Here is a 142,391-nt window from a genome sequence, read left to right as displayed (position 1 = left end):
TGAGACTGAGCTTATTTGACCAAGAACAAGCAGCATATAAATAGTTCTGCAACTTAGATAAAATATTAAAAACAAAACTAAAATAGTAAAAGCCTAGATAGAAATCTGTGTGAACAGAATAGTTGGCTAAATGCACTAAAGAACTTATTAAATAAAGAAAATACGAGTAATTGGACTTCTAACTCCTCCTACACCTAATCCAGCTCTCTATCAATACGCTGTTTTGGAAGATGCGCAGTATTCTGCCAGCCCAGGTCATAGCCAGCAGAGAATCTCTGGCTTGTAAAGACAGTCACTACTCCAGGTGGCCTTACACACAAACCAAAACATCGTGTTAACAGAATTACATGGCCGCTCACCTGCTTCTTCGGATTTAAGGCCTGAATGTTACATGGAAAAGTCAAAATCCTACCTAAAGGTATCCAAAATTAAAAATAAAATAAATCACAAAACTTCTAACTTGCTACCTCTCCCAGTTTTAAACATACTGGGTCCTGATGAACTAAATGTGAATTCAGCAAAAGCATTCCTCCCGACTACAACCTGAGAAGCAGTCACATCTTTATTCCTACCTCCCGATCAGTGTGGGCGTGTGGGCACTGGCTGTGGCAGGAAGTAGAAGGCCCCATGGCCACCTACCCCCCAATCCCCATCAGCCGTCTATGGACCGTCCTCTTCCGCTCACTGCCCTTTTACTTCATTGTCTGCCCCTCACCCCACTCACCAAAGCTGCCAACCAACACAACCACTAAGAGGACATGCTCCTAAGGATGTTAATTATTAATTTTAAAAATAAAGTGTTCTGTTATTTTCATTTACTTTCATTACTGCTATTTGTATGATACTTTCCTTTGTTAATGAAAATAACCTTTGTCGTTAGAAAGTAAAAATATTCTCATATTAACTGCAGAAAACACCCCACCAAAAATTATGGTCATGGGCTGTGGCTGTTAAAAAACAAAACAGTTTAAAGATACCTTTCAGATGAAAAATTCAAACCAGCAAAAGGGAATTAAATAAGCACCAATGGCCGGAAATATCTCCTAAGTGCCTCTGAACTTAAAATGAGCAAATGGTAAAGGAAACGGCTCATGACATAAAAAGCTGACATTATTTCTCAGCCTTTAATTTGGCTGTAACATCACTGTCCGTGTCTGTATCATGTTATAAACACACACATCTATCCGCACAGCTTCCCCAGCAGTGAGGAGAGCTGCCTTAGCCTGTAGGCGGCTTTGTTTCTTTCCCCATGTGGCTCCAGGATCACTGTTTCTGAGACCAAGACATTTTTAATACAAAACTCAGGCAAATGCTAGGACACCTTTGCATAAACAGACCTCAGTGCTTTAGCCATGGCACCGTGCCTTGTTCTTCCAGAAAGCTCCGCCAGCAGCCCTCCCGCCCGGTTCCAGGACTAAATTTAGCAGCTCTGTTCATCAGAGGCAGCTGCGTGTCAGCGCCAGCCGAGCCCCAGGGCGGCCTGGTAAACACTGAATACAGGTCACGTAGCTCGGCAGCTAACAAACTCTCAGAGCCCGGACTCGGGGGCATTCGGAGCAGTTTTGTCATCAACAATCTAGGATCCCGGGGGCCCCCATGTCGTTTCAGTTGCTAAGCAACCCTGGTGTTAATGTCTTCGAGGAGAAAACCTTACCCGGCATCTGGCCGTTCATCTGGTTCTGCATGTGGGGCGCAGGGGGCCCCCCACCGACCATCCCATCTGAAGGCATGTTGTGAGCGCGCGGAGGGGGCGGGGCGCCACTCGGGTTCAGCCCGCCCGGGCCCAGCGGCATATTCTGGGTGGGTGGCTGCGAGAAGACAGGGTAGGAAACAGGAGGAAGTCAGACTCGCCACAGTCAAGGTGCGTGTGGGATAGCAGTTGCCTATATTGTTAATAGGAGCAAAAACAAATGCATTTCAATGTGTTTAAATGCATTTTAGTCATAGGCTTAGTAAAATATTTAATATACTCCCCAAATTTCACAATATCATTAGCATGAATATATCACCTGTCCACCTAAGAACACAAGTATATTTTAGTTTATAAAATCTCAATGATGAAAATAAACATTCTAACATTCTATACAAAAAGAATTTCCATTTATTATGTGTAAGGATCTCTAATGTGTCCATGGCTGTTATTTAAATTGTTTTAAAAATTAAGTATCCTTTCATTATAAATATATTTAGATGTGTTTACTATTAATGATGAATTTTACCTGGGGGAAAAAAACAGTAACAAAAAATTATTTAAGAACTAGAAGACCCAAACCGTAATATACTTTCCGGTGTTTGGAGGGGAAGTGGTTTTGGCGGGGAAATGCTTTCAACCGCCCAGGCTGCGTTCAGCATTCAGCCCGCAGGCTGTGCCCCTGCTCCCAGCTCGGAGCATTACTGATGGCCTCCGCGGGGAGAGGCAGCTGCCGCCGAAGGCCTCTGGCAACCGTCCTAATGAAAGTGTGAAGAAATCACTGCCTGACCTTGAGAGTTCACCAAGGGCGCAGGGAACACAGAGACCACCTGCCGCCCCTCTGGGGACGTTGTGATGGGAAAGCAAATGGTCAGTCTCTCTCCAAACCCCGCTCTGTAAGCAGGAGGACAGGGCAGGCCTTTTCAGACGATGGCGGCCTTCCGCCCCTCCTTCTCTGTGCTCGAGGCTCAGCCTCTACTCCTATCACCAGGCATCCCACGGCTCCGGTTCCCGAGAGCCAGTGAGTGACGGTCTGCACACCAGACACTTGCCCACAACCCCCCCACCCCCCCAGAACGCTGTTGTTCAGCCCTCACACGGGAGCCCTCCACCTTCAGTGACCGTCACCAACGTGCCAAACACAGCCCGGTGCTGCTCGAACAGCACCCACTCAACACTCACCATCTCAGCCTCTTCACTACCGAATCCAAGTAGAAGTGCGCTTCGTTCAGTATTTTCTCTTTAATTCTCATCTTAATTCTTAAAACACTTAGTGATCTTGTTCCATTTTCAAAAAAATTACCAAATATCAACTCAGTGTCACATATTCCTAATTTTGAAGTATCCTTTATCATCCTTCAAATATGGCTGACCTGGACCCTCGCGTGAAAATAAACGTCCTTCCTCCTAATGTCATATCCAATTTCCTATTGAAAATTCATGTTCTCACTCTCAATAGGTATCAGTTTTTCACTTTCCTGTGACTCAACTCATACAACGTAAGGATTGCAGTTCCCATCATAGTAAGAGAGGTTCTCTCTAGCCCTCCTGCTAACAGAGGTTATCCAGGCACACGTGACAACAAGGCCCGCAGAGACAGGGGGGCTGGGCCTGCAAAGAGGGGAGCCAGCTCAGCTGCAGGATCTCCGGGGCCCGCTCTCCCCACCCAGCTCTCCCCGCCCAGCTCTCCCGCCCCGGCTCTCCCGCCCCAGCTCTCCCACCCCAGCTCTCCCGGCCCGGCTGTGTAGCAGGAAAGTATGGAGCACCCGTACAGTCTGGGGACCAGAGAGCTGGAGACTAAAGAACCAGAGCGGGGGTTCAAGAAAACAGCAATTGGGGAGCGCGAGGGCCTGCCCAGGATGAGGGGGCAGAGATTGCGGTTGAGGCCCCCACAAGGTAGAAGGGCCTCCATGAACAACCCACGCTCTCTCCTGAGACGTCCAAAAAGCCTTCGCCACAGATAAGGTTAAAACGGAAGTAGATCAACCCTAAACATTGTAGAGGGAACCCTCAAGAGGCTCCAGGGGTCCCCTAGTGCTCCGCCTACCAAAGAAACTTAATCTCAGAGGAAAATAGCCAACGGAATCCCTACAACTGTTCATTCATAATGCTGGCATTCAATTAAAAATTACAGGCATACTAACAAGACTAAGTGGCCAACGCCAATTAGGATGCTTATAACAATTTAAAAAACTACAGGAAGTAACACGTATGGGCAACTGCGGAGAAAACGAAGCTCTCATAAATGCTATTGGGATTGTACCCAGGGACAGAGCGGTGGGAAACCATTTGGCAATTCCTCACAAAGTTAAACAGTTACCACGTGATCTGGCAAAGTCTACTCCAGGTATAGATCCAAGAGAATTGAGGAAATACATTCACATAAAACGTGTACACAACGCTATGGCAGCATTATCCATAATGGCCAAAAAGTAGGGGGAAATAAATGTCCACCCACTGATGATGAACCACAGAATGCGCTGCACACACCCATACGACGGGGCAGTATCCAGTCACAAACCGAATGAAGAGCTGACACATTACAACACAAACCTCGCCAACACTCTGCTCAGTGGACTCAAAGGGCCACACACTGTACAGCCCCATCAATATGAAACGTCCAGAACAGGGCAAAGCCAGAGACAGAACACAGGCTGCAGATTCGATGCTGGGGCACGAGCAGCCACTGACAGCCAACTCCAGTCTGGGGTGATGATGGAAATATTTTGGAATTTGGGGTAGGGATGATCGTTGCACAGAACTGTAAATATACCAAAATCCACTGAATTATATACTTTACAGGGTTAAAATGACAAATTTAATTTGAGTTTTTAAAAAAGTGAGTAAATGGACAACCATGAGAAATAAAAACTAGAAAAAGACACACTGGCCATCACATGTTGGAGTTATCGGAGAGACTTCAAAATAACCGTGACTGATATGTTCAAGAAAACAAACACGAGAGATGGAGAATTTCAGCAAAGTCCTAGGATTCTTCAGAGTTCAACAGAAATTCCAGACCCGAAAAGTATCACTGAGATTAAGAACACAGTTTAGTCTGAGCAAAAGTGAGGACTGGTGAACTGAAAATATACGTACAGAAGCACATGACATGCCCAGAGAAAGTAGAGAAAACACAAAAAAAGTGTAAGGACACGTAAAAGAGGGTGAAAGGGTCTAATATAATGTACATCCAACTGGAGTTATAGAAGCCGAGAAAATGAAGCGTCCATAATGTGTGAAGAATGGTAACGAATTTTCCAAAGCTAACAACACATGAGTCCCTGGCCAACGTGGGGAGCTCTACAAGCTTCAGCGTGATAAAAACAAATCTAAAACATCAGAGCAAAGCCCTAAACAACCCAAGTCAACGAGAAACCGTAAAAGCAGCCGGGAAATACAACACATTATCTGAGGGTGACAGCAGTGCAACTAACAATCCATTTTTATCAGGAACAACAGACTCAAAAGAATAAGGTGACATCTTTAAAGAAAATACACCCACCCACCCAGAGTTCCACCGAGGAAAACCCTCCAAACCCGAAGAAGAAATACGAGCTTCAGACAAAAGCTGCGAACCCCTGCAACTGCAGGGAGCGCATCCGCTAAAGGAGGTGACCCCAGACAGAAGCACAGGCGAGAGGAAGCGATAGAAAGGAATGTAGAGGTGAGTGTAAGTGAATATGGATTTTCAAAGCAACCGTAGCAATGACCTGTATGGCTTAACCATTCATATAAACATAAAACATATGCAAGACTAACACAGAAAACAGAGTAAATGAAGTTAAACTGTTACAAGTCTTCTGTATTTCTCGAAGTGTGAAATTTGCCCACGTCGGCCACCACCTCCTCGGCCACCACGTGGCACAGCTACCGCCGGCACGTCTCTCGCGCTGACCGCTGCCATGGCCTCCCCACTGGACTCCTAGCCCCTCCACAGTGAATGCTGCGCACGGCAGTCAGGATAGGCATTAACATCTACAGTTCACTCTTCTGCTCAAAATCCTCCAAGGGTTTCCAACTTCAGAGTCAAACCAAAGCCCTCACCAGAGTGGAGGGCAAAAGCCTACACGGTGGAACCTGTCGCCTGGCCCGGGTCCAGCTGGTGGGAGCATCATCCCGGGCACCCAAGGGTCGTGGGTCGGATTCCTGGTCCGGGCACACGCAGGAGGCAACCAACTGATGTTTCTCTCTCATCGATTTTCTCTCTCCCTCCCTCTCCCTATAATCAGTAAAAACATACCCTCTGGCGAGGATTAAAACAAGATAGGGCCTGTGCACACCGCTTCCTTACCGCCATGCTCAGTCACAGGGACCTCCATGTTCTCGAACCCCAGAGCCCGGTTCCTGCTCCAGACACTCCGCCTCCGGGCTCTGCCCGAGTGCTCCGCAGGGAGGCCCGCCTGGCCCCTACTTCCGGCTGCAACGCATCCCACCTGCAGCACCCCTCCCTCCCCCGCCCTGCTTCCCTTCTCGGTAGCTCCTACCATCTAACAAGGCACGTGGTGCGGTTACTATTATGCCTGCCTTGTTTGTTAGGATATAAAACCAAAGGGAGCAGGAACATCGTCTGGTTTGTTCACTGATGTTTCAAAAAGTACCTAACGACTACTGCCTGTCACATAGCAGAAACTTAATATTTAGTAAATAAATGAAAAAAACTCTCAATTTAAATGATTTACCATGAAACTAAAAATTATTCTCGCCGAGACCGGTTTGGCTCAGTGGATAGAGCGTCGGCCTGCGGACTGAAGGGTTCCGGGTTCGATTCCGGTCAGGGGCATGTACCTTGGTTGCGGGCATATCCCCAGTGGGAGATGTGCAGGAGGCAGCTGATCGATTCTTCTCTCTCATCGATGTTTCTAACTCTCTATCTCTCTCCCTTCCTCTCTGTGAAATATCAATAAAATATATTTTAAAAAAAATTATTCTCACAATAAAATTATTTTAAATGTTTCTTTAAAATATAAAATATCACACTGCAAAATACAACTTTTAGTTTAATAATCATTATCTGTATAGCTATCGTTAATATAGGTGTCATTAATAAAGTTCCCCACAAGGAGGCACCAAAATGACACATAAACTTAAAAAGCATCAAAATAGGAGAGGTATAGATACACTACCAAGTATTTTACACAAATGGAAGCCTGGATTAGTCACCCAAGAACAGCTGCAAAAGCCCATCAGCGTTCCCTCTGCCTCACTTGCCGGTCCAAGGCCAGTCTCCCAAAGATGAGCGCTATGCGTATGTGACGCATTGGGGACCATCTCCCAGACTTCTCCCGCATCCCCGCCGAAATGTCAGGGGCGCCATGGGTGGCCTTGCATCTACTCAGGCTTTCAACCAGCTCACTTCCTCAGGTCACCATCTCATCCACGCCGTCTTCCTGCCCCTCCTCCCCACAGCGCTAAGACAGCAGCCAGCCCCGCTGTACACCTGACAAGCTGAACTTCCCTAACTGATCATCACCCACTTGTTTTCACAGCGTGATCTTCCAAATTTCCTAAGAAACTAGGGTCCAAGATGATTCACCTACTAACAACACTTTCCAGGGTTTAGTGACAGGTTCCCCATAAATCCAACCTTTCTTTTATGAACAGTAAACATTGCCACGATAACAAGTCAACACTGAACTACCCAGCTCCGGCCCTGGCTGGGTGGCTCAGTCGGCTGGAGCATCGTTCCGCACACCATAGAGGCGGCAGGCTCGATCCCAGGCAGGCACATCACTAGACTGCAGCGTCGATCCCCAGGCAGGGAGCGTATGCGAGGCCACCGGTCCATGTTTCTCTCTCACAGATAGATGTCTGTCTGTCTGTCTGTCTGTCTCTCTCTCTCTCTCTCTCTGACCCCCCCTTCCTCTCTCTTTCTGAAAATCAATAAAAACACATCCTCAGGTGATGGATTCAAAAACCCTTCCTCGGCTCTGAAACACTGTGAGGATGTTGATCACCAAACAGTCGCTCCAGACCCATATAATCTTAAAGAAAAGTGTCTTCTTCCCAGACCAGGAGAATTCTCTGGACTATGCTTTCGGAACATAAAAAATAAAAACCAACAACGAACCCACTCCTAAAGATAGCGCTAACACCGTCCGTTAAAAAACAAGAAGAGGTAATGGTTAATCTTGAATGCATTTTTATATTATTTTTACATTTACACCAATCTGGCTAAATTACAAAAGTAACGTGTAGTCATTAAAAAAACAGAAAAAAATGAAAATGGGAGCCACTGCTAAAAGCTTCATATGCACACCTCCAGGAAGGCCTGACAACTCGTGCGTGTGTGCGTGTGTGTGTGTGTGTGTGTGTGTGTGTGTGTGTTTAGTTGTTGACAGTATGGTCACACTCCGCTGTGATTTCTTTTATTCTACTGTAGGCATTACTCTTCATCTGTACATAATTCAACTTCATTCAAAAGTACAGAATTCAGGGGGGCGGGGGGAAAAATATAGAATTCAACTGTATAAGCTCTAACAGTTTTAACCCACCCTCAAAACTCAGTCCTGGTCTGTGTTTCCCTACTATAAACAATGTTTAAATTAACAGCCTGTACAAATACTTTTCTGTACTCATCCTATGCAAATCAGAGTGAATTCCTTCACTTCCAACATTAGGTCCATCTTCCTGCTCCACAGCAAGAAGTGCTGCTGCGCCGGAGGGGAGCAGATGCGTGATTTCCAGAAACGAGGCGATCTTTAGGCTCCCTGGGGCAGAGGCTGCTTTCACTCATCTCATACAGTCTGTGAGCACAAGCTCACAACCACACACAGACACACGCGTGCAAACATACACACTAACAGTTACACTCCACATAGGAAGAGGTACCCGATCTCCTTACACCTCTGGACTCAACTAGACAGTCTCCTGCATTTCATATGTACTGCCCAGCAAATAGTTAACTTGACTTTTATAGAATTGTGACAAGATCAGACAGGCTACAATACTGGCAAAACACTACCTGTAATATATGAATCAGAGAAGTGTGCCCCATAAATCAATTCTCTACAAAACACAGGTCTACCGCCCTGTAAAAGTTCCCACCATTCACAGACCTGACCACTTCTTCTGTGTTTCAAATGTACTCACATATACAGTATTCTAAAATACCATGTATTACACCGTGTCGTCTTTAATCTCATTTATAAACCTTACAGGCATATTAGATTTTATTTTACTTTTGAAAGAATCAAATCAGTATCTTCTTTAGTTTTCTCCTTTTTCTCAACAAAGCCTTCCTTATCTCAATATAAGATAGTTGATGTGGTAATTTATACGACAGGGTGGGGCAGAAGTAGGCATATAGGTGTTTCTATGGTAAATAACACAGTAACTAATAAGTAATGATAGAAGAATACACTGTGTTTCATGTCTTCACAACTGCAAACCTACTTTTGCCCATTGCTGTATCTATATTGGCTTTGATATGCATAAAAAGCAGGTAGAAGATAGAGATGACAGTAGAAATCTGTAAGACCTTTTTGTAGATTTTGAAGTTCTAACCGAATCAAAATATTACGTATGCTAAAAGTAAAAATTTATAAATGAAAAAAATGATGACTGCAATATTCTGCTCATCTTCAAGGCGCGCACAGGAAGCGGTGCCTTCCCTGCACTGGGATCGCACCTGTGAGCAGTGAACTCTGCACCAAACTTCAGCCACTGACGCACCTCCCCGACACGCCCAGCACGGTCACGGCCTGAGGACTGACTAGCTCCGTTCCCGCTGAAGCCTGTGCTACAACAGGTGGCCAGGTGCTGGCCACAGTGCTCAGAACGTCACGTGGAGGCAGCATCGCCAAAAATGCATTTAGAAAATAAAAATATACAGCTTACTATAAATCAATTTTATGAATAGCAAATACTTTAATTTGTTGTACAGAACATCTACTGAACAAAACTATCTTTAATAAATTTAAATTTTAGTAAGTACGTATATCTGGTTAAATTAGGGATTTTTAAAACTTATACTCGTAATGAATTAAGTGAAAGCCAGATAAGCAATTCCAATCAGCTTTCAGCCTTGTTTCACGATGAAGAGACATGTTTACACACTCAACCTCAGTGAATGGCATTACATCAGTCAAGTTTCAAAACTGACCCTCCAGATGTATTCAGTGACTGGAAATCACTGTATTACTGACTGCCACAGACAGCAGTTAAAAGAAAAGGTCATTTTTACTTAAGAATGTACTTGAGGAAGCAGTAAAAATTACTCATTTATTTAGTGCTCCTTGTCAATTAAACATTCTGTGTGACAAGTGACGAAGTAACAGCCACGTGTTGCACATCAGAGTGGGTGAGAGCGCAATGAGCGCGGCCTGCCAATCCAAGTCGTTTTCATGGGCAGCACCTTCCCAGCATCTGCAACCAAGGACCAGCTGACTTTTCAAGCAAGAACTGGGAATCTGGCAAACTTATTAGCTACTGAGCTCAAGTTCCCTAACACTAGAGACTTTTCCGATGAGACGGCGGTAACATGGTGATTTACCAAATGTGGTTTGGGTATCATATAACGAAATATGTCCCTGTTTAGAAGAAGTGCATATTCAGTGACCTTCTATTTTCTGAATGACCAAAGCATGATGTTACAAAATCATGCATGAGTAAAAGACCCATCCAAAATGCAAGACAGACCAATGAACTTGAATGTATCAGTAAGATATGATTTTAGATTTCATACTTCAATTAACCTTAAAAAACACATCTGTTGGGATCTGCTATACTATCAGATTATTCACAACAATCTGAAAGGCTATTAAAACATTCTTCCCTTTCCTATCTCCATCCGTGTAAGACTAGATCTTACTCTACTTCAACTTAAACATATTAAGCTAAAATTAAATCCAGAAGTAGACATAACAATACAGCTGTTTTCTATTAAGCCAAACATTTAAAGGAAATTTGCACGATTACTATAAACAATGTCATTCACATTTCACTAAATTTGTTCTAAAGATATAGTTCATTTTTCCTTTAAAGAATTTTATATTAACACGCAATAGGTTTATTATTGTTTATTTTTTATTGTCCATTTTAAATGAATATTTTTTCAACAAATATCTCAATGTATATATAGTCTACGTAAAGCTCTGTTATCCTCAATAATTTTTAAATGTAAAGGGGTTCTGAAAACAAAAAGTCCTGAGAAATGCTGCAACAGAGAAATATCAAAACAAAAAAATCCTTTAAAAAGACTTGAAAAAAAATGTGATAAACACCAGGCAAGAGAGATAAAAAATATATTTTAAAAGAGAAGGTACAAATAAACTGTGGAAACAAAAAAGGAAAAAATCGCTATATATGCTGAGGACATTAAATAACATGATTTCATAAACTTTATGTCAACAAATTTGAAAAGTTAGATAAAATTTTCAAAAGCACAATTTATAAAAATAGGCAACTCATAAAGCACAGAAGTCTATAAATTATCCTAAAACAACGAAGGAAATTAAGGAAAAGCCTTGTCACAAAGAAAAGCCAGATGGCTTCTCTAAGAATTACACGATCATTTAAGAAACCGCAGCTCTATTATGCAAATTATTCCAGATTGGGAAAATTCCCCAGCTCAGTTTATGAAGCTAGCATAACCTCACAAAAAACACCAAAGGCTTTTTAAGAAAAAAAAAATTAAGGGTCAATTGCACTAATGAACAAAGACATAAAAATTTTGATCAAAATGTTAACTGAATACTGCAAATTTTTAAGACCAAGACCAGAGAAAAAGTATGTTAATTACAAGAAATCAAGATTGGCCATTAAAAAGTAAATTAATGTAGTTCACCTCATTAACAGATTAAAGAAAAACTTATGATCTCATTAGATGCAATAGAAAGTATTTAAACATAATTTAACATTCATTCAAGATATTAACTCTTAACAGAAACAAAAGGGAACTTCCTTAACCTGATGAAACATTATCTACAAAACACTACAGCACGCATCGCACTTCCTGTCAACCAGGGACGGCTTCCCCTGTGGTCAGCCACAGACAAGGAGTCCTCTCTCACCGCGGCTACTCGGAAGGTATGGAGGTCCTAGCCAGAGGAGCAAGGCAAGAGAGAGAAATAAAAGGTGTAAGGATTGGAAGAAAGAAGCAAAACCAATTATTCATAAATAATATGGTCGTGAATACAGAAAAATCAAAGTATCTACAGAAAAATTATTAGAAATAAGGGTTGAACAAGACTGTGAAATTCAAATCAACTGCATTTCCACGTAAACAGCAATCAGAGAAAATAAAACTTAAGACGCAAAGACTCTATTTAATTGCCTCAAAGAAAAAAAACATGAAGTACCTAAGAGAGATGTGCAAATCCTCTGCAGGAAAATCATAAAACTCCATTGGTGGATATCAAAGGACTAAATAAATGAAAATATAGACAATGATCGTGATTTGAAAGACTCGCTATTGTAAAAATATCCATTCTCCCCCACCTGACTTAGAGGCCAGGGAATGTCCAGGTCACGTTGAGGATTATGTTGGACACGCTGAAATGTAAGTGTGCGTGGAAGCGCAAAGCAGTAATAGCCAAGTTATTCTGAAAAAAATAAGGAATGAGTAAAGAACTTCTCTAATACATGAAGACTTACTAGACTTGCCAAGTGTGCTAAGACTGTGGAATTTATAAAAACAGACCAATGTAACAGGAGAGAGAGATCAGACAGACGTATGTGGACGCCAGCTATTCAGGATACAGATGGCATGACAAATGAAGGAAAGATACTTTCGTTTGTCCAGTAGATAATGCTGGGACAGAGAACTATCCATGTGGAAACAAATAAAGTGGCACCTATTCCTCACACAGTTATTAACAAAAACAAATTCTACTCAGCTGGTCAAATCATGTCAATCATCACACAAAGAATTATTTCAGATTCAAAACAAAATTTACTAATTATATAACCTTAGTCGGATACATCTTAAGGAGAAGCATCTTACTATTAGTGGTAAACTTGGTAGTGTTATATTGAAGTTATTTTTTACTGATAGTAGTATATAGCTAATAAATAACTACAATAATGTCATAAGGTACCAAGATTTTTAGAGTAAGACGAAAGAGATACTAACACATAATACCAAAGCTAAGTAAAAAACCTTCTCTGAAGGGGAAATATCACTAATCCAGTATTTTATTTCTTTTTCTAAAAAAAAAAAAAATGTGTTTCCTAGTTCTGTCCACTGAAAACACCTAAGAAACAATGAAAACGCAGTAATAATGAATGCCCCAAACATACAAATTGGGGTCTCTAAATATCAATTCCCACTTAAAAAGGACTCGGAAAACAGCAGAGACAGAACAGTTCTGGGACAAACATATAATCAATCTGATCTCTCCCTCAAATCCTCAAAGCAGAGTCGCCACAAGATACTGCAACCACCGCAGGACACGGGAGCCACTGAAGGGGCTCCCACCACCACAGACGCCAGACCCTGAGGATCAGAGAATGACTGCAATGGATTTAAACACATTAAAAATACAAAACCCTGTAAGTTCAGACTTCCCGTTACCAAAAATGGAACAGCCAACCACGTTCCTCCTGATGCAGACAAACCACAGCACCCCCAATGAACTACAGAACTAACCTACCTCTCACGAAGCTCTCATTATTAGTTTATAGGAAAGAAGATGCCATGGACAGAACATGTGCTAGGACCATGAAGGTCAAATCAGCCAAGTCCAGAATGTGAGCAATTCTACACAATGTATGACCCAGTTTGTTCAACAAATAAATGGAGAACAGAAAAGACACCTGATACAGAAGGAGTGAGACTTAAGACACATCAATCGATGCGACATGTGGACTTTGTTTGGATTCTGTGGCGAATAATCATGAAGACATCAGTAGATTTTTCAAATAACTGGTGAAAATCGTAGACAGTGCGGGTATTACAGGACATTAAGAACCGTTGGTTACTTTTGTTGGTGGGAAATAGTCCTTATCTGATAAAGAGGCAGACTGAAGTATTTACAAGTGAACTTATGAGACACCTGGGTTTGCTCTGAAATACTACAGACTTATTCATAAGTTAGTTGTGTGATCACATATGAAAATAAATAACGACACAGGTAGACAGACAGGTGTGTGGGTGAATGGGTGGATGAACAGGACGTCCTCGGGCGGGATCAATTCCAGATGAATTAAATCAAACCCGAAGGCAAACATCCAACCCTTAGGTCACCGAGGTGAACAGCTTCCTGTTCTGGGGGGCAGGGCCGGGGTTAAACAAACCTCAGAAGTCACTGCACAAACTGTGCCGCACACGGGCCTGTGCGGGCGCCTGTGCCCTGTCGGAGGGACTCACCGCGGGCAGCAGAGACTGCATGTTTTGGTTCGAGTCTGCGATCGTGGCCAGGTAGACCAAGTTCGTATGCAGCATCTGCTGGTACCTATTAAAACAAGACAAGTATCAGTCTACACTAATTCTCCCTACCTGCCTGGATACGAACAGCATCGAAACCATTTCTCAAGGCGAATAAGAGATGTATTACCTGAACGTCAACAGCATTTCATTTTTTCCTAGTTCCTCTGCAAAATAATCCCGCTAACTACCCTTACAGATGATGAGAAATTCAGAGGTTCCCTGTGCTCGATGTTGTTATAGTGAATTTTATATAGTTCCCTATCTCACTTAATCCTCAAGCCAACTCTACCAAGTAAAAGTTCTTCTTTTGGCCTTTCACAGAGGAAACAAGTGTGGGGCGCGGCCTGCAGGAGACTGCACGGCGGAGGCAATGAAGCAGCGAGGCTGTGCTGCCTCCCTCAGTGCACACGCTGTTCTGAGGCCGGAATGAGGGTCACGGGAACTGTGTGCTTATTCCCTTCCGTCAGCTCCATGTTGTCAAAACCGCAACCCCACGGGCAGCCCCAACACTCTGCTCAGGGGCAGAGGAGGTGGGACCACTCTTCCCTCCCCGGCAGCGGCAGCGACCGGGTGTTCGCCGGCTGCGGCTACTGCCCGCCTTCCCAGGCCACGACCAGGCGTTTCCATGCACACACTGAAATGTGACCATCCAAAATGATGCTATTTTAGAATAAATGCACAATGGACTTCAAAGACTTAATATGAAGCGAAGGGATGTGAACTAGCCCTAGCCGGTTTGGCTCAGTGGATGGAGCATTTGCAGCCTGGGTTCGATTCCGGTCAAGGGCATGTGCCTGGGTTGCGGGTTTGATCCCCAGTAGGGGGCATGTAGGAGGCAGCTGGTCATTGGTTCTCTCTCATCATTGATGTTTCTATCGCTCTCCTTTCCCTTCCTCTCTGAAATCAATAAAAATATGGTTTAAAAAAAATTATCTCATTAATATTTTTATATTGATTCTATATTGAAGTGACATTTTTGAAATAAGGAGTTAAATAAAATATATTATTTAAATTAATTTCTCCTGTTCCTTCTTGTTTAATGTGTCTACTAGCAGATGTAAAAGTGCATATGTGGCTCACAATGCATTTCTACCGGATGGTATTGTTCCAGACCAGTGATGGCGAACCTATGACACGTTGTGTCAGAGCTGACACGCGAACTCATTTTTTTGGTTGATTTTTCTGTGTTAAGTGGCATTTAAATATATAAAATAAATATCAAAAATATAAGTCTTTGTTTTACTATGGTTGCAAATATCAAAAAATTTCTCTATGTGACATGGCACCAGAGTTAAGTTAGGGATTTTCAAAATGCTGACACGCCGAGCTCAAAAGGTTTGCCATCGCTGTTCTAGACGTTTGATAACATATTCAACTTGTTCCACTCCAGCACTCTCCTAAGGAATACTGTTTACTTCCGACATAACACTTCCAACTGCGTTCTTAGAGTGATGACCAGTTCTCTATGTATCAGACTGACCTCTGCTTCCTCCATCACATATATGGCTATAACTAAAGGTCCTGTGTCCGTGAAGGCCTACCTTTTCCACAAATCAGACCACACACAAATGTGAAGTCCTTATGTTATGATGCAGGATAAGAAGCGTAAGAAAAATTAGCACCCAGTCCATTCCCGAGAACAAATTTTCCTTATGGAAAAATCACAGAGAGTCACACAAAACTGTGTCCGCTGATGCTCATCCTAGCATTACTCATAGTAGCCAAGAAGTGAAAACAACCCAAATGTCTATCCCTGAGGGATACATGTGGCATAGCTCTTGACAAGGAAAGACTGTTAGCAGTGAAAACGAAGTACCGATTCATGCTTCTACAGGATGAATCTGGAAAACGTGCTAAGTGAAATAAGTCCATCAAAAATACCCCGCAGTATATGAATCCATTTAAATGAAATGGCCACAGCGGCAGATCTACACAGACAGAACGGTTAGTGGTTGTCAGGGGTAAGAAATTAGGGGTTGGAAACAGGAGTGACTGCTAATGTGTAAAAGGGTTCTGTTGGGGATAATGAAAATGTTCTGAAATTGATTAAAGTGATAGTAGTACAACCCTATGAATATTCTAAGAACCTTAAATTACACACTTTAAAATGGGTGAATTGTATGGTATGTGAATTAGATCTCAATAAAGTGTTATTAAAAAGAAAAGTAAACCAACGCAGAAAAATACAAATTTTTTAAATTTCAAATCCATCTTACTGTGAACACTCTGAGGTCTTTCCTTTATTCTGATAGTCCATTATACACTGAATGAGATGGTTATTTTCATCCAACATCTGAAATAAAATCAGAAAAAGTTTATTGTACATCTCGTGTATCAAGTAAAAAGATTTTTAAATCCTTCAGATTTCTAGAAATGTCTATCTACATAGGAGCTGAATCCACTCGGGTCTTTTAAACCTTATTTCACACCTCGGGCATAATGTTATGCTTCACCAACAAGTTTTAATAACTCTATTCCAATTATTCTCCCTGAGTTATTACCTGCAGCTGAGAAGGGAATACTTAACTACCTCTGCTAAATGTCATGGCAGCTTTCGCCTGTTCGCCTGTTCAGACTACAAGCTGAGTCCACGTTGGCTCTGTATCATCCCAACGCTTTTCAGTAGTTATAAAAATTTCCTTATCCAGAACGAAGCAAACACAGGAAAACTCAGCCCAAGAGGTCTGAGGGGCTGCTAGCTTCTGAGCTTCACACATCATGGTTTTGTGATTCTCCAAATATGGAATCCAATACAATTTCTGTGTATGTGTAACATGTATTGCTGACTTTGTGAGCTTACCTTACAATGAAGTTGTCCCAAAAGTTTAAAAACAAAAGCATATCAATTTATATCTTTCTATCATCCTATAACAATTAAGGCAATTCTGGCTTTAAGGGTTAAATAATTCATCCCAGCAAACTGGCCCGAGGAAAGGGTCGTGGTGCAGCAAAAGGGCAGTTAATTCCAGCGCACAATTCCGCAATTCGCCGCGTGCACACTGTACTGTGTGTTCCCCACCAGTCAAGTGTCCTCTGCTATCCTGTGCAAACCACTGCAGCTGTCAGCGTCTCCGATTTATCTGTAAGATCCAGGGGCAGGAGTAACTGCTTCTCCGGTACCTGCCCCACCCGCCCACGAAAGCTCCAAGGAGAAAATGCCGTAATGTAGTTAGTGCAACTCTTTCATGAAAAACGAGATCCATTTAAAACTAACTGTGACTTTTCTTTCTGAATGTGAACCATAATCTTCACTTGCTGGAAAAAAAAATACATACATATATATATATATATATATATATATATATATATATATATATATATATATATATATATATACATTCCTCTCTGAAAAGTGCAGTTATTTCTTTGAATGGCAAAAATATACCCTTACAATGCACTAGTCCAACTGAACAATTTCACAACATTATCTTCTCAGCAGATTCCTCCACTAACAAACTTCGCTGGAATGTCTGTCTCATATTTAAAATCAATCTCTCACCCTACAGAACTGGGGCACTTAATCTGGAACCCATTTCTTCCTTCTCAGCTGAGGGTGAAAACTAACGGACCAGCATCTCCCGAATTAATCACCCTAGAGAAATACCTTCAGATGTAAGAACAACTGTAGGAAAAAGAGAGGCGCACTCGACAGTCCAAACATAGAAATTCTCGCCCGGCCCCCAAACATGTGTGTGTGTGTGTGTGTGTGCGCATGTGTGTATGTGTATGCGTGTGTGTGTATGTGTACGCGTGTGCGCGTACTCAGAGCTGTGGGCCAGGCTGCAAACAGCCCCGTTCCCTAGATGAAAACACTGCCTACAGCCACCGCCGAGCCTCAGTCCACAAGATACAGCAACAGCCAGGGGGCCGTCCGATGCCAACGACAGAGAACCTGACAGTCGACAGGAGCTGCGAGCAGACCGGCAGCTGTCCCAGGAGAGGAAGGTCCTGGGACTTGGAGAAAAAGGTGAAGGGATTAAGCAAAAAATACAAACTCAGACGGACAAGAGCAGAGGGAGCGGGATGGGGTGTGGTAGGGGGCACAGGGGCCCTGACTTCGGGTGGTGAACACACAGTCCATGTCAGACGGTGAGTTCTACAACTGTACACTGGAGATCTGTATAACTGTGCTAACCAATGTCACCCAGGAAATTCAATAAAAAAATGTGTAAATCTATTTAAATCTCTTTAGCATAGGACGGTGCCCTAAGACAAGTAGTACTAAAAGCGGACTTTTCTTCCCTGCTCATTCCCGCCCCAGTGCACAGGACAACACCCAAACCCTCTGGGCGAACGGAGACCCCGGCTGCGGGCTCCTGCAGGGTGGCAGGAGATGCCGGCCGCCCCGCTCACGCCCCCCCCCCCGCCGTGCCCTCCCCGGGGGGCCGCAGCTCCCTGTGGGGTGACTGGGACCCCCGCTGCCAGCTCCGGGAGGCAGGGCCCGGGCTCCCTGTGCCCAGAGCCTGGGCGGGGCGCTCCACGCAGAGCTGCTCCGGATGTGCCGCGTAAGGGGTGGCTCTGGATGGAGAAGGGGACTCGGTAACCCCGAAGCCCCGAGGCTCTCCCTCACCGCCCCCTCACTTTACTAAGACTCCTGCAGCGCCCCAAGTTCTCCTCCAGCGCCCCAAGTTCTGCAGTGCCCCCAAGTTCTCCTGGGAGCCCCCCAAGTCCTCCTGCAGTACTCCCCAAGTTCTCCATGGAGTCCCCCAAGTTCTCCTGCAGTGCCCCCAAGTTCTCCAGGGAGTCCCCCAAGTTCTCCAGAGAGCTCCCCAAGTTCTTCCACAGTGCCCCCCAAGTTCTCCTGCAGTGCCCCCAAGTTCTCCTGGGAGCCCCGCAAGTTCTCCAGGGAGCTCCCCAAGTTCTCCTGCAGTGCCCCCAAGTTCTGCAGGGCCCCCCTACTTCTCCAGAGAGCTCCCCAAGTTCTCCAGGGATCCCCCAAGTTCTCCTGGGAGCCCCCAAACTCCGCCAGAGCGCGCAGCGCGGCCTCCCCTTGGCCCCCCTCCGCATCCATCGGGTCTGCGCGGAGCGGCCGCGGCGCGATGGGCGGGGCGACCCAAAGTAACTCGGCCTCCGGTCCCGCCTCCCCGCGCCCCGAGGGGCCGGTCATGGGCTCCGGCGCCCGAGGAGCCCGACGCGAGGTCTCGGCGGACCCGGCCCCTCCGCCCGCTCCCCGCGGCGCCCTCCGCCGGCCCGGCCCGGTCACCTTCTGGATGGCGGCGGGCGTGATCTCGCCCTTGCCGCGCTGCCGCGGGGCCGCGAACGCCACCGACATGCTGCCCGCCGCTCCGCCCGGCCGCGCTCGGGGCAGGCGGGCGGGGAGGCGCGGCCTCCGGGCCGAACCACCGCGGGGCGCGGGGGGGGGGGGGGCGGGCGCGGGCGGCGAGGCCACGGGCGCCGGCCCGGCTCAGCCTCGGGGACTCCGCCCGGCGACGGCCTCCTTCGCGGGGCCCGGGCGCCCGGAACCCCGCGGCCCGCCCCCTACCCCGCCGGCCGCCCGCCCCTCGGCCCGGGCTCTCCGCGCCCTCCCCCGCCCCGTGGCGCGCGTGGTGCGGCCCGCCCCCCCCTCCCGTCCAGGAAATGGTGCCGCCGCGGGGGGAGCCGCGCGCCCGGCGCAGGAAGTGCGAGCGGCCGGCCCGCCCTCCGCCCGGCGCCTCCTCCCTCCCCCCTCCTCCCGGGGCGCCGGCTGGGGTTCCGCGCGGGTCCCCAACTTCAGCCTCGTCCCCTGGGGGGCGGCCGCCGGGCGGGAGGGAGGAGGTGGCACCGGGACCCGAGCCCACCGGGGGCACCTGCCCGGAGGCGGGGGAGGCCGGGCGAGCGCGGATTCGCCGGTTCAAACGGCTCGGCCCGCCCCGAGCGCGCACCTGGGCCGGCGCCCCGCGGACCCCAGGGGACCGGTCCGCAGCCCGCTGGGCCTGGAGGGCGGGGGGAGCCAGGCGCCCCGCCCCCCACCGCTCCCCCTAACTCGGGCTCCGGCCAGAACGCGGGAAACCCCAGTTCTCAGCGTGTGGAAGGAACGCGGTGAAATTAACGTGTCGGTGGGGGTTGGTTTTTAATTCTAAAGTTTTAATTTCTAGAGAACACGAAACATTTACATAAAATGTCCCCCAACATTAATGAGGCTCAAAATCAATGTCTCCGTTTATATGTAAAATAAATGGGGGGGGGGGGTGAGGAGGCGGGAATATGTACTTTAAAGTTTTCTGTTTCAAGTAAGTCTTCGCGCCCTGGCTGGTTCGGCTCTGGGTACGGCGTCAGCCTGAGACTGAAGGGTCCCGGGTTCGATTCCGGTCAAGGGCACCTGCCCGGGTTGCAGCTTGATCCCCAATCGGAGGAGTGCAGGAGGCAGCCGATCCTTGATTCTCTCTCATCAGTGGTGGTTCTGGCTCTCTTTCACTCTCCCTTCCTCTCTGAAATCAATAAAAATATATTTTAAAAAATAATAAAATAAAATAATATGATCTTTAAAAATAAATCTTCGCCCCAAAAGAGTCATGCGTTTCATTTGTTCAGCACGTCTGGGTGTGTCCTCTGTGGCAGCACCGAGGGCGCAGGGAGCCGGCTGGACCGCCTGCTCCCACGGAGCTGACATCCTCAGGACCCTCAGGTGGAGAGGGAAGGGCCCATGAGTCAGGACAGGAGGCCTTCCTTATAGTTAAACAAGACCTAGAGGATGAAAACACGCCATCACGGAGAAAGGGAAGGCAATTTATACTCCCACTAATAGTAGTTATTCTTAGGAATTTAATTGGCTTTCACTGTCCTAAGCCTTGGGCAAAAAGTCTGATATATCTGGATTTAACGTGATGAGATCAACTTGGAAAAACTTGTACTGAACTCAGAACCAACACAAAGTCTTGTCCACCACTAACATGGTGTGTCCAACACCTGGCTTTTTATCTTACTAGAGGCCCGGTGCACGAATTCATGCACTGGTGGGGTTCTTCGGCCTGGCCTATGCCCTCTTGCCATCTGGGACCCTTTGGGGCATGTCGCAGGGATCGGGCCGAAACCAGCCTGGTGCACAGATTCATGCACCTGTGGGGTCCCTCGGCCTGGCCTGCAGGGACAGGGGTCCCCAAGGGGTCCCAGATTGCGAGAGGCCTCTAGTATGCATATAAGGTCTTTGGTTGATCTCTTCCCACCCTCCACTGTCCCCCTTCCTACTGAGGTTCATCAGTCTGTCCCATGTTTCCATGCCTGTGCACTGAGGGTCTGCCCCCTTATGGTCAGTGTGCATCATAGCTACCGGTTGAATGGTCGGACACTTAGCATATTAGCCTTTTATATACATAGACTAGAGGCCCGATGTACAAAATTCGAGCAAGCGTAGGCTTTTTTTTTTTTTCCTTCTTTTTTTTAGCGTAGGCCTTCTTTCTCCCGGCTGCCGGCACCGGCTTCCCTCTGGCACCCAGGACTGGGACTTCCCTCGCAGCCCCAGCTTCGTCCGGAAGCATGTCCGGTCTAATTAACATATTACGCTTTTACTATAGCTCACCCTCTTATCATTTATCATCTAGGTGCATAAGAGTCTAAGTAGTTAGAACAGTACTTCAGTAGGGAAAATGATGCTGAGCAGATAGCGACGGAATGGTAAAGAGCAACATGAACTGTAGGAATAGTCTGAATGTCTGTCTCCCAGTTTTTAAAAACTGCCAAGGGGATTTGTTTCCCCAGGAGGTGCCTTCTCTGCTTAAATGACTGCCCCCCAACCACAGGAGAGGAAAGCAACTGCAAGAGGCAGCACCAGGCCAGCCCCTGGCAAACCCCAGGCCTGTGACCCCACGTGTGCCATACAATTACAGGAGGATCTCCCACGGGCCCCTCACAGGCAGTGTGGCGGGCAGCGCTGGAGTAAAGGTCCAGCCGCAAACACAGGTCATCTCCCTGAGAGAAGACCCTCTAAGGCAGCGGTTCTCAACCTGTGGGTCGCGACCCCTTTGGCAGTCGAACGGCCCTTTCACAGGGGTCGCCTAAGACCATCCTGCAGATCAGATATTTACATGACGATTCATCGCAGTAGCAACATGACAGTGATGAAGTAGCCACGAAGATAATTTTATGGTTGGGTCACCACATGTGGAACTGTATGTAAAGGGCCAGAAGGTTGAGAACCACTGCTTTAAAGGGACCCTGTCCTACCCTCAAGCTTCCTTGGTAAACAAGTCAGCTGAACTTGGAAAAGCATGAAGTCCAAAGACAGGGCAGACTGCAGCCTACAGGAACTTCCCTGGGATTTTGGAGCCTTCATACCTGTAAGGGCCCTGCGTTAAGGAAACTAGTCGGGGGACCTAATACCAGGTAAACCTGGCCTCACTCGCTTCACCACTCGTTTCGAAGAGAAAGAAATCTCTTCAAAGACTGAGTGGCAGTGGAGTTGGAAGGGAAAGGGAAAGGGGACAAAGAGGCCCCGGCATGCAGTAACAGAGGAAATGGAGAATAAAATGGAATGTTGCCCCAGGCCTGAGAAATTACTCAGAACTTAACAATGAGTTACCTGGCCCTGGCCAGTGTGTTCAGTAGTTAGAGCATCAGCCCGGGCACTGAAGGCTCCCAGGTCTGATTCCAGGACGTGGGCAGGCATCTGGGTTGTGGGTTCCCTCCCCACCCCAGGTCAGGGCACATGCAGGAAGCAACCACATCCACGTGTCTCTCTAGCATTGATGTTTCTCTCTCTCCCCCTTCCTTCCCCCCTCTCTGAAAAGCAATGGGAAAATATCCTCTGGTGAGGATTGAAAAAAAAAAAAATGAGCTGCCCAGCCCTAACCGGTTTGGCTCAGTGGATAGAGCATCGGCCTGCGGTTCGATTCCGGTCAAGAGCATGTACCTCGGTTGCGGGCACATCCCCAGTGGGGAGTGTGCAGGAGACAGCTGGTCGATGTTTCTCTCTCATCGATGTTTCTAGCTCTCTGTCCCTCTCCCTTCCTCTCTGTGAAAAATCAATAAAATATATATATATTTTTTTTAAAAAAGCTGCCCAGGCAACCATCTCCCCCATCAGAAAAGTCAGTCCATTATTTCGACTGTTCTGGACTGAGGCACCTGAAGAAGGAATTTTGGTCACATAGAAGAGGGGCAAGGGTTTTAGAATAACTTAGTAGAACATACAATGGCTCAGACTAAGTAAAATCTCTGCATGAACAATTAAATCCTGATGTTGACACCAATGAATTTAGATGCACTTAACCTAAAAAAAAAAAAAAAAAGGAAATCAGAAATTCCAGGTTTGATATTCAAACGTTTCCATTTTTAATTTGTCTTACGTGAATTTGTTTGTATTCTTTAGATGTATTTCACTGAACTGCTGCAGTGCTCCAGGAGTATGCTCAATATTTAGTGAAACTAGATAATGATGGCATTAAAATTGTCTTAATCCACACACAAAAAGATGCATGTGCAGAGACAAGCATTTAACACGTACTGCTTTATAATAATGGAATATACATACTATCAAGTTTTCTGATATTTCAAGCCCCTGTGCTGCCATAAAGTCTTAGAATACATCAGGAAGGCACAGACCAAGCCTGTCTGTGTGTAATTGGTCTCAGAGCGAAACCCCTCAGGCAATACCTTTCAAAATACTTCTGCTGTCTCCACCGCATTTGCTGAGTCATTTTGAGTTGTGGCTTCCACGGATGTCAAGACTCTAAGAACAGCGTACATCTATATATATAGTCATTATTCTAGGGAAGAACAAATCACCTTTCCCAATCCTCCATAAAATACTTTATTTCCAATATTCCAGAAGATGTCATTCAAAGTGGACGATAACCAAGCCTATTTAGGGCCTCTCCGTCTCTTCTTACGGTGTCAAACATTCACTGAGTTACGCAGGAGCTGACTCAATTATATGTTGGGGATATAAGAAAATACTGCTCTAAAAATTAGTTTTTATGTGAACTCTCTGCAGCCTTGACTCCCTGTGCTGAACGCACGGGTTTGGAGCTGCCACTTCTTCCACCGACGGCCTGACAAGGGACAGGGCATTTCCGCACTTCACTCCCTCACTGAGAACCCCCACCCTGTCGAACAGGCTGCCAGAAATGGTGTTTATTTATTTAGCGTTTATTATGCACAGCAATGTACTAAGTGATTATCTCACATTAGATTCTTAAGATTGACCCCAATTTTCTAACAGGTAAAATATGTAAAAACACATGGGTTATTGTAACTTACAAAACACGGATAAGATGTGTTCTTAGTAATCTAGAAAGGAGAAAAATATCTACTTGGACTTGGTAGTGCCGTCCACCCTTGGGAAATTTTCTGGCTGAAATTTAGAGATCAAGTGATCTTTTTCCAATTTAGAATGTTCTCTGACCTTTGTGCACGATGTGCAGTTACTCCAGTAAAAGAATTTAATGACTCTTCTTGAACTGCTTCACAATTTATAGAGAGGATGGTAATAATAGTAACTTCCCTTTGAATTGTTATGAATGAGCTAATTTCTCTATGAATGGGTACGGTAGGCAGATTAATTTCATTCTCACAAAGATAACCACCTCCCAACCCACAGAACCTGTGAATGTGACAGGTCACATGGCAAAGTGGAATTCGGATGCCAGACAGAATGAAGGAGGTACATGGGTTGACCTTGACATAGGGAGGTTGACATGGGTTGTCCGAATGAGCACAAAGCAGTCGCAAACCATCCTTAAATGAGGAACAGTTGAGACTGAAGGGTCCCAATCAGAGAGGCAGCAGCTGGAGGGAGACTTGCCTGGCTGTGACGATGGAAGGGGGTGCTGCGGCAAGGCATGTGGGGAGCTCCTAGAAGTGAGAAGAGTCAGGGAGTGGGTTCTGCCCTAAGGCCCCCACAAGGAACACTATCCTGCTAAATCCTTCATTACAGCCAGGGAGGCCCACTCTGGACATCTGACCTCCCAAACGGAAAGATAATCAATTCATGTTGTTGTAAGCCAATGGCTCTGAACCTTCCTAATGCCGCGACCCTTTAATACAGTTCCTCATGCTGTGATGACCCCCCAATCATAAAATTATTTTCGTGGCTACTTCATCACTGTAATGTTGCTACTGTTATGAATCATAATGTAAGTATCTGATATGCAGGATGTATTTTCATTGTTACAAATTGAACATAATTAAAGCATAGTGATTAATCACAAAAACAATATGTAATTATAGATGTGTTTTCCGATGGCCTTAGGTGACCCCTGTGAAAAGGTCTTTCGACCCCCCAAAGGGGTCGCGACCCACAGGTTGAGAACCGCTGTTCTAAGCCATGAAGTTTGTGACAATTTGTCGCAGCTGCAATAGCGTTTTTGCCCATCTAACACGTATGGCTGAATTAGCGATGTGCACTAAAACACTGTCAAGTCGTTCAATATGCTACAAACTACTGTCCTAATACATATTAAATGAACCAAACAATCACATTTGTTACGCATTTTCTGAAAAGAAAAATAAGAGCATAATAGCACAGTGCAGTCCCGTAGAAACCATGATTTCAGACTGCGACCTCCAGAATTGTGGGAAAACAAACGCCTACTATTTTTAAGCCACCAAGCTTGTAGTGATGGATTACCACAGCCATACATAGAAAACTAATACAAAGGCCAAGATAATCCAATGCAGAAAGGATTTTTTTGGAAGAGCTAGATATACATTTTTTTAAAGATGAACTTTGACCTTTTCTTCACATACACAATAAAGTTGACTACGATCAACAAATCAACAAACAACAAGTGCTGGTGAGGGTGTGGAGGAAAGGAAACCTGCTTGCACTGCTGGACGAAACAGTGTAGTTTCCTCAAAAAAATTAAAAATGGAACTGCCTCCTGACCCAGCAATTCCAATTCCGGGTACATATCCTAAGGATCCCAAAACACCCATCAGGGCCCTGGCCGGTTTGGCTCACTGGATAGAGCGTCGGCCTGTGGACTGAAGGGTCCCGGGTTCGATTACAGTCAGGGGCATGTACCTTGGTTGTGGGCATATCCCCGGTGGAGGGTGTGCAGGAGGCGGCTGATCAATGTTTCTAACTCTCCCTCTCCCTTCCTCTCTGTAAAAAAATCGATAATTTTTTTTTTTTAAACACCCATCAGGAAGATGTGCACCCAATGTTCATTAGCAGCATTATTTACAATAGCCAAGATGTGGAGAGCGGCCACAGCGTTCAGACAGGTTCAAGCCTCGGACTGATGAGAGGGCACAGTCCTCTCGCGGCATAGCCATGTGCAAGTCCCAGCGTGGAGGGCGGAGCCCTCCCAGCACAATGACAGCCAAAGGCTGTGGCTGTGAGCTTGACCTGATGGTCGGAACCTGTGGCCCCACGTGCCTGAGTGATGTGGGCTTGATAGAGTTCAGGTGCATGTAATTGAGTAGATTGGAAACCCACAAGAATGTTGTAGCCCTGGCTGGTTTGGCTCAGTGGATAGAGCATCGGCCTGCGAACTCAAGGGTCCCAGGTTCAATTCCCCCCAAGGGCATGTACCTTAGTTCCGGGCACATACCCAGTAGGGGGTGCGCAGGAGGCAGCTGATCAATGTTTCTCTCTCATCGATGTTTCTAACTCTCTATCCCTCTCCCTTCCTCGATGTAAAAAATCAATAAAATATATTTTTCAAAAAAAAAAATAATGTTGTAAACATCTGACCACGCCCTTGCTTTGCCTCGTGGGATCTGCCATAAAATACTCAGCTTTCAGGCTGCGGCTGCCTCTCCATCAGAGAGGACAGCGTCCCACCCGGACCCAGCTTTCTTCTCATCTGTCTTGTCCATCCTTCACCGCCCTCTCAGGCTCACCGAACCAGGCTGAGCTGCTGCGGCACATGGGGCACCAGCCTGGGGCTGAGTGTGCCACGGCCGGTCAGCACCCCAAGATCTGGAAACAGCCCAGTGCCCATCCCAGGTGAGGGGGTGCAGAAGCCGGGCCCAGCCCAGCCCTGTGGCTCGGGGTGAGGCCTGGGCCTGTGCACCCGGAGGCCAGGGTGGGATTCCATGGCCAGGGCACCCGCACAGGCTGCCCGCGCCACTGGGCGGAGCAGGAGGCCGCCCATCCATGCCTCTCCCATCACTGATGTTCCTACTAGTCTCTCTCCCTCTTCCTCCTCGAAATCAGCAAGAACATGTTTTAAAAAAAATAAAGACACATCAATGATGAGGGAGAATCGCGGATGGGCTGCCTCCTGCACGCCCCCCGCTGGGGGCCCGGAACCGGGCCTGTGCCCGCTGGGAACAGAACCGGACGCCCCGGTGCTTAGGTCACACCGGCCACAGGCGGGCTGCACCCCATCTCGCTGTCGTGTTTATACCCGATGATCAGACGCCGCCCCAGGGGCAGCGGCCAGCCACTGAGGGTGCCCGAATCCTGCCGGCGGCACAGCCTGGCACCGGGAGTGGGTACCAGGGCTCTCCCACCCCGTCCCGCCCCCACTCCCCTCCCCCACGGGAAGCCCGGGGGCACTTCCGCCCCAGCCCCCACGCACTTCCGGCTCGCACGTGGCGGAGCGGTTGCTCGAGGCCGGCGCTGTGGGTTCCCGACGCTCCAGGAGATCGTCGAGCCCCGCGCGATGGCGTCGCGGTACGACCGGGCCATCACCGTGTTCTCCCCGGACGGGCACCTGTTCCAGGTGGAGTACGCCCAGGAGGCGGTGAAGAAGGGCTCCACGGCGGTGAGCAGCGCCCGCGGGGCCGCGCGGCCGGGGGACAGGGGGGCCGTGAGCTTGTCCCGGCGCCGCGCGGCCGGGGGACGGGGCCCCGTGAGCGGCCGTGCCTGCCCTTGAGGGAGAGGACGGCTCGGCTGCGAGTGATGGCGCCCACGCTGGTGGGTCTCAGGGCCGCTGTGTGCACCGGCCTGGGCTTACCGAGGCCACGGGCGCGGGTGTGTGTGTGTGCGCGCGTGAGCGTGTTTGAGCATGTGTACATGCTGCGTGTGTGTGCGTGCATGTGTGTGCGTGCGTGCTGCGTATGTTTGCGTGCTGCCTATGCGTGTGCGCGTGCTGCGTAGGGTCCGTGCGTGCTGCGTATGTGTGCGTGCTGCCTATGTGTGTGCTGCGTATTGTGTGCGCGTGCTGCCTATGCGTGCGTACATGCCTGTGTGCACGTGCGTGTGCATTCCGGGACCTCGGAGCTGTAGAAGGACTCGGGCTGTGCTGAGCATTGGAAGGAGCTCGGGGCGCACCCCTGCGGATGCACTGACCTGGGGGTGCACTGACCTCGAGGTGCACTGACCTGGGGGCGCACTGACCTGGGGGATGCACTGACCTGGGGATGCACTGACCTGGGGGTGCACTGACCTCGAGGTGCACTGACCTGGGGGTGCACTGACGTGGGGGTGCACTGACCTGGCGGTGCAGTGACCTGGGAAGGAGCCCTCCCCCGGAGCGGGTCTCCCTGTGATGATTATAATAACAGGTTAAAGCGGATCGCGGCCCTGAATGCAGACTCGGTCACGCAAAGGATGCCCGTTGGCAAGGGTTCGTCCCTCACTCGTTAAGAAGGATCGTCCTGATATTTGCACCGCAATATCAGTGCTCAGCCCCCACCACCTCCTGTCGTTGGCCGGTGTGTGTGTGTGTGGGGGGGGGGGGTCCATTTATTTTTTGGTGAGATTTTTAAATAATTCTGAAAGCCTTTGAGAGATGATGCCCTTCCTTAAATTCACCGATCCACATTCTGAAAAACTTCTAAATTCTCAGGGTAGTTGTAGTGCTCCTGCCAAGTTTTAGTTTATGTTTAATGGCTTTACGGTTTATAAAAATCAAAAAGGACAAAAATGCTCTGGCGACCCAAGACCGATCATCCCAGCCCTTCCACGTCCTCGTCTTCAGTTCCGAGGGATCGTTTTCTAGTCTCTCGGGTTTCGTGGGGCCGTGGGGTGTGCGTTTGGGGCTTGGAGACCCGGCTCTGAGGTGCACAGCTCGTTTCCACATGTAGCCGTGGCTGTATCTTGTCTCGCTTTCCATGCCGACTTAGTGATGGGGGGGAGTCATTCGGTTTTACTATAAACCTATCAGAGGTAAAGTGGTAAAAAAAAAAAAAACCACTGGAAAGAATCTTACATTTTTTAAAGTATTTTTCTATTCAATGGGGCCCATGAGTTTGCTTCTTTATTGTAAGTAATTTTTTTTAGAATTGTAAATTTGAGAAAAGCCTGATGCAGCTTAAACCGAAAGGGTGCCATCTTGATAAAAACAAGACGTTCTACAGCCCCCAGCATGGCATGAAGCAGATGGAGAGAAAGTGATGCCCGAGCTCCAAGCCTGCAGTGAGGGGAGAGATGGGAGAAACCGCCTGGGCTCCTTGAAATGCGGTAGAAGGCGGCACAAGTGATGGACGGCTCCTGCGTAATGAGCTGTAAAGGGCGCGGATATAGAAGTACCTGGAGTGGGCGTTTTTAAAGATACACCGGAAGGAGAAGAGGTTTTGTTTCGGGATTCCGAAATTACAATTTGCATCTTTGTATGGAGTTACTGTGTTTCCCTGCGGGTGCCATGACCTTTTGCATGGGGTGAAGTCTACACTGACACTTGTTGATTAAAATGTGTCACAAAATAATGGGTCTATAAAGGACATTTGATGTGATGAGTATAAATGAGCCAGAGTTACCGTTCTGACCGCTGTGTGAATGTGCCGTTACTTAGACAAGTTGCATGGGCCACGCGACAAGCCGTGGGTTTACCTCCTTGGTGATTATTTTACAGCCGAAGTGAGACAAGAGGCCTGCTTCCTTGTCTTTAGTTCCCTTTTCTGTAAATGAAAACCATCTTTGAATAACATTTTGGAGAGGTAATACCTTTCTTCTTGGGAAAAATATGAATCTTTCCTAATATTCTCCTGGAAAAGATAGGACTTATTATCACTCCTCATTCTGTCCTCTCCTTGACCCTAAACCTGCGATCAGTCCCGTTTTTCCGACTTTATCAGAGCTCAGCTCCCCGTCTGACCATCAGTCTTCCACAACCCTTACTTACCACCGCTTTCCTGTCGGGGCGGCTTTGTGGTCTCACTGACACACGCTCTGCCCCCCCCCCCCACTCCACCGGAGGGGAGGGGAGGGGAGCGGAGGGGAGAAAACACTTCCTCCTGCCAGCTCTCCCTTTACTCCTCCTTCCTGAAGCCGTCTCTGACCCCCTCCCCGCATCAGGGTCATTTTCTTGGGAATTCATAACCTGTAACACAGCACCGGACAGTATTGCTCCTTGGCCTCATATTCTCTCGTGTCAGGTCTGTAACAGACCCCTCACACCAGCGGGCAGGACGGTCTGGGGGAATCTAGGTGGTGTGCTCTATTTCTACAGCACAGTGTGCAGTGCAGAGGCTGGGCAGGAAGTAACGAACATTTCAGTGACATTTATTTTGCATCAGGTATTTTTTGTACATTATCTAATGTTAAGGAGACTGTTTAATCCCCTTTTTATAGATGCGGGATCTATAATTCGGAGCTTTCATAGTTTGATGAAGGTGTCCAGGTAAACGCTGATGGAGCCCGTGTTCACACTTAACTTTTTCTCGTTCCAAAGCCTCTGCTTTTTGCATTGCATCATGCGGTTTATTCAGTAAAAATGTGTCTGTTAGTTAGCTGTCCTCACGCATGTGGAATCAGACATGCATCATGGACGGCAATTAACTTCTTTAAGCTTCAGTTCCTTTAACAGTAAAATAGGCACGGAAACAGCACCTTCTCCATGAGGCTCAGGGGCCGCTGAATGAAGTAATAATACGAGTTAAGGGTCTTGCACAGTGTCTGGTTCGCAGCAAATAAATGGCAGCTCTGATCATTGCCGATCCCTTTGTTTTCTCTTTCTCCTTCAATGTTGCTATGGTTTTCCCAGCACATTCATTTCAGGACATTTTTGGTGAAAACTTGCATCTGCCAAGTGCGGTTTTGGGCCCTCGTGTTTCATAGTCAGTTAGACTCCATTTCTGTCCATGGGGAGCTTGCTATCTAGTGCGGCGGTTCTCAGCCTGTGGGTCGCGACCCCTTTGGCGGTGGAGCGACCCTTTCACAGGGGTTGCCTAAGACCATGGGAAAACACATCTATAATGACATATTGTTTTTGTGATAATCACTATGCTTTATTATGTTCAATTTGTAACAGTGACATTGGGGGTCACCACACCATGAGGGACTGTATTAAAGGGCCGCGGCATCAGGAAGGTTGAGAACTACTGCTCTAGTGTGTCCTCCCCCCCCCCCCCCGCCCCCACACCCCTTCTTAAAACCTATGCTGACGGTCAAGTACGTGAGTATTCTTGGATACTCTTCTTCACCCGAGAAGGAATAAATAGACTGTAGACTGCACAGACTGTGCGAGAGCGCCTGCAACCTGGAGGGACTCAGTGACCCATGCATCGCCTACTTTGGCTGAACTCTGGGAGGAGGTCGGTAAAAGCACAGTGCTGTGAGCTGCAGGGTGGGGATATTTGGCTTTTAAAGAATTGGGTGAAAAAGGCAAGACTGAAGGGACGTGGTCTTGAAGATTTTGTTTAATATGAGAGAGACTTTAGCGTATGTTTCAATGTTGGTGAGAGAAAACCAGCAGATAAAGTTGAGGTTTATTTCTTTTTTAGGTTAATTTGATTTATTTTTAACTTTTTATTATATAACTAGGGGCCCACTGCATGAATCTGTGCACCTTGAAAGGAATTGTGGGCAGCGAGGCTGTGGAGGGCACAGGGGCAGGTCTCGGCCCATCCTCGGCCCTGCCCGGCCCCTCCCACCGCGGGCCTGGTCCTGTCTGCTGGCAGCCCTGCTCCTGCCACTGCCACACTTGCTGACAGCGCGAAGCAGTTGGCACTGCCGCCAGCAGCAGATGAAAGCGGGGCCAGCGCTGGCAGCGGTGCGAGCACCGGCGTGGGAGTGAAGAATTTCCAATAACCACCTGAGACGCCCCCTCCTTGGTCTGGTGTCCCCGCTCACCTGCTCCACCATCCTGCCACAGCCGACACCCACCATGTCTGCGTGTGCCCCCTGGTGGTCAGTGCGTGTCATAGCAACCGGTTATTGGGTTGTTTGGTTGTTCTGCTGATTGGTCTATTTGCATATATATCTATATCTATATAGATATAGATATATATAGATATATAGATATATATAGATATATATAGATATATATAGATATATATAGATATATATAGATATATATAGATATATATAGATATATATAGATATATAGATATATATAGATATATATAGATATATATAGATATATATAGATATTCTAAACAAAAAGAGATATAAAGGGTATAGTATAATGAACTTCTGTACACCAGCTCCAATCGTTGTCAACATTTTACTGCTCTTTTTTTTATCTTTCCCACTTTTCCCCCTTCCTGATGGAATACTTTTTTAAAATTGATTTGAGAGAGAGAGAGAGAGAGAGAGAGAGAAACATCAATCGGTTGCCTTCCACATGCACCCAGAACCCCACAGCTTGGGTGTGTGCAGTGACTGGGATCCATCCTGCCACCTTTGGTGGGCGGGACGATGCTCCAACCAGCTGAGCCACACTGGCCAGGGCCCCAGTGGAATACTTCCAATTGGAATGTTACTGCGATCGCTGCAGGTCACACGCAGCTGTGAGAAACTTGTATGTGTTGCCCATTCTCTGCCAATGGTAACATTTTGCGAAACTGTGGTTCAATCAGGACATTGATATTGATAAAAGCCACCTGTTTTATCCAGATTTCTCCATTCTACTTGTACTCCGTTGTGTATACATCGAGTTCTGCCATATCTTATTGCCTGTGTATATTCGTGTGTCCACAGGCAGGACACTGGACAGCCGTCCAGCTCCAAGGGAGTCCCTCCTGCTGCTCTTCTGTGAGCACCCGCGCCCCCTCACCCGCCTCTCGGTGCCCTGGCCCTGCTCTCTGGCTGTCCTCATCTGTCTCCTGTTTCTCATGTTTTGTCATCTCAGACGTCATAGGCGTGGGGCCACACTACAGGCTGAACCTTTGGGATTTGCCTTCTGCCCTGAGATCCACCCGGTTGCTGCTCGCACGGTGTTTGATGGCTGGGCAGTGCCCATGGTGTGGATGTGTCACCGTTCGGCGGTGCCCCTGTTGCAGGGCATGTGGGTTTCCAGCGTGGCGTGTTCTGCAGAGAGATGCTGTGAACGTGCGTAGCGGGCTTTTGCGTGAACATGAGCTTTTTTTTCTCTGGTGTAGATCATAAGTGTGTCGTTACCCGGCCGCACGGGCACTGCGCGTTTAGTTTTGTAAGGAGTTGCCACAGTGCTGCTCGCAGTGGCTGTGCCATCGCACGTTCCCGCCGGCAATGAAATTATCCGCTGGTTGTTAATGAGCTTGTCTGTCTTTCTGTTTTTGAGTCAGTATGGGCAGTTTTTTTATTTTTCTACTCTGTTATCCTTTCAGATTTTCAAATTATTAGGGTGCATAATTTTTAAATCCCTACTTTTTCCCACTTGGATATGTTTCCTTTACTCTTTTTGCCTTTTGGCCATTTTAACTAAGACATTTAAAAAATTATTTCTTTAAAAAACTGTCTTTTGGTATTACCAATTTGTTGTTTTCTCTTTAGTCATTAATTTCTGCTTTTTCCTTATTTCTCCCCTTGAACTGAGCTTAAATATTTTTATCCCTTTTTTAACTTCTTGAATTAATTTTTCATTTTTAATTTGATTTTGTAAAGTGAGATTATGAATTTTCTTCTGAGCATAATTTTGTCCACATCCAAAAGCCTTTGATATTGGGACTTTCATTGCAAACATTTTCTAGATAGTGTGTGTTGGCAGGTTTGTTTTATTTTGTTCTTTGGAAAGAAAAAAATGTATTTACAAAATGCTTTGGGTTTGGGTCAGCCCTGTAGGTAGTGGGTCAGGGATGAAGAGGGAGAGGGGTAGCCCTTGGGGACAGCGCGCTGGGGGCAGGGACTGAGGGGGGGTTGTTTTGGGGGGTGTCGGGCCCCAAGGGCTTTCACCACACGCATGTTCAGCTTGCACTTCTGTGCCTCCTGCTGAGCCTCGCAGATCTACCACCTTCCACCGCCTCCTTCCCTCCCACACACTCCCCCCCCCCGGCCCCCCCAGTCCCCCCCCGGCTCCCCTCTCCCCCCCCCCCCCCCCGCCATCCCTAGGATGGATGGGCCGCTTGTCACTCAGTCCTTCCGCAGGGAGCTCTGCAAAGGGCTGAGGATCTAAGCCAGGATCTACGCAGCTGTTTTCTTAGAAGTCTGTTTTCTCAGTTTTACTGAATGTTTAAGGAAGAGCATTTTCCTCTAAGGCATGTGTTAGAATAACTTGATATCATGTAAAACTGACAACTAACTATATATTTTTTTTTTTTAAATATATTTTATTGACCTTTCACAGAGAGGAAGGGAGAGAGATAGAGAGTCAGAAACATCGATGAGAGAGAAACATCGACCAGCCGCCTCCTGCACATCCCCCACCGGGGATGCGCCCGCAACCCAGGCACATGCCCTTGACCGGAATCGAACCCGGGACCCTTCAGTCCGCAGGCCGACGCTCCATCCACTGAGCCAAACCGGTTTCGGCGACTAACTATATTTTTTAACGGTTTGACAGGTTGGAATTCGTGGCACCAATATCGTTGTACTTGGGGTAGAAAAGAAGTCAGTCGCCAAGCTTCAGGACGAGCGGACTGTGAGGAAGATCTGTGCCCTGGATGACCACGTCTGCATGGCTTTTGCAGGTACCTGTGGGCCTCCAGGAGTGACACCGAGCATGTGGTGCAGTCGGTCACACATGTGGGCCCACCACCGCTGTCGTGGTGCTGTACGTATACAACGTAGGGAGCTCGCTCCATGTCTCATTCGACACAAACAGTGCACCCTGTCTTTTCTGGGACAATCACAGCTCTGTAACCAGGATTTCTGAGAGTTGGTTTTGATAAAACATAAATGTCAGAAGGTATACATTATATTATCTTAATTGTAATTGTAGATAGCTGTTTTCTTTTTAATTTTTTTATTTTGAAATAACTTTAGATCAGGAAATGATAAAAAACAACAACAAAGTAGTCCCCTGTCTCCTTTACCCAGTTTCCCCCAAGGGTAACATCTTCAGACCAGTAAGTGGACATTGTGACAAGCCACAGATTTCTTTCAGATCTCACCAGGTTCACATGCACTCATTTGCATGTGTGTGCAGTGCTATTAGGCTTCCCACACGTATGGATTCATGTAGCCGTCACCACAGTCACGCTACACAACTCTCACATTACACAAGGCTACCCATGCTATCCCTCCTCCGTGTCACTGACCTCTGGGGTCAGTAAGCTGTCCTCTTCTCCATCTCTATAATTCTGTCATTGTTGAGAATGCTGTCTGAATAGAATCAGATGTCATAAAACCTTCTAATACAGGCTTGTTTTCATTCAGCATAAACTACAACATTAGTAGTAGTAGCAATAGTATTTAGTGGCAGTTAAAAAAGGAGGTGGTAGGATCTGTATGTATTGACATGAGAAATACCCATCACATATATTAAAAATAGTAAGTTACAAAAGAATATGTATGATACAGTTCTGTTTCTAAACTATAGAATTATATGGCACCTCTTATTCTCTCTGGTGGGGAATAAGAGGTACATATCCAAGCACATATCAAAAAGAAATACGGTTCCATTTTGAAAAAAATCACATTCTTCTGTTGATGTTACTATATTTTTAATGTTTGAAAAACAGTCCTTAGGGAAATAAATCAAAGCGTTTGAAAAAAATGATTTTATGTACCATGTGGAATTCCATTTAATAGAAACTTTACAATATGATAGTAGCTTCAAGGTAAGTTTGTGGCATAAATTTAAAAGCACTGGACTAAGGGCTCATTTATTCTATAATTGCTTATTTATAAACAGTGAAATTGCAATACTATCTTTTTTTAATATATTTTTATTGATTTCAGAGAGGAAGAGAGAGGGAAAGAGAGATAGAAACATCAATGATGAGAGAGAATCATTGATCGGCTGCCTCTTGCACACCCACTACTGGGGATCAAGCCCGCAACCCAGGCATGTGCCCTTGATCAGAATCGAACCTGGGACCCTTAAGTCCGCAGACCTGATGCTCTATCCACTGAGCCAAACCAGCTAGGGCTCAATACTGTCTTTAAATAGAATTTGTTTTTTTTCCTAGCCATTTAGTATTTATTAGTATAATTGTTGCTTATTATGTTAAAAACAGACACACACACACACAACTATGATACTCATATCGTTTGGCAAATTTGTCACTGACTCAGTTTAGTACAACTTTCTAAGTATGCTACTTTGTGTTTCTCTACTTTTGGATCATATATGTTGTAAATGGAAAATACTTAGAAATCTCCTTTCTGATCACATTTTCTAAATGAGTGAAGCTTTTAATTCATAGGATAAGCTAAATCAGTCTTTTTTCATTTCTTTTTTTTGTTTTAATCCTCACCTGAGGATATTTTTTCCATTGATTTCCAGAGAAAGTGGGTGGGGAGAGACAGAAACTTCCACATGCGAGAGACACATGGATTGGTTGCCTCCTGCAGGTGCCCCAACCAGAGCTAGGGAACCTGCAACTGAAGTGCATGCCCTTGACCAGGAATCAAACTGGAGACCTTCGGTCCACAGGCCAGCACTCTATCCCCAGAGCCACACCACCCAGGGCTCTTTCCATCTCTTTCTCTCAGATAACATCTGCCAGGAGAAGAGAATCAGTTTCTCTTCCCTTAACTCTCTGCTTGTGATTCGCACCCGGCCCATGAGTGTGAGTGTGATCCCTAGCGGTAGCGTATTCTGACAGCGTCTTATTGTTGACGAGTATTAACCATCTTCAGGGACAGCAATTCTTCTGGCTCCTAGAAACCTGGTTGGAGATGATGTGGAAGGGGAACAAGAGTCTGTGACTACAAAACACTGATGTTAGATGAGCAAGGGGTGTTTCAAAGACTGTGAGTGACTTCGGGCAATGTGGTTTTAAGAGAGCGGGGAAGGAAACAAACTGGCCATGGAAAGGTCGAATGCCAAAGAAGTCCTTGATATCATAGAAGCGTTTACATGCATTGCATCTGTTGGGGCACTTACTTTCTTTCTGTACAGAAGTATTAGGAATTAATTACATGATGTTTGGTAGGATGAAGGTAAGGCATGTTTTCTTTTTCTGGTTTCACATTTTTTATTTTCCAATCCTTAATCTTAGACAAAATACTGAGACATATTTCAAAGTTATATTGAATGAAGTTTGAATTCAGTGGATATGTGTTTGATAATGAAATGTAATGTTCATTGTTTTCATAAGAAGAAATCCAGCTTACTTCATGGTTAGGAAATAAGTATATTAGTTTTGGAATCAGGATAGACCATCAACCTTTGAACAGTCTGCCATTGATATCTCCCCCTGAAAAAGTTTTTAAAAATATGACTACAGAGATTTTAAAAAACTATTTTTAATAAACCCTAACAACCAGCCCATCTACTATGAATGAAACCATTTTAATCTTTTGGAAATAGTTTCCTTAACATTAGTGTTTAACCATTACTCTTTAACATCATTTTCTTTAAAAAGTCAGTAAGAATGCATCCAGTTCAGCCCTGAAGGAAATAAATCAGAATGTCAGATAAGCGATTTGCAAAGAATTTTACAAAGTCTTTATAATGGACATATACTGAGGAAAACAAAGGACATTATAAGAAAGATTCTGTGTTAGCTAAAACCCTTTGACATTGAAAAGTCCTCCTTCCTTGTAATGGTTCGACTGCTTTTATAGGGCTGACTGCGGACGCTCGAGTGGTGATAACCAGGGCCCGCGTGGAGTGCCAGAGCCATAAGCTTACCGTTGAGGACCCAGTCACTGTCGAGTATATAACTCGCTTCATAGCATCCTTAAAACAGGTAAGCCAAGAGAGCAACCAGCTGGTCACGCTTCTCCTTTACCGTTATGGTCAGGCCATGCACATACTTCAGGCATTTAGTCTACGAAATCTACGTTCTCTACTCTTCCTCACACGTCACACTCACACTGTCGCTGCAGTGGAACGGGTTGATTTGATCACTGGGAATCTCAGTCAGTGTCAGTTGTGGAGATTATATTTAAACTAGAGGCTTGGTGCACGAAATTCGCGCACTCAGGAGGGGGCGGTCCCTCAGCCCGGCCTGCGCCTTCGCAGTCGGGGAGCCCTCAGGGATGTCCAACTGCCAGCTTAGGCCCACTCCCCATGAGCCCAGCTTCTGGCTGAGCGGCGCTTTCCCTGTGGGAGCACACTGACCACCGGGGGAAGCTCCTGTGTTGAGCATCTGCCCCCTGGTGGTCAGTGCGCATCATAGCAACCGGTCATTCTGCCGTTTGGTCAATTTGCATATTAGCCTTTTATTATATAGGATTAAAAAGAGCAAGCAATCTAATCTTTCTTCACTTCTGAAGATAGAGTAAAGAGAACCAATTTTTAGAGTTTACCAAAGCAATACCCATGATTCTTTCACCTACAAACCTACACACAACTGATAGTGTTCAGGTATAACTTCTGAATCCGTAGTAAGTACGTTGATATTAAGTCTAATCATGATGTGGACAAATATGCTTTTCACTTATTATTTTATGTGCTTTTATATATGTCAACAAAGTCCTTATATAACTCTATACAGGCAGAACTCCTTTTTTTTTTAAACCCTAGATCACCTTCGTGGATTCTTTTTATTTTTTTATTTAATATATTTATTTATTGATTTCAGACAGGAAGGGAGAAGGAGAGACAGAGGGAGATAGAAACATTGATGAGAGAGAGAAACATCGATCAGCTGCCTCCTGCACACCCCCCACTGGGGATGTGCCCACAACCAAGGTACATGCCCTTGACCGGAATCGAACCTGGGACCCTTCAGTCCACAGGCGGACGCTCTATCCACTGAGCCAAACCGGCCAGGACAATACTCTTTCTTATGGTGGTCTGGATGCTCAGAGGTCTGCCTGTATTACTGATTTTAGTTGCTATCCATGATTACTTAGGATGTTTCTAGTTTATTTCATTTTCTCATTCCTTCTCTCACTTGCTGGCTCTCAAATTGCTACTTTAATAACATTATCTTTGAAACAGATTTTTTTATTTTTAAATTATATTGGGTTATTTTTTTTTTTAAATTAAATCTTTATTGTTCAGATTATTACATTTGTTCCCTTTTTTCCCCCCCCATAACTCCCCTCCTCCCAGTTCCCGCCCCACCCTCCGCCCTCACTCCCCACCCACTGTCCTCATCCATAGGTGCACTATTATTGTCCAGTCTCTTCCCACATCTCCCACACCCCTTTCCCCACCAAGAATAGTCAGTCCATTCCCTTTCTATGTCCCTGATTCTATTATAATCAACAGTTCATTCTGTTCATCAGATTATTTATTCACTTGATTCTTAGATTCACTTGTTGATAGATGCATATTTGTTGTTCATAATTTGTATCTTTACCTTTTTCTTCCTCTTCCTCTTCTTAAAGGATACCTTTCAGCATTTCATATAATCCTGGTTTGGTGGTGATGAACTCCTTTAGCTTTTCCTTATCTGTGAAGCTCTTTATCTGACCTTCAATTCTGAATGATAGCTTTGCTGGATAAAGTAATCTTGGTTGTAGGTTCTTGGTATTCATCACTTTGAATATTTCTTGCCACTCCCTTCTGGCCTGCAAAGTTTCTGTTGAGAAATCAGCTGACAGTCGTATGGGTATTCCCTTGTAGGTAACTGAGTTTCTTTCTCTTGCTGTTTTTAAGATTCTCTCTTTATCTTTTGCTCTTGGCATTTTAATGATGATGTGTCTTGGTGTGGTCCTCTTTGGATTCCTTTTGTTTGGGGTTCTCCGCGCTTCTTGGACCTGTAAGTCCATTTCTTTCACCAGGTGGGGGAAGTTTTCTGTCATTATTTCTTCAAATAGGTTTTCAATATCTTGCTCTCTCTCATCTTCTGGCACCCCTATAATTCTGATGTTGGTACGCTTGAAGCTGTCCCAGAGGCTCCTTACACTATCCTCGCATTTTTGGATTCTTTTTTCATTTTGCTTTTCCGGTTGGATGTTTTTTGCTTCCTCGCATTTCAAATCATTGACTTGATTCTTGCGCTCCTCTGGTCTGCTGTCGGGCGTCTGTATAATATTCGTTATTTCAGTCCGTGTGTGCTTAATTTCTCGTTGGTTCCCCAATATAAGATCGAGGGTCTTATTAGTTTTCGTGTAGATCTCATTAAGTTTATCGGCAGCTTCTAAACAGTTCTTGAGAGACCTTAAAAGTGTGGTTCTGAACTCTATTTCTTCCATTGACAATTTTGTCCTGTTTCTTTGTCTCCGCATTTTGTTATGCTTCCTTGGTGCACCCCCTAGTGGTCTTTGTTCGCAGTCTTATAGATAAATCTTGATTGTTGTAGCTAATTCCAGGGAGGGTTTGACCTCCAGGCCAAGTGGCTATGAGAATCAGCTGTGTCAGCAGTGAGAGAACTTCTGTCCTCTAGGGAGGTGCTAATCTAGCCTTTGCCTGAGGCTATCCGGCAAATGCCTCTGTGCAGGGCGTGGGCGGGGCGGGTCGCACAGGATCAACAGGGTGGGCCAGAGAGAGCAGTTATGGCGGCTCTCAGTCCTGTCCCCAGGGGCTCTGCCTCTCTGAGTCCCAGCACCCGCTGCAAAGCTCGGAGAGAAAGCTGCACTCGCTCTGACCGAAGCCAGACAGTCCCGCTTCTCCTGTTTGAGTCTGGGTCCCTAAAGACTCGCCCGGATCTGGAGCTCAGAGTCTGCGACTCCCTCCCGATTGAAAACGCCAACCGCGCCCTCCGCCACCAGCCCGCTCCGCGCACTCCGCACCTCAGAATTTGACTTCAGCACTGCGCCTCCTCTGAGTGTCCGTATGCGTTTCTCTTTCCTCCTAGTTGTAGGACTTCCACTCAGCCAGCGTTCCTGTGGTTCTGGGTGATGTCCGTTCCGTGTTTTAGTTTCACTTTTGAAGTAGTTGTTCAAAGCAGCAAACTCCGGCGTTAACCTATGCCGCCATCTTGGTTCTCCCTATTGGGTTATTTTTTAAGATTAGAATTGGTCTTTTTGAAAATTTATTTTTATTGATTTCAGAGAGGAAGGGAGAGGGAGAGAGAGATAGAAACATCAATGATGAGAGAGAATCATTGATCAGCTGCCTCCTGCACACCCAACACTGGGGATGGAGCCTACAACCTGGGCATGTGCCATGACCGGGAATCAAACTGTGACCTCCTGGTTCATAGGTCAGTGCTCAACCACTGAGCCACCTGGGATGGGCAAAATTATAATTGGTTTTGAGACTTTTGTTATATATAGCTAAATTACTTTCTGAAAAAATTGAACCAATTTTTATTATGCAATAAACAATGTATAAGTGTACCCCTGAAGAATCATTAGCACTGGTTTTTCATTTTTCTTTTATTTTGCAAAGAAGTATAACATAGTGCTTTGGGCCAACTATTTAGCCTGTTTTGCCTTAATTTTCTTATTTATATAATGAGCATTACAGTAATACCTACCTTGTTGAGTTGGATTAAATGATTTAATACTTTTAAAACATTTAGAACACTTTCTGGCATGGATTTTACCATTTGTCCACATAGAGATATTTTTATAGACCATACTTTCTATATATTAAAGTTTTAAATTACATACTTAATTTTAAATTGCCCTATTTTTAAGATTTAATATATGTTGCAGGAAAGTCCAACATTTTATATTTTTTTGCTTTTTTTATTTGCTCTGCTTTTTCCAGAGTTTATAAAGGCATCCCCCAAAAAACAAGGTGTGGAACATTGTGTATACAAGATTCCCAATTGTAATTTTTAGGTCTTCTTCTAGAAACATGAAGGTTATGTATAGAATATTATAGAAACATTAGGGATTCAGTGCACGAATTCGTGCACCCTGAAAGAAACTGTGAGCCATGAGGCTGCGATGGGCACAGGAGCGGGTCTCAGCCCATCCTCCCGCCACGCCCCCCCCATCCCCTGTCCACTGGCAGCCCTGTTCCTGCCACCACCACTGCCACGTGCTGACAGTGCCAGCCCCACTCACATCTGCTGACAGGGCGGAGCAATTGGGGCCAGCACCAGCAGCGGTGAGAGCAGGGCTGGCACCAGCAGCAGGTGCAAGCAGCCCCAGTCACCTCCCAGGAGCAGGGGGAGGTGGAGAAACCTTCGGGGTGATCAGGGCCAGCACTGGGTGCTGGCAGCTGGTACTAGTGAGGCCGGCACCGGCAGCAGGTGCGAGCACCGGTGGAATTGCGGTATGCGGGAGCAAAGAATTTTCAGTACCCACCAGAGGCTCGCCCCAATGACAGCGACCGGCGCCCCACCTTGGTCTGGCACCCCCGCTCACCTGCTCCACCATCCCACTGTGGCCTATGCCCTTCATGTTCAGCACTCTGCCGCCTGCTGCCGACGCCTGCCATGTTCTGTACACGCCCCCTGGTGGTCAGCACACGTCGCGACCGGTTGTTCGGTTGTTCGGTTGTTCCACCATTCGGTCTATTTCATATTAGGGTGTTATAGATATAGGTACATTTTAAGTCTGTAAGAGTAAGTTGCCACTGAGAAGGGTCCTGGGTTCTGGGATAAAGGAGAGATGCTTTAGATACACCTCTGGTACTTACAAATTACTTTTCCATTTTAAAAAGCGTTGACTAAGCACATAAAGTAGGAGGGTCTGTCCTCTAAGGTGTGTTTGCCACACATCATCTTACATTAGTGAGATCTAGGAGCATTAGGAGATACAGAGAAATTAAAACATAGACCCTACTTTAAAGGTGCATTATGTTTGTGTAGCCAGTTATTTGCATCCATAATTTGAATTGGCTGTTAAAACACATGCCTAATAGGATGTAAACATTTTAAAATCGATACCGTGCTAGACAAGTCCAGAATGAAGCTGGTGTCAAGCTGTTCGAGCCGCCGAGGTGCACGCGTGGCTGAGCTGCCTGCCGGGCGGTCTCAGCTCCCGGTCAGGACCCGTCTGCACTTCTAGTGCTCCAGGCGCAGAGTGAGTGTGGGCCCCACTCCCGATGGAGCTCAGATCCTGGCACTCGAGTGAAAAACAGTTGGTTCCCAGTGCCCTGCTGACGGTGAGGAGAAAGCATGCTTTTTCTCTAGAGAAACAAGGAGTTCCTTGTTTTGGAGCTGACTGAATGTCTCGGTCGGGTTTTATGTAGAGTCACTCAGTGTACGGCGGACAGAACATACTGGACAATGATGGTACCAAGAAAAGACATTGGATAACAGCGTCATGTAAGAACGCTGATAGTAATAACAATGGTCAGGTCTCTCACAGGAAGCGGAGGAGTGAGCTAAAGCACAGCTAACGAAATCCTGCGTCCGGGAGCCCCAGCGGTGTGAGGCACACCGTTCTCTGCTGTCACAAAGGCTCAATCTTGTTATTTACCCAAATGTGCATCAATCAATGGGAAAACAGCAGTAAGACCATGTAGAAGTAAACAGGATATCATTCTATAGACTATGTACATTTTAAAAAATTTCATAAAGGATTTGAAGTTAGTTCAGAAAGTGAGGGAAGAGAATCGGGAAGATATACAGAATAAAGAAGGTGTTACTTGATAAGTAATAGAATGGCCTTTGTGTGGCCTATACCAGTGATGGCGAACCTATGACACGTGTCAGAGGTGACACGTGAACTCATTGTTTGGGTTGATTTCTCTTTGTTAAATGGCATTTAAATATATAAAATAAATATCAAAAATATAAGTCTTTGTTTTACTGTGGTTGCAAAGATCAAAAAATGTCTACATGTGACACGGCACCAGAGTTAAGTTAGGGTTTTTCAAAATGCTGACACGCCGAGCACAAAAGGTTCGCCAACACTGGCCTATACACAAGGTAATTACCGAAACATTTTATTTTTCAGAAATACACTCAGAGCAATGGACGAAGACCTTTTGGCATTTCTGCCCTAATTGTAGGCTTCGACGATGATGGTATCCCAAGACTGTACCAGACCGATCCCTCTGGTACTTACCACGCTTGGAAGGTGAGTCATGAACTTTTAATATATTAAAAGAAGGTGAAAAGATGTATCCACCATAAATGCTTTATCACTTTACCGGGCATGATGAAAATTAAGTTACATGAAAATATTGATGGTGGTAGGAACTTTATGTAACCATTTAACCAGTTGGCAATTATGATGGTTTCTGGTGGATAGAGAAACACTTTGGCTTACTAATCACAGGGTTTTTCCTCTACATTTGGAAAGATGTGACAACCCTAAGTGCATACGAATGGCCAGGTGAGAAATACCCAGTTCCTGCTCATCGCCACCCTTCCACTGACTGCCACGTCACATGGCTGCTGCTCCGAGGAGAGGCACGTGTCTTTCTGCTTTTAATAAAGATGAGAGAGCCTATAAGCTCCACACTGAACCCTTCAGTGCACCCTCTAATCTAGGAGCCGGAGCCCCAAACCATGACTTTATTCCCATGTGTCAGCACGTCGCAGTGACGGCCTCACCGTCCCTGGGATGCAGCTTTTATGTGTCTGGCTGGTTTTTGAGTCACTATTTGTATTTCAGCACCCAGCCACCTGCTTTGTTTAATGGCGCACTTCAGTCTCATGGTGCCCAGATTGAGGGCCATAGACACCAGTGGCGGTGTTCCGAGATGAATGTTTGTACATTCTGATACATGAGAATAAGACCATACCCCAGAATCTAGGATAAGTGATTTTGACTATTAAACGTTTAAATACTGCCCGGCCGGCGTGGCTCAGGGGTGAGCATCGACCTACGAACCAGGAGCTCATGGTTCGATTCCCGGTCAGGACACACGCCCAGGTTGTGGGCTCCATCCCCAGTGTGGGGAATGCAGGAGGCAACCAATCAATGACTCTCTCTCTCATCATTGGTGTTTCTATCTGTCTCTCCTTTCCTCTCTGAAATCAATAAAAAATATATTCTTAAAAGGTTTAAATACTTAGGTTTTAAAATAATGTTATGAAGAGTTTATGTTACTATATTAACATCCAGATAAATTAATCAGGAAATCTTGCCTTGATTTTTAAGCCTGTATTAACTAACGTATTTGATTTGAGCTGACCATACTCATACTACTTTACAAACCAGTTAACCAATCCAGTAAAACAGTGGCTGGTATTCTTACCACAGAGATCTGGGTGCTTGTGTTAGCTGCACACCCTTTAAGCCACCTGCACATCGCATGGCTGTCAGAGGCTATGAGTGTACCTGCTGCAAATACCAGGCTTGTTCCTGCCACTTAGAAACCTTGTTCATGTGCTTCCAGGTCTCTGCCCTACACAAAACGAATGGTTACCCTGAATCTCTGTCTTCTGTTTGCATTGATCATGACGTCATCACTCTTCATTTCAGTTTCGTAACAATTTCCACGTTTATGTAGTTTTCCATTTTATTGTGGTTACGCCCTGAGGTCACACATAGAAGCATTTTTTATTTCAAAGTCCATGGACATGGGCAATAGGGTAGTGAAAACCTGGAGGTGGGGGTAGGGATTGGGAGGAGGCGGGCAGGGGGAGGGAATGGGAAATATCTATAATGCTATCAACAATAAAAACAAGAAAATCAAAGATCTGAAAAAAATGTTCATTGAAAGACAAAAAAACAAAAAAAAAGCCAGGAGACTCTCCCAGCTCAAAGGAGACTAAACGGACCATCGCCCAAGGCGTTTGCTTAGATCTCGACGGGGACAGTGACAACCAGAGACACTGAATGCATCGGCCATGGTGTGTGTCGGCCGTAAGCTTTGGGGAGTGGACTTACCGCGTTCTATTTTAAAATCCCTGTTTTAAGGGAATTGACAGAAGTATTTAGGGGCAAAATGTTATGACATCTTCAACATTAAAAAGCAGCAATGTGTGTGTAAGTAAATGGAAAGATAAGACAAGTATCTCAAAATGTTAATAACATGAATCTAGGTTAAAAGGTGCATAGTAGTTCATTGTTCTCTCAGCTTTCCACAGGCTTGAAATGACCAAGTTAGAAAATTGAGGAAAGAGAATAGTAAGAAGGAGGAAGTGACAATGGCCCCTTTAAGAAGTTTAGCTGTAAAGGGGAGCAGGGAGATGGAACAGCAGCTACCGGAGAATGTGGGTTCAAGGAAGGTGTTTTTCAAGACTTGACACTACACAGGATCCGTTTAGTCAGCACCAGCATTCAGCTCGGAACGTGCTGGGCCCCGAGTGTAGCTGACAGTCTGCTCCCAGAGGACGGGCATGCTAGCGGCGGCAGGGAGACAAGCGAATGGACAGCATGTTGGCCTGTGGTGGTGCCACGTGCCACCCCGGGTGTGGGTCTCTCCCCGGGTGGGGGTCCCTCCCTGGGTGGGGGCTCCTCCCCGGGTGGGGGTCTCCAGGTGTGGGTCCCTCCCTGGGTGGGGGTCCCTCCCCGGGTGGGGGTCCCTCCCTGGGTGGGGGTCTCCAGGTGTGGGTCCCTCCCCGGGTGGGGGTCCCTCCCCGGGTGGGGGCCAGGAGTGCAGCATGGGCATCACCGGTGCAGCTGGATATGCAGGGCAGCAGCCCTCAGACCTGTAGTCGGGAGCGCCGTCTACCTTACCAAGACCCCATGGAATCCTTACCGTGAGGACCTCAGACGTCCCGCCCTGCTCTGGAGAAGCAGAGTCAGATGGGGGCTGAGGAGGGGGAGGGGGTGCGGTCTGAAGAGGGACCTGGGAAGCAGGATGTGAGCAGAGCTGGAGAGAGGTGAGGGAGCACAGTGTGGCCAGGGCTGGGGTCCCAGACGGGACAGACGCCAGTGCAGATGCTCTGAGGAGCGGCTTCCTGGTGTGTGTGTGTGGGGGGGGGGGGCGGGAGACGGGGCAGAGGCAGGACATGAGATGGCAGAGGCGTCTACGCAGCAGGGGGTGGGAATCGCAGAGGGCCCTCCTCACACTCCTTCTCAAAATTGTGCATTTTACTCTGAACAGGACCAGACGCGAGTGTTAGCAAAACAGAACCATTAAAGTGACTCCTTTTAAAGGATCCTTCTGGCTACTATGAAAACAATCTATGAAAAAACCGTATGGAGAGAGCAAGGATGGATGCAGGTGATACAATAAGAATAGGTGGCTGAGCATTGCCCCCGCACCAAGAGGCTGTGGGTTCGATTCCAGTCCGGGCACATGCCTGGGTTTCGGGCTCGATCCCCAGTAGGGGCATGCAGAAGGCAGCTGATCAAGGATTCTCTCATTGATGTTTCTCTCTCTCCCTTTCCCTCTTCTCTCTCTAAAATAATCGATAAAAAAATACATTTTAAAAAATAGGTGATTTGAGTTTGGTGAAAAGTGGTTAGATGTTGGTTATATTTTGCAAGATGAGGAATGGTGTGAGGCTTTGCTTAATGGGTATAAGGTGTGAACGAGAAGGAAGAGTAGCTGAAAGGTTTTGGAATATGTGCATTTATGAAAATGACACAGTGACGGGGATTTTGACGATGTAGAGGAAAGGAAGACAAAAGGAGAGGCTCTAGGTACAGTGGCACGGAACGCAGGGTGAAAGTGGGCAGGTGGGAGCATGGACAGTTTTAAGTGAAAGAAATGATTGTTTTTAGTGGAACATTCCAAACATATACCTAAGAATACAAAAATAATATCAGTGCATGCGTGTATTCACCAAGTTGAAACAGGTGCTGACATGTTACCATATTTGCTTCAGCTCATGTTTTAAGTGAAATGTGGGACTCATGCAGGTGATGGCACAACACTCAGGCGCCACCAGCCGGCTCCACACAGCCGGAGCTTCCTGTGTGGCCTCCACCTCGTCCCTTCCTCCCGCCGCCGCTCCCTCCGGGAAACCACTTCCCACAGTTGGACCGTCACTGCACATGGAAGCGCCCAGAACAGTAGGGGCTGTTTGCATTTTACCCCGAGACAACATGAGGCTTGATGGCTCACTAGTGAGCCAAAGGTGACAAATAGGGGTGTTTGTGGCCTTCAGGGACACTTGGTTGTCACTGCTGCATCAATGGACAGAGCTGCTCAGCAGCCTATAGTCACAGGACAGCCCCCCCTTCCCCTGCAAAGAACTATCTGTTCCCACATGTCAGTGGTGTTGAGGTGAAGAAAACTCATGTTAACCTTCCCAGCCCTTCATTTCTCCACACGTGAACTGAGTTAGTAACGTTATCTATGGAATTGTTTGGGGGATGGTTGGGCTGGATGAGTTAACTCATGTGAAATGAACAACGTAGTGCCTGGCACATAGGTGCTCTGCTCATGTAAGTTACTGTCATCTCCATCCTCACCGTCCTAGTACTAGTCTGGAATTTAGAGTGAATGACAAGAACCTGCGTAAACTACCTGTGGCCAAACAGCGAGGGAAGTGTGCTTGCCTTTTCCTTCATTTGATGAAAAATTCTGAAGAAACAGAAAACCGGGGACTGGAACAGAAGAAGCCCTTCTTGCTTATAAAGTCAGAGAAGATAAGGAATGTAATAAGTAGTGTATGTTCGTCTAAATTCTCAGAACGATGCGCAGTCCCATTCGTGTAAAAGCTTCCTTCACGTTGATTTTCTTTTTCCCCTCGTTTTCCTCCCTTTTGCACCAAAGTCTCACCTCCTCTCCTCCCCACACCTCATGGAGTTTCAGCTCTTTCCATCTATCCTGCTGTCAAGAACTTGGGAATATTAGAGCGACAGACGCATTGGCCAGTAGAAAGCATGGGTATGTCTGAAAACTGCTGGCGCTACAGATTACTCATGGGAGTGACCAATGAGCTGTAGAAATGTTTGCTACGTTTTCAAACCTACAATTTTCATTTAGCAATTACGCTAAGAAATACTGGAGTAAACTGTAAATCTTTAAACTTTACTTAGTAACCATACATTCCTTCATATTGCAGTATTACTAAGCATTATCTTCTATTTTTCAAGGCAAATGCAATAGGCCGAAGTGCTAAAACTGTCCGAGAATTTCTAGAAAAGAATTACACAGAAGACGCCATAGCTAATGACAGTGAAGCTATCAAACTAGCAATAAGAGCTTTGCTAGAAGTAAGTGACCTAATCCTATCTAATAAAAGAGAAAAATGGTAATTGGCGTACGAGCTACCCTTTTCATTGGCTAATCAGGGCTATATGCAAATTAACTGCCAACTATGATTGGCAATTAACTGCCAACTAAGATTGGCAGTTAACTGCCAACAAGATGGCGGTTAATTTGCATATGTAGGCACAATGCAGGGAGGCGAAAGGGAAAGCAGGAAGAAGCCCCCTGCCACTGACAGTGATCGGAAACCCAGGGGGGAGCTAAGAGCTGGGGGGAAGGGCAAAGGCGGCCCTGGGGCTGCCTTTGCCCTGCCCCCCAGCCATGATCGGAGAATCAGGTGCCTTTGCCGCCCTGGCCAGTGATAGCAGGAAGTAGGGGTGGAGCCAGCGATGGGAGCTGGGCATGGTCGAAGCTGGCAGTCCCGGGAGCTAGGGGTCCCTTGCCTGGGCCTAAAGCGGAGCCCACGATCGCAGGGCCACTGCAGCTGCGGGTCCCCACTGCCCGGGCCGGACGCCTCAGCCAGAGGCGTTAGGCCTGGGCAGGGGTGGAGCCTGCAACCGCGGGGAGCTGGGGGTCCCCCGCCCACGCCTGACACCTCTGCCAGAGGCCTCAGGCCTGGTCAAGGGGCCGATCTGGTGATTGGTGATCAGAGGGTGATGAGGGTCAACTCCTCTGGCCTAGGCATCAGGCCTGGGCGGGGGGCGGAGCCGGGGATGGGGGGGATATGATGGTCCCCTTGCCCAGGCCTGAAGCCTGGGTCAGAGGCGTCAGGCTTGGGCGGGGGTGGAGCAAGCCATCAGAGGGAGATGGGGGTCCCCTGCCCAGGCATGATTCCTGGGCCAGAGGCCTCACGCCTGGGTGGAGGCCAGAGCCAGTGATCAGGGGGAGATGGGGGTCCCCTGTCCAAGCCTGACACCTCTGGCAGAGGCGTCAGGCCTGGGCAAGGGGCCGATCCTGCAATTGGAGGGTGATGGGGGTCAACGCCTGAGGGCTCCCAGTATGTGAGAGGGGGCAGGCTGGGCTGAGGGACACTCCCCTCCCCACACACACACACCCAGTGCACGAATTTCGTGCACCGGGCCCCTAGTCCTATATAATAAAAGTATAGTATGCAAATTGTCCCCTCAACCAGGAGTTTATCTGGGAGTTCGACCAGGGGGCGGGGCCAGCCAGGGGAAGGCGGGAGACAGCAGCAGCAGCAGCAGGTGGCCAGGGGAAGAAAGGAGAGGGTGGTCCTGGCCAGCAGTGCTAGGAACCCTACCAGTGCACGAGTTTTGTGCACTGGATCTCTAGTAAAGGATATTGAGGAAAGCAGAGGTTTTTGTCCTTTAATTGCGTATTAAAACACAGAATTTCCCGAAGTCATTCTAAAACCAACTTGTTCTACATTAGGTTGTCCAGTCCGGTGGGAAAAACATTGACCTTGCTATCATGAGAAGAAACCAGCCTTTGAAAGTAAGTCACTAACCAACAAGAAGAGTCGGTAGTGTGTCTGGACAGAATTTAAGATGTGACGCCTGAATGCCCTGAGCACCATTGACATGATGACAGCTTCTGCTTGTTTCTGAGGCGAAGCTCGCTGATGTGATGTGCTTATTGCGAGCAGCCACCTCCCCCACACCCTTTGTGAAGACGAGGTGCTGAGGGAGGCCCGTGCACAGACCTCCCCGTGTGTGTGTGTGTGTGTGTGTGTGTGTGTGTGTGTGTGTGTGTGTTCGTAGAGGGAGGGACCCGCTGAGTCAGAACGTCCTGGGATCAGCACAGCACATTCCCCATGCAGAGTCCTTCCTGCCACCATGTAGAGAGCAGCTACTCTTCTTAGATTTTTAGATCTTCCGACGGCAAGCTATGCTTCCAGCTAGTGTCATGCAGCTGCCATTACATCATTGCTGGCCCTCCAGGCTTCGAACATAATGTGATCTTCATTATGTCAGCAAACCCTCTACCTATTCTTGATTGCCTACTGGTTTTTATCTATTTTCTATACTTGCCACTTAAAGGTGCCTTGAGCCACTGTTGACTTAAATTTTAATACCTTGTGTGATGCCCTTTGCCCGTTTCTTTGTGGTGAGTCTAACCTGTTATCTGTATACCTTTTGTCAGCCATTATGAGTTACAACTGCTGGACCACAAAATAAATTGTCCAGAACAATGTGATGAATGGTTCTGAAGTTTATGGTAGAGGATTCATTGGCCAAAGAGCATTCAAAACATGGTTCTCTGTTGTTCATTAGGTAGAACTTTACAATGTGGTTTGCTCTCTTTAGCTGAGAGTATACAAAAGCATGGGAAACATGAAAAGTATGCTAAAATTTCTTATACGTGTACCTTTCCTTTTGTTGTAGGGAAGATATTTCAAGGGGAAACAGTATTGAAATCAGCGCTGTGTGGAGAGTGGGGTTTTTGTTTTTGTTTTGGAGGTGTATGTGGAGGGGATTCTTGTTGTAATGATACCACATCCCCATATTCTGTTAGTTAACCAGTGGATGGGGATATGAGGATAGGCCAGCAGCAGAGTTTCAGTGAATTAGAGAGAGAGGGATGGGGATAGGTCTTCCTCTACACGGCCACACCTAGTAATCAAGCTGCTGAGCACAGAATGTGGAGATGGGAACTGGGCTGGGTTATCAGCCCTGCTGCCAAGGGCCTAGGACAGTGACGGCGAGAGCCTTTTGAGCTCGGTGTGTCAGCATTTTGAAAAACCCTGACTTAACTCTGGTGCCGTGTCACATGTAGACATTTTTTGATCTTTGCAACCATAGTAAAACAAAGACTTATATTTGTGATATTTATTTTATATATTTAAATGCCATTTAACACAGAAAAATCAACCAAAAAAATGAGTTCACGTGTCACCTCTGACACGCGTGTCATAGGTTCGCCATCACTGGCCTAGGACATACGTGCCAACAGTGCAGGGACACAGAACCAGAGACCAGAGGCACCTCTCCAGCCCCACACATATGTGCACGCGCGCGCACACACACACGTACACATATGTTTTTACCTCTGAGTGGTAGGCTGGTAGGTGTCCTTCCACATGGTTTCTCAGGATGGGCTGCGTGGCAAATAGGACACATGCTTTGGAGTTGGACAGACCTGGATCTAAGTTCTAGCGAATCAGTTTGTTTAACAGTATGACCTTGAGCAATTTGCTCCCATCTTTTGACTTTAAATAAAATAAAAATGACTTAAATAAAAGAAACATTATTTTTGCTTTGAATTCAGTGAGGGAGTTGTAGATAAGCAGTGTGAATCATCTTTTCCTTATCGCTTATGGCCAGCCCATGAGCTGATAAAATAGTGAAACCCTTTCAGAGAATCACAGTTAGGAGGGGGTGGAGTTCAGTGATGAGTTATTTGCTCATGAACAGAGTGAGTCTTGCATAAAAATGGTCTTAGAGTTTTATTTTGATGTAGGATATGTAATGCAATAACATATTTTACCCTACTTTCTTTATTAGCACGATAGTGGAAATGTCATAGAGTTCTGGTTTTTGTTCATAATAGTTACAACTATGTTGCTCTTGATTCTTTGAAACACTTCATATGTATTTGAAGTTATAAATAGATAATAGAAATTTATAAGATACTAGAGGCCCAGTGCACACATCTGTGCACGGGTGAGGTCTGGCTGGCCCCGCTCCTGATTGGGGTGGGGGAGCCAATCGGGGAGGGCCGGTAGGGGGAGGGGCTGCTGGTGGTTGGCCAGCCGGCCTCACCCCCAATCAGCCCCCAACACCCCGATAAGGGGCGGGGCCAGCGAGGGGGGGGCCGATTGGGGCCGGATCAGGCTGGTTGGCTGCCGCAGTGCATGTCGTAGCCACAGGTCCTTCTGGTGGTTCTGCCCTTCCGATCGTTGGGCTTTTACATATAGAGATAATAGGTGTTTTTCATATTGTCAATATTTAGAAATGTTTGGTATAATTGCAATTTATTAAAAAAAATTTTTTCTTTTCAGATGTTTAGTGCCAAGGAAATTGAATTACAAGTCATTGCAATAGAAAAGGAAAAGGAAGAAGCAGAGAAGAAAAAACCAAAGAAGACTTTGTGAACCCTGAGAGCTTTTAATGTTGTGTTGTGCTTAGAATTAGTGAGTTTTAAAGGAAATACGCTGGTTTATGGCATTGCATTAGTAGTTACGTGCTGTTTTGAGACTGCAGATTTGTGACTCTCCTTAGTCTATTACAGGGACAGACATACAAGAATATGTAGATTTTCTTTGAAAATATTTTAATGATTGTTGAAAGCAGTCATAATTCCACATAAGCTTGAGACTATACTCTATAACTTGTCCAGTGTGTTATATTTCTTCATATATGAAAATTAAGACAAATTTTAATTTAAAAAATGAATAATTTGGTGACATTTGAGTATTGACCGTCAGGTAGAGAGATACCTATTTAGAAATAGACTGAATATAATATCGAGTTGCATTTCTAAATGAATGATAAAAACTCCCTTGTGTTGGTGAATTGTCAAAATTTTGTCAGTCTCCTTCATTTTTAAATATTTCATATTTATTTAACCTTTTGCATTTTATAAGTTGCAGTACATCTATCACCTGAACAGGGTACTCTATGAAAATAAGGAAGAAATGAATACATGTAATCTTAGTTTTGATTTGTATTTTATCGTAAATACGTTGAGTGTGATAGATTGGTTACATGTTCCATCAGATAGATGGGTGCTTGTTACTAAGTGCTGGCGTTGTGCTCGGCTACTGAGGGGAGCCAAGGGAATGAAAAATGACCCCTCCCCGCAGCGGGAGGTTGATCCGCGGGGCCCAGGAAAGGAATGTGCCTAATGCCTGCAGGGACGTTACATTTTTAAAGCAAAGGATAGCAAACGGTATAAAAACAAAGCCCGTCCGTCCACCTTCTTATTTCAGAGCTTTGCCTCTTTTTTAAATGTTGTTTTTGAAAACAGGGAGGAGAGCGGTTGAATTCTTGCAAAGGAGCGCAAAGCTCAAAGGAGAAGGTAGACTGGGTTCGCCGCTGTGACAGCTAAGCCTGGGCTCTGGGCGCTGGGCGCTGAGCAGGGCAGGGGCGCAGGCAGAATTTCAGGATGGAAGACCCTCCAGGGCCCCTCGCTGGTTCCTCCTGGCCCTCCACTCCGTCCCCCAGAGACAGGGGAGGAGGGCGTGTGCATTCCACCCCGCGCTGACATGCCCCGCCTGCCTTCCCGGTGTGGCGGAGCCCTGAATGCCATGGCGCGCTCCGTACCCTCCCCTTTAAAACGTAGAAGTAAAGCCAAGCTCCTGTTCGGTGTCACCTCCTGGCTCCTGAGACCAAATGCCAGCGCGTGGCAGGCAGATCAGCTCCCACTGAAGCGCTGACAGGCCTGCGCGTGCTCTCCCGGGCCTGGCATCGCCCGCTCCTTCCTGGCACTCGTCAGGCGCACCGTGTTGCAGTTACCTTGACCTTGGCTGGCAGGTGTGGGTGCTGGCTGCCAGGGATGGGATTGGAGTGGGTCAGCGTGCTCGTCACGTGACTGTCACTACACGCGGGAGCTCTGGCTGCCCCCCGGTTCCGGGCTCCTCGGGAGCAGGGCTGGGACCCTGTCTTCCCATCAGTTTCCACCCTGTCGAGACGCTCCTGCGCGTGGAGCTGTCACTTGTCCTCAGGAAGCACTGGGTGAGAACTGGGGGCACGCCTAGGGGCAGTGCCTGTGTTGTCTCTGGGGCACACATATGTAGTCAAACGAAAAGGCAGGCCCGGCCGGGGTGGCTCAGTGGTTGAGCGTTGACTCACGAAGAAGCCATGGTTTGATTTCCAGTCACGCACATGCGCGGAGTGCGGCTCCATCCCCAGTGGGGTGCATGCAGGCCGCAGCCCATCCATGTTTCTGTCTCTCTATCCCTCACCGGCCCTCCCTCTCTAGAAAATCCGTAAAAACATGTCCGGGGGGGCAAAATCGAGATGGTGGGAGGAGCGGGGCCTTCAACCCCATTTGCATCTTAGGGCGTGGGTGGGAATGGGCATGTCCTGTAATGTTCCCTCATCTAACAGCGCCAGTCACATCTTGGCTTCATTACGAAAGTTAGCACTTAATCCTTTAAAAATCTCTTTCCCTCACTGCTGGTCATCTTGGGGAAGATGACAAAGTGAATGAAGTCATGGAAGACACGATGGATGTGGGAAGAGGGAAGTAGCCAGAAGTGATTCCAAACAGGGGTCATGACTTAACGTTTGGGTTTTACTCTGGAGGTATTGGGGGAGGGGGAGGGGAGCCATGGGAAGTTTTAAGTATAGAAGAAACCTCATATTTTTGTTTTAAAGAGGCATGCATCGAGCAATTAAACCACATGAAGTTTAATATATATAAAGAGCAAGACTAGTCCTAGCTGATGTGGCTCAGTGGATAGAGCATCAGCCTGAGGACTGAAGGGTCCCGGGTTCGATTCCGGTCAAGGGCACGTACCTGGGTTGCGGGCACATCCCCAGTGGGGGGTGTGCAGGAGGCAGCTGATCGATGTTTCTCTCTCATGGATGTTTCTAACTCTCTATCCCTCTCCCTTCCTTTCTGTAAAAAAATCAATAAAATATATTTTTAAAAAAAATATTAAAAGACAAGAACAAGACCAGGAAGCATACCATTTTTATGCAACATTTTTTATGGACATTATATCTAATCAATACAATAATACTACAAAAACTCATGCTCTACACATTTATTCAGTCCAAACAATTTATTAAACACCCACTAGGAGCCAGGCACTGCTCCAGGCTATAGGGATATAGCACTGAACCACAACAAAAAAAATCCCTGTCTTCATAAAACATCATTTTATTCATCCTCACCCGAGGATATTTTTCCATTTATTTTTAGAGAGAGTGGAAAGGAGTGTAAGAGACAGAGAGGGAGAAACGAGAAAGTGAGAGCAACACATCAATTGGTTGCCTCCCGCATGGGCCCTGACCAGGATGGAGCCTGCACCCGAAGTACATGCCTTTGACTGGAATGGATGCTCCGAGAGCCATGCTCTATCCACTGAGCCAAACCAGCTAGGGTTGCTTTTTGTTTTAATATATATTTTTATTGATTTTAGAGAGGAAGGGAAAGGGAGAAAGAGATAGAACCATCAATGATGAGAGAGAATCATTGATTGCCTCCTACACACTCCCTATTGGGGATGAGCCCACAACCCGGGCATGTGCCCTGACTGGGAATTGAACCATGACCTCCTGGTTCATAGGTTGACGCTCAACCACTGAGCCACGCTGGTCGGGCAGGTTATTGCCTTTTGAATGCCCAAAAGAAATTGACCAGGTAGACCATGAGTTTCAGATGGGAAAGGACTTTGAAGGGAGGTAAGACAGTGTATGAAAAGATGAAGTTGAGAGTATAGGATATTTGTGAAATTCCTGTAGTTATCCATAATGCCAATGGAAGGTGCCCCCTGAGTAAGATTGTTTGGGCAAATTAGCAGGTACCAAATTGTAAGGAACCTTATATGTCATAATAGCTATTTTAGATTTTTTCCTGTGGATAATGGGAGGGTGTTAGAAAGTTGTAAGTGGGAGAGTTACATAAATAGATTGACACTTTAGAAAGATCAGTCTAGAAACAGTGAGGGATATGGATTAGATTAGGACTCAGGCCTCTTCTCCATTTAAATTCCCTTTCTCCATGATCATATTGAGGACAAAGGCATTAAAAATACCATCTGTATGCCGTGAATATCATCTATATGCATATGTACATATCCTATATAATAAAAGGCTAATGTACAAATATACTGAACGGCAGGACAACCTAACAACTGAATAACTGGTTGCTATGTGTGCTGACGACCAGGGGGAGTGCATGGAACATGGTGGGCGTTGGCCGTGGTGGGATGGTGGAGCAGTTGAGCAGGGGCGCCAGGCAAGGCAGGGCACCAGTCACGGTCATCGGGGCGAGCCTCTGGTGGTTACTGAAAATTCTTTGCTCCAGCGCACCGCGGTCCCCCCGCACTCGCACCTGCTGCCTATGCCAGCCCCACTCACACCTGCTGCTGGTGCCCGGCAACAGCCCTGATCGCTTGGCACCGTCAGCTGGTATGAGAGGCGGCTGCTGGCCCTGATCGCCCCTCACAGCTTCTCCACCTCCCCCTGCTCCTGAGGGGCGATCAGGGCAGCAGCTGCTGCTCGCACCCACTGATGCTGCTGGCCCCACTCGCACCCGCTGCTGGCGGCAGCCCCAGCCCCAATCGCTCTGCACTGTCAGCAGATGTGAGCGGGGTCGGTGCCTTCAGTGCGCGGGAGCTGCATCGGTGGGAGGGGCCAGGCGGGGGCACAGAGGATGGGTAAATACGTTAACTGGGCAAATACATTAGCCAGCTAAGCTAGGCCAAGAAGAAGCTTACTACAGTTCCTTTTTTTTAAAAAAAAATATATTTTACTGATCTTTTACAGAGAGGAAATGAGAGTGATAGAGAGTTAGAAACATTGATGAGAGAGAAACATCGATCAGCTGCCTCCTGCACACCCCCTACTGGGGATGTGCTTGCAACCAAGGTACATGCCCTTGACCGGAATCGAACCCGGGACCTTTCAGTCCGCAGGCTGATGCTTTATCCACTGAGCCAAACCGGTCAGGGCACTATAGTTCCTTTCAAGGTGCACAAATTTGTGCACTGGGCCCCTAGTGCAGTGGTCGGCAAACTGCGGCTTGCGAGCCACATGCGAATCTTTGGCCCCTTGAGTGTGGCTCTTCCACAAAATGCTGACTTCTGCGTATTGGCCATGAAGTTTCAATTGCGCTGTACGTGCGTGCCCACACTTTTAGAAAATGGCCCATCTTCCTAGGTTAAGGCAGCGTTTGTAGCAAGCTTCTTCTTGGCCTAGCTTAGCCGGCTAATGTATTTGCCCAGCTTCATGAAGTTCAGGGAGGTTTCTGGGGTGCTATGAGGAAGAATTAGGGAGTACCTAGCTGTACTTACATAAATGTTTCTAAGAATACATATTTTTAAGGAAAAAACTTGTAATATTTTATTATGAAAACTAGGGGCCCAGTGCACAAATTTGTGCACCTTGAAAGGAACTGTGGACTTCAAGGCTGCGGTGGTGGGCACAGGGAGGGTCTCTGTAATACTATCAACAATAAAAACAAATAGGTTGCAGGTTGGGTCCCTGGGCGGGGCGTGTATCTGAGGTAACAGATCCATGTTTCTCTTGCTCTCTGTCCCTTCCTCTCTCTAAATATCAATAGACATATCCTTGGATGAAGATTTTTTTTTAAAAAAGGTAAAAATGTTAACATTTAAAAATGGAATTCATTAGTAAAGTCAAAACTTTTTATAGGTTTAAGCTGCATTCCTTGAGCAGAGAAACGGCAGAGCGGTGCCATGGGAGTGTGTTCTGCTGCAGAAAACCTTAGATGCTCTGATGCCAAAGCACAGACAGCGGACAGATTCGGGCACGAGACTTGAAGGCATTCGCTTCTGGATTATTCTGAAGGCCAGGCCATGGCTATCTTAGCCAAATAGCTGCCTTCTCAGGCAGATTCTTCAGCGAGTCTCATTGCACAGGTAAACAGGGCTTCCTCTTTAAATTCTGCAGAGTAGTAAGCTTTTATTTATTTTCCAAAGAGACTACAGGCACTTGAAACATCGTAGGGGTAATAAAAATAATTTGCATTGTCTACCCCGTAATGATACTCTTAGCCTTTGGTTTTGCCCGAGTTAAATTGTGTTCCTGTGTGTGTGTGTGTGTAAAATAGTGAGATGTTGGAAGTGTAACTTTTGTGCTTGCTCACAGTGCTTCCTCATTACCTGGATGGATGAGCAGAACGCTTGGACAATTAATGATGGGCTCCTTCCTTTTAAGGGTGCTTTGTCTGAATGCCTGTGTCTCCCCGCCCCCATTCAGTATTCAAATCCCAATTCCCAAAGGCCATAGTACCTGAGGGAGGAGCTCTGGGAAATAGAATCAGGGCCTTTTAAAAGGCTCCAGAGAGACCCCTCCCCCCTCTTCCCCCGGAGAAGTCCTCACCTGCAAGACCCGCACCTGGCCACGCCACCCCCGGTCTGACTCCCGGCCTCCAAAACTGTGAGTTTAATTTCTGCTGTTTAGACGCCACCCGGGCTATGGTATTTTGTTACAGCAGCTCAAGTGGACTAGGATAAGTATTTTTCCAATATCTTTGATTTCACCACTATTTTAACAGATAAACAGTAAAATCAAGTTGCAATCGCCTCCATTTTTTCTTTTCTTACACAGAGGGGTAGAATGCATGCTGCCTTCCGACATAGCCTGCTTTATTAGCATGTTTCCAGAGGAGGGAAACGTGGTGAACATAATTGTTACTGAACTCCAAATTCCGGACCGTCGTTTCCGAGCCGAGTAGGGAGCGTATTCTTTGCAACTGGAACGTTAAGATTCCCATCAGTGAATCAAGTTATAAAGCAACCAGACAGTGTAAGAAAAATACGCTAGGCCACCGTAAAGAAGAGGCGTACGTCCTCTGCCCAGCGTCCTTGTAGCTTGCTCGCGGTTATTGACACACCTGTGAGGTCACACCTGTGTAAAACGTGCGCGTGGAGGGCGGCGGTCTAAGGGAAGCTGGACGATCGGTCTTCTTTCCACAGACACTTACTGAACTCTCTCTCCTCCATGGAGAGCAAGGTGCCAGCGCTAAACGGTTCGCCCAGCCAGCGAGGAGCATTCCGGGTTCCGATCCGACCCACTGAGATGGTGCCTGGCTCGGTTTAATCAGCTCACTGATTAGCTCGCATTTATTGAACACCTCGTCCGCGCCAGGCGTTCTGCCGGAGGCCGTGCGCGGTGATGAGCCAGCCGTTTGTGGAGCGGCGGCCAGAGGTGTCCTCTGACCTGCAGGCGGGTTAGAATCCGACTTGTTGGATAAATCACTCTTTAAATGCAGTTTTCCAATCAGTCAGGCGAGGGGCTGGGGGGGAGGGGAGGGACAAGGAATGTATCACTCAGTGGCCAGCACTCGGGTGCTCGGTTTAGTTTTCCTCCCCGCCCCCCAACACCCCACTGAGGAGTGTCCCAGAAGCTGCGTGCTCGTCGGAGGCTGCGTGGGTGGAGGGGTGCGGTGGGTCCGTTCGCGGGGTCGGTTCTGGGTTTGGACTGGACATGGGGACAGGCGGCGCGTGCGGGCGGAGTCCGCCTGGGCCGGCGGGTAGTGCCCGGCGGGTGGTGCCCGGCGGGAGAGCTGGAAGCCGGACGCCAGGTGGCCTGTCTGCGCAAACCCCGTCCGGCCCGGGTCAGCGCCCGTCAACACGGCGCATTACTCCGAGAGCCGGAATCGAGGCCGCTTCTCCGTGGAAATCCACACGCGCCTGTGTCATCGCTGCCCCCAGCAAGCGCTCTCATTCAGGCGGTCTGGGTCGCACCCGAGACCCAGCCACCGACACCGTCCCGCTTCCCGGAGACGGGAGGTGCTGGAGGCCTCCAGAGCCGCGCGGAGGGAAGCGGCGTCTCCCGGGGGGCCGCCCAACCGCACAATTACATGCAAATAGGCGGATCCTCGCCCCCCAGCCTTCTTAAACATGTGAAAGGGGAGGACGCTTAAAACGTTCTCAGTGCCCATTGTAATGTTAATTTCAGCTGCGGCCTTAGCGCCGAGCCCTCAGGAAGACCCTGAGGAAGCGCGACGGTTTTCGCTGCGGAGCTCCCGTTTCCCACACCCGCCCTCCACCAACTTGCTGAGAAAGCACCCGCGCGGGCGGCCTCCCGCCGGCTCTTCAAGGACCGCGCCGCGGGGAAGGCGGACGCCGCGGCTTCCAGCGGATCTGGCCCCGCCCACGCGCTGGCCCTCCGCCCGCTCGCCCCGCCCTCCCCTGGATCCTGGGGCAGATGCTAAGGCACCTGGCGCCGCCCCTGGTGACGTCACGAGCGCGATTCCAGTCCGCGGCCAATCATGCGTCCGGATTCCGGGAAAGCCCGGGGCGGCGGGGCGGGGACGGTGCGCGTGCGCGGAGCCTCCGCGTGGCTATATAAACAGGGCCGGCGCGGGCGCGCGGGGGCTGCGCGGAGCGTGCGGCGGGGTCGGGGTCGCTCGCGTAGGCGGGTTTGAAACTTCTGGCGGGAGTGAGGCCGGGCGGCGTGCGCCTCGCGGACGCCCTTCGGGAGCCGCGCCGCCGGGCTCTGCGGCGGGACCGAGGCGGAGGCGCCGGGCGGAGCCGTCGCACGTGCGGACGCCGAGGAGGGAGCGGCCGCGCCGACAGCGCCGCCGGCGGGACCCCGCGGCCGCAGGCAGCGCCCGGCGCGAGTGCCCCGCGTCCCAGCCGCGCCCGTCAGTGGCTCGCGCGCCGCTCCCGGGAGATGCTGTGGCGCCGGAGCCTCCCCGGAGCCGGCCCCCGCGGGACCCGCCTCCGCCCGCCCACGCTCCCGGACCGGCGGCGCCGCAGCGGCCGCTGAGCCCCCGCGATGCCCGCGGGCCTTTCGGAACCGGCCGGCCCCGCGCCCCGCGCCGGCGTGAACTCCTCGGGGACCTTGACGGGGCCGCCGGCCGGGGCGCGGCCGGTCCGGGCGGAGAGCACTTCCGTGGCCCCGGGCGCCGTGACGAAGATTCCCGTCCACGTCCGCGTGGAGCCCGCGCGGCCCCCGAACTCCGTGGGGACCCTGGCGGCCAAGGTGGCTCCTGTCAGCGCGCTGCCCGCGGCTCAGCTGGTCACCGTGAAAGCCCCGGCCACCACGACCCTGCAGCTGCCCGCCAGCCTCCAGCTGCCCCCGGGTAGGTGGGGCCCGGGGTGGGTGGGTCCCCCGGACCGCGGGGACTCCGCACCGAGTGCCCTGCTCCCGGGCGCCGGGGGTGATGACGCTGGTGTGCGGGTCCGGGACGTGCGGTTCCCCCACTTTCCCTCAGAGCCGCGCCTGGTCTGGCCGCGGAGCGTGCGCTGCGGGAGAGGCGATGTGCCTTCACCCCAGGCTGCTCTGTGGCGCTGCTTCCCATGGTTTGTGCAAAGGTTTTGCTCTGATCAGTTACATGTAAATACGACAAAGGGTACCTGAGCGTTTACCTGCTTTCCTCAGCGGAAAAGCTCTTGGAATGTCGGGGTGGGGGCAGCTCACTTCCCATTCTTTGCAGTGAACTCCTCTGTGAATTTTGCTCAGCGGAATGGGGACTGACAGGCCAAGGTGGCAAAGAAGTCCAAGCATTTGATTTCAAGGGTGTCAGCACCTCCCAGCGAAACGATGGGGTCTCTTTTGTCGCCAGTGTTCTGCTTGGTGGTGACCGTTGTGGAAGGATGATGCTCTTCACTTCTGATCGAGTTCTGTTTCTGTTTTGTCTGGGGCGCGGGGACGTGCACTAGTTAAGCTGTGCTCCTTCTAGTTCCAGTGATCCTGCATGCATCTTAGCAAGAGGTGAGGCTGTGTTTGAATGAAATCACCTCCCAAAGCTACACGGCCGTGTAGTCAGTGAAGTTTGTTTAGAAGCAATTTTAAAAAGTATGGAAATGGGAGAACTTTCAAGAGGGAAAACTTGCTAAGTGGGAACTGATCACTGATTGAGAGTGTACTGGTCACCTAGGGAGGGCTAGGCACTCTCTATGCATTATTAATACTCTTTTGTGTGTTGGTCATAATAGGTAGCAAGTAACCATTCCCTAAGGGTAATTTGCCCCGTGCAAAACTCATAGGTGTCGGGGGAGAATTTTGAATCCGGATCTGTTTTTTTTTTTTAATACATTTTATTGATTTTTTACAGAGAGGAAGGGAGAGAGATAGAGAGTTAGAAACATCGATGAGAGAGAAACATCGATCAGCTGCCTCCTGCACATCTCCTACTGGGGATGTGCCCGCAACCCAGGTACATGCCCTTGACCGGAATCGAACCTGGGACCTTTCAGTCAGTCCGCAGGCCGACGCTCTGTCCACTGAGCCAAACCGGTTTCGGCCCAGATCTGTTTTGCTGTCCTCTCTCCACAACACTGTGCTTGCCACTTGGTGTGTGCGTACAGTTATGTCTCATTGCGTATCAGGGATAAAGGTGATTTTTAGAGTTTTAGAGCCTAATCTTCTTATACACTGAACTTGCCAGGCTAGGTAGCAGCAAGCCAGGGCCGGAGCCTACGGGCGTGGCCCCAACACCTGTATGCTGTGGCCTGAAGAAGCGCTCCTGGGAGGAGATGAATTGCCTTTAGTGGTGGTCAGCTCCAGAGGGGGTGGGCGGGGCTTCTGGGGGCAGCTGGTGGGGATTCTTGCTGACCTTGTGTTCTCATCCGTGCAGAAGGTAACCAAGAGCTGAAGGAAATGGAGACACTAATGTTTTTGCAAGGTTATGATTCTTGTACCATTTCTTTTACATACTGAGCATTAGCAATTAATGACTCAAGGATGCTTTCCTTAATTATATAGAAGTCTTATACTTTAAGGGTAGTATAGTGGGACCTGTGTTTTTGACCTTCATTCGTTCGTTCGTTCCAGAAGGCGATTTGTTTGAAGACCGAATCATTTTTCCCCCCATAATACTTCCCTGTTTTAGCCTTTCTCATATACATGCACAGGTCTAGTGTGCTGTTTAATCTATAAAGGAACACTTCTTAAATGTATCAAACTAACCCCCACTAGCCTTAAACAAAATTTTCATATCTCACTGCCTCTGAAATGCTACCACCGACAGCATTGGCTGAATTGCTATTAGTTTATCCAACTCCAGTCAACAACAGTTTTTCTACCTATTCAATTCCCTGCGATGGTTGTTTGGTGAGCATCTTCGCAGCCTAAGCAACATGAGCACTCGTAATGGCCTCTTTTCTCCTTTGTTGCCTGAGAGATGCTTTTTGTCATGTTGAGGTATAAGCATGAAAGGGTTGTCTGCTCGAAAACTGAAGTTTTGGTTGACAACTGACACATTTTTTCTGTGAACAACTTGGTTGAGAACTGAATTGTTGGAGATGGGCGACGTTGGAGAAATGAGATTTGATGATATACTTTAAGTATTTGATTTCTCTTTAGAATTTCCTCTATGATCAGAACTGGTTTAAATAATAGGTAAATATGGGAAGATCCAAGATGGCAGCAGAGTAGGTGGAAGCTACATTCACCTCCTCCCAGGACCAACCTGAATTACAACTAAAGTCTAGAAAAACCATCCTGAATAAGCAGCTGGAGAGAAGCCTTGTCACCAAGGACTGACAGCGGGGGCCACACTGGGCCTGTTATTTACAAGAGCCAGGACTGGAAGCAGCCAGAGCCCCTCAGGACATGAGTGGATAACATAACCGTGCTCCACTTACACATGGAGTAGATACTACTCGCCATAAAAAGGAAGACAACCTTACCCTTTGTGGAAGCATGGATGGACATGGAGAACAGTATGCTAAGTGAAACCAGCTAGTCGGAGAACGACAAATATCATATGATTTTGCTCATGTGGAATCTAATTGAACTTAATCAAAATTGAGACAGACTCAGAGAGAATGGGCAGACAGCTCTGGTGAGGGTGTGGGGGAGAGTGTTGTTGGTGGGGAATTCTTTCCAAGAGATTTGCAATTTACTTTGCCCAGATCTGTCGGAGGAATCACTATCTGTGGCAGCTATAGCCTTACAAAATACATTTCTTTACTAAATAATAAGACTTGAAAGTTGAAATGACTCCTTGATCCCTGGGCTACAGAAGGGAAGTTGGGTTAGCAGGCACAAAAACAACATTAATCTCATTGTGCATCTCCCCAGGGCTCTTGGGTGACCAGGAGCGTTGTCAATGAGCAGTAATGCTTTTGAAAGGAGTCTTTTCTGAGAAGTAGGTTTCGAGAGTTGGTTCAGTGTATTTAGTAGCTGTGTTTAAACACTTGTGCTGTCATCCAGGCTTCTTGTTCTGCAGAGTGGATTTAGCGTAATTCTTAAGGGCCCTAGGTTTTTTGGAATGGTAAATGAGTAGCGTTGGCTTCATCATAAAGTCACCAGCTGCATTCGCCCCTAAGAAGGGAGACAACCTGTCCTTTGAAGAGTTGAAACCAGGCATTAACTTCTGTCCAGCTGTGAAAGTCCTAGATGGCATCTTTCAAAGTAAGGCCGTTGTATCGACATTGCACACCTGTTTCACCTGAATCACCTTCATTAGTTGTCTTAGCTAGATCTCTTCTCCGTTTGTTATGGAGACCGCTCCTTTTTTTAAGCCTCTGGAGCCAACCTCTGCTCACTTCGGACTTTCCGTCTGCAGCTTCCTCACTTCTCTCGGCCTTTGTAGAATTGAAAAGGGTTAGGGCCTTACTCTGGATTAGGTTTTGGCTAAAGAGAATGGTGTGACTGGTTTGACCTAATACCCAGACCACTAAAACTTTCTTCTTTCTTATGATTCATGTGTTCACTGGAGTAGTATTTTAATTTTCTTCAAGGGTTTTTCCTTTGCATTATTAACTGTTTGGTGCATGAAGCCTAATTTTCAGCTTGTCTCAGCTTTTGACCTGCCTTTCTCTCAATCATTTCTAGCTTTTGATTTAAAATGAGAGATGAGGGATTCTTCCTTTCACTTGAACAGTGAGAGACCATTGTAGGGTTAATATTAATAACTATTAATTTCAATATTGTTGTGTCTTGGGGAAAGGGATAGAGATGGGGAAATTGCTTGCCAGTTAGTGGAGTAGTTAGAGCATACAGCATTTATTGAGTTTGCTATTTTATATGGGCATTGTTGTGGCACCCCAAAACAATTACAGGAAATTAAAGAATCCTGATCACAGAGCATCATAATAAATATAATCATGAAAATTTTTGAAATATCACGAGAATTACCAAAATATGACAGAGACATGAAATGAGCAAATGCTTTTAGACTTCTTAATTTTTGCCTATCTGGTAAATATAAGTTGATATCTCACTGTGGTCTTAATTTACCTTTCCCTGTCATTGGCACCTGTTATTTTGGACATTCGTCCTTTTAATATATGTGAACTAAAAATTTCTCTCATCTTGTGGTTTGTCTTTTTACTGGTGGCCTTTTGCTAAACAAAAGCTCTTTTGATATAGTCAGATGTATCAGACGTTATATAGTTAAATTCTTAGTCCAAGTTAAGAATGATAATTTTCTACATTAAGAGTTTAAAAGGTTTTCCTTTTTTACCCTTGAGTGGTTTTTGTGGATGGTGTGAAGCTTTCCGTCTTTTCCATGTAGATAGTGCATGGACCTAGTCCTGTTTATTGAATAGTCGATCTCTCTTTTCCTCACTGATCTGCAGGGCCTCTTAGGAAAATTCGACATTACATAACTGTATGAGTCCGTTCTGGGCTTCTCTGTTTTGTTCCATTAGTCAGTTTGTATAGTCTTACCATGCCTTCTTACTCATGGCATCTTACTCACTGTAGCTTTATAGTTTCATGTCATGAAGAAAAAAGTATTTGCCTCCTTCAGAAAGGTTTCAGCCATATACTTAGACTTTTAAGTAGGTTTGAGTAAAAACATTTTTATATTTTATATAACTAGAGGCCCGGTGCACAAAATTTGTGCACGGGTTGGGTCCCTAGGCCTGGCCAGTGATCAGGGCCAATTGGGGCCTTCCTGCCGCCGGCCTGGGCCTGCCGGACAGCAGGGTGGGGAGGAGGAAGGGACCACAGGAGGTTGACTGGCTGTGGGGAGGGACCAGGGGAGGTTGTCCGGCTGCAGGAGGTTGGCTGTGGGAGTGCACTGACCACCAGGGGGCAGCTCCTGTGTTGAACATCTGCCCCCTGGTGGTCAGTGCGTGTCATAGCGATTGGTTGTTCCGGTTGTTGTCCCAGCATTCCGGTTGCTTAGGTTTTTATATAGAGAGACTAGTAGATATGGAATTCAGTATGTACTAATCACTTTTTCAGACCATTTACATTACTGATAGAAATAGGAGAAGAAATAGCTGATGATTATGCTTCATTTATCAGCTACATCAATTTTTTTTTTCTTTTTCAATATAGGAACAGTTTTGATCAAAAGTAACAGTGGTCAGTTGATGTTGGTATCTCCTCAGCAACCTGTAACAAGAGCCGAGACTACAAGTACCATAATTTCAAGGCCGGCGCTACCAACGAATCCTCAAACAGTCAAAATCTGTGCAATGCCGGTAACGTACCTTAACTCTTTTTTTCTTTTTTCATTTTCTTTAATTTATCAAGTATCTTGGTTTTGTCATTTGCTGATTCCTAAAACAATAAAAATTCAGTCTTCATACTCAAAGATTTTGTAGTCCTTAAGGGACTGTTGAAAGGGCTGTTTGTATCTTGAAAGAAAGCCATTCTGCTTCAATTTTAATTTATAGCAAAATATTAAGACTACAGTTTAGTATTCACTTGTATCCGTAGCTTATAGAAATTACCTTTAAGAAATTCAGAACTTTAATGCAGTATTTTATCACCTTGGCGTTGTACAGAACCGATTTATTTTACATACATGATGATCTTTCTGGGTACCTGCAGCTTACTTTGTGTGCCTGAGTTAAAATATACATATACACATACTTATGGGCATCTTTCTTTGATTAAATAGAAAATGCTGAATATAGTATAGCATTTTCTTGATGAGTCAGGTTCATGCTAAAGAAAGATTGCACTGTGTTCTGTGGTAATATTATTCTCTGCCAATTTAAATCTCCCCCACCCCCATTTTTTTACTCTTCTAATTTGATTCTGGGTTTTCAACCAGTCGTTTTCTCTGTTAACTGTATCTGCCAGTGATAGCTACTCCTTCCCTTTCCAGTTTGCTATATCTAACTGCAGTGGGTTGAGAAGATAGATTAGCAAGATTTTTTTCTATCAACGATAGCAAATAAGAATCCACGTTTTCTATATACGCCATACTGTCGAGTTTGGAAATTTATCCTGAAGTAATTTGATACTTATTTGTTAAATCACTTGCCTCCTTAGGTATATGAAATATCAACTGGTCGATTGACCAGTTAAGTTCATAGTAGAGAATGTGCATAGCATTTATAAAGTTAGAAAGCTAAGTACAACGAAGAAGTTTGCTATGGTTAAGTGTTTATATTTGCCCCAGTACTGATTGATTTTTAAAAAAGTTTTTTTAAAAAAAGATATCTTTATTGATTTCAGAGAGAAGGGAGAGGGAAAGAGAGATAGAAACATCAATGATGAGAGAGAATCATTGATTGGCTGCCTCTTGCACGTCCCCTAATGGGGATCAAGCCCACAACCCAGGCATGTGCCCTTGACTGGAATTGAACCTGGGACCCTTCAGTCTGCAGACTAACGTTCTATCCATTGAGCCAAACCAGCTAGGGCCTGATTAATTTTAAATTACTAATGCTGATGACTCTGTATTATCTCTCCAACCCCCAGAATTCTAATTCACAGTTAATCAAGAAAGTGGCTGTGGCACCTGTTAAACCATTGGCACAAATGGGAGCTACTGTGGTAACCACTATTACAAAGCCTTCCTTAGTACAAGTAAGTGTGATAGACGGGTGGCCATGTGTGCCCTGTTATTCTTCCGTATTTCTTTATTATTTAGTTGCTGGAGGCCCAGAGCACGAATTCCTGCACGGGTGGGGTCAGGACCAATAGGGCCGGGCCAGCCCAGCCGGGGAAAGGGGCCATGGGCGGTTGGCCAGCCGGCCCCGCCCCCTGGTTGAACTCCCGGTTGAGGGGACAATTTGCATATTAGCCTTTTATTATGTAGGATTTTAAAATATATATATATTTTACTGATTTTTTACAGAGAGGAAAGGAGAGGGATAGAGAGAAACATTGATGAGAGAGAAACATTGATCAGCTGCCTCCAGCACACCCCCTACTGGGTATGTGCCCGCAACCAAGGTACATGCGCTTGACTGGAATCGAACCTGGGACCTTTCAGTCCGCAGGCTGACGCTCTATCCACTGAGCCAAACCGGTCAGGGCTATTATATAGGATTTTCTGCCAGATGTATAAGTTGCTGACTGTGTGACACTGAAGAGAGCAATTTAGTTATGTATGATGACATGTATCAAACTGGTAACTGTTGGAGGTATGGGAAACACAAGATAAACATGGTGTAGATCAGTGATGGCGAACCTATGACACCTCTGACACCTGAACTCATTTTTTGAGTTGATTTTTCTTTGTTAAATGGCATTTAAATATATACAATAAATATCAAAAATATAAGTCTTTGTTTTACTATGGTTGCAAAGATCAAAAAATTCCTATATGTGACACGGCACCAGAGTTAAGTTAGGGTTTTTCAAAATGCTGACACGCCGAGCTCAAAAGGTTCACCAACACTGGTGTAGATTCTTAGAATATCAACTTTACTTGAATATTTTAAATTAACACAAATGCATCAAATTGCCATGTCTCCAAGTGTCCAGAAGCGGGTGCTGTATGCAGATAGAAGACAAGCATTTAAATTAGAATGAAGGTGCAGTGTTCAGTTTTATGTGTGAATTGTAAATATTATTCTCTCTCTACCCTCAAACTTTACTCATATTCTGTAACTTTTAGTGACTATCCTTAAAATAAGTTTGTTAAAAAAAAATAAAATAAATATAATAAAATAAGTTTGTTGCTTTATCTCAATATAGTTTTCTAAATTACAACCTGACTTTGATTTCTTGTATGAAACTTTTTATCCTGCAGATGGTGCTATAATCACACCTCATTTCAGTGGAGGGTAGAAGAAGCAACTGAAATTCTTTTCAGTGTGAAAATAAGATATCATTTTCATAATATTTGTAATGCTTCTTACTCTTATGGTCTACATAAAAGCAGCTTACCTGAATACTAGAGGCCCAGTCCACGAAATTCATCCCCTCAGCTCGGCCTGCATCCTCTCACAATCTGGTACCCCTTGGGGGATGTCGGGCCTAAACCGGCAGTCAGCTATCTCTCTCACAATCTGGGACGCTGCATGCACCAGTGACCATACTTTTCATACAGGTGAAAGGCATCTTGCTGTTGTATGGGTAGCTACATTTTTTTGCCCTGATTATAAAAAGTAATACATAACCTGATCCTTCTGAGGAGTAGTATCATTTTCCCCATCTTATGGGTGGAAAAACTGAAGCAGAGAGAAGTTAAGTAATTGGCTTTGTCACACAGTTATAAGTGTCAGAATCAGGGCTGACCACAACATGTGCAAGCCAGAGTCCATGAATGTTATCAGTGCATCATCCTGTTTTTTCAGTGTTAGAGTAACCTTGCCAGGTTTTAATTTTTCAATCTAAGAGACTGTTCCCAATATATAGGGTAGGGTCCTTAGGCCTGGCTGGCCATCAGAACCATCTGTGGGGCCCCTGGCCAGCTGGCCCTGCCCCCCCCACCCCCCATCGGCGCCACTGGTCACCTCCCTCTTGGGGGAGCAGACTCCTGTGCTGAGCATCTGCCCCCTGGTGGTCAGTGCATGTCATAGTGACCGGTCATTCCGCTGGTCATTCTGCTGTTTGGTCAATTTGCATATTAGGGTTTTATTATATAGGATAAAATGGCCAGTAAATCTCTCTGCTTTATACTTATGAAAAAGCAGAGAATTACAGAACAGGAAATTCTATATTTCTATATAAAGGCTTACTATTTCCAATCCTTTTTAGAGAAGTATTAATATTTTGTGAGGACTTTGTGCTTGGCACTGTATTTCAAAAAGAACCCTAAAGTAGTAGGTAGCATTGCTATTCCTGTTTTTTTTATAGACAGGAATCAGAGGGTTAGCAGGAGTAAAGAACTTGCCTGAGGTCAGTGCTCAGTAGGTGTCAATGAAAAGAAGGTAGGTGAGACTGAATCCCAGATCTACTAGAGTCCAGAGCTTTTGTAGCTGTTACATAACATAAAAGCAAAGATTTCAAGTCCGTCTGTATAGTCTGGTAAGTGAAATGAGGCACCCACTATGATACCTATCATAGTGATACATATCTAAACATATGCTCCTTTTAATTTCAGTCTGTGGCTGTGCCAACCACTGTTGTCACAGTCACTCCTGTGAAGCCGTCGAATACTGTAACTACCCTGCAGCCTTCAAGTTTGGGAGCATCACTCGCACCCTCTAGTGAGCCCACCCTCAAAGCAGGGAACTCAGCAGCTGCTCAGGCCAACCTCACTCCGGTAAGCTCTCACTGCGCCTTCCATCAGTGCAGCTCTTCAGAAAAGTTTTAACTCTCTTATGAGTGCTTGTTTCTATTTCCATGTTTAGGCGATGCTAGAAAATGTGAAGAAATGTAAGAACTTTCTGGCGATGTTAATAAAATTAGCATGTAGTGGATCCCAGTCCCCAGAGATGGGGCAGAATGTCAAGAAGCTGGTGGGACAGCTTTTGGTAAGTCAGTGCGATGAAGCCTTGCAAGCTCTGTAAGACCATAGAACGTCTTTTAAATGGGAAATAACTGTTTTTAAATGGGAAATAACTGTTTTTAAATGGGAAATAACTGTTTTTAAATGGGAAATAACTGTTTTTAAATGGGAAATAACTTTTTAAATGGGAAATAACTGTTTTTAAATGAAGTTTCTTTTAAATGGGTTTTTACATAAACTTTGCTTTTGCTGCTTGAAAGCTTTGTGATGATTGTAAGTCTCAGGCCAGCCTGTTGTAGTATACACTGCTTTCTCTGTGTCACTCTTCTTCCCTTAGCCAAAAGGGGACTTGGAGAGAAGGTTGACTTTGTCAAATAAAAAGTTGTGAGAATTGTAAATGCCAAAAGCCGGGCTATTAAAGAGTAAAATTCAGTTCTGTATGTCCAAACAACAAACTTTGGGACCTATGGAAATAAATTCACTTCCTTATGCCTCAGCTTCCTTCTCTATGAGATGAGCAGAGTAGATGTGATGATCTTTGAGGTTTATGTTAAGTGCCAAGATGCCGTGTCTTTTAGCCACCAAATTGTTTCTTCTATCCTCTTTCAGGTAAAATGCTCAGATATGTTACAAAGTGGATGAATGTGGAAATTAGCATATTAACTGTTTAAGAAATATGTGGAGAATATAACAATATAATTTTGGATTTTTATTTTTATAAGAGTTTATTTGAACCAAACTGCTGACATGTGTATACTGAGAAGCAAGATCCCAAATGCTCTGAGAATAACAGCTTTGCATCTCTGTGTATGCGTTTGAAATGAAGGCGGGAACAAGGAAGATGACGTGGAAGTGGGGAAAGCAAGGCAGGGGTTGGATACAGGAGAGTTGGCAAGATTGTGAGCTCTTTTGAGGGTTAATAGCCCTTCCCGGTTTTCACCTCTGGTGTTTCGAAGGTTTGTTAAACACATGCCCACGAGCAATGCACAGAGCTGGCTTAAACTTTCCACTAAAGCTCAGGCCTGGGGCATGACTGCCTATGAGCTGCCCAGTTAGGCTTTTATGATCAGATCACCCTGTGAGGTTACTGCACATAGAACACCCCCTCTTTTTGTCCGTGGTTGCCCTTTTTGATCATAAATCAATTGGAAGGATGCCTGGAAGACCAAAATGTTAGTCGGGTAGTGTGGCCTTGCAGCTTTGGGAAGCCTCAGTATCAGTGTTGCCATGCTGACCATTGGGGTGGGGCAGTGCTGTAACCATAGGATCTGAGTTGAGGGCTATTTTTCTCAGAAAAGGGAAGAGCAGGTTGATGGAAGGTAGTCAGGTCTTAGGACCTTCATTGTGAGAAAATAGTCTTAGATCATTTTTATCCTATGAACTATCATGATTTGAGGTTTTATTTACCTTCTGTTTTATTTTTCTGTATATGGCTTCTAGTATAACATTTACATAAACCATGAGAAGAATATTAACAGTGATACATGTCCAATAGTCAGAAATAGCTGGACTATATAGAAAAACCCAAAGAACAAGTATAACAATTATTATGACTCATGTCATTAGTATTTTAGGTAAAAACAGTAAAACAAAATGGGTTCTAAGGCCAGAATCAATCCATAACGATAAAGCTTTGTCGGTGTCTTGGGATAGCTGTCTCTCTCTGGTGTCAGTGGCTTCTCACCCTCGAGGAGCCTTTGATATCCGTAAACAGGAATAGATGACCCTCAGAGAGGTACCTGGGGAGTTCCCTGTGCCGTTGGAGAGGGTCTTACCTGATGCTGGTTCACCAGCATCTCCATCACAGGCTGCTCTTCCTTGAGCATCTTGATTTGGTCTGTAGCAGACATGTTCTGTATGGCTCACATTACTTAACACACAATATTAAAAAGATGTCTACTGAAGGGTTTATATTTAGTCAAATGAATTTTTACTGCTTCATTGAGGACATTTAAAGAGGAAACTGGCTCTATTTTTTTTTTTTACCCCAAGTGCCTGGTGATATAGAATATGATGACATCTCTTTCAATTTGTTGCCATTGTCTTCTTGCCAGCAATTTTACCTACTGATGCTTCTATACCATCAGTGCAAATCTCAGCACAGTGAAACAGGCCAAAAAAGAACCTTTTTAGTATTAATATGAAAATAATTTAGACCTCATAGACCCCTGAAATGCTTGGAATGTAGGGCCGTATGGAAGGCTTCCTAAGTCCTTTGGAACAATTGTATATCTGTTATTACAGCCTCCCCGTGTTCTAAAAATAGTGTATCCTGATGAAGGTAATTTCGAAATTGAAAAACCAAAACAAAAACCTCCAGTCTCCCAAACCAAATAACTTCCTATTCTCTACCCTAAGAAATGCAGGACTCCTGTCCACTTCGCCAGGCTCTGAACAGCCTGCGGTGCAGTAGCTCCACTCAGACGGCCAGCTCTACTCTGGTTTTGCTTACCGGGATCATCTCTGCATGAACAAACACGTCCACTGTTTACGATTACTCATTCCACAAGGGACATGAAAAAAATGCCTCCATTGAATGGTGGACTTACCACTGTTCAGAGCTTGTTATGTTTACCATCACGAATTACATGTTGTTCCTGCTTTAAAATATTTGTAGACCTAAACATGTTTTTCTTTCCCTTGTCCTCAGGATGCAAAAATCGAAGCAGAGGAATTTACTAGACAACTGTATGTTGAGCTCAAGTCTTCACCCCAGCCTCACCTAGTCCCTTTTCTTAAGGTAGAGTTACCTATTTATGACTTTGAAAAAATCCTGGGTATTAGATTACTTTTAATGTAATTTAAAACCCAAATATTTCAGCATGCTACCAACTTAAGGCAAAGGTAACTAGCAATGTAGGAGAGGCCTCTCAGTTTGTAACCTGTAACTCATGTTGCTGGTTCATATTCTTTGGTTTGGAACACACTGGGAAAACTGAAGGACCATCTGAGTCATGAATATAACTTGATTATGTTATTTAATGCTTGTATGTGCAAAATTCTTGACATTTACAAAAGTAGGGCCTTCTGCTCTTTCCTAATGACTCACATTCTCTTAGAAATTAACAGCATAATGCCAAATTTAGGGAAAGGCTTTTTTTTTTTTTTTTTTTTCCAATTTCAGAGAGGAAGGGAGAGGGAGAGAGAGAGAAACATCAGTGATGAGAGAGAACCATTGATCGACTGCTTTTTGAGCCTGCAACCCAGGCATGTACCATGAATGACCCTTTGGTCATAGGTCAGTGCTCAACCACAGAACCATGCTGGCTGGGCTGGAAAGGCTATTTTAAAAAGTTAATTTATTTTGTTAGTAGCATATTCTTCTCTAAGATGTATTAAACAGAATTTTAATGGAGAACAATAACTTTGACAATAAGAGCCTGGTTTGGCAGAATAAAAATTGATGTTCAGTATTCAAAAGTTTAAGACTGACATAATCATTTCATTTTGAAAAATAAAGTACTTTTCGTTTGAAATAAATTAAATCTTGGATATTGACAGACATCAATAAGTGATGTCAGATTTCCTCAACTGAAAAGTTGATGTACTTTTGGATTATTTTATGTTGTAAAGATATGAAATACAAAGTGTTTTTATGTTACTAGTCACTGATCTCCTTAGTGGTTGGTGTTTTCCCCTTCCCTGCTTCTAGAAAAGTGTGAGTGCCTTGCGCCAGCTCCTGCCCAGCTCGCAGAGCTTCATCCAGCAGTGTGTTCAGCAGACCCCCGGGGAGGCCGTCATTGCCACCTGCACCACTCCGGTGACTGCCGTGGTGACAGCAGCCGACTCCTCAGTCCCGGCTGAACGGGCCCTGGTCATTTCTGGAGCAACCACACCCCAAACGGCGTCTGTGCAAAGTCTGAGTTCCTTTGTTGGCCCTGGGGGAGGAAACGCTGGAGTGGTGACACTTCATTCTGTGGGTCCAGCTGCTGTAGCAGGAGGAGCAACAGCTGGAACTGTCGTGCTTCAGACTCCAAAACCGCTTGTGACCTCTGTACAGAGCACAGTGGCAGCAGTCGCGCTTCCACCCGAGAAGCCGGTGGTCTCCGGGGCAGGGGGGACACTGCCCCTCCCATCAGTAACTCTGGGAGAACCTTCACCAGCTATTTGTCTTCCGTCTGTGAAAACTGTCGTTACTTCTGCTGGGACCACCTCTGAGAGCCCTGTCATGGGCGCTCCGGTCCAGATCACACTCGCCCAGCCGGGACCCGTCCTTTCCCAGCCTGCTGCTCTCCCACAGGCAGTGAGAGTCAAGCAGCTGGTGAGTACCATTTCCTTCCTTCCTCTCTTCCTTATTTTGTAAATTTCAACCATTCAGAAAATTGGCAAGACTAGTAAAGTGAGCCCCTGTGATCCCTGGGCCACGCTGGACCAGTTGTTAACGTTTTACCGCATTTGCTTTGTGCTCCCTCGCTCTGCTGGCACACTAACTACAAAACACACACACACGTGCACGTCATTTTTTTCTGAACCATTTGAGAGGTGGGAATCATGACATTGCACCTCTACACTCTGTATCCTTCAAGGAGAAGTCTCTTTGTTTTTTGTTTTTTCTAATCCTCCCCTGAGGATACTTTTTCCATTAATTTTTAGAGAGAGTGGGGGCGGGGAGAGAAAGAGAGAGAGACATCGATGTGAGAGAGGCACATTGATTGGTTGCCTCCTGCTCCTCCTGCTCTCTCTCTCTCTCTAAATCTCTTACATATTTTCACTCATTATTTTCCTTTTTTTACAAATGTGCAGGAGAATGCTGCACATGCTGCCCCAAGTGTCATGGTCGTTATGATGAGCAATAATGGGGACCCAAGATTGTGTGTCCCAGCTCAAATTTGGTGATACATATAAATATCCCATATCATCATGTATTCTATGTGATGCGCGCGCACACACACACGTATTTGAACTGACACCTTTGCCTCCTGCCATTGGCATGAACTTGACCATGATTGGTCTGTGGGCCAGGCCACGCACAGCACCAGATGCAGGTTGCCACTGAGGCTCACCTTCCCAAGCTGGTTCTGTGCAAGGTATTACAATCAGCATCAGGTCCCCCCAGGGGTCCCAGACTGCGAGAGAGCACAGGCTGGGCTAAGGGACATGGCGTCTATTCTCAGAATGATGGAAGTTGAATTATTCCAATTTTGTATTTTTTCTCTAGGGGCATTAGTTCCTATTTGGAGTTTCCTATGAGTTACTTTTATTTAGTGATTGATGCACACTAGATTTTATATTTTATTTACAATAGAAATTAAAATACAGAATAAATTGTACTCCCAAATTCTGTTCAGAAGTCTGTCTCCTGGCACATTTATGTTAGCCATAAATGAATTTAAGGACTTAAAATAGTTCATTGTCAGTAGCTGGCTCAAATACATGGTGACTATTTTTCTTCTTTGAGGTAGGGGGAAAAAAAGGAACTTCTGCTATTGTACTTTTTCCTTCTTTGAAGCTAAAAATAAGGCCCTGCTATTATTACCTTAACTTTGCTTCCTTTGTCCCCAACACTCACCCTTTGGATTTCTTGAACTGTTTATTTTGGAGGATGCCTTTAGTATTGTCATTTTGCAGGTATTTTTTTTAAAACCGGCCCATTAAAAGTCTATCTTTTGGAGATGTACTAGTATTTTCAAATACTTACCCTATATCAGGGGTGGGCAAACTTTTTGACTCGAGGGCCACAATGGGTTCTTAAACTGGACCGGAGGGCCGGAACAAAAGCATGGATGGAGTGTTTGTGTGAACTAATATAAATTCAAAGTAAACATCATGACATAAAAGGGTATGGTCTTTTTTTTTTTTTTAAGTTTTATTCATTTCAGACGGGCCGTAGTTTGCCCACGGCTGTCCTATATCATAAAAGCCTAACATGCTAAGTGTCTGGTCGACTGGTCGGCTGTCCAACCAATTAAAGCATCAAAATGTAATATGCTAATGATATGCTAAGGCTGCTCAACCGCTTGCTATGATGTGCACTGACCACCAGGGGGCAGACGCTCCAACTGGTAGGTTAGGTTGCTGCTAGGGTCTGGCCAATTGGGACTGAGCAAGATGGGCCAGACACAGTCTGGAGCCCTTCCGTGTTCCCTCCGCAGCTGGCCAGCCTCCCCTGCATCTCTCCCCTGCCCGATCATGCACCGGTGGGGTCCCTCGGCCTGGCCTGTGCTCTCTCGCAATCCAGGACACCTCGGGGGATGTCGGAGAGCCGGTTTCAACCCGATCCCACAGGCCAGGCTGAGGAACCCCACTGGTGCACGAATTCATGCACTGGGCCTCTAGTAGGTAGATAAAAAATTATATCTGGGGATGGTAGCGAAGTGGGTGGAGATATACAGGAAACAGTGCTGGTAAAGAATTAATCATCGTTGAAGCTGGATAATAATGGCATAGGTCAGTGATCGGCAAACTCATTAGTCCACAGAGCCAAATATCAACAGTACTTCTTCAAAATAGACTCGCCCAGGCCGAAAACCAACTTCTGCGCATGGGCCACGAAGTTTCAATCGCACTGTACGTGCGCCTGCACGTGGTATTTTGTGGAAGAGCCACACTCAAGGGGCCAAAGAGCCGCATGTGGCTCACGAGCCGCAATTTGCTGACCACGGGCATAGGTGGTTTCATCTTATTTCTTCTGCCTTTGTATATATTTGAAATTTTCCATGATAAAAGTTAAAAAATGAAAATATGGCACATATGGAGGTTTAAATTGGGCAATATGTAATGTAAATTTGAGCTCCACTCTAAGAAGCAATATAATGTGTGAGATCGTCATGTTTTTCAGTTTTGAACAAGATAATTTTGCCACATACAGATTTAGATTTAAGGAGGCATTCTTGTTATGCTATGATCAGGCATATTTACCGCTGGGTGAGCACAGTTGGCTGTTCTCTTGTTATAACTGGAGCGGATTTGCTTGAATGACTATAATGACGGTTCTCATTGTTGCAGGTAGTCCAGCAGCCTTCAGGGTGCATTTCCAGACAAGTGGGTACACTCCCCGCTTCCTCAGCACTGACCCTTCAGAAGAAGATGCCAGTGAGCACTGCAGCAACTTCCGGTCAGCCACCTCCAGCCAGACTCTGACCCATCACACTGGGTTTGAAACAGCATGGGGTTTTGTACTCTCTTTTAATGTTTTATTTATTAAGAGACGAGAGATGTGGTCTTTTATGTTGGGACCGGAGAGAGAAGACTGAAAGATAACTGTGGCACATCTTTGTACCTACAGAGCCACTTTCTAAGGGGATATGTTTTTTAGAGTAAAAGAAGCAACTATTCACAGTATTTGTAATCAGATACATCAGTCCAGTAGGAAATAAGTACTTTTTAAAAAAAATATATTTTATTGATTTTTTTACAGAGAGGAAGGTAGAGGGATAGAGAGTTAGAAACATTAATGAGAGAGAAACATCGATTAGCTGCCTCCTACACACCTCCTACTGGGGATGTGCCCGCAACCAAGGTACATGCCCTTGACTGGAATCGAACCCGGGACCCTTCAGTCCGCAGGCCAACGCTCTATCCACTGAGCCAAACTGGTTAGGGCAGTACTTTTTTGACTTAGAAAATTTTCTGTAGCCTTTTCTTTTTAAAATGTGCTTCTTTCTTTGTCAATTAGTCTTGCACATAAAATTTAGAGGTTTTATTTTTTAAAATCTACCATAGAAATGATATATCATTAACATGTTTCTGTCACTTTTTCTGCATACTATTTTTATAGTGCTGGTAATTCTGTAGGTAATTTGAAGGCTGGAGGTCTTGATTTTAGTGAATGATTCCGCGTGCAGGCAATAAATTCATTGCCATGTTTGAATTTAAACATATTTTAGGGCAGTTTGAGGTTTTCTTTGATTATTCTTTGTTATTAAAAGCTGTTCTGAATTTTTCATCATGTTAGCGTGATTGCCTATTTAAAAGCATACTTTCTTTCTTTGTTTTTGTAGCTTCCATTCTAAAGCAAACTACCCTGCCAGGAAATAAAATTCTGCCTCTTCAAGTATCTTCTATTCGGAAAGATAAAATAAAGGAGAATGGAGCGACGTCCTTGAGGTAAAGAAAATAAATAGTTAAAACTCGATTTGGATTAAGGAAGTAACTTTTTAAAAAAAGAAAAGAGATGACAGATAATTCTGTTAATAATAAATATATTTATGCATTTAAAAAAATGGAACAGAACTTTGAGTATAATTTATAAACAATAAAGTGCTGATACCTTTTCGACAATGTCTGTGCACGTGACACTGAAATGCACAGATTGTAAGTGTACATCTTAATGAATTTTGACAAACATATACTGGGGTAATCATAATTCAGATCAAGATGCAGAACATATCCATCGCTTTTATGCTCCTTTAAAATCAATATCCCAATCCCTGCCTCCTACAGCCACTATTTTTAAACTGATAAGAACAGATACTACACTTGATCTTAGCCAAAAGGCCGAGAAGCGATACAGCCACTATTTTTATATCTATCACCATGTGTCATTTTTGTCTATTCTTAAACTTCACATAAATGAAAAGTTACATTATCTGCTCTTTTGCATCTGAATTTTTTTATGCAGTATGTTTTTGAAGTTCATATCCTATGTCATTATGAATATTAGAAAATTGTTCTTTGCATTGGGGAGAAGTATTTCTTGTATGATTAAATCCTTTTTCTTGTTAATGAACATTGGGTTGTTTTCAGTTTTTAACAATATATGAAGCCGCTATTAATATTTACGTACAGATTTTTGTATGAACATAGTTTCTCATTTCCCTCTAGTAAATATGTGGGAGTATGATGGCTGGGTCATTACATACGTGTGTATTTAACTACAGAAGGTCCTGGATTTCTGGATTTACTACAATTCAACTTCATGATTTTTTGACGTTATAGTGGCTTGAAAACTATATGCATTCACTAGGAACAGTACTTTGAATCTTGAATTGCTACTGTTTCCTGGGCTAGTGCTTTACGACTCTGGCAGGGAGTGGGGGAGCAGCAGCAGGTGATTTCGCCCAGCTGCAGGCTACTGTAAGTGTTCCGAGCGTGTAAGGTGCTGAGGCCAAGCTGGTAGGTTCAATAGGTTCGCTGTTTTCAGTGCATTTACGACTTAAAATATATTCAGATTCCTGGGGCTTAAGTCCAGGAGCACCTGTACTTAAACTATCAAACTGTTTGCCACAGGGACCATCCCATTTATATTCCCACCAGCAATAATGAGCGGCCAGTCGCTCTCCAAGTCAGATTATTTTAGGTTATTTATGTAGAGCAGTGGTTCTCAACCTCGGCTGCACATTAGGATCACCTGGGAATCTTTTTGAAATCCTGATCTCTGGGCCTCATCCTCTGGAAATTCTGTTTCTTTGTTACTAATGTTGTGGCCCCTCCCCATCACAAAGAAACAGAATTTCCGGTGGATGAGGCCCAGAAATCAGGATTTTAAAAAGATTCCCAGGTGATCCTAATGTGCAGCCAAGGTTGAGAACCACTGATGTAGATGATGTGATCAGGAGTAAGATTAGAATTTTGGGTTGCCTTTTTTCTCTCTCTTTTCAGCAGTTTAAAAATGTCTTTCTGGTGTTTTCTGCTATCCATGTATGTGTTTGTTTTCACGGATAAAACATGTATAGAAAAGTTATCCTGCTTTTTTTAAAAAAATATATATATATTTATTGATTTCAGAGAAGAAGGGACAGGGAGAGAGAAACATCAGTGATAAGAGGGAATCATTGATTGGCTGCCTCCTGCACGCCCCCTACTGGGGAATCCAGTCTGTAACCCGGGCATGCGCCCTTGGCTGGAATCAAACCTGGGGCCTTTCATTCCGCAGGCCGACGCTCTATCCATTGAGCTAAACCGGCTAGGGCGTTACCCTGCTTTAAACTACAGGGAAAGAGCAACACCTTTGGAACTCCAGTGACTTCAAACATTGGATGATCAAGTATTCAGTATTAAAAACTATTATGAAATGGTTAAAAATAAAATGTGGAATCACAAAAATGAGCAAGTAATAATTACCTAGTAAGAAATGAAAACAAACATTTGAAAAAGAGCCAAATAAGACCTTGAGAAGTGAAAAATGGGATTGTTGAATCTAAAACCTTCTTGGCTAGTACATTGGACGAACCCTGAGGGCCCAAGCCCAGCTTGCTTTACTGCAGGGAGGACTGATGGCTGTTTCCTGCAGCAAACAGGGGTGACTGTTGATTGGGACCACGTGAGCCTTTTTCTCGGGAACCTGACTTAGCCAGTTTCTCCACTGTGACAGGCCCAGCAGCTGGGGCTGCCTCAGGCATGCGCTCGGAGGCAGTTCTGCCTTTATAGCGTGCTCATTGCTTATTTTTACTGACACCTTTTCAACACTGGAATGAAAATGTCTTATGCTGGTCTCGTTGTGATGTGTAATTTCTCCTTCGTAAATCTAGTCACTTACTGCCTGAGGCAAAAGTGTCACCATTCGTATTTTCATTGGGAAATTTCTAGCTTATTACTTTTGCTGAGTTCTTATTGTTTTTTAGATTCATATACTTTTGTGAGTGTGTAATTATTTGTTGTACATGGAAATATTTACTCTTTGGCTTAACTTGTCACTGTTTTTTGTGTCTTTTGTTATACGAAGGTTTTGTCACAATATTGGATTCCTCTATGGCTTTTGAATTTGATCTATTCTAAGAAATCCATCCCTATCCACAGCTCATAGTGATGTGATCCTCTATCTTTTTCAAGATATCTGTACACACACACACACACACACACACACACCTCACATATGCACACATGCCCTTTTATCTTAATTCTTGATTTTTATCTTTGTAAATGTCTCATGCTATAAATTCTTTGTAACTGACTCAGTCATTTGCCATTTTTCAGCTTATGTTCTGAAATGTAAACTGTAGAATTTCATTTTAGTTCTATGTTTTTGTTTTATGTCTATGTTAATATTTTTGCATTTTCAATTATTACCACTTCAGTATTTGTTTTTATATCTGATAGAGCATGTTTTTTCGCTTTATCCCTTCTTAAATCAAAGATACCTTGATTTTCCTTGTTATTTTTCTATTGCACATGAATTTTAGAAACATGACAGTTCTATGAAAATTTTGTATTGAGATGATGTGATTACATTAATTTGGGGGAGAATTGACTATTTTATGAATTCTAATTATAAATGTTAGACTCCAGTGAGGTTGTAGGTAACAGAAAAACTGAAAAGCATAAGCAGGACAGAAGACAGTCTCTCAGTCGGGCAGGGGCGGCAGGGAGACCGGTGCGTGTGTAATTCAGTCGGGCAGGGGCGGCAGGGAGACCGGTGTGTGTGTAATTCAGTCGGGTAGGGGGCGGCAGGGAGACCGGTGCGTGTAATGGCCCGGAGATCCTAGTTTGCATTTGCTCTGTTCTTCAGCACACTAGTTGTGTCCCGCACACACGTCAGATACGATAGGCCCTGGACTCTATCTCCGGTCTTCATGTGGCCTGGGCCTTCGTAGTACAGTTTTAACGCTGATATCTTTGCTTTTGGCACTGAGCTACAGTTTTCCATTCTATAATGCTTTCCAGTAATTTGAGTCATGTGGTCGTATACACAGCTTAGAGCAGTGATGGCGAACCTGTTGACACGCGTGTCAGAGGTGACACGCGAACTCATTTTTTTGGTTGATTTTTCTTTGTTAAATGGCATTTAAATATATAAAGTAAATATCAAAAATATAAGTCTTTGTTTTACTATGGTTGCAAATATCAAAAAATGTCTATATGTGACACGGCACCAGAGTTAAGTTAGGGTTTTTCAAAATGCTGACACGCCGAGCTCAAAAGTCGCCATCACTGGCTTAGAGTGATGTCTTTTTACTTAAGTTTGCTTCCTTGGATATGTAACATCAATATCACTTCAGTTATTGTTGAAATGTTGACTCTTGTTAGTAAGAAGGAAGTATTCTTGTGGCATTAACTCTTGTCTTGACTTAACTAGATGAGGTGTAATAACAGTGATATCTGCCTACATTTTCAAAACTACTTGCTTAACTGAAAATGTTTTGGTTTGTGATTTTTCCACTTAGAAAATCCTATTTTCTATTCTGCTCAGTATACCTGAATGAGTAATGGTAGCACTATCCTTCTTAAACACCTGAGGGTGCCAGAGATTCATGTTTCACTCACTACTTCAGCATTCGAAGTGACAAACATTATACTTCCTCTGCATGTTTGTACAGTTAGTCCTGTTTAAACTGACTGGCTATTGGATGATAATTAGGAATTCTTGTTGATTTTTGGAAAATGTAATAATGCTTTATGGTTAAGTATTTTTAGAGTCTTTATATTTTAGAGAAAAGTAATAAAATGCTTGTGATGAATAATGCATATATATTACTTCTGTTAGTGGAGGTCTTTGAACAGCTAGGAGTTTAATGTGATTTTTGAAACTTTTCTTTAAAAGCCACTTTGAGAAAATAATATAGGATGGTTACATGTTATTTGCATAGATAGTATTACTCCAACTTTAATGTCCATTTTTTCATATTGCAGGAATCAGATTCTCTAGTGTAGACTAACCATATGTTCTACCTTGCTTCAAATGTAATTCATTGTTTTGCTGTTGTATGATTGACAGTGTGTTTTAACCATTTGGTTTCAGAATAGCTAGTCAAGAAAGCCTCTTCTCCAGGGTCTGATGTAGGTACAGACTTTTGAGGACTGAGTCATTTCTGCTGCCCCGCAGTGGACAGGGGAGTGCACTGGGGAACATGGTGGGCTTTTAATCATCTTGGGTGAAAACAAGTCTGTCTTTCCTTGTGTAGGGGTTTGTGGATAAGGTCGTGTAAATTCCAATTCCTCTCTCTCTTTTTTTTTTTTAAAATATATTTTATTGATTTTTTTACAGAGAGGAAGGGAGAGAGATAGAGAGCCAGAAACATCGATGAGAGAGAAACATCAATCAGCTGCCTCCTGCACATCCCCAACTGGGGATGTGCCCGCAACCCAGGTACATGCCCTTGACCGGAATCGAACCTGGGACCTTTCAGTCCGCAGGCCGACGCTCTATCCACTGAGCCAAACCGGTTTTGGCGCAATTCCTCTTGATGCATCTCCTTTACTAAACCAAGAGCAGGGGAGATGGGCGCTAGAAGACAAAGTTGCTTCTGGTTTATTTTTCTGATGGTATATGTACACAATGGGTAGAGTTACCAAATAATTTGAAAGTCTTACGGGGAAGGACACCATTCTTCAGTTCTCTTGCTCTGGGGAATTGAGTAAAGTGTCTTTTGAGGTCTCTTAGATCATTCATACATATAAACACCACCACTGCCTCTACCTCAAAGCTGGATCTTCCTCTTTCCTATTAGGGATGAAGATGACATCAACGATGTGACTTTAATGGCCGGGGTCAACCTCAATGAGGAAAATGCCCGCATCTTAGCAACAAACTCTGAACTGGTTGGCACGCTCATTCAGTCGTGTGAAGATGAGCCATTTCTCTTCATTGGCGCTCTGCAGAGGAGAATTTTAGACATTGGTAAGTGCCTGCTTACGATGTTGACCTGATAGGACTGCTTGTTCCAGGGACAGTGATACCAGGAAATGGCCTTGGTTGGTCTTCCTGGAACTCAGAGGCTTACATAGATTTCATGAGTGCTATAGAAAGAAGTATTTTATTTTAAAAATAGAAGCTAATATTTTATTCATATTTCTTTTTTTTAAATATATTTTATTGATTTTTTACAGAGAGGAAGGGAGAGAGATAGAGAGTTAGAAACATCGATGAGAGAGAAACATCAATCAGCTGCCTTCTGCACATCTCCTACTGGGGATGTGCCCACAACTGAGGTACATGCCCTTGACCGGAATCGAACCTGGGACCCTTCAGTCTGCAGGCCGACGCTCTATCCACTGAGCCAAACCGGTTTCGGCTTTTTCATATTTCTTAATATTTTTATATAAATATCTGTATACTAGAGGCCCGATGCATGAAATTTGTGCAAGAGTAGGCCCTCGCAGCCCTGGCTTCATCCGGAAGGTTGTCTAGACAGCCATTCCACTGTTCGGCTCTTCAGTCAATTTGCATATTACGCTTTTATAGATATAGAAACCTAAGCGACTGGCCAACCATCTGGTAACTATGACACACGCTGACCACCAGGGGGCAGATGTTCAACGCAGGAGTGGAAACCGCAGGCATGGAAACATGAAACAGATTGATGAATCTCAGAGGGAATGGGGGAGGGCGGGAAGAGATTAACCAAAGATCTATGCATGCTAGAGGCCCGGTGCATGGTGGAGTCCCCCGGTGCCCTGCAGGGATCGTGCCAAAACTGTCTCTGTGACATCCCCTGAAGGGCCCGGGGTTGCGAGAGGGCGCAGGCCAGGCCAAAGGACCCCACCGCCACGAATTCGTGCACCGGGCCTCTAGTGTGCATATAATATACTTCTTTCTGTCCTTCCTTCATTGGTCTTTAGGCCTATATGCGTACACATGTACACTTAGGTTACAAGTTTGTGTTTATGAAAGAAATAGCTAGTGAGAGTGAGTCCCCTTTTTCTTATCTTCAGCCCTGAAATGCAAACCCTCCCTTGCTTTAAAAGAACTAATTTAGAATCTTAGGGTTCTTTCTAGGCCCAGTAGGTTGTTAGGTGGCTACATTACGTGAAAGGAAATTGAAGAGAACGTAGCTTTTTTTCTGGAGTGAAAAAGCTTTTCTGTTGTTTAATAACAAACTTGCGTTCATGTGAAAGGCTGCAGTCTCCTCAGATTAACTGGGAAAAGAGACAGACCGGCGAGGTATTGTGCAAGTGACGGACCTGTTCCTTTGTGCTGACCCCGGGGCTTGCTGGAGCGCAGGTCTCCTTTACCCGCGTCGAATTTGGAGCCAGTACCAGTGCCTTTGAGCAGGGATCTTCCCATTTTATATTGAAGGTCGAACAGAAATAGGAAGGTTTCTGATTTTTTATATCCCCCCAGTATATTTAAGGACTACAAAGTGCATCACTCTCACATATTTTACTTTACAAAATACTCAATAAAGACATGTTTGAGCGCCTACTCTATGCTATTACTACTTTTTACCTCTGATTTAAGTTGAGTCCATATCATCTTTCTTTCATCATGCAAAGCTAGCATTTGCAAGTAGTCCGAAGGATAGGAGTTCAGAAGAGTGGACTGTTTGTTTTCTGTTTGCTTGTGTGTTGTTTGGCTTCTCTCCCTCTCTCTCTCCAAGTTTCCTTCTGTCCATATGCATTCTGTACTGCACAGGAGCCAGCTCTTTAATTTTGGAACAAGCCCAAGCACTATATTTTTCTGTGACAGCTTGGGAAATTTCCTGGTACTTGAACTCCTGGTATTTGTAGCCATATAATTACCTGAAGCTTTGGTAGCATGTAAGTAGGTAATTTTGTCAGTTCCTTGCCCCTCTTACATATTTTATTTCTAGCTTGATTTGAACATTGATTATATGGTAGGAAAATTTTTAGCACTGGAAGAGCATTTTTTAATCTTTTTGGACAGGGATGGGCGATTGTTTTTTGCAAGGGCCAGATAATAAATATTTGCCACTTTGTTAGCCATGTGGTCTGTGTCCCAGCTGCTCCCCTCTGCTGTTATTACACAAGCAGCTTACACAGTGTATAAGCAATAGGCACAATTGTATTCCCATCATATTGTGTAAACAAACTGAATAGAGACCACATTCAGTTTGCAGCCTCTGTTTTCAAGGAAAATTCTGGGGACAACTATTGGTATTTTCAGTTCTTGATGAAACACAAACTGTCATTTACCAGGATGAGAAATTGCAAAACTTCTTACTTCTGAATTTTCCTAAGCTTGAAAAAAATTGACCATATTGTGGATGGAGTTATGTTATTTTTGGGAATGTTTTCCATTTCTAGTAAAATTCCCTTTTTACTGAACAGGTTAAAAACTCTAAGATCATTCCTTAGTAACAGAAAATATAAATTTACCCCTAAAATTTTGGAAGAAGATTTTTCTACTTAAATATGTTAGAGTAAGCATGCCAGTGTTTTCTCTGCTTGGTATTTACGTAAACTAACTCGCACAGACCTCTGTAAATCACCTAGCAAGCTTGCAATCACCAACTAGATCTCCTAATCAGTTATGTGGACTTTAACAAAGTGTTTTATTTCACAGTGGGGATTTTTCTTACAGTATTAACTTTGTCATTTTTAAAATAGGTTTAGTGAAGATATTTAAACATTTAATTGTTCATGAAATCCTGATGTTGTTTACAAATCCAGCCCTGTTTATTTTTAATATTTGAAAATTGTATCTTTCCATAGGATGACTGACTGTTTTGTAAATACATGTAAAATTATTTTCAAAGATCCCCTTCTAAATTAAATATTTTAAAATGTTCATCGTCTTAGTTTAAGCCTGAGCTGGCATGTCACTCCCTGTCCTCCGTGTGGAGTTGTAGCTCAGTCACTGGGGTGTGAAGTCCCGTCCCTTCTGCAGAAGGTCCCGCTACCTGTTAATGCTGATGCTGTTGGTGGAATAGACTTTGTGCTGTGGTTTCCCCTCTTGAGTCTAAAGTCGGTGATGAATTCAGTGTGTTAGAAAACAGTAACGTACATTTTGAAGGTTTGGTGTAGGAGAAGCTGGATAATTTTTTTTGATCAGTACAAAAGTTTATTTAACAAAAGTTGAATGTGAAAATGGACAGGACTCTATATTGTAGTAAAGCAGGTGCTGTGGAGAGGGAACATGTGGCAGCAGTTGATTTCTTTGGTGACTACAGCCATTCTTTTTTTTTTTTTTAATCTTTATTGTTCAGATTATTACAGATGTCCCCCCCCCCCCCAATAGCTCCCCTTACAGCCATTCTTTATGCTGTTCCAAGGGTTCTATCATGATGGACTATTTCCTCGTATCACCACCACTCCAGTATTGTTCTTTGCCCACCATTTGCCTCTCCACACATATCCATCACAAGATTCATACAGGGATCAGATCCCGCAATATTCCTTGGACATGTCTGCCACCCTTTAATTTCCATGGTAACTTCTCGTCCATAAGTTTCTTTAACTCGGGAGGGTGAGCTTTGCCCATGGTGCCCAAGCGAGCTCAGAGGCGCCTCCAGACGGAATTTGTGGCCTTCGGTGCTCCCGCTGGATAATTTTTTAAATCTTCCTATCTGGTTTATTATAGTCCACATTTTGAATTAAAGTTTAACACTGATTATGGAATAATGTCAAAGAATGCATTTAAGATTTGTTGGCTTTTAATTAAAGTTTGTTTTTACTGTACTCATTCACACTATTTCAGATAGAGTGCAAAGTCAAATTAATATTTTAAAATTTCTGTGTATAGGCATATGTTAAAAACAAACACAACAGTCCTGGCTGGTTTGGCTCAGTGGGTGGGAGTGTTGCCCTAAGACTGAAGGACCGTGGGTTCGAGTCCTACCATTGTTGCAAGCTCCATCCCCAGCCTAGTTTGGGGTGTGTGCGGGAGGCAATCAATTGATGTCTGTCTCTCTCTCTCTCTCTCTCTCTCTCTCTCTCTCTCTCTCTCTCCTCCCTTCCACTCTCTCTAAAAATCAATGAGGAAAAAAATATCCTTGGGTGAGGATTAAAAAACAAACACAGCAACACTATTAAAAGCTCATTTTAATTCCACTACCTAATTACTTATATCTTTAGATTTAGGTCTCTGTTGATCTAGGTGGTTTCACCAAGCTGGAGAATTACTATTTAAATAGTGATAAGGTTGACTTGTAAATGAACTTCTGCCTTTGGGTATGTTTTCCTAAGAGTTTCTTTCTAGTTAGTAAGAGGAAGAGTGAAAGTCTGGTTTCAGAGTAGGAAGGAGAGACAGTGAAAGAGAAGTGATTCAAATGGATGGATGGAATGAGGAGACTTTGAACCCATTTTGAATGTCAGCAGATTGGTAATGGACAAAAGGAGTATAGGTATGTCTGTAGACAAGGCATTAACAGAAATTCACAATCTGAATTCATCGAAATGCCAGAAATTGTTAGCAGTGTCAAATAGGACTAAGTGTAATTTTCTATTTTTTTCATTACTAAAATTAACAGAATACAGCACTGATTTCTGCAGTTACCATTTTTCTCCCTGAATGCTAGGCTTGATTTGTGTTCTTATTAACTTTGTCCTATAAATGACCTTGCAAGGAGAATGATCCTAGAGGCTAAGCGAAACAATGTCTATATTTTCTGAGGCTTCAGGCTAGGTTTTATTAATATAATGTCTAAGATCTTTGAAGTTGTGACTTTACCAGGAAAATCATAATCTCCAAACCTTTATTCATAATGGGTCTGACTTCCAGGGGGAACAGAATACCTGCTGTGCTAATTATTTTCATTATCAGCCTCCACCAAAACACATCCTGGGTTCCTCTGCTTGCACAGGTAGAAAGCATGACATCACGGAACTGAGCTCCGAGGCCGTGAGTTTGATCTCCCATGCAACACAGGAGCGACTGCGCGGCCTCCTGGAAAAGCTGACGGCCATCGCTCGGCATCGAGTGACAGCCTACAAGGTAAGGGGAATCGCGCGAGCAGCCGAGGCTCTTCTGGCCCCTTTGTCATGTTCACAGTCGTTTTTTTGGTGTGGATTTGTATTCTAAGTATATTTGTAAAGAAAATGATTGAGACATACTTTATGTTGGTAGAAGATTAAAATCACATTCCTAATTTGCCTTTCTTAATTCGCTTACGTGACAAACAAAGTTTAAAATGGAGTTTAAAATGGTGTCCAAAGCTTCAGTGCCGTGTAAATTGGCATCCGCATCTGCTCTGGCCCAGGCTTCTCCTCCTCAGCTTGTGATGGGGGAGGAGATGTGTTAGAACGGAGCACTGTGTGGCTCCGCCCTCGTCAGGGGTCTGTGCTCTGCTCACACCCCGTTCCCCTCAGTCAGTCACATCATTGCCTCGGTGCTGATCCTGGTGCCACTCATTCTCGTCTTGACTGCTTTCACACCGGAAACAGTTGAAAACAAGGATAGCCTGTCTGCCCCTAATGGTGTGACCCACATCACTGGCCACCGTCAAGATGAAAGCCCTTGATTGATTTGAATGACGTACTCGGGGAGAGGTGAGGGGTGAAAGGAAAAAGGATAAAGATCACGCTTCCCCCAATGTCAAGAATGTTTACACCTCGGTTTTGTACAGCATGGGGTGTGGGTAGCCTCATGTGGTTTTGAGTTTGCAAGAATGGTCATGTGATGCTGTCCTCGCCTTAGGTTCAAAGACGCCAGGGCGGCATTGGCCACTGGCACATCCCTGGAGGAATCGTCGTATTTTCTCTCCTTTCTGCTTCATTTAGAACCTTGGAAGGGCTATTTATATAGCTGCTGAGGTCCTCACTTGTATAAATCCTCGTCAGAATTTGTTGGACTGACTTAAAAATATGTGATGAGAAGAAGAAAAAGCTTTAAAAAACCCAATATCAGTATTTCTTGGGTATGTTTCTAGACTTTGTTTCTTCTAGGGCATATAATTATTCATAGCATTCTCTTATCATCCTTTTTATTTCTGTAAGATCAGTAATGATCTGCCCTAACTGGTTTAGCTTAGTGAATAGAGCGTCGGCCTGCGGACTGAAGGGACCCAGGTTCAATTCCAGTCAAGGGCATGTACCTTGGTTGCCAGCACATTCCCAGTGGGGGGCGTGCAGGAGGCGGCTGATCGATGTTTCTCTCTCATCGATGTTTCTAACTCTCTATCCCTCTCCCTTCCTCTCTGTAAAAAATCAATAAAATATATTTTAAAAAGAAAAGATCAGTAATGATCCTACTTTAATTTTTATTTTAGTTCTTTAAGCAGTAAAAGCAAATTACTGATATATAAGATTTTCCTTTTTAAATGTAGGCATTTACTGCTCTAAATTTCCCTCAGAGCAGTGCTTTCACTACATAAATAAGTTTTGCTTCGTTGTGTTTTTGTTTTCATTCCTCTTTATTTTCTAATTTCCCTTGAGATTTCTTTGATTCATTCATTGGTTGCTTAAGAGTGGCAATTTTTCACAGGTGTTTTAGAGTTTGTTGTTTAATTTCCACATTTTTGTGAAATGTCCATTTTCCTTCATATTCTTGATTTCCAGCTTCATTTTATTGTGGTCAGAGAAGATTCTTTGTGTGATTTAATCATTTTAAATTTATTGAGACTTGTTTTGTGGCCTAGCTTATGGTCTCTCTTGGAGAACGTTCCATGTGCCCTTGAGAAAAATATAGATTCTGCTGTTGCTGGGTGGAGTGTTTGTGTGTGTCTGCTAGATCTAGTTCATTGTGTTACATTCTCGATTTCCTTATTTGTCTTATGTCTAGATATTCTACCCATTATTCAAAGGGATCAATTGAAGAATTCAGGTATTATTATTGAACTATATCACTTTTTAGTTCTGTCAATGTTTGCTTCATATATTTGGCCACTTTAATTTGTATATCTTCTTTTTGAATCCTCACCTGAAGATATTTTTTCCATTGATTTTTTTCTTTTTTTTTTTTTTAGAGATAGTGGAAGGGAAGGAAAAGAGGGGGAGAGAGAAGACACATACACACACACACACACCCCAATTGGTTGTCTCCTGTATGCACCCCGACTGAGATCTGGGGTCAAACCTGCAATCCAGGTATGTGCCCTTGATCGGAATCAAACCTATGACCCTTCAGGGCAAAGGCCCTGGTCTGTATGTTTTCTTGATGAATGGACTCTTTTGTCATTATATGTAGTAGCTTATCTCTTTTAACCATTTTTGACTGAAAGTCTATCTTGCCTGATATTAATATAACCACCCCTGTTTTCTTTTGGTTGTTTTTCACATGGAATATCTTTTTTCATCTTTCACTTTCAACTTTTTATGTGCTTTCATCTAAAGTGAATCTCTTATAGACAGCATATAGTTGGATTATGTTTTTTTATCCATTCTGCCAGTCTCTACCTTTTGATTGGCTAGTTTAATCCATTTACATTTAAAGTAATCACTGATAAGGAAGAACTGCTATTTCACTATTTTCTGTCTCATTTCCTCTGTTATTGCCTTTTTTGTGTGTTTAATTGATCTATTGTTTGTGTACTTCTCATTCCCTGTATATGTGTGTGTGTGTGTATTTTATAACTATAATTTTCTTTTTCATCCTCAAATGAGGATATGTTTGATTTTAGAGTGAGAGGAAGGGAGAGAGAGTGATAGAGAGAGAAAAGGAACACTGATGAGAAAGAGAAACATTGACCAGCTGTCTCCTGCACATGCGCTGACTGAAACCTGACTAGGAATAGAACCCACAACCTTTCAGTTTACGGGACAATGTTCCAAACCATTGAGACACACCAGCTAGAGGGTGTGTGTGTGTGTGTGTGTGTGTATTTTTTTTTTTAATATATATATTATTGATTTTTTACAGAGAGGAAGGGAGAGAGATAGAGAGTCAGAAACATCGATGAGAGAGAAACATCGACCAGCTGCCTCCTGCACACTTCCCACTGGGGATGTGCCCGCAACCAAGGTACATGCCCTTGACCGGAATCGAACCTGGGACCTTTCAGTCTGCAGGCCGATGCTCTATCCGCTGAGCCAAGCCGGTCTTGGCGTGTGTGTATTTTTTTTAATAAATATATTTTATTTTATTTTAGTTTTTTACAGAGAGTAAGGGAGAAGGATAGAGAGTTAGAAACATTGATGAGAGAGAAACATCAATCAGCTGCCTCCTGCACACCCCCTACTGAGTATGTGCCTGCAACCAGGGTACATGCCCTTGACAGGAATCAAACTTGAGACTGAGCCAAACCAGTTAGGGCTGTGGATATATTTTAAAAAATCCTTGCTCAAGAAGTGAGGATATTTTTCCCATTGATTTTTTTTTTTTGAGTGGAAGGGAGGCGGGTGTATGAAAGAGGAGAGAGAAACATCCATGTGAGAGAGACATCCATTGGTTGCCTCTTGCATGAGCCCCAGCTGAGGTTGCAACCCTACCCTTGACTGAATAGAACCCAGTGACCCTCCAGGGGGCTGGCTGACACTCTTAACCACTGAGCCAGGGCTGCATATATTTAAAATCATAACTTTTCAAACTTGGATTCTCCCCTATTCCTGCCTCCATCACCCTGTTGGTTCAGAGGTACATAGTGCACTTTTGCTTACGATGGGCAGTTTCTATACAAAATGTAACATGTACAGTTTAGTGTGGAATAGAATTTTCCAGGTAGAGTTGACTATTCTGAGTGTCTGCAGAGCTCTATTGTGTACAGCCTTCAGATGGAATTCTTCTGTTGTATGTCAGTAGCACGTGTTCCAAGGATTTGGTTACCCTTTACAAAATGAATAGTTTCTGCCTCATCTGGAACCTCCCTGAATAACTTAGCATGAAGCTCATACCTTCTTAGCTTTCTGTATCTGCTGCCTGTCCTGAGTGATTTTCCCCTCTCACCTTCCTCCACACTCGCTCCTTAATACAGTCAGTGCCCTTGTCTGAATTTGTGCCAATGGAAAGTCAGCCACATTATCCTTTAAAGAGAAACGATCATCATTTAGTTATATTTGGGTCTACTGCAAGATTATTTTGGCCTGGCGGGGATGGTTCAGTGGTTGAGCATTGTCCCACGCACTAGGACAGTGATGGCGAACCTATGACACGCGTGTCAGAGCTGACACGCAAATTCATTTTTTTGGTTGATTTTTCTTTGTTAAATGGCATTTAAGTATATAAAATAAATATCAAAAATATAAGTCTTTGTTTTACTATGTTTGCAAATATAAAAAAAATTTCTATATGTGACACGGCACCAGAATTAAGTTAGGGTTTTTCAAAATGCTGACACGCCGAGCTCAAAAGGTTCTCCATCACTGCACTAGGACGTCACAGTTCGATTCTCGTCAGGGCACTTGCCTGGGTTGTGAGCTGGATCCCCAGTAGGGGGCGTGCAGGAGGCAGCCTATCAATCAATGTTTCTCTCTCATCTATGTTTCTTTCTATCTCTTTCCCTCTCTCTGAAATCAATAAAAACATTTTCAAAACTTATACTTATTTTAAGACTTTGATTGTAATAATCTTTGTGTCAGAGCATTGGCTCTGTCTTTATATTTCAGTTCATCCCTGAAAGGATATATATTTTTTTTTTATCTGTACAGTGTGGGAAATTTTACTCTATGAATTTTTTTTTTAGCACAGCATTTTTCATATCTTTATTTGAAAAGAGCATAAAAAGGATTTGATAGCACATGGTGGAGACTCATTTACTCTAATGCAAATCATTATTTATCTAAAAAGAAATATTTCAGGAAACTCCATACTGTTCTCCACAGTGGCTGCACCAGTCCTTATTCCCACCCGCAGTGCACGAGGGTTCCTTTTTCTCCGCATCCTTGCCAGCACTTGTCGTTTGTTTATTTGTTGATGGCAGCCATTCTGACAGGTGTGAGAAGGTACCTGATTGTTGTTTTGATTTGCACCTCTCGGATGATGAGTGACTTTGAGCATGTTTTCATATGTCTCTCGGCCTTCTGTATGTCCTTACTCCATGAATTTCACAAAAGCTAGCTACTTTTTTAAAAAAAAGTATGTTTTATTGATTTTTTACAGAGAGGAAGGGAGAGGGATAGAGAGTTTAGAAACATCGATGAGAGCAACACCTATCAGCTGCCTCCTGCACACTCCCCACTGGGGATGTGCCTGCAACCAAGGTATACGCCCTTGACCGGAATCGAACCTGGGACCTTTGAGTCCGCAGGTCAACGCTCTACCCGCTGAGCCAAACCGGTTAGGGCAAGCTACTTTTATTAAAAGCAAAATCCCCCCCCCCCCCCCCCCATTTCAAATCCATTCGCCTGGTGAGATATAATTCTCTAATCAATCACAGCCCATGGACTGAGATTTCAGTGAGGAAGTAGAAAGTGGCGTCCGGTACGAAGCTTTTGATCTGTCTACCAGGTGCCGAGGAAGAAAGATGACAGCGCGCATGTCCGCAGCTGTAAAGGGGTTTCAGTGCTTCCAGTGGAAAGGAACTGTAGTCTTCCCTTAGCTGGGATTCACTGACGATGTTAGCATTTGGTCTAGGTCAGTGGTTCCCAACCTTTTGGCCACGCCACACCTAAGCATCTCTAAAACCCTGATGCCCCCCCCCCCCCACTCCTCCTGTGATATAAAATTCTTATTATTCAAAAAGTGAGCTCCTATTCACGTGGAGGAAGCCTAAAAGGCCATTGACTTGGTCTAAACAATTTTCCAAAGAACATGGAAACCATGAAAGAGAAAAATAAAAGAACAAAAGGACAGTTGAAGTGCTGAGGAAGACATCACTAAGAAATGGTTAAAAGAATAATAATACATGAATTGATATGAAAAATAGCAAATAAAGTTTCAAAACAGAACTGAAATGCATAAATATGTTTATATACTGTATATGAGACCCCTAGAACCATAAGAAATACAAAAAATTCACTGTTAATAATTCATTCTCAGATTGCCCCCCTTAAAAGTTACATTGCCCCCCAGTGGGGCATGTGCCCCACGTTGGGAACCACTGGTCTAGGTCCTCCTTGTATTTTTATTGTTAAACCATACCTTGCGGTGCATGAAATCTTCAGTTAGGCCACTGGGTAGGCAGGAAGGAACAGGATGAGATGGGGGTACTGTCACTGAAATAAGGTCAGGTACTCAGTAGGAGAGGAGAACGTACTCACTTGTTTTGTATGTGGAAGAGAATAGTAAGGGTGCATTCATGAAGCCAGAGGTGGCGTTATAAAGTTGGGGGAGAAGAGGAACCTCATCGTGGGAATGAGATTGGGTTAAAGTTTAGAAAGTCTATGTCCCTTTTTAATTTACTGTTTTTGTCTTTGTAAACTATCTCCAGTGTAGCTGAACACAGAAATTGTAAAGATGAAGTATTAAGAAACCACTGGTTATTATGTTTATATCTCTATGGTTGGCCTATAATGTATTCCATATTCTATCTTGTATTATTTAACTTAGAAAGCAATTGAGAATTCTTTTTGTTATTATATGTGAAGTAAAATAAGTAGCACTAATACAGCTTAGTTCGTTATACTATGCAATACTCTGTGATCTAGTGCAATGCCAACAATAAAATTTAATTTAAAAAGAATCTTGGGCCGAAACCGGTTTCGCTCAGTGGACAGAGCGTCGGCCTGCAGATTGAAAGGTCCCAGGTTCGATTCCGGTCAAGGGCATGTAACTGGGTTGCGGGCACATCCCCAGTGGGAGATGTGCAGGAGGCAGTCCTGCACATGTTTCTCTCTCATTGATGTTTCTAACTATCTCTCTCCCTTCCTCTCTGTAAAAAATAAATAAAATATATTTAAAAAAAATAAAATAAAAAGAATCTTGGACATAGGAAATCTTTCAGTGCCAGTTTATTGGATCAGCCATAAGCATGGGGTAAAACAAAGCAGGGAGTGGTGCTGTACCCATGGTTTACAAGCCAGACTGGCTGTTGGACTGAATGTTTTCCAGTTACACAGTCTCCTTGGTCTCTCTCCTGTAGCTTGATGTCTGAATCATTAGGCGAATGGAGGCAAGGTATCTCACATATTGATGGGAAATTGCCCTCCACCACAAGTATGCACACTCATCCATGCATTAGAGGGGAGGGGTAGGTCGTAGGATCAGATGAAGAAAATAACAAAGTTAACAAAGTATTTAGATTGAAAAGCACGGTTTTATACTCTAAAATATCATAAATTTTATCATTTTATGGATCAATTAAGACATAATTATTCTTCTGTTATGGCTCTTATTTATAAAGTGTACTAGAGGCCTGGTACACGAATTTGTGCAAGGGTGAGGTCCCTCAGGGTGGCCTGTGGGGATCGGGCCCCAGGCTCCCAGCCCCAGCTTGCAGCCCTGCAGCCCTGCCTGGCAGCCCACTGTGGCCTGGTGCCACCCCCTCACCTGCTCCACCATCCTGCCTGCGGGGCAATTGGTCGGGGGCATCCCTGCCCCTGATGGTTGCTGTCTGCAGGGCTATTGGTAGGGCGATCGGGTCCCCACTTGCAACCACCTTGGACTGGCGCCGGCTGCTCACCTGCTCTACCATCCAACCACGGTCCGGCTCTTGGGGCCCATTGGGGCCAGCAGCACCTCCACTGCTGCCCACTGCCAGTACTGCGTCGCCAATGCCTGCCATGATCCACGCCGCCCCCTGGTGGTCAGCGTGCATCATATCGAGCGGTTGAACTCCCAGTTGAACAATTTGCATATTAGGCTTTTATTATATAGGATTATATAGGATACTTAATTTCTTTTAACATAGGTCTGCCCAAGTTCATAGTTGAAGGCAAGCATGTCAAACTCAAAGGCAAAATGGGTCAAATAAACAAGGCTTAAGTTTATGTGGGCTGCAAAAAAACACACAAAAGCTTCAATTTCCATAGAAACGTAGGTTTATTTCAATAGAGACATGCTGAATACAAAAGGATGAAATAAATGAGTAATTGTTAACAAAATAATAGAACATATTAGTAAAAAAATAATATTTTTTTCTTTTTTTCCCCTGGTGTTTTTTTTTTTTTTTGATTAATTAAATCTTTATTGTTCAGATTATTACATTAGTTCCTCTCCCCCCCCCCCCATAACTCCCCTCCACCTAGTTCCCACCCCACCCTCGCCCTCACTCCCCACCCACTGTCCTCATCCATAGGTGCATGATTTTTGTCCAGTCTCTTCCTGCATCTCCCACACCCTTTTCCCCCCCAAGAATAGTCAGTCCATTCCCTTTCTATGTCCCTGATTCTATTATAATCACCAGTTCATTCTGTTCATCAGATTATTTATTCACTTGATTCTTAGATTCACTTGTTGATAGATGCATATTTGTTGTTCATAATTTGTATCTTTACCTTTTTCTTCTTCTTCCTCTTCTTAAAGGATACCTTTCAGCATTTCATATAATCCTGGTTTGGTGGTGATGAACTCCTTTAGCTTTTCCTTATCTGTGAAGCTCTTTATCTGACCTTCATTTCTGAATGATAGCTTTGCTGGATAAAGTAACCTTGGTTGTAGGTTCTTGGCATTCATCACTTTGAATATTTCTTGCCACTCCCTTCTGGCCTGCAAAGTTTCTGTTGAGAAATCAGCTGACAGTCCTATGGGTATTCCCTTGTAGGTAACTGAGTTTCTTTCTCTTGCTGCTTTGAAGAATTTCTCTTTGTCTTTTGCTCTTGGCATTTTAATGATGATGTGTCTTGGTGTGGTCCCCTTTGGATTCCTTTTGTTTGGGGTTCTCTGCGCTTCCTGGACTTGTAAGTCTATTTCTTTCACCAGGTAGGGGGAGTTTTCTGTCATTATTTCTGCAAATAGGTTTTCAATATCTTGCTCTCTCTCTTCTTCTGGCACCCCTATAATTCGGATGTTGGTACGCTTGAAGCTGTCCCAGAGGCTCCTTACACTATCTTCGTATTTTTGGATTCTTTTTTCATTTTGCTTTTCAAGTTGGGTGTTTTTTGCTTCTTCGTATTTCAAATCGTTGACTTGATTCTTGCGATCCAGTAGTCTGCTGTTGGGAGTCTGTATAATAGTCTTTATTTCAGTCAGTGTATGCTTAATTTCTAGTTGGTCCTTTATCACAACATCGAGGGTCTCATTAGATTTCTTGAGGGTCTCATTAAGTTTATCTGCAGTTTCTAGAAAATTCTTGAAAAATCTTAAAAGTGTGGTTTTGAGCTCTATATCCAGTAGTTTGCTTTCCTCCATTTCTGTCATTTGTGTCCTGTTTCTTTGTCTCCGCATTTTTTATGCTTCTCTGTGTTGATGGAGTGGCTTTCTGTGCTAGGTGTCATATAGGGCCCAGTGACTCAGCCTCCCCAATTACCTGAGGTGGACACTCTTGGTGCACCCCCTTGTGGTCTTTGTGCATAGCCTAGTTGTAGTAAGTCTTGATTGTTGTAGGTATCACTGAGGGGAATTGACCTCCAGGCCAGTTGGCTGTGAGAATCAGCTGTGTCTGCAGTGGGAGAACTTCTGTGCTGGAGACACCCCTCCAGGGCAAGTCTTGCTTCAATGGGGCTTTGGTGCTCACTGAGTCTGCCCCCTGAGTGTGTCCTTTATGGTTCTACGGAGCTGCAAACTCGATGGGCCCACTCTGACCTCTGGGTACATTGGCTCCTGGATCTCTAGGGAGGTGCTAATCTAGCCTTTGCCTGAGGCTACCCAGCAGGAGCCTCCCTGCAGGGCTTGGGTGGGGCAGGTCCCACGGGATCAACAGGGCAGGGCTAGTAGTTATGGCTTCTTTCAGAGGCTCCGCTTCTCAGTGTCCCGGCAATCACTGCACACCCCTCCGAGAGAAAGCTGCCCTCGAGTTCCGACCAATGCCAGACAGTCCCGCTTCTCCCATATGAGTCTGGGTCCCCAGAGACTCGCCCGGAACTGGAGCTCAGAGCCTGAGACTCCCTCCCAATTGAAAACGACAACCGTGCCCTCAGCCGCCAGCCTGCTCCGTGTGCGCCTCTGTACCTTAGTATTTTACTTCCGCACCACACCTCCTCTGAATCTCGGTATGCTTTTCTCTTTCCTTCTAGTTGTAGAATTTCCACTCAGCCAGCCTTCTTGTGGTTCTGGATGATGTCCGTTCGGTCTTTTAGTTGTATTTTTGAAGTGGTTATTCAAGGCAGCAAACTCCGGTGTTTACCTATGCCGCCATCTTGGTTTCTCCCCAGTATTTTTTTCTTGAACATTTACTTACCAGACACTGGATAACCACACATATTAATAAGCGTAATGCAAAGAAACCTATTTTTCTTGTTGTCCGAAAGCGGAATATTTCCTGTTGCGCACACCAAACAAGTCAGTCCAAGACTAATGACGTGGCCATTCGCTGCAAGTATTAGTGGAGAGAAATGGTGCGCCTGTGCATCAGGCACAAACGTGAAATGAATGCAACACGATTGTAGTAATCAGTCATTAGGGAGCATTGTAGTTTGTTATTAATAATTATGTACAACAGGATATTGTAAAAATTAAGTCACTAAATTTTTATTAAAGTGTTTCTTACGTACCATTACATTGGCTGGGCCGCACAAATATTTGTGGTGGGTGCATGCGGCCAGTGGGCCACGAGGTAGACATGCTTGGCTTAAGGGAATCCTTAAAACGGTTTACGATCTGAATGTTCGCCATCTTATCTCATGCTGTTAGTCTGGTGGAAATTGTATTCACTTGAGAAGGTCAGAGCGATCCAACAATGGAAACAAGAGTGATAACTTCCACCTTTGGTCTATTTTTCAGTGAAGCAGTTGTTTTGTTTTTATCCTTCACAAGCCCAAGATTTGATTAGTCATATTAAAGTCTGCTCAGACAGACAGTAATTTAACTAAAAAGATTTAGATTACAGTTAAATGCTATACTCTGTTGCTTTCTACTTCTTGTTAGGGTCTTTGGCTGAATTCCCCCACCCTTTCCCAATGAAGCTTACTAGGAAAACTCTTCGAAATTTAAATGTTTAATCATTTCTCAAATTTTAAGGGTGATTAAAGTTTTTTTTGTTATGTTTGTTTAACAAATTAAAATACTTCTGAAAAATTAGCGACCCTGTTGTATATTGCTGTTCCTGCAATTAGCTGGTTTGTAACAAGACCTAATGGAGAAGGTGTTGCCCAGGATCATCATAAAACTTTTTTTTATTTCCAGACAAGTGAAAATTACATCCTGTCTAGTGATACCAGGTCACAGCTCAAATTTCTCGAAAAGCTGGATCAACTGGAGAAGCAGAGAAAGGACTTAGAAGAAAGAGAAATATTGCTGAAGGCAGCCAAGGTGAGGCCCGGCCCGGCCCCTGAGAGAGCACGCCTGGCGAGGAGGGCAGAACTGCTTTCCTCGCTGGTGACTGTCCTGGTGTTACTGGGCTCCACTTTCTCTCCAGGATTTCTTTTGATAAAGTTTCTCACACCCAGGGTGGGAGGGCACCGTGGCTCTCATTTAATTGAGTTTATTGAGGTACCTCCTTCTCAATTTCTGTGTGCCTCGCGTCACCCCAGCAAATGTTCCATACCATTTTCATGGTGTTTTCAGCTGTTTGATTGCTCTGTGCCAAGCATGTTGAAGTTGAGAGAGGAAAATTGAGAAGGTAGACAGGCAGCAAGGTATGGGTAGAATTAAGAGTAATTGGGATTTTATGGAACAAAATGTAGGATTCCAGAAATGGGTTAGAGAGGGAGTAAAGAGGGAGCAGGGAGGCTGTTATTTATTCCTCTTCCCTGTGTACCATCCGCCCGGGCTGCAGGTGCCGGGGAGGGAAGCTCATCCCCCTGCAGTCCGCGTGTTGCCCACCTTTCTTTCCAGGTCTGGGCCTTTGTGTAGCCTTCGAGGTGGACACTGGTTTTGTTTTGTGTTTTAAACACCTGAATGTTAGTTTCTAGTGTTCTTGGCAGCCACCGCTTTTAGAGTATTTGTTCCTAATTACATTGGAATTGCTTTTCAGAAACAATTTTTAAGAAATTATATCATGCTTGCCAAAAACTTGCCAGAACTATGTGAAGAACTCTCATCTCCTTGACTAAGATTCTTTTTATTTTTATTGTTTACAGTATTATAAGTCTCCTTTTGCCCCATCGACCCCCTCCCCAGCCCTCCCACCCCCAGGACAAGCCCCCACTGCGCCAGTGTCCATGTCCATGGGTTATGCTAATATGCATGCATATAAGTCTTTTGGTTGCTCTCTTATCTCCTCTTCCCTGCCTCCCCCTCCCCCCCAACCTGGTCTTCCCCCTGAGGTTTGATGGTCTGTTCGGTATTTTTCGGTCTCTGGATCTTTTTTTTTTCTGTGTGAGAATTTGGAGGCTGGCCAGTGGTAAATTATGTTCAATGAGACAACACTAGCCAGTACTACTTTCCTCACTTACTCTTCTACTACATGATGTTCCACATTATGCTTTTGAAAATACATATATTTTTTATTGATTTCAGAGAGGAAGGGAGAGAGATAGAAACATAAGTGATGAGAGAGAATCAGAGAATCATTGATTGGCTGCCTCCTGCGCACGCCCTACTGGGGATCGAGCCCGCAACCCAGGCGTGTGCCCTGCTTGGGATCAAACCGTGACCTCCGGGTTCATAGGTCAATATTCAACTACCTGGTGACCCTGGCCAGGCTTCTACTTATTTTTTTTTTTTTTAATTACACTTTCTAAGAGAGAGAATTGGTTCGAAGCTAGTCAGAATCTTGATTTTAGTAGTCCTTGCCCCCCACTCCCCAAAATGGTTTTACCTAAAGATTCGCCATTGTTGATTGTTTTCATTCCTTTAAGCCAGTGGTTCTCAACCTTCCTAATGCCGTGACCCTTTAATACAGTTCCTCATGTGGTGACCCCCAATTTCATTGTAACAAATTGAACATAATTAAAGTATAGTGATTCATCACAAAACAATATGTAATTATATGTGTTTTCCGTTGGTCTTAGGGGTCGTTCGACCCCAAAGGGGTCGTGACCCACAGGTAGAGAACCGCAGCGTTAAGCCAACGGTTACCCTTCTTTTCTTTCCTGCATCCATACCCTGGTGTGGTAGTTCTCAGTGTCCTGGCAGGAGCAGCATCATGCCTCCTCTGGACCTGTCTGGCATTGTTAGCGTCATGCTGGGTCGGAGCTCCGGGCTGGAGCTGCAGCAGCCACCGGCGATGGGGTGGCGGGGGGGCGGTGTGCACAGAACTAGACTGAGGCGTTTCCCCTGGAGCTCAGGTTTTCAATCACAAGAGAAAATTGTCATTTATTAAATATTTAACGGCAGCTATGGTGTTTAGATGCTTGTAATTTCTATTAAATTTTCTTTTCCTTTGATAGAGCCGTGCCAATAAAGAAGACCCAGAGCAGCTGAGACTGAAGCAGAAAGCCAAGGAGGTAGGACTTCCGAGTTCCCGCATTTGCCTTTGTGTTGGGGGCGGCTGGCAGCTCTCCCCTGGCATGGAGTCAGGGCTGCCTTGGCCGTGCATGCCATGTGCAGAGGCCCTGGGAGGACGGGAGCCGCCGAGGGCAAGGGCAGCGCTTCGAATGAGGTCAGTGAGGATGTGCTTGCTCTCCTTTTAACATTTGCTTCCAGGCACAGGCCTGCCTAGAAGGGCTCTTTGTGAACTCCAGCAGCACACTCGGAGGGAAATAATGTGGGATTAAGGGGGAAAAGTAACTTCTGAGATTTAGCATCTGGGACTGTACAATAGGCTACATTTTTCCAGGGTAATTGTTCGTTTGTAAATCTGATACTGCTTATAATTCTTTGGCTGGGAGGCGGTACTGGGATTTAGTTTTAAATGGAAAACGCCTCTGGCTTTTAATTTTCTGGGCCCAGCAGTTTTCTGTTCTGGAATGGAGCCCTTGTTTCACACAGTTCATGTTTAGCTGCAGGGGTTTAGTTTATAGCTTAGACTGGTTAAGCTTTTACTCCCAGAGGCCTCTGCATAGCAACTGTAGAAATCAACAAATAAGTTCATTTATGTCTGCAGCCTCCTCTCAGTAGCTGACTTTTTACATTTCCCAATATCCATTTCCTGACTTTTCTAGCCCCAGAGAAAAAAGCTCCACTAATTGGAGCTTATTTTAATTGAGCCTTAATATTGGATCTCACTGGAGTTGCCCCCAGAGCTGCAGAGAACAGAAGGAAATGAAAGTACCTGAGGTTGAAGCTGGGGTGTGTGTGTGTGTGTGTGTGTGTGTGTGTGAAATTTTTCACTTGACCTACAGATTCTTTTCCCTGCTGAATAAATCATCCAGCCTGTTCACATTTCTGATTAAGGATCTGACAGCAGACAATAAGACAGACAATCGAGGTGTGAGACGTGTGATATGAAGCTGAAGAAATTGGTTTCTATAGTTACTTGACTGATTTCATGCAATTTTAAGGATCTTTGTGCTAAATAAGAGTGACTTCCTGAGCCCCCTTTTCCTTAACTGCGCTTCTTGAACTATGAAATTTGTTGTTGCATAACATCGCTGCGCGCGGCTCCGAGGGGCCGGCAGCAGCAGGCTATTCGTGAAGGTTTTAAAGGCCCTGATTGTGGGGATTAATGTAGGAGCTGAGGCAAAACAAATGGAAATCTAGTAAAAATCTTATAGTCATTGTGGGTTTTTACACTCAAGTAGAGAAGGAAAACACATGAGCTCTGAGTGGCAGGGTTTCTGGATTGGGGTGAGACCTGGAAGGGAGAACAGTAAAGAGAATCGAAACCAGAAACATTTCATTTCAACAGCAAAACATTTCTCATGCTCATGTCTTTCCAGTGGGAAACTTATGTAAAAATAGTATCTGAAAAAAGTATGATGAGAACTGTACCTGTAATCCTTTATCAGCAAGCCTGGCTGGGTGATGGATTATCTGGGGATGGGCAGCTATTACTGCTCTGAGCCATGGGTAGCCCTCTTTGTTTTAATTAAGAATTGATAAGATGCTTATCATAAAGCTCACCCTTTTATCCTTAAAGATCTTACCTGCCTGTTCCTCCTTCATAAACATCTGAATCTGAGATTAATTTTCCCTGTGGTTTCTGTGGGATGGTTTTGTTTGTTTCTTTGTTTGTGTTTTATATTGTGTACAATTATTTCCTGAGAGATGAATTGGTAGACAGCATTCATTTTTAATTTGTAAGAGTAAATGTGAACAAACAGGACGTCTCTTAATGATAGCAGGTGGTACCAAGCCTGTGTTTCCCCTCTCCCTTGCCACCTTCATTCAGTTCCTTTTCCTAGCAAGATTAAATGGATTCAATATAATCTCTTTCCAGAATATTTTGAAAGTTTTCTATCTTGGATCCATTTGATTAAAAAAGAAAAAAAATCAAACACACTGGCCCCATCCCAAGAACAGAGCCACTCTGTGTTAGTTGCAAATGTTTGATAAAAGTAAAATATTGTCATTTCATTTCCTCTGACCCCCAGAGCTCTTACTGACTTCAGTGTTCTGAGGGGCCTAATTTGGAGTCCAGCACAGAGGGATACCACACTTGTTTAGTTGCAGAAATCACTGACCCTCCCTTAATAAAATGGGGTTGAGTTGTTCTCTTATTGGCCATTTGTCAGGTTATCGTTTGGGATGTGCTCATGGTTATCACAATGGTATGGAGCATAAAGCTTTAGTTTCTGATATTTTTTTTGAGGGGGGGCACACATTTTCTTTGTTCATTTGTGAAAATTAGCACGACTTTCTTAGAGTTCCTTGATTTAGACTGCGTTTTCTGAAACAGGACTCTAGAGCTGTGTAGAGAAGTTGCAGCTTGATTGTTGCCAGGAAGTGTGTCAGCAATGACGTCTGTCACGTAAATATTAAGTCACAGCTTGAATCCCCTCATGCATAATGTCATGGTGCATGTGTGCTTTCGCCTGGTGAGAATGAGAGTTTTGATCTGGCTCTTCTCCCCTGTGGGTCCCTTCCCTCTCATGCCGCTTGAGGCTGTCATTTCTTCTTTGCATTCTGGACATCAGGGCAAACTTACATTTGGCACATTCTTATCAAATGTTTTTCATCCTTCTAGTGACTTCTCCCTGTGTGGGCATTCTCATCTGGCACTTTAAGAAAACCACTGCCTCTGGGTTTGCCTCCAGCTGTCCCAGTACACTGACCCGCTCCCTGCCTGCTGTCCTCAGGGACCCGGCGGGTTACCTGTCTGCTTGGAAACCTTATTGTTGTGGGGCTAACATGTCTGGATATCCCTGTTTCAACTTTAGGGCTTCTTCCCTTTTTCCATTTCTGCCTGAAAAAATATAAGCGTTCTCTCAGTTGTTACATTATATTTTAAATACTGACACTTTTAAATTTTGACTTAAAAATCTTTTTCCTAGATACCTTTCCTAAAATGCAAGCACTGACATTATTCCATTTCCCTCCTTGTTTGAGAAAGGTTTTTAATACATTCCTAATTGCCAAATTCCAGTTTCAAACAGCAGGCACGTCTTTGTGACATGCAGCTGCAGACGTGTCCGAGTGTGTGCGGTGCCCTTGATGGCCATCCAGCCCTCATGTTTCCCCTTCTCACCCCACCATCCAGAGTTGTCAGGGCAGCCGTCTGACCTTGGAGCCAAACGTCCTGACTCCTCTTGCGCATTTGTTATCTATACTACAGCCCTCTTTTCCCTGGAATGTCTTCTTTCTCCATTGGGAAATGTGACTTCAGGGCAACGGTGCAGAGTAAGACAGAGAATTCACTTCTTTTTTAACAGGTCCTGGCATTCCCACTTTCATTTGTTATTGACTAGAAGGAAGAAAAATGAAGGCAGGACATATACCTGCTGACATGTTCGTGTCACAGTGCAACCTGTAGAAACGGGGCAAAAGAATAAGTATTGAATGATTAAAATGCATAAGAGATTAGAAAACCTGTACCTTGAAGAACTTTGGATTTTTGTTTATAGAAAGGACTAGAGGCTCGGTGCATGAAATTCGTGCATGGGAGGTGGGTGGTATCCCTCAGCCCAGCCTGCACCCTCTCCAATCTGGGATCCCAGGGATTGGGCCTCAACCGGCATTCGGACATCCCTCTCACAATCTGGGACTGCTGTCTCCCAAACGCTTGCCTGCCTGCCTGCCTGATTACCCCTAACCGCTTCTGCCTGCCAGCCTGATCACCCCCTAACCACTCCCCTGCCAGCCTGATCGACACCTATCTGCTCCCCTGTCGGCCTGATTGCCCCCAACTGCCCTCTCCTGCAGGCCTGGTCCCCCCCAACTGCCCTCCTCTGCTGGCCTGGTCCCTCCTAACTGCCCTCCCCTGCCGGCCATCTTGTGGCAGCAGCAGAGGTGTGATGGGGCGTCACCTTCCCCTGAATGCTGGGTCACCTCCCACCCCTGAGGGCTCCCGGACTATGAGAGGGGGCAGGCCAGGCTGAAGGGACACCTCCCCTCCCCCTCCAGTGCATGAATTTCATGCATCGGGCCTCTAGTGTGTGTGTGTGTGTGTGTGTGTGTGTGTGTGTGTGTGTGTGTGTATGCAAACACATTTTAAAAGAAGGATTGCTCTCCTGTCATTTGTGGAACAAATAGAAAATGGTTCTTAGTTTTCTTTAGTTAAATGTTTTCTGCTTTACTTACGACTCCGTTCCCTGTGGTTTATTCTCCGTTAATCTGAAGTGACCTCTCGTGGTGTCTCCCGGAGCCTGCCTGTCTCACCAGACACATGCACTCTTTCCTATTTCCCATCTGCTCTTTTTAAATGTGTGACGAAGACAGAAGCAGGCGCCATGACCAGCTTCTCTCCCTCTGAGCACTGTGTTTAAACGTTGTCTTTCTTCCTCCCATCTTCTAGCTGCAGCAGTTGGAGCTCGCACAGATCCAGCAGCGAGATGCGAACCTCACCGCCCTGGCTGCCATTGGGCCGCGGAGGAAGAGACCCCTGGAGGCTGGGCCTGGGAGTGAGGTAGGGATGGAATGCCTGCTACTCTATTTTTCACGTCAGCAGAGCCAGCCGAAGGGAAGCAATTCACACAGATAGTTTACCCTGCCTTGCATGCATTTGCTGCCAAATGCTTCTGAAAATTTCCCTTTGCCTATTTTATAAAACCTAAATTTCTGTCCGGTTGTAAGGTATGTATCTCCTTGAACTTTACTCCTACTTAATACTTACTTTGTATTTCTCCCTATATTCCATCTCTAGTCAAACTGAGGCTCGCTCTCTCAGCTTTTTATTTCTGTGCATTCTTTGTAGCAGTCTTACATAATCCTCACTCTCCTGTGTATCAGAATCCAGCTTGTCTATGAAGATCGAATCTGCCGGCTTATTTTCCCACGAACCTCAGCTGTTTTTTCCCACAGCTCGGAGAGACACCTTCATGAGGGGCACCTCCGCGTCCTTAGGGGTTTTGGTGGCTGTTCTCTTTAATGACAGAAATTGGTGCCATCAAACCAGTATCCTAAAGTCGGTGGGAGTGGTAGAATCTTGGTGGCAGAGACAGGTGGCTCTTAATTGCTAAAGCCTTACTAGGTGTAGCTACTGCAATGGTCAGCAGATATCGGAGTTAGAGCCCCTCAGCCCGTCCATGGACTTAAGCCAGTTCCTGGACCCAGAGACCTTGAGTGATGGGAAAGCCAGGTCCTCTTGAGGAAAGACCCGGCTGTCCAACCCACATGTCTGCCGTGCATCTCCTCCTGCCTTTCCCAAGACGCACGCCGGCTACTGGAGTGACTGGGCATCGCAGGGCAATTACTAGGCTAGGGGTTGCTGGACACTGGGCCTGAGGAGTTCTCGCGGACCCAAGCACCACCGTGGGCCATCTGTCCATGGAGTTTGGGCTGAGGCCCATCTCCCAGTAGGCGGAGGTGCTTGCTCCCGTGTTTCTGGATGCATGATTGGAATAGATGCCTACTAGAGCTCTCTCCGTGGGCTCCTGAGTGGGAGTGAGGGAAAGCCCAGCAGAGCCACTAGAATGTGGCCTAACCACCAAATGAGAACTTGTTCCCCCAGGAGGTTATAGAGCCGCATTAGGGGTGGGAAAGGTGCTGCAGTGGTGATTCCGACCACAGCCCTTCAGCTCGCCTGTGGGGCAGTAAAGATGACAGGTGTCTCTCAGAGGATGGTGATAGCTCATATAAGCTTACCCGGGTGTTGGCCTCCATTGCGGTGAGTGCTCAGCTGTGGCTGCTGCTAGAGCAAGTCAGTGCAACCCCTGGCACTTGGTGTGCAGGTATTGGTCTGGCATGTGCTTTTCCCTCTCTTCTTACCAGTAAAGACCGTCAGAATTAGATGCTTTCGCCTGGCAGACTCAGCAATATACCTTCACTAACCATCTCCCAGTCAGGCCGATGTCATAAGCTAGTTTCAAGACCTGGATAGCCTCTTCTTCCAGGGCATTATGCGAATGCAAATGCTGATACCAAGCTATTGGGACTAGTGAGCGAGAGACAACAGTCTGGACATTGGTGAGATGCATGCATGCCAGGGGGAGCACCCCACAAGCGCAGGGTCTGGTGTCTCGGTGCCCTGCTAGGAGTCCAGTGGTTTGGAGCATGTTGTGCTGACCTTCCCAGGGTACGAGACAGCTTGCCGCTTGCCGTTTCTGTCTGCTGCCATCACAGAGAAAGGACACATTTGGGTGTTAACCCCTACAGTGCCGGGGAGCGCAATTGAGCTCCTCCTGTCTTTCGCCAAAAGTGCCGGGAGCACTATCAAAGCTTCAAAATGGCATCCAGTTCTAAGTCTGCTTTTATTAGTGATGATGATATTGCTAAATATGTCAATGTAGTAAAGGTTTCCTTAAGTTTTTGAATATGTAACTTCATTTACTTGTGATTCTTAATTTTTTTCCTAAACTGCTGTAAAATCAGCAAAAATGCCTTGGCAATTTTAGCATAGTTTCTAGGATATTGGTTGGCACTCAAAGGGTTAGATGCAGCATTTGCCTCATGTGATGTGAAATGGGGACTGTCCCACTTCCAAAGCCTGGCTCCTAACAGGCGTTCCGAAGCCTGGCCTTTCTCATCTCGTGTCTGGAGTCCCTTCTGTCTCCTTCCTGTATTTCCAGCGGGTCCTTCACTGTCAGCTCTTCCCTGGCACATAACCCTTTTGGCTCCTCAAACTGTTTCTATTTAGGCATTTATGTCAGCATTCCTCCCATGGTTCTGTAATAGAAAATTTTCTATTTAAAACTAGAGGCCCAATGCATGAAATTTGTGCTGGCAATCAGGGTCGATCTGTGGGCCACCGGCAGGGCCTTGGCCAGTCTGGCGCTGGCGCCGCTCCCCTCCGCCACCACCCATCGCCTCCCTCTGTGGGGCGACTGGCGGGGTGATGGGGGGGCCCTCCCGCTGGCACCCACCTTGACTGGCCTGGGGCTGCGGGATGGGGGCAGCAACTGCGTTGAGCATCTGCCCCCCTGGTGGTCAGTGCACATCATAGCAACCGGTCATTCTGCCATTTGGTCGATTTGCATATTAGGCTTTTATTTAAAATGTTTATTTTCACAAAAATAATAGGTTTATTGTAGAAAGTTACCCACATCCTATCATATTTTTACAAAATTCATAGTATAGTAACATTTCTGTTAATCTGCTTTTTTAGATAATGACATAATGTGTCCATCTGATCCATGTCTTCAGATGTCCTACCCGTTTCATTGGCATATTGTAATGTATCCGTCCCCATATGTTTTCATTTCCAATATCGTGTGGTGGCAGTTTCATGGCAGTGAGTGGATGAGGTTGTTGTTGGAGGGCTGAGTAATGCTTGGGAACAAGCCATCAAAAGACGGTATATTTTTCTCCCAAATGTATTTGGCTTAAAGCTAAGGATGACAGAAGGGTCTTCATGTAAATGCTCTAAAGCCCACAATGTGGCTCATTTGCACTGTTTGTTCAGTGGTGTTACTGGGCACTAGACACCTGATTGTACCAGAAACATGGATGGGACACCAGCTAAGTGCCAAACACTAAAATATTCAGAGGCAGAAATCCTTGCCTCCTGGCGAGTGAGGAAGTTCAAGGTATTTGCCTTCACTGGATGCCTGTGGTGGTGGATCAGATACAGCGCCCTGCTACCCACACGGGAGCCGCACCGCGTCACGACGTGGTGAGTGTGTCTGTGGCACTGGGGAAGTGCTGCCTGTGTTGATCTTAAAGAGCTCGGGTGATGTGGTCCAAGGATGGGATGGAGGCCTGGAGGAGGAGTCCGGGCGAGGATGGCTGTGGGGAGAGGAAGCTGTCCTGGGCAGGGTCACAGTCTGCGAGGAGAAAGGAACGAGCGAGACGGGGGGGCTCTGGCCTGCTCGTGGCGCTCGTGTTTGTCACACTTGGATGTTTGGACCTGGTCATGAAGGAGATATTTGCCTATGGATATTTTAAGCAGGAAAACAGTATTAGCGGATTATTCGTTATTTTAGAAATATTTTCATTGCAGTGTAATATTCATACTGGTCATAGGGAGGTTCTGACCTTTAAATAAGAAAGAAAAGAAGGAGGGAGGAATAGGACTTGAAACATGGTGACTGTGGGACATTCCGTTGGAGATCTCAGGAGGAAATTGGAAATGAGGTCTGGAATTCCAGAAAGCGTTCTTTTGGGTAAAGATGGGGGTCATTAACACAGGACAACCAGTATATCCTTATTGCTCTCTAATTATGCAGCCGTTAGAGCTCAGAGCCCATGGCTGCATGTCACATCAGTCTAGTTGGACCTGTTACTTTTATAGAAGACTTAGAAGTGACAAGATTCTACGAGTTAACATGCAGGGTTGTCAGTGTTCTGAAATAACTCAGAATGAATAAAATGAAGGTAATAAATGCGGATCTGTTGCTTAGAAGTCCTGCTTGTTGGCCAGCAGAGGGCAGTCAGCCTCGGCCAGGCCTTTCCCTCCGCACTGTCCTTCAGTCCTGCGAGCTCGGGTCTTTGGGATGTCGGTGTCCGAGTTCTTGTCTCACAGCCAAGCAGCCAGGGCGCTTTTTAGGGATCCTGCCTCCGAGACTCAGAAGATGTGTCATTTTTCTTTCATTTCACCCCCTGGTCCCATGCCTAGTTCTTGCTTTCTTTCCCCTGAAAGGCTGAGACTTGAGTTGTCCCTTGAGAGCTGCCGAGGTAGCATGGGCTGAGAGTAACATCGGGTGGGCGGCCTGAGGAATGTGGTGTAGCTGTCCCGCTCTCCAGTGAACATTGCCTTTTCGTTCCTGGTTCACTGTTAGGTTCAGGAACGCAGTCTGTTTCCTTGGTCTTAGGATTCGGGGGGTGGAATGGGGGAGGTGGACATGAGCATCCGGAGACCCTGTTGATGAGCGTGGTTGGTTCTGTCCAGCTGAGAGCTGCTCGCTGTGATTGCAGGAACTGATGGGAACTCCCAGTCCCAGGACAGGCCCTTCGCTTGCTGCCACGTGTGTGAAATGCCCGTTAGTCTAGTGTTTAGCTTTAGCCAGCGGTTTTCAACCTGTGGGTCGCGACCATAGGAAAACACATATAGCATATCAGATATTTACATGACGATTCATAACAGTAGCAACATTACAGTTATGAAGTAGCAATGAAAATAATTTTATGGTTGGGGGTCACCACAACATGAGGAGCTGTATTAAAGGGTCGCGGCATGAGGAAGGTTGAGAACCACTGCTGGCATTCAGAGCTCCACTACATTTAAGACTTTCACTGGGATGGATGGAGGGGGGGGGCGGGCGGGCGAGGGGCGAGTGGCAGGACAGATGAGCTCTAAGGTAGCCAGGATTTGAGAGAATAAGGTGGCAGGAATGTCCAGTTAACTAGGGGATGGAAGGAAAGGCCTGGTTCGAGGGTTATGTGCATCTCTGTCTGGAAGCCTCCTGCTTCCCAACAGACTGAGGAATGAATTTCTTTATTTTTATTTTTTATATATTTTATTGATTTTTTACAGAGAGGAAGGGAGAGGGATAGAGAGTTAGAAACATCGATGAGAGAGAAACATCGATCAGCTGCCTCCTGCACACTCCCCACTGGGGATGTGCCTGCAACCAAGGTACATACCCTTGATCGGAATCGAACCTGGGACCCTTGAGTCCGCAGGCCAACGCTCTATCCACTGAGCCAAACCGGTTAGGGCAGGAATGAATTTTTTAAGTGAGGGCCGCTTGTTGTTGAGTGTGTGCTCCTGCCAGACCCTGGTCCCATGGATCTCTCCAGCAGGTCCCCCCACACACCACCCGCAGTCACCCACACTGCCTGCACTTTGCAGGTTAGAAACGGAGGCACAGAGACGCTCAGTGCTGTGTGGGGTGCCTGCGGGGGGACAGCTAGTGGTCGCCACTCTCGGGCCTCCTGCCTGTCTTATACTCCCAACACAAAACTGCTCCGCGCCGCTAGCCCATGCCCAGTAGCCCAGGCAACTTCTGAGCTGATGAACACGGGCCGCACAGAGCTGAGTTGCCCTGGAGAGGGGCCCTGTGGCGGTCCCGGTGGTTCTGCCTCCCAGTCGGGCTGCGCCTTTCAGTAGGGCGGCAGCCGTGTAAGGACGGGGGAGCAGCAGAAGGGCTCCTAAGGGCTCCTCCACAGAACCTGCTCCAGGAGGCCAAGGGAATGAGTGTTTGGATAAGTGCATTTTTAAAATTTCTGTGTCATTCTTAAAATGGTGCTATTTCTTTGAAATTGGTGACTGACAGTTTTTTTTCTTTGTGAAGCCTGAATTTATTTCTATTTAAAAATGCTCAAGAGACTGTAAAAGGCCCAGAAGCCCAAGGGTCCGGTTGGATTTAAGACTGTCCTGAGGTGGTGTCTGTCTGCTCCCCTTTGGTGAGGCAGCAGTGTGGCCCTTGGTAAATGAGACACCTCGCTAATTCCAGCTGCATCGTGGCGGCTTCCTGTGACTGCCAGTATCTCATACCTGGCGTCAGGTTATGGACGATGAGAAACATGACACCGGAGACAATCCCAAGGCGTCTGCAGTTCTCGTGAATCTCCCGTCTGCTGACTCTTCGCAGCCCTGCCCGTGATGGGCAGTGCGCGTGAGGGCAGAGGCCATGATGCGTGTCCCTGCAAAGATGGCTATGAGTCAGCGCTTTGAGAAAGAAGCCAGCAGACACCTTCACGATGAAACACGTGACCGTTATTCTCTTACTAGAGCAGAAGAGCACCTCAGAAGTTCGGTTATAAAACAGAAATCCGCAGCGTGCTGTCACTGCACAGTGAAGGCTCACTCCGTGACCGGCCTGTAGCAGCTGCGGGCTTCCGTTCGCCGTGCTGCAGGAGCGTCTGCCCGGCTCAGGCATCGCTTCTCCTCTTCACTGGACTCCGCCTTCCCTTGACCCTCTTCATCCAGAGGAGGAGTCCGGCTAAGGCATATCCTCGTGTGGAGCGTCGACGGGGAAAACCCGCTCTCAGAAATGAATAGCATGTGGGCACACGGCCTTTTTTCCCTCCTTTCCAAGTCTGGTCTCTGAGCTACATCAGTGCTCTTTGGCATCGACAGTGTGGTGAGACCCGAAGTCAGTGCTGAGTAGCTTTGGGAAAGGACTCGTGGGTGGAAGAGAACGAACTGATGATGAAAGAAAGGGCTTTAACTTAACTGTGCATGGCCCCGCCCCCGGCCCCCCGTCTATGGTCAGTGGAGAGGTGGCTGATGATTCTGCCAGTCGTTGTGAAAATGACAAGTCTGATTGGACTCACCCAGATCACAAGCCCGGGAATAAAATGCATGCGTGTGTGCCTGGGTTCGAGGAGGGCTGGCTTTCTAGGCGGTCACTGTTTCAGGGGCGAGGCTGCTGTCACCTTGGGCCAGTGGGAAGCATGAAAGGCGCTTCTGTTGGGCCGCCTGCCCCTTGGGTGGCTTCATTTAGAGCCTTGCCCCGGGCGCTGCCGCATCCTGTCGGGTGACCTGCTTTTCAACCCTGTGCCGGCAGCTGCCATGCGGCTCTGCCCCCGGGCCCTTCAGGCTTGTCACGTGACACACATGACCTGTGACCCCTTTGTTCCTCACCCAGATCATTAGGTCTTTGTACGTGTTTTCTGCGTAACAGTTTTGCTTTTTCTTTTCTCTTTTCCCCTCTTTACTCCCCTTTTTATTTCCTACCTAACCAAGGTTTTGTTTAAGTGTTTTTTATTTGAGGATGTAACATGGATCCAGAAAAGTACCCGGTCATAGGCTCTGATTTCCCAGAGCACCAACGTGCCAATGAGAACATCGCCAGCAAACCTCCCCCGTTCTAGTCACCGTCCTCTCCCTCGGGCCTCTGTCCTCACTCTGCAGCCAGGCCTGTTTTCATCCACAGAGAAAGGGACTCACACGGTGTATGTTCCTGTGTCTGCTTCTCCATCTGACATTTCTGTGATGTTCCCGGGTGCCCAGCTGGTTCCTGCTGTCGGCTCCGTTTGTGTGGCTGCTCCGCCGCGATCGCTTCTCCTCTCAGTGGGCTTTGGGCTGTTCCTAGTGGGGGCTGTCAGGAAATGTGGGGCTAAACTTCCCTGCGTGTGTCTGCGGGTGAACAAAGGACATGTTTCTGGGTGTTTACATGGAGGTAGAGTTGCCCAGACATAGCGCATCCACCTGACCGTTTAATCTCACAATTTGTATAAAACACTGTATAACTGATTTTGGGCAAACTCTTGGTAAAAAACATCTGTAAATGTATAGAGACTCAGCTTTAGCATAATGTAGCCAATTTCAAGTGTCTCTACTTACGTGCGCTGTGTAACTAAACAGATAAGTCCAGTATACAACAACATTGCCACTCACTGCCCACAACACACCTTCTTATCTCTCATCCTAATGTTTACTTTTTAACCCCAAGCGGTGGGCCCCTTCTGCAAAATGTCAGGCAGACATTTCGATGGGGTCACGCGCAGTAGTGCAGATGACACCACCTCCCGGTGGCAGTGCCGGCAGGGAGGCGGGACGGCTGGTGCTGCCGCCACACCTGGCCGAAGGCACCTGTGTCTGTACAGATTGCTCATGGCCAAGAGCCTGCAGGAGCGACGAGCCAACATCTGTTCCCCGTTTAACCTTAAGGAGCGTAGAAACGTGGTTGTGACATCATATCCCCCAAAACTGAATAGTATCTTTTAAGGAGATTTTATGTGACCATTAGGTAGATGCCCCCCAGTCATTCTGTGAATATGTGTAAATTAAGTTGAAATTATGTTGACTTGCCCTCACCGGGTTGGCTCACAGGTTAGAGCTTCACCCCGCAGACTGAGGGGTCTCTGGGTCGATTCCGGTTAAGGGCACGGACCTCAGTGTTGGGGCCTGTGTGGGAGGCAGCCAGTCGATATGTTTCTTGCACATTGCTGTTTCTCTCTGTGTGTTTCTTCCACTCTCTAAAAATCAGTGGAAACAATGTCCTCCGGTAGGGTGTAAACATTTTAAAAAATTGACTCTTGTTTTGACTATAGTGATTTTGGAGATCATAAGAAGGCCGTTCCTCCCCTCCATTAAAAAAAATGTAGAGGGAATAATGATAATGTGATGGTTATAGAAGGATAGCCACAGAACCAGGTCTGCTTCCTGTGTTAGGGAAGCAGCTTTTTTTGTGTAAGTCCTGGGTGGAGAAAGGAGGTTCCTACCCGATCAAGATGTTTTTGAAACAAAGCATAGCAAAAAAAAGAATGAGAGGATCGAGGATTTCGTTTTCATAAAAGTACCCTTTGTCTAGGAATTCTGTCTTTTTTTTAAAATATATTTTATTGATTTTTTACAGAGAGAAAGGGAGAGAGATAGAGAGTTAGAAACATCGATGAGAGAGAAACATCGATCAGCTGCCTCCTGCACATCTCCTACTGGGGATGTGCCCGCAACCCAGGTACATGCCCTTGACCAGAATCGAACCTGGGACCTTTCAGTCCGCAGGCCGACGCTCTATCCACTGAGCCAAACCGGTCTTGGCAAGAATTCTGTATTTTTTATTCCAATCTTATTTTTTTAAAAAATAGTGGTATGTACACTTTGATATTTCAAAAACTGTCTTAATAAAGGTGTACTGGGTTTCATTCATTTTTTTAAAAAATTTATTGGCGTGACATTATATAGGTCTCAAGTGTCCATTTCTAGGATCCATCACCTGCATTTTGCACTGTGTACCCACCACCCAAAGTCAGATCTTCTTCTGTCACCTTATATTTGACCCCCTTACCCTTCACTACTCCTCACTCCCCTCTGGTAACCACCACCTGTGGTCGGTGTCTGTGAGTTTGGTTTGTTTTTCTTACCTGTTCGTTTGTTGCTTTCAGCTTTATATCCCACATGTGAGTGAAACCATACGGTTCTTGACTTTTCTGTCTGACTGACGTTGCTAAGCACGATATTCCCAAGGTCCATGTTGTCCCGAACGGCAGTGTTTCATCTTTTCTCGGGCTGCACAGTCCTCCATGGTACATATGTATCACGCCTCCTTTATCCACTCATACTGAGGCACAGTTAGAACTCACATTGGTTCTGTTTAAACCACTACATCCAGTTCAGGAAGTGTTGCTATTAATCTACCTTTGTCTGTGTTCTCTACTAAGTCCTAGACGTCATAGAGATGATAGTCCCTGTCCTCTGAGAACTCGTGGTCCAGTGGGCATGGGTGGTGATGGCAGCAGATGCTGTGATATACAGTGGGGCCTTGACCTACGAATTTCATTCGTTCTGAGACCGAGCTCGTTAAGGAGCTCGTTAACTCAAATTACTCTATCAACTCAATGCAAAAAATTGGCCAAGAGACAGCTGGTATCTTAAAAAACTTGTTAGTCGGGACACTCGTAAGTCAAGGCCCCACTGTACTGTGAAAGGTGCTTGCCACAGTGAGAATTCCCTGCAGGAAGAGAGGGAGTAGACTACTTGAAATGGCCCTTAGAAGATGAGTAGATTGGCCTGGAGTGGCTTTGGCTGATCTCTGCCCTCGGCTGGAGTTAAGGTGCTTTGTAAAGGAGCGATGGGAAATGAGGTCGGGAGGGGGGAGCCAGGGATGGGTTTGTACCTGATGTGATGGGCAATATAGCAGTGACCGAGAACACGCCATTTATTTACTTATTTTTGTTATTTTTTATCCTTACCTGAGGATGTGTTTTTGTTGATTTTAGAAAGAGAGGAAAAGCGGGGGAGGGGTCAAGAAAGAAACATCGATGTGAGAGAGAAACATCAATCGGTCGCCTGGCTGGGAATGGAACCTGACACCTTTTGATATGGGACGGTGCGCCAATCAACTGAGCCACCCAGCCAGGGCAGGCGTCCCTTTAGATCACATGAGAAATCGAGTCCCAGCGAATGTTGCTGTGTGACATTAACCTATCTAAGCTTAGCTTCCTCATTTGATAAATGGAACGTTACCCGTGTGACATGCTGTAGTTTTATGTAAAAGACAGTGGATTATGTGTGGAGAGCGCTTAGCAGGTGCTCAAGTAGCTCTCAGGACAAGGGGTGCCATGGAAGCTGACTTGTTTTGACCCCAGTGTTTTGGAGACCATAAAGCGGGACTTCCCTCCTCTCCATCAAAATAAAACAAACTGAAAAACAAAAATGTGGAGGGATGATGAGAATTTGTGGTTCTAAAAGGGTAGCGACAGCACTAGAAGGTGTTTGGAACAGAGTGTTGGGATCTGATCCGCTTAAGCTTTTCCCTTTTATTTCTGTAACTGGAGGCCCAGTGCATGAGAGCTGTGCACTGGGGGTGGGGGTGGGGGTCCCCTCAGCCGCACTCGCCAGCGCGAGCCTGGCTTCTGGCTACGGAGCTCCCCCTGTGGGAGTGCACTGACCACCAGGAGCAGCTCCTGTGCTGAGTGTCTGCCCCCGGTGGTCAGTGCACACCATAGCGACCGGTCGTTCTGATCGTTCTGCCGTAATGGTGGCTTAGGCTTTTATTATATGGATGACATGCAGAAGACTGCCCACATCCGAAGGGCATGCTCTGATAGGGCTACATGCACACGCACCTGTGGAATCACCACTCAAAACAGCTGACCATCCCCGTTACTCCCAAAAGTCGTGTCCAAGCCCTTCAAAGAGGACAGTCTGTGCAGCAGAGAAGGGTGCGAAATGGAGCCAGAATAGAGAAGTCGGTAGGAGGCTGCGCGTGGCCCGGGGAGGCCGAGAATGCGGGCTCTGAGCTGGGCGAGCAGCGGCTGGGCCCCCACGAGAGTGCGTCCTGCAGGCAGGGCCGAGCGGCATCGCTGTGTCGTCTCCAGCACTGACCAGTGCTTGTTTTAACGTGTTTCTCCCTTTCCTCCATTCAGGGCTTAAAAGACAACCTTCTGGCTCCCAGGACCTGCAGCCTGGCAGGCAGCAGGCAGCTGCCTCGCCCGCGGGCCACGCGGGTCTGCCTGCGGGACCTGGTGTTCTGCATGGAGCAGGAGCGGGACATGAAGCACTCGCGCGCACTCTACCTCGCGCTTCTGAAGTGACCCGCCTCCCGCCTGCTGTCCCTCCAGCCAGGGCTCGAGGGCTCGGCCTGGAGCTGCCCTGCAGGGCCTCCGCACGGGGGGCCTTGTTTACAGTCATGAACTTCCATTGTGTCTCAGTGCACGTCGTGGGGCGGACTCGGCTTTCCTCCTGGAAACGGGTCGGGAGGTAGTTCACTCAGACGCAGGCGTCTCCTGTGCAGGAACCACAGTTCACGTCACCACGTGCTGCGGCTGCCACCACGCGAGTCCCAGCTTGTGGGGAAATCTGACAGGTGTAGCTGCTGATACATATACCTCATTGCAAATGGTGAAGGCGGAGGCTACCAGAAGGACTGACGCCCTCGTCACACTGAGGAGGGAAAAGGAAGACGGAGCATAAACCGGAAGTGGCCACTTGTGCCCCCGGCAGGGCAGGCCCAGAGCTAAGGGCCATGGTTTGTTGATGCCTGACAAAAGGAATGTTGGCAACATTTCAAACTGCAGTCTCCAAAGCGAAGCTCTTCTTTGTTCTGTGTATCGCTTTAACCTCAAGGACAGTTTTGTATACTCTTTTAGTTGCCCTATGTTTTAAGCGTCTTGTTGCATAAAAAAAACCCTAATTGGTGATTTAAAGTTTTTAATAGGGACTCTGGGGGGGGTTCTGGACTCAGAAGGCAGGGCTAGCACCTCTTGCACTCGGCTCTGCGTGTATCTGAGAAGCATGTTCTATAGACTCACCCAGGAGGAGGCTGATGTTTGCTAAAGCAAACCCTGCTTTGTTTTGTTGTTTTGTTTTAAGTGCCACCTGTGTGGCTGGTGACAAATAGTAGCTGTAGTCAGTCACAGAAAGAGAATAAATTCTCCAAGAAAGTTTTACAAAAGTGGGAAAGCTCTGCTTCTGAACCAAAGAATTCCATGGGAAGTGCCTCAAGTAGGCCTCCTCCCAGCGGGGCTGTCATGGCCACTCTGCTCCAGCGCGGCTTACAGTGGCCCCGTCTCTTTCGTTCCACAAGTTACTGTGTAAATGTTATAAATTATGTATATGTTAAAAGTACTATACGAAGAGATCTATACCTAAAGTTGTTTTTGTATATTTAAATGCTTAACTTTATTTTTTGTAAAGTGCAGCATATTCTCATATTTGTGTATAATCTTATTGATCAGATGTTTGAAATTATTTCAAATACTTCATTAAAATAATTATTTTATTAGAAGAGTAACTCTGTTTAGTCTCTACCTTTGAAAATCAGTATCATTACCCTGGCCGGTGTCTTAGGGGTTGAGCATCACACCATGAACAGGAGGTCACAGTTGGATTCCTTATCATGGCACATGCCCGGGCTGTGGGCTTGATCCCCAGTAGGGAGTGTGCAGGAGGTAGCTGACCAATGATCCTGATCATTGAGGTTTCTATCTCTCCCCCTCCCTTCCTCTGAAATCAATAAAAATATGTCTAAAGAGAAACCCCCAGTATCTTCAGTGGTCAGCCCTGGAGCTGGGGCGGGTGTGTGACGGTCCCTGTCTGATAACAGGTGCCAGCTTTGGTCCAGAGCCTCCCTGCAGACTCAGGTTTGACTGCATCCCTTTCTTTGAAATAGTTGTGCATTTGCTAAGCCTGGGACCCCTCGCCCTGTGCCAGACCAGCACAGCCAAGGGTTCGGGGAGCCCGAGGAAGGGCGGTGAAGGATGAAAGAAAAGACAGACAAAGAGAATATAGCTGGGGCTTGGTAGGACTCCTGTGGCTGGATGAGGACACAGAAAGATGGAGCTGGCAAGCTGAGCCTTTATTTTATAGTCAGAGAAGAACAAGGTAGTGGTCAACATAGTTCCAATGTTCTTGTGAGTTTTACTTGTTTTGGCAGCACTTGCTGCATCTCCCACAGCCCGTTAGCTACCCAGGAAGGATCTAGGGATTGTCATAAGGTCAAGCTTAATTACCCTAAGAGGGCTGTGCCCTCTAAGCTGGGACTTGTTTGTGGCTTTGCCAACAGGTCAGTCTGGGGCCTAACCCTATAGCTGCTCTCTACATCGCCCCTACCTCCCACAGGAGCTGGAGTGAGTGGCAGGAGGAGGGGCTTCACCGTCCTTGCCCTGGGCCCAGGGAGCCAGAGGCAGTTCTGCCTCCAGAGCCCGTGGGAGCAGACCCATCTGTTTAATCACCTTGGAGCCGGCATCTGGGTGGAGCCTCCGCAGGACACTCAGACCCTGCCAATGGGCAGGCGCAAGGGAGCTCTGCGATCGGGGAGGGAGGGGCTGTGCCCTGACTGCAGCCCTGGCCCGTCCTCCCCAGGGGACCTCATGCCCCAGGTCCATGGTGTGTCCTGAGCATGGCCCCTTCCCAGGCCAGACCTGCCCAGGGAGGACCCAGCTCAGCTGATGTCTGGTCACCTTGTGGCCTATGGCTCCTGTGTCCCTTCTTCCATGAGACCTTTACGAGGCCCTGGGAAGTGGGCGAAGGGGACAGCACTTCCCTTAGGTTTTCAGATGTGGAGCTGAGGCTGAGGAATGCAAGTCACTAGCCTGAGGGTGGCTCATTGGCTAGTGTTGTCCTGTGCACCAGAAGGTGGTGGCTTCGTTTATGGTCAGGACACATACCCGGGTCGTGGGTTCGATCCCCAATCAGGCACATATGGGAGGCAACTGATCGTTGTTTCTCTCTCTCTCTCGCTCTCTCTTTCTTCCCGTCTTCCTCCTCCCTCTAAAAAAAAAACAAAACAAAAAAACAAAGAAAAAGTTTCAACAGAAAAAATATATATATTAAAAAAGAACGCAAGGTATTAATTAGCCCAAGGATTTTAAGCCAGCGATGAAGGGGCGGAGCCGCTCCAGCCCTTAGACTAGGCTGTTCCCACCAGCCCTGCTCGGCTGGCAGCCCTGGGAGACGAGCACAAGGGACCAGGCCCCGGGACAGCATGGATCAGTCTCTGCTGGGTTTGGAGACGCTTCTAGGGCAGCTTTGTTTAAATCCATGCCCTGGGCTGAGGCTGGATTGAAACGATGTGAGGGACAGCAGTCCTGATGCACCAGGAGTTTTTCCTCATAACTGACTTCCCTCCCTTTCTTGACCACTCAGGGAGTGAGCAGCCAGAGGTCAGAGAGTGAGCGGCCAGAGGTCAGAGAGTGAGCGGCCAGAGGTCAGGGAGTGAGCGGCCAGAGGTCACAGAGTGAGCGGCCAGAGGTCAGGGAGTGAGCGGCCAGAGGTCAGAGAGTGAGCGGCCAGAGGTCAGGAAGTGAGCGGCCAGAGGTCAGGGAGTGAGCGGCCAGAGGTCAGGGAGTGAGCGGCCAGAGGTCAGAGAGTGAGCGGCCAGAGGTCAGGGAGTGAGCGGCCAGAGGTCAGGAAGTGAGCGGCCAGAGGTCAGGGAGTGAGCGACCAGAGGTCAGGGAGTGAGCGGCCAGAGGTCAGGGAGTGAGCGGCCAGAGGTCAGGGAGTGAGCGACCAGAGGTCAGAGAGTGAGCGGCCAGAGGTCAGGAAGTGAGCGGCCAGAGGTCAGAGAGTGAGCGGCCAGAGGTCAGAGAGTGAGCGGCCAGAGGTCAGGAAGTGAGCGGCCAGAGGTCAGGAAGTGAGCGGCCAGAGGTCAGAGAGTGAGCGGCCAGAGGTCAGAGAGTGAGCGGCCAGAGGTCAGGGAGTGAGCGGCCAGAGGTCAGGGAGTGAGCGGCCAGAGGTCAGAGAGTGAGCGGCCAGAGGTCAGGGAGTGAGCGGCCAGAGGTCAGGGAGTGAGCGGCCAGAGGTCAGAGAGTGAGCGGCCAGAGGTCAGGGAGTGAGCGGCCAGAGGTCAGGAAGTGAGCGGCCAGAGGTCAGGGAGTGAGCGGCCAGAGGTCAGGGAGTGAGCGACCAGAGGTCAGGAAGTGAGCGGCCAGAGGTCAGGGAGTGAGCGGCCAGAGGTCATGGAGTGAGCGGCCAGAGGTCAGGAAGTGAGCGGCCAGAGGTCAGGGAGTGAGCGGCCAGAGGTCAGGGAGTGAGCGACCAGAGGTCAGGAAGTGAGCGGCCAGAGGTCAGGGACTGAGCGGCCAGAGGTCAGAGAGTGAGCGGCCAGAGGTCAGAGAGTGAGCGGCCAGAGGTCAGGAAGTGAGCGGCCAGAGGTCAGGGAGTGAGCGGCCAGAGGTCAGGGAGTGAGCGGCCAGAGGTCAGGGAGGAGTGGTCAGAGGTCAGGGAGTGAGCTGCCAGAGGTCAGGGAGGAGTGGTCAGAGGTCAGGGAGTGAGCGGCCAGAGGTCAGGGAGTGAGCGGCCAGAGGTCAGGGAGTGAGCGGCCAGAGGTCAGAGAGTGAGCGGCCAGAGGTCAGGGAGGAGTGGTCAGAGGTCAGGGAGTGAGCTGCCAGAGGTCAGGGAGGAGTGGTCAGAGGTCAGGGAGTGAGCGGCCAGAGGTCAGGGAGTGAGCGGCCAGAGGTCAGGGAGTGAGCGGCCAGAGGTCAGGGAGGAGTGGTCAGAGGTCAGGGAGGAAGGAAGAGGGAGAGAGAAACATCACTGATGAGAGAGGATCACTGACTGACTGCCTCCTGCTCGCCCTACACGGGGGAAGCTTTGCTGCCTGGCCGACAGCCTGTCCCTGGCCACGGACCCCCCTTGCCTCCGCCTGTCTGCACCGCCTGTCTGCACCGCCTGTCTGCACCGCCTGTCTGCACCGTAGGATAAAATCACTCAATGCCAATTCCAGGGCTGGTCAAAATCAATACGACGGTGGGCGAGAACAGGTCGTTTTTCTCAGGGAAGTAACTGTTTCCATTAGTTTCCCATTAGAGCTGCCTTGTGCTGCTCTCCATCCATCACTGGCCCAGCGCAGCCTGCGTCCAGCCGGGGCCTGCGCTGGAGTCAGGAGACATGGGTGAGAGGGCGGCAGGGAGCGCCGAAGGCTGCCTGGGAGCCGGTCTCGGTGCAGGTCTTAGATCGCCCGCTGGTTACCACACCTCCGAGCCTCCTGTTTCCCTCCCGGTCCGGTCCTGGTCCTCTCCACTGGGGGCTGTGAGCCAGAGCCAGAGCGCGGAGCGCGGTCGCACTTACCCTCAGTGGATGAGCCCGTCTCCGCAGGGATCTGAGGGCGCCTTGGGGACCCAGGGTCTGGGTGGGGACGGGCGAGGGCAGTTTCTAGGGTCTGCACATGTGCGTCCTGTGCCTTTGATGCAGGTGTTTTACTTTTAAACTCTTCTCCGTCCCTAACCTCAGCCGCCCTCCTCTCGGGATCTCGAGCCTGTTCTCCAGGAAGGCCTCTCAGCCCCACCTTCGCACCGGGCCTGACCTCTGACCTCACCCCCTGCCCTCCTTACTGCGGTCTGTGTCTGTTCCCACGGGTCTCCCCTAACAACGCTGAGTCATCTGAGAACAGGGGCAGTGGCTTCTTATTTTTTTTTTAAATATATTTTTGTTGATTTCAGAGAGGCAAGGAGAGGGAGAGAGAGATAGAAGCATCAATGATGAGAAAGAATCACTGATCGGCTGCCTCCTGCACGCCCCACACTGGGGATCGAGCCTGCATCCGGGGCCTGTGCCCTTGACCGGAATTGAGCCCCGTTGAGGGCCCTTTGCTTCCTCCTGGCCTCCACTCCCTTTCTCTAAGCGCCCCCGCCCCCCCACCCCCCACACACACCCGGCCAGGAGCCTGGGGTAGAAGCTGTGGCGTCCCCTTGACTCCTTTCTCTCCTTCACCGCCCACGGCTAATGGCCATCCAGCTCTGCTGTTTCTACCTGGGAATATCTCATGAGTTTGCCCCTCTTCCTCCTCATAATCTCCGCTTTCTCTCTCGGCCCCTGTCTGCTCCTCTTCCGTCTCCATTCTGCCACAAAAACGGGGTTTCTGACTCGCGCAGATGCTGGGAGGTTGGACAGACGGATGTGCCAATGCCCCCCTGCCCCCTCCCCCCCCCACACACACACCACCAATGGCTCCTGGGGGATGTGTGTGTGAGGACCGGCAGCATTTCCTCGGACTGCACTGCCCTGCGCCATTTCTCAGCGAGTTATGTCTTTTAGCAAAAGGATGATTTAATGAGACGGCTCCTTCCGCCTTTGGAAGTGCATCTGTGCTGGGACTTGACATCAAGGGTTATTGCTTCTGAATCAATTCCACAATCAAGCTCTTGTTTACCTGAGATCCCTACTAAGTGCGAGTGGCAAGTCAGACAGGTGCTTAGTGTGGGTTAGAAAGTGCTCAGCAGGAGGGCGGCTGAACGCAGCGTGTGGTCCCTGACTGGCTCCAGGCGAGCCAACAAGATGCTCTAAAAACAATCACTGGGACAGAGGGAAGCCTGAACCTCCACACCGTGTGTGTGTGTGTGTGTGTGTGTGTGTGTGTGTGTGTGTGTGTGAGAGAGAGAGAGAGATTGTCATAACAGATTAATTTTTAAAAAATATATTTTATTGATTTTTTACAGAGAGGAAGGGAGAGGGATAGAGAGCTGGAAGCATCGATGAGAGAGAAACATCGATCAGCTGCCTCCTGCACACCCCCCACTGGGGATGTGCCCACAACTAAGGTACATGCCCTTGACCGGAATCAAACCTGGGACCCTTCAGTCCGCAGGCCGACGCTCCATCCACTGAGCCAAACCGGTCAGGGCCAGATTAATTTCTTGAACCTTACGTGGAGTATGATCTTCTTAGGCGACTTCATGTCGAAGTACTCAGGGTGGATTGTCATGATGGCTGCAGTGTATTCTCAAATGGTTCAGCAGAAACACAGGGCAGGAGGCGAGCACATGTGGGGCATGTTAGCAGCCGCCGGATCTAAGCGAAGGGCACCTGGTGCGATTCGTGCCATTAATTCAACTTCTCTGGAGGCTTGAATATGTTCACCTGAAAGTTTGGGCAAAAGTGGTTAACACGGAAATAAAGGCAAATTTCAAGAAATACTTTGCCTGCATCGTGAACCTGAAAATGAACAGCTCCAGCGGTAAGCAGGCAAGTTGAGGCAAACCATCTTCCCTCTTCTCCGCAGCGGACAACCAGTGAGCTCAGAGGAAAACAAAGGCTATTTTGTGTGGAAGATGAACTCATTCATCAGCCTCGTTCAGACGAGAGGCCGAGGGAAAGATCTGACTGTTTCAGTTTCTTTTCTCCACCCCATCGGGTCGCTCTGATTAACCCTGTAGTTCCTTCCCGGTGCAGGCAGCCCCATCCCAAACCCGAATATCGCTAGGACTCGGGTGTGTGGCCAGGCACGAAGCATCCTTGAAATATAAGCCATAACTATTCTTGTTTTTCTGGCAAACACTCTTTGTTTTACAAAGTACAGAATTTAAGAATCTATTTTTTTAAAAAAATATTTTAATGTTTAAAGTCAGACAATTTGTCAAATAAAAAAAGTAATTTAAGCCGAAACCGGTTTGGCTCAGTGGATAGAGCGTCGGCCTGCGGACTGAAGGGTCCCAGGTTTGATTCCAGTCAAGGGCATGTACCTGGGTTGCGGGCACATCCCCAGTGGGGGGTGTGCAGGAGGCGGCTGATCGATGTTTCTCTCTCATCGATGTTTCTAACTCTCTATCTCTCGCCCTTCCTCTCTGTAAAAAATCAATAAAATATATATTTTTTAAAAAAGTAATTTAAAAGATTCATTACAAATTCATCTAGACTCTAGATTCCTAGAGAGTAACAAATATATATATATCGTGTTGCTGGCAGTGTTTGGGTTGCAAATGTGTCATTTGGAAGGTTATTACACTTGTTAGAGACACGTTTGTGGATCTGGGAAAACTTTACACGAGCAGCACTCAACCTGTTTGTCAGTCTGGGTGCCTCTCTGAACCCCGACGAGCCCATGGGGCCTGGTGTGGCCGTTGGCCAGGCCGGGCTCAGAATCTGGCTCCTTCAGTGATTCGCTGTTCAGCGCGTTCAGATCCCATTGTGTCCTCTTGCGTCTCCCCCATCGGGGCGTCCACAGGGTCATCACTGCCCTGACTTTCTCGGGGAACCAGGCTTTGATTTCAGTGCTTTTCTCTTGTGTTTTGGCTTCTGTTCTGACCTTATTGCTTTTATTCTTCTGCTTACTTGGGATTTCATTGGCTCCTTTTCTAGTTTCTTGAGGTGGGAGCTGGGGTTCCTGTTGGGAGCTGCCATCTTTTCGCGTGTAGATGTGGGAGTGCTCCTGTAGCAGAATCCCCCATCCGCTCAGCGTACTTCCGGATGGGCCTTTTGATTTCTCCTGTGACCCAGGGTTGTTTAAAAATCTATGATTTCGTTTTCCAATCTTTGGGGATTTTGCAGAGACCTTTTCGCTACCAACTTCGCATGTCATCCCCTTGTGGTGAGAAAACAGCCTTTTATGACTTCGCTCGTTTCTTTTTTATGTCATTGGGGTCGCTCAGGTCATCTGTACCCTTACTGATCTCTGTGTACTTTTTGGGTTAGTTCTTGAGAGAGCTGCGTTGAAATCTCTGACAATAATTGTCCTCTGCCTGTATCGCCTGACAATTTCATCAATTTTTAGTTTCCATATTCTAATGCTCGGTAGTTGTGTGCGAAAGAGAAAAGCGGTGAGGCGTATGTTCCCTCGGCCTCTTTATGACTGTGAAATGCCTCCAGAGCGGGCTTGTGAGTCCAGTCCCGAGCTGGATGGCTGCGCAGCGAGCCTCTCCCGGGCCTGCTAGTGGGCAGCGTGACTTAACATCCGTGCCGTCCGCTCCGCATTCTGACAGGCGTGAGCTGAGAGGTGTGCTGGATGACACACGGGTTTCACCTGAGCGAGGGGGAGGGAGACACGGGAGGGGGCCGTGGGAACAGATGCGCTCCCTGGTCTCAGGGATCCAGGCGCATGCACAGGGATCCAGGCACACGCACACGGATCCAGGCACACGCACACGGATCCAGGCACATGCATAGGGATCCAGGCACACACACAGGGATCCAGGCGCATGCACAGGGATCCAGGCACACACACAGGGATCCAGGCACATGCATAGGGATCCAGGCACACGCACAGGGATCCAGGCACACGCACACGGATCCAGGCACACGCACACGGATCCAGGCACACGCACACGGATCCAGGCACACGCACAGGGATCCAGGCACACGCACACGGATCCAGGCACACACACACGGATCCAGGCACACGCACACAGATCCAGGCACACGCACACGGATCCAGGCACACGCACACGGATCCAGGCACACACGCACACGGATCCAGGCACACGCACACAGATCCAGGCACACGCACACAGATCCAGGCACACGCACACAGATCCAGGCACACGCACACGGATCCAGGCACACGCACACGGATCCAGGCACATGCACAGGCACAGCACTGCATGGCGGTGACAGGCGGGGGTTAGGGATTCAGACCTTCAAATTCACTGACATTTCGAAGGTTCTCACAAATGGAGGCACAGGGGACCCCAGCGCACCCGTCTAAGCTACTCCTGCAGCGGGAGAGGCTGCTGTGAGGATGGTTCTCTGTGAAGCTTTGTTCATTCATGTCTCTGACGGCTTTGTGAGAGGACGTGGGGGGGTTCTGCAGCTGGGGGTTCTGCAGCTGGAGGCCTCTCTCCCCAGGTTCGGCAGCTGGAGGCCTATCTCCCCGGATGGACGGACGGACGGGGCGCTCGCTCCCTCACTAGGAAAGCACGCGACTTAACTGGGTTGAGTTCCCGGTAAGCACTGCTCCATCCCCGCTGGCTCCATCCGACAGCCAGTCTGGCCGTGGAAAGCATAGCAGCCAACATGTTTACTAAGCACCAGGGAGGTCGCCAAAAGGCACGCCACATGGGGCTCCCAGAGTATTCGCATCTGCTTTTCTTAGCCAGTGGCTCCCGACGTGGGCACACGCCCCACAGGGGGCAGTTTGACTTTTAAGGGGGGCGACTCGAGAATGAGTTATTAACAGTGAACTTTTTGCATTTCTTATGGTTCTAGGGGCCTCCTATACAGCATATAAACATATGTTGTGACATATTTACGCATTTCAGTTCTCTATTGTTTTGAAACTTTGCTATTTTTCCATATCACTTCACATTATTATTGTTAAACAACTTCTAGTGATGTCTTCCTCAGCACTTCCACTGTCCTTGCGTTCCTTTATTTTTCTTTCGTGGATGCCATGTTCTTTGGAAGCTTGTTTAGACCAAGTTCATGGCCTTTTAGGCTCCCTCCACATGAATAGGAGCTCACTTTTTGAATAATAAGAATTCTGTCATGGGAGGTGGTATCAAGATGTTAGAGATGCTTAGGGGGGCGTGGCCAGAAGCAGGCTGGGAGCCGCTGGTCTAGACGGAGGGAGAGGGCTCGCTATGACGCCTTTCCCACACTTGCCTGATCGCAGTCGCCTGTGGTGGGCTTCCTTTGATACAGGTTCCTGCGATCTTCCCTGAGAGACTGGGATTCGGGACATCCCTGGGGAGGCGGGTGGGGGTGCTGATGGGCAAGAATCTGTAACTGTGACAAGTGCCTTTGGTTCGTCTTTGGAAGAGGCCAGCTTAGGGAACCCTGACCTAACCGGTGTGAACTCCTACCGAGAGGAGCTGCTCGCCGTGATAAGGTCAGGACAACAGGCCTTCTCCTGGCTTCAGTGGGTCACAGTGTTATTAGTAATTCCTGCTTCATCATGGTAAGCTACCGTAGTGACATCTTTGTCTAGTGTCTTGTAATAAAGTGTGCCATAGTTGCTAATGGCAGAGAAAAGTCATTTTTTGCATGGTGTAGGGAATCAGACAGTTGAGCAGAGGTGTGTGTGTGTGTGTGTGTGTGTGTGTGTGTTGACCCAGATTTCTTGCAGACTTTGGAAATTATTTTGACTTACCAGTGTTCCCATCTAGAGGCCTGGCTGGTGTGGCTCAGTGGTTGAGTGTCCACCTATAAACCAGGAGGTCACAGTTCGATTCCCGGTCAGAGCCAGGCCTGGGTTGTGGGCTCCATCCCCAGTGTGGAGCATGCAGGAGGCAGCCAATCGATGATTCTCTCTCATCATTGATGTTTCTCTCTCTCTCTCTCCCTCTCCCTTCCTCTCTGAAATCAATAAAAATATATTTTAAAAAATAAATTTAAAAACCTTTAAAAAATAAGTAAAATTGGGAGAATAACGAATGCCAGCTTCGTGGGGTGTCTGTGAGGAAAGAACATCTGTTAAGGCCTCCGCACAGAACCCGCCACATGGTCAGCATTCAATGTGGGCGGCTTTCCTTCCTTCCTTTTTTGTTTTAATTTAAATTCCTATTGTTGAAAGTGTTACATGAGTCTCCCTTTCCCCCCATTGACCTCCCCCCGCCGACTCCCGTCCCCCAGCACAGGCCCTCACCTCCCCCCGCCCCCCACTGTCTGTGTCCATGGGTCATGCTCATATGCATGCATACAGCCCTTTGGTTGACCTCTTACCCTGCCCCCGCCCATGTGAGGGTAGCTTTTCATCAGTATTGTCAGGCATATGCCAGGATTTTCCTCTTCACAGTCAAATGGCATTAGGCCTAAAAGTTTGCCTCAGATTTTCATTTTTCATTAACTTTATGTCCTCAAACAATTTAATTCTTGTGCCATCACATATGACTCCACCCAAATGGGATTTTTCTAGAATGTCTAAAACAGTTTTATTATTTCATAACTTTCAGTTACAAACTCTGCCGGTGTCTTCCTTGGCCTGCACATTTGAATGACTTGGTTCCAACATCGGCATGTCTAGAGATTTCACAGAAACAGGATTTCCAGCTTTTCTAGAAAAACAAGAAGGTAAGTGGCAGGAGCTGTTCCCGTGCGGAGAGCCTGTGGCGTTGAGGGGGGCTGCCCTTGGACGGGGCACACCCTTTCCTGCTTGCCTCGCCCCTAACTGACGGGACTCACCTGGCCCTCGCACGCACCTGCGCTTGTCACCCACACCAAGGGGATGCCTCACTTTCTCATGCGTCTCCGGGCTGTCAGCGCTCAGCCAGGTCGGTCACGATGGATGACATGGAGAAGCAGCCACCTCACTGCCCACCACACCGCCAGGCTGCGTCCCGCCGTCGGGTCTGCGGGCCCCAGGAGAACACCCACGGGCCCGCCCTCCCTGACTCCCCAGCTCCTGCATGGAGTCGCCCCCAGCCTGGCGCTCAAGATCCCCCCCCCCCCGCCCGCCGCCCCGCTCCGTCCAATTCCACCTTCCCTTTCTAGAATGTTCCACTCTGCCCCGAGATCCAGCTGCACCCCACCTGCCCGGTGCTTCCCCGGCTGAGCGTCTGCCCTCCTCTGTTCCCCTCCTTGTGAAAGCCCCCCGACCCCCCTTCCAGGCCCTCCTCCCCCAGGATGCTTTGCTGATGTCCCCAACTCGATGTGGTCCCCTGCCGCACGGCACCGGCACATCCCTGATCTATGAGAAATGGCTCACGCCTGCGTGCCTTGCATAGTGGTTAGCGACGCGCATCCCCGATTCTGCCCCGTGTTGGGCCGGTCCCTGAGCACTCCAGCACCCCACAGTGGAAACCGTGTCCCGTTACCACAGTTCGGACAAAACTCAGTGCCCCGCACACCGCAAAGAAGGCTCGGAATATTCAGACACGAGAAGACATTTCCATTCTAAGGAGAAAATGCTGTTAACGAACCATCTACCTTCCTCCTCACCCTATTACACGAAAACTCACCTTTTCCCACTTTGTCTGGGGCCCTCTGTGTACAGCCAACCTGGCCCTTCGCCTTCATCGCGTCATGCACTTGATGTCTTGGAGTTTTAGTGTCTTTAACTGAGAAACGTGGCTAATACCACCTTTAGGAAAAACTGTAAGGATTCCATGAGTTAAGGCGAGTTGCAGTGCTTGGCACAGGGCGTGGCACGGAGCACACATTACTAGTAAGTGCATGGCTATTATTACCACGTAGAGGCTCGTGGAATATTTAGAAACCAGTTTAGAAATGGCTTGTTTCCTTCTACTTTTCAAAACACTTCTTGGAAAAGAGCAGGCCCGAGGTTCTAGTTCGTGTGCCCCTGCCTGAAGGACTGAGTTTGCTCAGGGGGTGGGGGGGGGAGGGGCTAGGGGAAGGGTCTTCCTCATACCAATGGTGCAGGCAGTAGGAGCTTTTACAAAGGGGTACTTGGCCCCAGCTGGTGTGGCTCAGTGGATGGAGCATCGGCCTGCGGACTGAAGGGTCCCGGGTTCAATTCCAGTCAAGGGCACATGCCTGGGTTGTGGGCTCGATCCCCAGTAGGGGGCGTGCAGGGGGCAGCCGATCCATGATTCTCTCTCATCATTGATGTTTTCGTCTCTCTCTCTCTCCCCCTTCCTCTCTGAAATCAATAAAAACATACACATTTTTAAAAAGGGATACTTGTGTAGCCACCAAGGTAAATGATTGATTCTGGAAGAGATTGCCAGTGAGTGTTAACATCTCCGGTGGAACGAGATCCCGGGAGAGAAGGCTGTGCAGTTGACGGTGGCTGTGAGTGGGCACAGAACGTAGAGAACAGAGCGGATGGCCATGGCTCGGCTCTGAGCTCGGCGAGTGATGGGTTGGGACAGGACGAGATGCGCATCGGGCGAACCGGGTACGTGTTAGCCGATGGCGAGACCAGCCATGTCCCAAGGGGAGGCTCCTGATGGACTGATTTAGGAAAGCTCTGCCCAGTGAGAACGGGTTACCGGTGAGGCGTGTGGCACTTCTCTCTCCTCTCGGGGCACGTGGATGGCAAAGTCTTGGTCTCAGACACAGGGAAGTTCGCCGCGCGGAAGCCGGCAACAGGCATCCGAGGGACCGAGTGTGTGGGCGTCTCTGTGTTTGGGGGGGTGAGAGGAGCCACTCACAGCTTTCCATTTCAGAAGCCAGAGACGTTTTCATGACTCCTGTCCTCAGGCTCAGACATTCGCATTTAAATAAAGGAAGTTCAGGATGGAAAGAACCCATCACCACAGGAGTGTGTCTGCAGCAGAAACATTGTCGTCTACCTGTCTATCTCCCGTCGTACCAAGTCTACCTGTCAATCTGCACTGTGCCACGTCTACCTGTCCATCTCCGGTTGTGCCAGGTCTACCTGTCCATCTCCCGTCGTACCACGTCTACCTGTCCATCTCCCGTCGTACCACGTCTACCTGTCCATCTCCCGTCGTACCAATCTACCTGTCAATCAGCATTGTGCCACGTCTACCTGTCTATCTCCCGTCGTACCACGTCTACCTGTCCATCTCCCGTCGTACCAATCTACCTGTCAATCAGCATTGTGCCACGTCTACCTGTCCATCTCCCGTCGTGCCAGGTCTACCTGTCCATCTCCCGTCGTACCAATCTACCTGTCAATCAGCATTGTGCCACGTCTACCTGTCTATCTCCCGTCGTGCCACGTCTACCTGTCCATCTCCCGTCGTGCCACGTCTACTTTGTGTCTGGAACGAGGAAGGGGTGGTGGCAGGGCTGCCGGAGGAGCCTGGAATCGCGAACACGTTGGGAAGCCAAGGGCTTTGTCCCAAAGTGGTCCTGGTTCCTACTCTCTGGCTAATGAGGAAGGGATCGTCTGGCCCTGAGATTTCCCCTGCTCCTCCCAGAGCCACCGAACCCTGCTTTTGGGTCTTCAGGACAGGGCTGCCCAAGGGCTCCCGGTGGCTAAGAAGTCCGTTCCTCCCCCAGCAGGAGGGTGTTGCCTCCCGTCCCCTGGGACCTGGGCTGGCTCGGAGTCTGATGCAGCAGCCCCCACTGCAGAGGTGCCTGGGGCAGGTCCAGGCCCACCCTCAGGAGACCTTGGCTCTGGCCGCTGCTGCTTCCCTCCTGGAGGCCCTGAGTGTGGGACACTCCCCCCTGGAACCCGGCTCCCATGCCGGGAGGGGCCCAGGCCAATATCCACTGGCAGCCCCGTGGGGAGCCACCGTGACGTCCCAGCTGTCACCCCCTGGATGACGCCGGTGAAGGCCGGTCCACACAGAGAACCGCGGAGTCACAAGACAAACTGCTGCTGGGACCCGCTGTGTTGGCGTGGTTTGCTCTGCAGCAGCCGTGAACGGACACTGGGAAAGAGCTCAAAAGAAGGGAGGTCTCCTGCTCCCCAGCGCGGACTAACAAAGCCGGGGCCACCACTGGCCGAGGCAGCGCTGTTTAGACCAGGGGACCGCCTCCTCCCCGTCGGTGGGTTTTGGCCTCTGGCCTCTGTTTTTAGGCCTCTTTTTAAAAACATTTATTTTTATTGGTTTCAGAGAGGAAGGGAGATAGACACATCAATGATGAGAAAGAACCATTGATCAGCTGCCTCCTGCACGCCCCCCACTGGGTTATGTGGATCGAGCCCACAACCTGCCCGGGAATTGAACCCTGACCTCCTGGTTCATAGGTCGACGCTCAACCACTGAGCCACGCTGGCTGGGCGAGGCCTCTTTCTGATGCTCAACACAGAACATTTAGAAAAGGAAAATGTCATTTTAATATGGCTTCACCCCAACAGGTGTGTTTCACACAGACCTTCTTTTTTAAACAGAGTTTATTGTATTTCATACATTATAAAATTTGAAAAACCGTAGGAAAGCAGCAGACTCAAACCGGTGCGACTCTAACAAGTAATAATTCTGGCCCCTTTGCGAAACGGATCGGCTGAAAAACCCAGTAACGCCCCATCCGCGAGGCGGACCAGCAGGGCGACTTCTGCATAAACCGCACGTGAGTCTCGCGGCTGACACCCCCGAGCGCACGTGCTCCCCGCTTTCCTGAGCCCCGCCCGGCCCGCCCGAGGCACCTCCAGCTGCAAAGGAATGGAGGCAAGGTGTGTTGTGGTTAAAAAAAAAAAAAGAAAAGGAAGAAGGAGGATAAAGAGAGAGGAAGGAAAAGCCGGTGATGGCGGTGGCGGGCAGCTGGGAGAGGCGCCCGGCCATGGCTTGTTCCCCGTCAGACCCGGGGGCCCAGGACCCCGCGGCCATCACAGCACCAACCGCAGCTCCCACTTCGTGTTTTGCGTTTCCTACCTTCTGACAGATATATATATATTTATATATTTTCACGCCTTGAGGGCATCACCTATTCCAATGGTTCCCGTGTGAGTACAGGTGTGGTCTCTACTGGATATAAATGTGTCTCTGAGTCGCCGTTCGGTCCGCGACGTGGGTGGCTGTCCCGACGGCACGCGCGGCCCCGCTCCTGGGGCGCGAGCGGTCGGGTGTGTGGGTCTGTTTCCTTTCTGCATAGAAACGGGTCCGCTCAGTCCAGAGGCTCCTGCTTTATCCGGATGACGGAGGGCCCGCGGGGCGTCCGCCGCAGCTCGCGCCGCAGCACGTACTCGCTGAACTGGGACGAGTCCACGCCGCCGCCGCAGGAGCCCACGACCTCGAAGCCCCGCTGCTGCAGCCGCTCCAGAACCTGCGGGCGGCGAGACGAGATGGCGTGAGCGGGGCAGGCCCTCGGCCACCAAGAACTGCCCTCCCCCTCCCCCCCCCCCCGTGCGAGGTCATGTGCAGCCTGGCCAAGCCCCCCAGCCCCGACGTCTCAGATGTCCCTTTACGCGTTAGCGTCCCACCTGCCAAGCTCAGGTCGTCATCACAACCTCCTGGCGGAATGGGTGGGGGGAGCCTGTGGTATAGATGAGAAAACTGAGGCTCGACTGGCCGGTTTGGCTCGGTGGATAGAGCGTCGGCCTGAGGACGGAAGGGTCCCAGGTTCGATTCCGGTCAAGGGCACAGGCCCAGGTTGTGGGCTCAATCCTCAGTGGGGGGTGGGCAGGAGGCAGCCGATCAATGATTCTTTCTCATCATGGATGTACCTATCTCTCTCTCCCTCTTCCTTCCTCTCTGAAATCAATAAAAATATATTTTTTAAAAAAACAACAAAAACTGAGGCTCTCGGTGAGTGATGGGATTGGGTTTCCAATTCGCATCTGTTGGTCTCAAACCCCGTTTCTTTGAAACGTGTGCCACACCTTTCCTGGGGGGGGGGGGAGCTCACATTTCAGTTCATTTGCCACTGAAATATATTCCATGAGATGAAGGACAGGCACGTCGGTGAATTATCTGGATTTATCAGCCGCGATTCACCCTGCCTCCCTCCCTCCTGACTGCCCTGTTCACGCTCCCGAGCCTGGCGGACACGGCCCAGCCGGGAAGACCGATGTCCTTCTGAGGCAGAACCAACTGCAGGCAGCTGGGGTTTCCCGACAGGCTGTCACGCGTGTGGCCTCAGAGCAGGGGTGCTGCCTGTGTGCACGCAGGGGGCCGTCGCGGGTAACGGTGACATGTCTGCGCACAGGCCCCAGATAAGGAAATCCCGAGTCTCACGAACACACGCCCCCCAGCCCGTCCTGGGAGGATCGGATCCTAATGCCAGAGGAACCCCTGGGTTTGCCTCGGCCTGTCCGACACCCCGGTGCTGGCAACTCGGGGCTCCACAGCTCAGGGAGGCCCCGGCCAGGGCTGCCGCCGCCTGTTCCCCCGGAGTCTGGACTTGATCACCTCCTCCAGGCCCCGGAGGTGAGCAAACCCCTTCGATGCCATCCGAAGGCAAGACGCCTCCGGCATAGCTTCACACCGAGGTCCGGCTCGAGGGGTTTTGAGTAAGGCGACATGCTAGGACGTAACTTTCAAGACGGGATCAATGTAAAGTGAGCCCTTATGTTTTTTAAATTATGATTCCTCGGGGCCCCTCCTCTGCATGGGCTCTACGCTGCTCTCTTGCGAAGCAGCTCCCAGGGGGATTAGAAGCGGGACGTGCGCGCTCACACCCGGCTCCACGTGCTGGCGGATGACAGGAAAGTCCTCCTGAGACGACCCGCGCGACCCGCTTCTGGACCACAGTCCCCGCGCACACGCAGCACGCCAGGCACGCAGGGCCCGGAGGGCGGGACTCTCCCCAAGTCCACGTCCAGGTGCTGTGGGGGCAGGTGACAGAGGCGAGGGACAGCTCCCTCTAAGGCAGCGGTTCTCAGCCTTCCTACTGCCGCGACCCTTTAATACAGCTCCTCATGTTGTGGTGACCCCCAATTTCATTGTTACAAATTGAACATAATGAAAGCATAGTGATTAATCACAAAACCAGTATGTAATTATATAGGTGTTTTCCGATGGTCTTAGGTGACCGCCGAGAAAGGGTCGTTTGATCCCTAAAGGGGTCGTGTCCCACAGGTTGAGAACCGCTGCTCTAAGGGGAGGCCCCACGTGCAGGCAGGGTGAGTGCTGGCACTAAGGCGGCGCCCCCCCCCCCCCCCCGGGGACCACACGTACCTGCACGGAGTTGAGGTGGCAGTAGCCGTTCAGCGGGAACCGGATGACGTGCGTGGAGTCGTGGTTCCAGCCCGCGTTGACCGAGTTGCACATCACGTCGCCGATCTCGGGGAACACCTCCTCGATCAGGGACTTGTCCCCGCTGAGCGTGATCCTCTCGCCGAGGTCGGGGGCCACCCGCACCACGAGGCACTCGCAGGGCCTGGAGAAGCGGCCCGTCTCCCTGTCCTGCTTCCACCTGTCCATCTCCAGCAGCATGGGCTGCAGCTGGAAGTACTTGGCCTCTTCGTACAACAAGGTGTAGTCCTGGGGGACACAACACACACATGTCACACGCAGAGCACACGCATGTCACACGCAGAGCACACACATCACACGCAGAGCCCACGCCAGGGACCGGAAACGGCCCCTCGCAGGAGCCGAGCTTTCCACCTGCTGCCTCAATAATGAAATCTGGGGGAACGTGTCACCCCTCGCGCATCTGCATTCGCGCGTCTGTCCATCCGTCCGTCCGTCCGTCCGTCCGTCAGTGACTAGAAAGGAGCGGAGTGTCAGGGACCCGGGGGCCCTCGTCTAAGGCTTCATACGAACGCAGGCCGATGGGCCCCACGGCCCAGGGACTTGGGGGTCCTTCCTGTTCCCATTTTACAGATGAGAAAACCGGGGTGCTAACAGTGGGATTCACTCAAGACTTTCTCTCTTGGTAGAGGCGCGTTTTTGAGAATTTAGTCCGACGCTGGCGGGAACCCCCTCTCACCCGCTGGGAGACAGCTGTGCCCTGGGCCCTCTGGCGGCCTCAGCGCTCTCTGCAGGGCAGCCGGGGGCCGGGCGGTGGTGCCAGGGGGTGGGCGCCTGGGGGCGCGCTGCTCTCACCACACCTGGGTGCTGATCTGTGATGGGGGGGAGGCTGACTCACTGCCCTCGGCCAGGACGGGTGCTGCCCTCACCATGGGAGAGGCAGACATGGGCCTGGTCGCAGGACAGGGGGCGTCTGCAGGCCTGGCTGTGGCTGCTTCTCTCCTGCCCCAAACCACCTGCTGACTTAGAACAGAAACCCAGCCAGCAGGTGTGAACACACACACCAGCCATGGGAGGGAGAGCCAGGCCGGAGGGAGGCCGAGGCAGGGAGTGTTGTCAACAGGTCCACACTGTGTCTGCCCGTAGCCAGGCCACCAGCGCTGGGCGTGAGGTCAGCCAGCACTTGTCCAGGCACGTCGGTCGGCCAGGGCACTGATCACAGACACAGGCAGGTCGGCCCCGGTCCCCAGGCTGGGCTGGCGGGTGCCTGTGCCCACAGGGGGGCATTGCCCGGGGCCTCTGCCTTCCGCCTGGACAGGACGGGGGTTGGGGGGGGGGCGAGGATGGCCGCTGCCCCCGGAGGGCTGTGTGACCAGGCGCTCGGCTGCCTCTTGCCGGTGGAGCCGTGTCCAGAGGAAACACGTGGAAAGAGGAGAAAGTGCCGAGGCCTCCGGCCGGGTCACTGTCTGTGGAGAAACCTGGGCCTGTGGAGGGTGCTCCCGCCACACTCATCGCCGAAACGGCGGCTTTCGCTCTCTCTTCTCAGCTCCGTGACGGGCCTTGGCTCCCCAGGAGCTGCCCACACCTGCCATCTCCACTCCCGTCCTCACCCACTCAGCCTCCTGGCCCCCGGCTGACCATCTCCACTCCCGTCCTCACCCACGCAGCCTCCTGGCCCCCGGCTGACCATCTCCACCCCCGTCCTCACCCGCGCAGCCTCCTGGCCCCCGGCTGACCATCTCCACCCCCGTCCTCACCCACGCAGCCTCCTGGCCCCCCGCTGACCATCTCCACCCCCGTCCTCACCCACGCAGCCTCCTGGCCCCCCGCTGACCATCTCCACCCCCGTCCTCACCCACACGCAGCCTCCTGGCCCCCCGCTGACCATCTCCACCCCCGTCCTCACCCACACGCAGCCTCCTGGCCCCCCGCTGACCATCTCCACCCCCGTCCTCACCCACGCAGCCTCCTGGCCCCCCGCTGACCATCTCCACCCCCGTCCTCACCCACACGCAGCCTCCTGGCCCCCCGCTGACCATCTCCACCCCCGTCCTCACCCACGCAGCCTCCTGGCCCCCACTGACCATCTCCACCCCCCCCCCCACAAACCCCCCTCCCCCATCCTGCTCCTGCGCAGCCTCCTGGCCCCGGAGATGCTGTCCGGCTGGAGGACTTGGGAACTAGGCTGAGGTGTGGCCACGCTCAGACGGGGACGGGGCGCACTGAGGCCCCCGGCACAGCCTGAGCGTGGGAAGGGGAGCCCGCATTCCTCCTGGGGCCCCCACAGCTGGCCTTGCTGTCCCGAAGGACCCCGCTGGGAGATGGGACCCCGAGACTTTCCTTCTTATGGAGAGGAGGGCGGCCAAGGAGCTGAGCCGCACAAGCCGGGAAGCGAGCCGCTGGGCTGCCTGCCCTCGTCCGGGACTTAACCACACGTTTCAGCACCAGGAAGGCGTGGCGTCCGCGAACGCGTGAGTCTCCCTCGAGCCCTGAGGCCCCTCATCTCGGAGGTGCTCAGGTCCGCCTCCGGACCAGTCCTGACCCAGGGGAACCCCTGCCAACCTCGCTGGGTGGCCCCCACTCGCCCCGGATGAGCGCTCCCAGGGCCGGGGCTCCTACCCGACCGGGCACAGCACCGACGGAGCCCTGCGTGTGGGGTTTTCCTTAAAATGACCCGGGTGTTGTGACTGTCCTGGTATTGATTGCATTTGTTGGCTGTACAGTGCAACCATAGGCAGTCACACACATCAAACATGGTTCCTGCCGACAGGATCTGTATAGTTATCAGATTTCCTGTGCGATGGCTCCACACATGTAAAAAAACAAAACAAAACAAAACAAAAAAACAAAATGACCCGGGTGTCCCTGTGGCTCCCACGTATTTGTTCGCACTTTTCCCTCTGGGTTCAGGGATCTTAACCTTTGGCCTGTTAACCCTTCACCCTCTGAAGACACTGTTCCGTCTCCCATGTTCGGGTGGAAATGCCATCTTCTCGGCCCCTCCCGTTTGCCATGACGCGGAAGCTCTCCCACATCTGGCGTGCACTCGGCCTCGCCAACACGCTTCCCACACGCAAACCAGCACCGCCGTGGTCAGCGAGGGCCCATGCGCCCTGCTCGGCTGGCACTCTCCCCACGACCACGCAGCCCGTGTGAGCCCCTGTGGCCGCTGCAGCGACTCACTCATCACCTCACAGGCCTAGAAGCCAGGAGTCCCAAACGGGCCACTGCCCGGCCGGGGTGGCTTAGGGGTTGGGCATGGACCTAGGAACGTGGAGGTCCCGGTTCGACTCCCGGTCGGGGCACACGCCCGGGTTGTGGGCTCCATCCCCAGTGGAGGGGCGTGCAGGAGGCAGCTGATCAGTGATTCTCTCTCGTCATTGATGTTTCTCTCTCTCCTTTCTTCTCTGAAATCAATAAAAATATATTTAAAGTTAAAAAAAAAAGATAAAATAAAACGGGTCACGAGGCTGCGTCTGTCCTAGAAGCTGGGGGAATCCATTTCCTCGCCGGCTCCAGCTCCCAGGGCTGCTCCACGGGGCGGTGGCCCTGCCTCCCTCCTGCCTCCGCCTGTTGTCGCTTCTCTTCCCTGCTCCACCCTCCCGCCTCCTCCTCCCTCACACAACCCTCTGAGGACACTGGGTCGGCCTGGGTTATCGGGGCCATCTCCCATCTCAACATCCTGAATCGCAGCTGCGAAGGCCCTCTGGCCACGCACGCTGACGCGGTCACACCTCCAGGCACGAGGTCACGGCCAGCCCCGGGGCCACCCTCCCGCCGCCCACACAGCACAGGCGCCACGCGGAGCTCACGGTGACAGCGACACTTTCCCACGAGAGCTGGTCCGGAGCCAAGTCGTCCTCAGTCAGCACTGGCAGAACTTTAAATCCTCCATCACTTATCCCTTTACTTTAAAAACGGATTTTGAATTTCAGCGGCCAGGCAACCTCCTCTCTCTCAGCTGCCTGCGCGGGTCCGAACTCGCTCGGGAGGGAGCACTGGGGGGATGGGGCTTCCCCGGTGTCGGGGCCTCCCTCTCAGGCCGGGGCCGGGGAGCTGGGTGCCTGGTCCTGCGGGATCATTGCCGGAAGCGCTGATGTCAGGGCCACGCACGGGGCTGGCTCAGGCGGGCGCTAGGGAGGAGATGAAGCCTGGGTTCCGGCTGCTCACACAGTGACACACCTGCCGTGCTCAGCGCCTGCAGCCGTGACCGTGACCGCGGCCCCTGCAGGGCCGGGAAGTGCTGTGAGCTTGGGGGGGACTCCGGGGCCAGGCGGGAGGCCGTGTCCACATGGCCCCACGGGTCTCGTGGACCGTCATGCTCTGCCTCCCGCGTAAGGCAGTGAAGCTGCGTCCGCCCCGTGCCCAGGGGTCTGTGTCCACCACAATGCCCCCGCCTACCGCTTTCCAGCAAACCCAGAGGCAGCGAGGCGACAGGACGCGCTGACCGAGTCTTCTCCACCCCCTTCTCCTCGGGGGTCACAGCAGGGGAACTGGGTGACACAGGATTGCTCTATTATTTCTTTTTAAATATGTTTTCTTAAAAACATTTTATTGATATTTTACAGAGAGGAAGGGAGAGGGATAGAGAGCTGGAAGCATCGATGAGAGAGAAACATTGATCAGCTGCCTCCTGCACACCCCCTACTGGGTGTGTGCCCGCAACCAAGGTACATGCCCTTGACCAGAATTGAACTTGGGGCCTTTTAGTCTAAAGGCCGGTGCTCTATCCACTGAGCCAAACTGGTTAGGGCTAAATATGTTTTTATAAAATATACTTTTATTGATTTCAGAGAGGGAGAGGGACAGAGAGAGAGAAGCATCCATGATGAGAGGGAATCATGGATCCGCTGCCTCCTGCACGCCCCACACTGGGGATGGAGCCCACAACCCGGGCCTGTGCCCTGACCAGGAACCGAACTGTGACCTCCTGGTTCATAGGCTGACGCTCAACCACTGAGCACACTGGCCGGGCATCTTATTTCTTACGCCCGCATGAGAATCTGCAATGATCTCATAATTTAAAATTTAACTTAAGAAGGTGTCTCCTGCTCTCAGCAAGGAGAGTGTATGCGAGGACATGAGGGGGGAGAAGGGGGAGGACTAAAGCGAGTCGCTGGGCCTGGCGCTGGGGAAGGGGGTGAGGGCTGGACGGACTCAGGGTGGATCTGGAAGGGGCTATGGACAGCCTCACGGGTGGGTCAGACGTGGTGGGTGAAGAAGAGGGGAGTGCAGAGCGACCCCCTCCTGCCTGCAGCCGGCGGGTGGGCCGCACCCTTTCCCGAGAGGAGATGGAGGGGCGCAGGCCCACGGCGGGGGCAGGGGTGGCCCGAGTTCAAGGAGCCAATGAACTCTGTGAACCAGCATCTGAAATGCAATCCCCTTAAAACAGGACTGAAAGTGACCTTCCCTCCATCACCGCTCCCACCGCCAGGGCCTCCTCCCGGAAAGCATGAGAGTGGCCGCCCCCTGGCTCCCCCCCCCCCCACACACCTTCACCCCTTTCCCTACGCACCC

At 47.5% G+C, this 142,391-nt stretch overlaps 4 protein-coding genes, 3 non-coding genes and 1 pseudogene across 13 annotated transcripts in view; 3 read left to right on the top strand and 5 right to left on the bottom strand.

Moving 5' to 3' along the window:
• The window catches only part of SS18 (SS18 subunit of BAF chromatin remodeling complex), a 36,522-nt gene extending 17,100 nt beyond the window's left edge, over nt 1-19,422 (bottom strand). For all 3 annotated transcript variants that reach the window (XM_059707436.1, XM_059707437.1, XM_059707438.1), the window contains exons 1-4: nt 19,264-19,422; nt 16,277-16,353; nt 14,001-14,085; nt 1,655-1,808 (exon numbers count right to left, since the gene is read on the bottom strand). In XM_059707436.1, the coding sequence (XP_059563419.1) occupies nt 1,655-1,808; nt 14,001-14,085; nt 16,277-16,353; nt 19,264-19,332 (385 nt within the window). In that variant the 5' untranslated portion in view covers nt 19,333-19,422. The remainder of the gene's footprint in view (nt 1-1,654; nt 1,809-14,000; nt 14,086-16,276; nt 16,354-19,263) is intronic.
• Nucleotides 19,423-27,541: 8,119 nt separating this feature from the next.
• PSMA8 (proteasome 20S subunit alpha 8) lies at nt 27,542-53,398 on the top strand. 2 transcript variants are annotated; one of them, XM_059704944.1, is made up of 7 exons: nt 27,542-27,691; nt 34,571-34,697; nt 37,744-37,868; nt 43,876-43,998; nt 48,865-48,984; nt 50,372-50,434; nt 52,941-53,398. In XM_059704944.1, exons 1-7 carry the CDS (start codon nt 27,590-27,592, stop codon nt 53,031-53,033), a joined length of 753 nt encoding a protein of 250 aa, XP_059560927.1. In that variant the 5' UTR covers nt 27,542-27,589; the 3' UTR covers nt 53,034-53,398. The 2 variants fall into 2 exon arrangements, with proteins under 2 accessions (XP_059560927.1, XP_059560928.1); XM_059704945.1 differs by lacking the exon at nt 48,865-48,984.
• A 7,522-nt stretch (nt 53,399-60,920) lies between these two features.
• TAF4B (TATA-box binding protein associated factor 4b) lies at nt 60,921-120,007 on the top strand. Its single transcript, XM_059707433.1, has 15 exons — nt 60,921-61,666; nt 66,823-66,968; nt 68,200-68,307; nt 70,775-70,936; nt 71,025-71,147; nt 73,773-73,862; nt 74,775-75,383; nt 78,068-78,176; nt 79,063-79,168; nt 84,448-84,617; nt 89,482-89,612; nt 100,710-100,835; nt 102,857-102,913; nt 107,302-107,412; nt 118,641-120,007. The coding sequence occupies exons 1-15, from the start codon at nt 61,360-61,362 to the stop codon at nt 118,806-118,808; spliced, it is 2,523 nt and encodes an 840-aa protein (XP_059563416.1). The 5' UTR covers nt 60,921-61,359; the 3' UTR covers nt 118,809-120,007.
• On the bottom strand, nt 79,375-79,570 carry LOC132240417 (U2 spliceosomal RNA). Its single transcript, XR_009454320.1, has one exon. It is a non-coding gene; the product is annotated as a U2 spliceosomal RNA (small nuclear RNA).
• LOC132240120 (small nuclear ribonucleoprotein G-like) lies at nt 87,924-88,160 on the bottom strand (annotated as a pseudogene).
• LOC132240363 (small nucleolar RNA SNORA23) lies at nt 101,838-101,974 on the bottom strand. Its single transcript, XR_009454285.1, has one exon. It is a non-coding gene; the product is annotated as a small nucleolar RNA SNORA23 (small nucleolar RNA).
• Nucleotides 120,008-134,116: 14,109 nt separating the features above from the next.
• The window catches only part of KCTD1 (potassium channel tetramerization domain containing 1), a 67,855-nt gene continuing 59,580 nt past the window's right edge, over nt 134,117-142,391 (bottom strand). For 3 of the 4 annotated variants that reach the window (XM_059707431.1, XM_059707427.1, XM_059707432.1), the window contains exons 4-5: nt 136,857-137,162; nt 134,117-135,003 (exon numbers count right to left, since the gene is read on the bottom strand). In XM_059707431.1, coding sequence (XP_059563414.1) covers nt 134,845-135,003; nt 136,857-137,162 — 465 coding nt within the window. In that variant the 3' untranslated portion in view covers nt 134,117-134,844. The remainder of the gene's footprint in view (nt 135,004-136,856; nt 137,163-142,391) is intronic. The other variant, XR_009454217.1, reaches the window with a different exon arrangement.
• Nucleotides 139,558-139,689, top strand: LOC132240400 (small Cajal body-specific RNA 14). Its single transcript, XR_009454310.1, has one exon. It is a non-coding gene; the product is annotated as a small Cajal body-specific RNA 14 (non-coding RNA).

Source organism: Myotis daubentonii, chromosome 8, assembly GCF_963259705.1.
Source record: "Myotis daubentonii chromosome 8, mMyoDau2.1, whole genome shotgun sequence".
In the NCBI taxonomy this organism is placed as follows: domain Eukaryota; kingdom Metazoa; phylum Chordata; class Mammalia; order Chiroptera; family Vespertilionidae; genus Myotis; species Myotis daubentonii.
This window is presented reverse-complemented; position numbering and strand designations above follow the sequence as displayed.

Excerpts from the sequence above, each read along its gene's own strand:
- TAF4B (XM_059707433.1), top strand. The coding sequence starts at position 61,360 with ATGCCCGCGGGCCTTTCGGAACCGGCCGGCCCCGCGCCCCGCGCCGGC. Across the intron at positions 70,937-71,024 it reads CTCAGGCCAACCTCACTCCG|GCGATGCTAGAAAATGTGAA; the intron begins GTAAGCTCTCAC and ends TTCCATGTTTAG. Across the intron at positions 89,613-100,709 it reads ATCGAGTGACAGCCTACAAG|ACAAGTGAAAATTACATCCT; the intron begins GTAAGGGGAATC and ends TTTTATTTCCAG.
- PSMA8 (XM_059704944.1), top strand. The coding sequence starts at position 27,590 with ATGGCGTCGCGGTACGACCGGGCCATCACCGTGTTCTCCCCGGACGGG. Across the intron at positions 27,692-34,570 it reads TGAAGAAGGGCTCCACGGCG|GTTGGAATTCGTGGCACCAA; the intron begins GTGAGCAGCGCC and ends ACGGTTTGACAG. Across the intron at positions 37,869-43,875 it reads TCATAGCATCCTTAAAACAG|AAATACACTCAGAGCAATGG; the intron begins GTAAGCCAAGAG and ends TTTATTTTTCAG.